General features: G+C 33.0%; 13 protein-coding genes across 16 annotated transcripts; 6 read left to right on the top strand and 7 right to left on the bottom strand.

Moving 5' to 3' along the window:
- Window positions 1-17,282: 17,282 nt before the first annotated feature.
- On the bottom strand, window positions 17,283-23,083 carry LOC133290125 (neutral/alkaline invertase 3, chloroplastic-like). Of its 2 annotated transcripts, none has more exons than XM_061488185.1 (7): window positions 22,930-23,083; window positions 21,528-22,284; window positions 20,797-20,962; window positions 20,483-20,694; window positions 18,396-18,889; window positions 18,256-18,304; window positions 17,283-17,954 (listed from the first exon to the last, which is right to left on the bottom strand). In XM_061488185.1, exons 2-7 carry the CDS (start codon window positions 22,239-22,241, stop codon window positions 17,637-17,639), a joined length of 1,953 nt encoding a protein of 650 aa, XP_061344169.1. In that variant the 5' UTR covers window positions 22,242-22,284; window positions 22,930-23,083; the 3' UTR covers window positions 17,283-17,636. The 2 variants fall into 2 exon arrangements, with proteins under 2 accessions (XP_061344169.1, XP_061344171.1); XM_061488187.1 differs by lacking the exon at window positions 22,930-23,083 and having other exon boundaries at window positions 21,528-21,977; window positions 22,054-22,168.
- A 3,176-nt stretch (window positions 23,084-26,259) lies between these two features.
- On the bottom strand, window positions 26,260-30,179 carry LOC133291168 (mediator of RNA polymerase II transcription subunit 28). Its single transcript, XM_061489378.1, has 4 exons — window positions 30,011-30,179; window positions 29,013-29,198; window positions 26,822-26,934; window positions 26,260-26,722 (listed from the first exon to the last, which is right to left on the bottom strand). Exons 2-4 carry the CDS (start codon window positions 29,188-29,190, stop codon window positions 26,588-26,590), a joined length of 426 nt encoding a protein of 141 aa, XP_061345362.1. The 5' UTR covers window positions 29,191-29,198; window positions 30,011-30,179; the 3' UTR covers window positions 26,260-26,587.
- A 3,412-nt stretch (window positions 30,180-33,591) lies between these two features.
- Window positions 33,592-36,672, bottom strand: LOC133290758 (UDP-rhamnose/UDP-galactose transporter 4). Its single transcript, XM_061488878.1, has 5 exons — window positions 36,543-36,672; window positions 35,583-35,767; window positions 35,286-35,486; window positions 34,737-34,898; window positions 33,592-34,019 (listed from the first exon to the last, which is right to left on the bottom strand). Exons 1-5 carry the CDS (start codon window positions 36,670-36,672, stop codon window positions 33,690-33,692), a joined length of 1,008 nt encoding a protein of 335 aa, XP_061344862.1. The 3' UTR covers window positions 33,592-33,689.
- Window positions 36,673-51,335: 14,663 nt separating this feature from the next.
- On the top strand, window positions 51,336-53,386 carry LOC133290695 (uncharacterized). Its single transcript, XM_061488825.1, has 3 exons — window positions 51,336-51,609; window positions 52,051-52,131; window positions 52,807-53,386. The coding sequence occupies exons 1-3, from the start codon at window positions 51,451-51,453 to the stop codon at window positions 53,209-53,211; spliced, it is 645 nt and encodes a 214-aa protein (XP_061344809.1). The 5' UTR covers window positions 51,336-51,450; the 3' UTR covers window positions 53,212-53,386.
- Window positions 53,387-57,088: 3,702 nt separating this feature from the next.
- Window positions 57,089-60,391, top strand: LOC133291234 (TSL-kinase interacting protein 1). The gene is made up of 7 exons (XM_061489456.1): window positions 57,089-57,215; window positions 57,500-57,714; window positions 57,843-58,081; window positions 58,181-58,421; window positions 58,861-59,259; window positions 59,864-59,983; window positions 60,072-60,391. The coding sequence occupies exons 1-7, from the start codon at window positions 57,089-57,091 to the stop codon at window positions 60,159-60,161; spliced, it is 1,431 nt and encodes a 476-aa protein (XP_061345440.1). The 3' UTR covers window positions 60,162-60,391.
- Window positions 60,392-68,967: 8,576 nt separating this feature from the next.
- On the top strand, window positions 68,968-74,030 carry LOC133289894 (probable serine/threonine-protein kinase At1g54610). Its single transcript, XM_061487917.1, has 8 exons — window positions 68,968-69,029; window positions 69,217-69,655; window positions 70,028-70,312; window positions 71,045-71,362; window positions 72,062-72,283; window positions 72,982-73,076; window positions 73,259-73,373; window positions 73,689-74,030. The coding sequence occupies exons 1-8, from the start codon at window positions 68,968-68,970 to the stop codon at window positions 74,028-74,030; spliced, it is 1,878 nt and encodes a 625-aa protein (XP_061343901.1).
- A 450-nt stretch (window positions 74,031-74,480) lies between these two features.
- LOC133290842 (crossover junction endonuclease EME1B-like) lies at window positions 74,481-81,504 on the bottom strand. Of its 3 annotated transcripts, none has more exons than XM_061488968.1 (12): window positions 81,159-81,504; window positions 80,570-80,722; window positions 80,408-80,487; window positions 80,083-80,220; window positions 79,839-79,992; window positions 79,538-79,647; window positions 78,759-78,934; window positions 77,692-77,755; window positions 77,464-77,582; window positions 76,953-77,042; window positions 75,113-75,227; window positions 74,481-74,907 (listed from the first exon to the last, which is right to left on the bottom strand). In XM_061488968.1, the coding sequence occupies exons 1-12, from the start codon at window positions 81,451-81,453 to the stop codon at window positions 74,734-74,736; spliced, it is 1,668 nt and encodes a 555-aa protein (XP_061344952.1). In that variant the 5' UTR covers window positions 81,454-81,504; the 3' UTR covers window positions 74,481-74,733. The 3 variants fall into 3 exon arrangements, with proteins under 3 accessions (XP_061344952.1, XP_061344970.1, XP_061344961.1); XM_061488986.1 differs by having other exon boundaries at window positions 79,851-79,992; XM_061488977.1 differs by having other exon boundaries at window positions 80,083-80,214.
- Window positions 81,505-99,020: 17,516 nt separating this feature from the next.
- LOC133291371 (protein GOLVEN 2) lies at window positions 99,021-99,961 on the top strand. The gene is made up of 2 exons (XM_061489630.1): window positions 99,021-99,141; window positions 99,260-99,961. The coding sequence occupies exons 1-2, from the start codon at window positions 99,066-99,068 to the stop codon at window positions 99,406-99,408; spliced, it is 225 nt and encodes a 74-aa protein (XP_061345614.1). The 5' UTR covers window positions 99,021-99,065; the 3' UTR covers window positions 99,409-99,961.
- A 6,455-nt stretch (window positions 99,962-106,416) lies between these two features.
- On the top strand, window positions 106,417-106,783 carry LOC133289753 (uncharacterized). Its single transcript, XM_061487754.1, has 2 exons — window positions 106,417-106,492; window positions 106,614-106,783. Exons 1-2 carry the CDS (start codon window positions 106,417-106,419, stop codon window positions 106,781-106,783), a joined length of 246 nt encoding a protein of 81 aa, XP_061343738.1.
- A 2,278-nt stretch (window positions 106,784-109,061) lies between these two features.
- LOC133290518 (ubiquitin carboxyl-terminal hydrolase 27) lies at window positions 109,062-114,653 on the bottom strand. The gene is made up of 10 exons (XM_061488611.1): window positions 114,320-114,653; window positions 114,092-114,209; window positions 113,104-113,204; window positions 112,787-113,017; window positions 111,815-111,883; window positions 111,572-111,700; window positions 111,301-111,438; window positions 110,922-110,984; window positions 110,315-110,623; window positions 109,062-109,818 (listed from the first exon to the last, which is right to left on the bottom strand). Exons 1-10 carry the CDS (start codon window positions 114,548-114,550, stop codon window positions 109,546-109,548), a joined length of 1,662 nt encoding a protein of 553 aa, XP_061344595.1. The 5' UTR covers window positions 114,551-114,653; the 3' UTR covers window positions 109,062-109,545.
- A 185-nt stretch (window positions 114,654-114,838) lies between these two features.
- Window positions 114,839-121,905, top strand: LOC133289761 (26S proteasome non-ATPase regulatory subunit 12 homolog A-like). Its single transcript, XM_061487762.1, has 12 exons — window positions 114,839-114,925; window positions 115,132-115,326; window positions 115,953-116,060; window positions 116,154-116,258; window positions 116,363-116,419; window positions 116,513-116,709; window positions 119,585-119,684; window positions 119,792-119,904; window positions 120,011-120,161; window positions 120,286-120,363; window positions 121,128-121,376; window positions 121,558-121,905. The coding sequence occupies exons 1-11, from the start codon at window positions 114,923-114,925 to the stop codon at window positions 121,344-121,346; spliced, it is 1,326 nt and encodes a 441-aa protein (XP_061343746.1). The 5' UTR covers window positions 114,839-114,922; the 3' UTR covers window positions 121,347-121,376; window positions 121,558-121,905.
- A 1,598-nt stretch (window positions 121,906-123,503) lies between these two features.
- On the bottom strand, window positions 123,504-124,891 carry LOC133291337 (ethylene-responsive transcription factor ERF110). Its single transcript, XM_061489594.1, has 2 exons — window positions 124,602-124,891; window positions 123,504-124,152 (listed from the first exon to the last, which is right to left on the bottom strand). The coding sequence occupies exons 1-2, from the start codon at window positions 124,889-124,891 to the stop codon at window positions 123,504-123,506; spliced, it is 939 nt and encodes a 312-aa protein (XP_061345578.1).
- A 9,309-nt stretch (window positions 124,892-134,200) lies between these two features.
- On the bottom strand, window positions 134,201-139,143 carry LOC133290811 (ribonucleoside-diphosphate reductase large subunit). The gene is made up of 17 exons (XM_061488930.1): window positions 138,783-139,143; window positions 138,634-138,695; window positions 138,460-138,547; window positions 138,030-138,293; window positions 137,622-137,862; window positions 137,457-137,533; window positions 137,155-137,325; window positions 136,962-137,054; window positions 136,697-136,846; window positions 136,510-136,596; window positions 136,204-136,368; window positions 135,996-136,115; window positions 135,619-135,821; window positions 135,398-135,547; window positions 135,174-135,321; window positions 134,733-134,816; window positions 134,201-134,651 (listed from the first exon to the last, which is right to left on the bottom strand). Exons 1-17 carry the CDS (start codon window positions 139,008-139,010, stop codon window positions 134,550-134,552), a joined length of 2,433 nt encoding a protein of 810 aa, XP_061344914.1. The 5' UTR covers window positions 139,011-139,143; the 3' UTR covers window positions 134,201-134,549.
- Between the last annotated feature and the right edge of the window lie 1,466 nt (window positions 139,144-140,609).

The following is a 140,609-nucleotide window of genomic DNA, read 5'->3' as shown; positions in this document are numbered from 1 at the left end:
AATTGTACAAGGGTGTATTAATTTACCATTAAATTTTAATTGGAAGGTTAAAATTATGAGATACTTTAAATTAAATAAATGGTAAATATACCTTATTCATATACTTCATAAACAAAGGTTACTTTAAGAGAATTTTTTCATGCACTGAGTGCCCAAAAATATGTTAACACATGATAGTCATATAGGATATATAATCCAACATCCGAAACAAACTTAATGTATGCTTTTATTAAAATGATGTGAGAAATTCTGAAAACTTGAGGGCATGTGAAGCAGAACAAACACAAGAGCAGTGGTGGACCCAGAAAATTATATGAAGAGGGGCGAAAATTTTAACAAATTCAACTTATAGAAGTTTAAATAAAATATAATTTAACAAGTATACTAAATTGACGAATTTAACATAGATTATTTCATTGCCATGTGCCATGTCAACAATGAAAAGTAGGAGAATCACAGTCTTAAACCAAAAAACATGTACATCGATCTCAAGAGATGCACCCATTAAATAATTTTAATAACAAATATAATCACATAACTACAATAAATCCAAAAAGAGGGAGAAGCTCGTAGAACCCAAATTAGGCAAGCACCTAAAACTAATATCATAAAGTTCCATAATGTCCACATCACTACAGACCCATCTACTTCAATTATCAAGCACCATAAAGCTAAACAAATAAATTCCAAAAGTTATTGCAAACTATAATTATTTTATGGGTTAATCTTTTCTCATTTTACATGAGAAAAGATTCTCATGTTACACACACAATTAAAAAGTGGGTCCCATTTTGACTTCTTTGTCTTATCACTTTTTTGTGGACCCCACTCATGTATTGAGTGGGTAGCATGAGAAAATTTTCTCATGTAAAATGAGAAAATTAATCCCCTTATTTTATACCCATTTTTTCTTTCACTTTCTATTGGTTTTTGAGCATTCGAATAGCATGAAACTACAAAAAGATCACAACTTTACAAAGAGAAAGTGAAAATACTCACAACAGGAAAATGGGTATCAAGCTTCTTTCTCATGCTAACATATTTTGGATATCAAATGAAGCAAAAGAAGGAGACTCAAAAAGTGAAATCGAAAGCTTTGAACAAAAACACTGTACCGATCATCAACAAGGTGAAATCAATTCAACTCATTTCAGATCCAAACGACACATAATGCTAATTTTGTTAAAGTAACCCACCAGTTATGAAAAATAAAATATATTATGCATTTTTTTGAGGATATAGACATTTTTTTCTCCAGATTTTAGAGGGGGACGGCCGCCCATGCACACCCCCACGTAGGTCCGCCCTTGCACAAGAGCCACCATACAAATCTGAAACTATGAAGGGAGCAAAATTTAGCAAAGTTTCCGTACTTGCATTGTTTTGTGTCTTTCTGCTGTGAGTCTTAACGAATTCCAAAATGTGATAGGTTCCGTCTATTTAAACTTTGAGTAACGAAGTTCTCATGCTGCATAAGAAGAGGGGTAAATTCTTGCTGATCCATCGATCCACATGCTTTTACTTTTTTGGTTTGCTTTTTCTTTCTCTCATAATGGGTCCCACTTTGGTTGAGTGTATATAAGAAATTTTTTTTATTCTTATCACATGAGAAATGTAAAGCCCTTAAACTTTTTTAAATAAAAATAACAGGGATAAAAATGAAAAAAAAAAATTAGAGTTGTGAGAGGGAGCACCAAATCATTGAATGGTCCCGGAGCATATTAAATATTTCCATATCCTGCGGCGCCATCGTCCTTGAAATTGCACAAACTTCAATTTAATAAAACTAATATGTTGACCCGTAACTAATTGTATCATAGAATGAGGGAAGTTCATGCTACATAATTTTTTTTTTAAATATATTGGGAATCGAATACAGCACCTACTATCCACTACCCACCCTCTCATCACTAGGTTAGCTCCAGTGCCTTTATATAAAAATTTTAAAAACAACATCGTTGTGTTTCATTTTGTAAATATGAAGATGTGTTTATCTTATGCTAAAATTAGACTCGAATAATGACCCGCTAGTGACTTAACATGATGTGGATGGAAGAACATATTACGATAATGAGAAAAAAATATCTAATATTTTTTTTTTTAAAATATCTAATATTTACCGAAACGATATCGTTTCGAGATTCAAAGATTTAAAAAATTAAAATAATAAGAATTATTATAATCTTAGAATAAATTAAAATTACAAATATACGATGACTTTTATCTCAAAATGACATCGTTTTGATTTACATTAGACAATTTTTTTAAAGTAATATTAGAAAAAATGAACCCTACAATAATAGTTATACTAAGTGGAAGTGATTTGTTAAAAAGTGAAAGTTTAGGTGTGATACTATATAAACTTTTCCCAAAAGAAAAAAGAGTGAGGTAAAAAAAAAAAAGGGTTAAATAATGTGATAAAAAACCTGTGAATCTGTGATTAAATCTTGGAAGTGTTGGGTTGGAGTCACTGCCTCACTGGACCATGATATCCCTCTATATAGACGGAAGACGAAATACCCTTTATTATTTATTAGAGTAAACATCATTTTTGGTCCCTAACAAAAAAATACGATCCCCACTTTAGTCCCTTACAAAAATAAATTAGTCAGTTAGTTCCTAACAAATTCAAAGTGAACCCGTTTTACTCCTTTTGAAGGATTAATATGGATCTTTTTTAAATTTGTGAGAGACCACAATTTCAACTAAATAGGTCCACTTTGAATTTGTTAGGGACTAAATGACTAATTTATTTTTGTAAAGGATTAAAGTGGGGACCGTGTTTTTTGTTAGGGACCAAAAATGATATTTACCCTATTTATTATTTTCTAAACCGAATACTTAGTGATAACCCAATGATTTTCTTTTGGGTAGATTGGGCTACATATGTGATGGGCCAATGCTTTTAATCGTGCATGGGTCGACGAATCTCTACTTTGGGCCCTGGCTGAGACTTCTAACTCGTAATAAATTGAATGGTAATTGGTATAATGCAAACTTCTGTCTTAATTACTAATCAGTTTAGGGACTAAGAGTCCATTTGACCATTTGAACACTAACAACATGTTTTAAAAAATAAAAAACTAATCTTCTCAATTTATTTATCTATTCAAAATTTCAAATGCCATTTTTTCTTTTTAAAAAGAGTTAATATATTATTCTTCATAAACCAATATTCTTGGCTTCTAAAAAAGCCACTTACTTCCTTTGAATTTCAATTTTGTTCCAATCTCCAACCCTCACCATCATCATTTCTTGTTTGTCGACCACATTACTACCATTGTAAATCACCACTACTATCATTGTAAATCACCACTGTAATTGCCACCACTTTCATCACTAACAACGGCCATTATCAGTGCCGTCATTGACCACCAGCACCACCAATTAAAAGATAATTGATAGAGAACTTGCTTTTGAAATACTTCAATGAATTTACTTTTTCATGTCATTTTTAATAACTTTATATATAAAATATGTTTTTTAGTTTAACATCCAAACAAAACAACTATTCTACAAAATAATAGTAGCTTAGATGGCGCCAAAAAATCGAATAGATGGAGGTGACATTATCTGTTCGATCATTCCCAATAGAGGCGGACATGCACTTGTGCAAGTGCATACACAAATTTTTTTTGGGGGGGGGGGGGGGGAAGAGAGTAAAGTATCTTTTGGGTTCTCAAGAAAAATCACGGGGATCAATTTAATCCCTTAGAGAAAAAAGCCAACTTGTGGTCCTTAAAAATTCTAAAATAGACTCATTTAGTTGAAATCATGGTCATTCTGAAATTCAAAGAAGATCCACGTTAGTCCCTTGAAAGAACTAACATATATCTATTTTAATTTTGAGAAGGATATTGAGTCTTTTTTTTTTCTAAGAGATTAAATTGGACCTCATAATATTTGAGCGAGTTTTATCTGCAATAACTTTTGTTAAGGATAAGTTGCACAATCGGATAAGTGATAATTGGTTTAACGCATGCATGCTAACTTATGTTGAACGTGATATATTTGATAAGATTGATGATAAAGATATAATACAATATTTTCAAGGAATGAAGAATCGGAGAATGCTTTTGTAATCGTTCCATTGTAATAGTTTAGTTGACTCTTGATTACTATTTTTTTATGTTAAGGTTTTCTATTATTTTCTTGTTTATATATCTTTTGTTTTTAATACAGACATAAAAAAAAAAATTGGGTCCACCATTGCTCCCCGATGTCACTTTTAGGAGATATTTAAAGCTTTAATCCCTGGAATCCATCCCAAAGCGGACTAGTCGCGAAGCGATTGGAATATTTTCCAAAAAATAAATAAATTTCGCGTGTAAACTGTTCTTAGCACCAGCTAATTACATATATTAAAATACAAAAATAAAAATATTTCCAAACAATTATCTTTATGAAATATATTAAGAAAATTAAAGTAAAAATTGTTTAACGAAATTTAAAATATTTATTACATTAAAAAGAAAAATATTTAAGTTCATTTTGAGATTAATTAATTAAGAACATTATTCTATTCCTGGCAGTATGTATAAAAAAGACTTTGTTGTGAGAGATTGTATCCACGATCGCGTAATCTCTCCGTCTCAAAGGATTAGTCCTTGACTTTCGGGTGGGGGTTACCCTTGAAATAATTTCCAAAAAAATAAGAACATTAAATATAGGATATTAAATGCTCGTTAATGAATCACACACTAGTTAACAAATTAAGAAAAAAATAATGACGTAAATACTTAAACCCTAAAAGGATTTGACACTAATAAAAAGAAAAAAAATTATTCTAAATTTAATGTATTTAAGAGAAAAAGGAGTTTTTTTTTGTTCTGAAAAAAGTTTTTAAATAAAGTAATTATGACACATATTTAACTTTGGCACAGAACTTTGGTATTACTCCCTTTTTCATTATTTTTTTTTTAAAAAAATTTCCCGTCACATTAAAAAAAAATTAAATATGAAAAAATGATTCGTAGTATCAAAGTTTTGTTCTTAACTTTGGGTAACAATAACATCTAATTTCATTGTCATATTTTTTTTTGTAATAAGGAGAGGCAAAGCCCCAAGCAAAATAATATTACAAGATAAGAGAACTTAAAAGATCTATAGAAGCATCCTCTAGAAGGAGCTCTAACAAAAGGGGAGGGGGATTATGATATACAATGAGATTTCTATCATCCTCAAAATGCCTAGATGCAAGCCAGTGAGCACATATGTTATTCTCTCTATTAGTGTGAACCCAACGAACGTTCCAATCCTCTGCAAGCCACTTGTGAAATGGGAAGCAACCTGAGAATTTCTGGGATTATTAATTCTGCCATGTATTACGTTGATTACATTTTCTCGAGTCACATTCCAACTCTATTCTCGTAGAACCAATACCCCAAGCCATCTCTAAACCTTTGAGTATGCCCCAAAGTTTTGCATCTAGAGGGTTATAGAAACCTAACCTGAAAGAGAATCCACCCAGAAAAGCACCTTTATGATCTCTAATAAGGCCCCCACAACTAGCGTGCTTCCTATAAAAGGATGAAGCACCATCTGTATTGATCTTCAACCAACCAAAATTTGGACGGCACCACTTGGTAAGCTGTTGGACACTAGAATTGCTACCAAGAATGCTTCTGTTTTTTTCCCCTAGCTGCACTTAAATGAGCAATAAAACCAGAAATTATGAACTTATCTCTGATTAGTCTCCGAAAGCTATCATCATGAATTTGAATGTTACGCCGAGTCCATAAATGCCAACAAGTTGTATAAAAACATCTCTCCAATCAGCTTGGTCTTGATGATTCCAATCCTTACTAACATTCTTGACGAGCCATTCCTGTAGATCTAAATTGAAGAAATCATTAGGAACCTTGTTACCAAACCAATCTATCCACAATCTTTTGGCTTGGGAACAATCTCGAAAGACATGGATGAGAGTTTCTTCACTATTGGGGCAATTAATGCAAATATTAGTATGTACGACTCCTAACAGGGAGCTTATTAAGGAACGCCAACCACATCATAGTCTTTATTTCCAGTTTCAAATCTTCTTCCAGGGAACATTCCTTTGAGAGTGTTGAAAATTCATCAAGTTCATATAGACAATCTTGACTAATGAAGAAGAAACATGATTCTGACACCATACTAATCTATCCTCAGTATTTCCCTCCAGAACAAATGGAACGCAAAAAATCTTTGAAATTAACTCATCATTTAGAAACTGTTTCATTTATTGAATATTCCAAGTACCCTATTGAGCAATCTCTGCTAAAGTTTTATGCACCTCCAAATCAGGAATGTGATTAGGAGCAAGAGTGTTTAGATTATCATCCAGGTTCAACCAATTATCGAACCAAAATTTAATAGTCTCACCATCAACCACCTCCCAACGAAGACAAGCTAAGAAACGATTCCAGCATTTGGAAAGATCTCACCATAGTTTTGAATCATAAGGCTTAGAGATTATCCCTCGCCTCAAATCTTGTCCTCTGCCATACTTGGCTCTCAATATCTTAACCCGGAGCTCATCTTTTTTCAGTTAGAATTTTCCAGGCCAACTTGTGCATATATTTCCAAAATAATTAATTAAGAATATTAAATATATGTACATCTTTCTGTGGGATACTCTTGGAATAATTTCCAAAAAAATTAAGAACATTAAATATAGGATATAAAATGCTCGTTAATGAATCACGCACTAGTTAACAAATTAAGAAAAAAATAATAACGTAAATACTTAAACCCTAAAAGGATTTAACACTAATAAAAAGAAATTTTTTTTTCTAAATTTACGGTATTTAAGAGAAAAAGGAGTTTTTTTTTTTGTTCAGAAAAAGTTTTTAAATAAAGTAATTATGACACCTATTTAACTTTGAGACAAAACTTTGGTATTACTCTCTTTTTCACTATTTTGTTTTTTTTAAAAAAATTCTTCACATTAAAAACAATATTAAATATGAAAAAATGGTTCGTAATACCAAAGTTTTGTTCTTAATTTTGGGTAGCAGGAACATCTATTTCCACTGTTATTTCGTTTATTGTTATTCTTCTCTAACTATTTTTGTTTTTCAGGTTCTTTGATTGAATAATTGAGTCAAGTGCTTTATTAACTAAATAAATAATATTCGACTCTATGCTTTGAATTTAAAAAATAAACCAATAGTTTACCCAAAAAAAAGCTAATAGGTTTTTTAATATAAAATAAAATGAAAAATGTAATTTTTTATTAAAGAAAACTTAACTGCATACTTTTCATTTAAAAAAGGGTTTAGAGCATGGAAATTTAAAATGGTATGAAATAACAATTTTTTTCATGAAAATATAAAATAACACAGAATTCCAAGAACAAAGTTGTATACATGCGTTTATAAAAACAAATTCAAAAGTAAATAAATTTTGGAATAAAAGATTTTTTTATGAACATTTTAAATGAAACATGATTAAACATTTTCATAATGAAATATATATTTTTTAGTTTGGTTTTGCTATTCACTTAAAAAAAATCCAAACGAATTTATTAACATTTTATCACAAAATTGTATTTATTTTTCTATGGTACGTTTCCACGGCTCACATCCATATTGACATTATGGTGTATAAGTTTTCCCTAGAAAATCATTTTTTTTATATAATATATTTTGTAATATTACGTGTAGATGTTAATAAATCAACTCAGAGCAGTACAGCCAATTATGAGGAATAACAAGTTGAGATTGCAATCTTTGTCCAGTGTTATTGTAAAAGAAAATGTCTAGATGTTTTTAGCTAATAAATTTAACTGAACAGTTATCATAATTGACTCTATTTTTTTACCCTAATCTGAAACAAAAGAATCTATTTACAAATTATTCACAAATCACAATGGAGAAGCACGAAGAGTAGAGATATTGTTCAGAGTTTAATAACAAACTGTGGGTTATTTTTCATACAAAAATCGAAGTCAAGGCATTATGTGACACTCATATATGAATAGTATATAATAATTTCTTCTCAATAAAACATGCTACATTCTACGTAGGAATTTTCCCGCATACCCCATTATATTGAAGATACGGCCATCAGAAGCCACGTTTATTTTTTATTAACATAATTTAAATGAAAATAACAATACAAATTCAGCTCCGAATTGTCTTAACAATTAGCATAAGTCATAGATATTTTAAATGAAAATCAATTTATTCAGAGAGGTTTAAACAAAAGTAAATTAACTATAGCCACAAAGCAATATAGTGCAGCAAGTTGACTCTCGCGGATTGATTCACAGCGAAGCAGCTGAGATAACTATCCTTCTTTCAAGCTGTATAAAGAACAAAGTTTTCGTTATAAGAAATAAATAAAGTTAATACAATATCAATGCAGTGAAATAAGAGTAAAAGATTAAAATACAAATATACAGACTAACCAAAACAACAAAGGGAGTGAAAAAAATATTCACGAAAGTAAATACTTCACACTATTGCGAAGAGTAAAGCCACTTTTCGGTTCGAAAAAGTATATATAATTAGAAAGAGGTGTATCCTCATATTTTATAAGAGAATTTAATTGTTCTTTCATTATATAAATAGAGAAGAGTTGAAATTTCTTCTGCTTAACAAAAATTCTTCTACTCTTATTTATAATTTTGTTTTTCTTATCTTTGAGGGTTTTCCATATTAAATAAAATACGTATCAATTCTAAAAAAATTCCAGCTGCATTTTAATCTAGTGATAGTGTTTCATAACTCCTATACCTACAACAACTATCGGTTGAAGTAAAAATGCCAGTCATTTGTGTTGATACTAATATTTTATATATGTAACAAGACTTCTAAATCGGTATGTTCAATCTCGTTATTTTAAACAACTAAATTAACGAATCATGCCTAAGAATCTTATTGAACAAAATAACATAGATTGACACCTCAAACAATCCTTGACCTAAAGGTAATAATGTCAAGATTGTTCGGTATATTTTAATGTTCTTCTGACAACAATTTTTCAAGCTGTCGTTGCCGTTGGCAATTAATTAGATCTCTTTAATTATTCTCAGGTCTCAGCCTCAAAAAACTCTGAATCGCGTGTGTGGAGAAAGATCCGTTTATAATTTTTTTTACAAATTACTCTAAGTATGATCAGTCATACACTCTTGATTAAATACAGAGAATCATAACCATACAAAGGATAAAAGCATTAACTGTAGGGAATAATAACCATACACTTATCGTTGTTATACGTAAAACGATTGCATAAATGATTTTACCTTGTGAAAATCTATTAAAATAAATTACCTGAAGGCAAATATGGAGCTTTTCTTCCAGAGCAGTGTATTCACGTTGAGCTCGATTCAGTGCCTTCAGACACCTACAAAGAAATTTCGCTACTGAGTTAGGGTTCAAGGAAATTTTTTTTTTCTATTGTGTTCTTATGCATCTAAGGTTAAAATTCATATAAAAGATATATTCCAAAAAAAAACTCATATAGAAGATTGGTTTAGGTTTTCTTACTCTTCCTTAGAGGCCATATCAATAGCGGCTTCAAAGTCAGTAAACGCTAGTGCCATTCGAGAAGCACCCATGCTTAGACACACAAATAAATAATGGTTAGAAACAACAAATGCACTATATTATTACACTATGAAAATATATAGGAAAAAAGCCTACAACATAAATATCACTAGATAAAACCTAAGCTACTTAATCAATGGATTCTAGGGAAAAGATTCTGAATCAAACTAAAACATCAATTAATTCGTTCATTTAAACAAAGAAATTACTAAGAATTAATGCGCAATCATCATTTCTAATGTTCCACCAAGGTCTTCTTGGTGGAAGTGTTGGCCTAAAAGCAAGCCGCACAAGCATAGTGAAGCAAAGAGAGGCATGGCCTAGCAAGGCATGCTTGCTAATGACATAAAAATAAAAGTTAATTCATGCATGCCCAATGAAAAATAATGGATTTTTTAAAAATCTTTTCTTAGACTCGTATGTCAAGAATTTTTTTTATTTTTTTTTTGGTAATCTTATGTCAAGAATTTGAAAACACATATTTGATGTAACAAAGTTAAATATTTATTTACATCAAATGTATGTAGTGTTATATGATGTGGTAATTTTATAAAGTATGGTGATTAAAAAAATTGGGGGAATATTTGATGTGTTAGTTATATATAATTCCTCCAATAGTGAACACAACATAAATTTATAATTCAATAGATTCTAAATCTATTGATTTAAAAGTAAAAAATATGAGAAAGACTATTATAATTTATTCAGCGATGTCCAAACAATTTAAATGATAAAATATTATACAAAAATGTATCATTTCTCAAACACATAAATCAACATTACTTTTTTAAATCAATATTAATTTCTGGCTTTTAAAAAAATAAAAAATATTACCTTTTACTTAAAAAGGCTTCTTAAATATTGTATCCAAATGTAAAATATATAGCTATTATTTTTAAAATTAAATCCATCTGAAATAAATATCAGGTTAAAAAAAATCATTTTTTTTAAAGTGACGTCCAAATTAATGGGCCTAAAAATGAATGGAGTCGCAACCTTGTTGCACTAGCTCTTAACCTCACAGGTTCAGCTTGCACAATACGGTAACAACGTAAAATAGGGCTTCTCAGTTCTCACCATTATTACATGGGGACTTCCCTGACACTTTTTATCTCTTGCATTATTCGAGTTTTTTTGAACTTCACTAACCTGAGTGTGTGAATAGACCAATTCCCCTTAACCATCTTTTTTTCTTATTAATTTCAAGATACTTGACTCGATAGCCAAAATTGTTGGAAATTAAGTGTATAGAAAATCTTAATCACATATCATCATAAAGAGTTCCAACCTATAGCTACCTACCAATGCACTACTCAAAACCTTGATGTAGAATAATTACCTTAAGGAACTGCCTTTAACTTTAAAAACGAACTCCTTCATAAGATTGTAGTTGATCACAACACTATCATTCCTACATAAAGAGAAAAAAGAGAAAATATCCAAGATAAACATAATATGCTTTTAAATAAAAATATTCTATTGTAAAATAGGGAGCAAAGACGTGAAAATTACAATTTTTGTGCCAAAAGTTTTAGGACATCTCGGACGTTAGTGCAAAATTCCGGGATCACTTCGAGGTAGAAAGGATCTGCAATATTCTCTTTCAACGAGTATACAAAAGCGAAATGTTCATCCACCAACCCCTAATATCGAAGGGGAAAATAAAATAAAATCAAGCAGTGAATTAAATGATGCCTTTTCCACCTTCATCAAAAATAAGTTTGAACATATTATAAAATGTCAAACTTTAAGAACAAAAAATAAGGGCCGCAATAATTCTAGAAACAAGTTCATAATTTTTTATATGTTATGCATATTGGGGGAGTTTAGAGAAAGACCTCTCGCTTCATGGATTGGAAGGTGTCCAGGAGATGCATGTTCAAAAGCTCAACATCAGCCATATTGATGATAGCGAAAAGAATGATAGAGATGGTAGATACTGGGTATATTAAAATTAATCTGATCTCGTGCATTGTTTTTGTGTATATATATAAGCTTAATTGAAATGTGGCAAGGGCTAATATTTCTCACAACCTTGTGTAGGCAACTTTCTCTAAGTTTGCTAAGTGGATTTGGGCTATTAATCAATATATCCAGCATTTAAGTCTTTTCTACCTAAATATTAATTTCATAATCATATATAAGAAGTTTTCCTTATAAAGATAAAAAAAAAAATCTGTATAGGGGCGAAAGAATAAATCATGCACTTAATAAGGTTTTCATATGTGACCAAAGTCGTTGTTGAATCGCAATACATATCTTGTAGATTTTTTTATTGTGTATCGTGAATCATATCGAATAGTAAGATATAGAAATATAATTAAAATAATTTAAAAATATATAAATTTTTTATGACTTTTATTGAATCGTATCATAAGTTACATCCTTCTGTTTTATGACATTTTCCTTTAAAGCCATTTGAATTATTTCTGCCTAAGAGAAAGAAAAAATAAATAAATTTAAAATAAAAATAAAAATGAACTAATGGGTACAAGAAAAGAAAACTAAACCTAAATCAAAAGCCTGAACTCTAAAGTTTGGAGACGTCTTTGATGCGAAACTATTGCTGGATCTCTATGGCAGGATTCGTTGGAAGTTTATAACATCTGAATGATTTTCAAAAATAAAATCTTTCTTCCTTAGGGATTGAAGAGATTTAGAATATTTATTTAATTATTTCTTTTATTAATGCGGATTTTTCAGATTGATTTTTGAGCTTAAATCACAAATCAAATCTTTATTTTCTTTTCCTTATTAATAATAATTTTTATATTTTTTTAATTTAAATCACAAACCAATTTTTTATTTCTTTTTTTGTATTAAAAATTAAAAAATTTGATTTAATTTTCGCATCGTATGATACATGTATCGTACTGTACGATACAGTATCATATCGTATCGTACAATACAATATCGTATTTTTCGATAAAAATCATTTTCTAATACATCCTATGATACGTATCATTGGACTTGTGAATTATATCGTATCGTATAAATTGTATGATATATCGAAAGATACTGATAACTGACTAAATGAAAAAAAACCATATATGTTTACATATAAATGCTTGAAACTAAACAACATGATACTTGGAATGGGTAAAATAAAAAAAGAAGAAGAAGATATTGTTTATATTGAAGAAAGAGAAGAATTTTATGAATAAGATTGAGAATTAAAACAGATGAAAAGTCAAAGACCCTAATATAGTTTTTTCTTCCTAATTAATAATTTCATAATCACACATAAGAAGTTTTCCTTATAAAGATAAATCTTTTTTCCATATAGGGGCGAAGGAATGAATCATGCACTTAATAAGGTTTCCATATCTGAATAAATGAACAAAAAAACCCTATATGTTTATAGATGGATGAATGAAACTAGACAGACAACATAGTACTTTGAATGGGTAAAATAAAAATAAAGAAAGAAGATAATATATATTGATAAAGAGAAAGAATATTATGAACTATATTTGGAAGACAACGAAATATAAAAAATTTCAAAGTTAGATCCAGTGTTTAAAAACCCGGCCCGGCCATCAACCTGGTCGAGGTCAGGGGTCACGGGTTCAACCGGGGGGGTCACGAGGTCATTACGCTGACCCGGTTTCATTATGAAAATATTAAAAAATAAACCACCAATCATCAAAGATTCAAAATATACTTAACACAATTCACTAATTACAACCACAAGTCAATATTACACAACCTAATTAAAGTATCAAGATACCAAAGTATCAAACTCATATTCTAATGGGGTCATTACGCTGACCCGGTTCTGCCTCTTTTGAGAAGGTCCCTGACAAAGGAAAATTTAAAGGAAGTAAGAATGAGTTTTTGTTTTCCATCGATGATTGTAAAGATTTCATTTGAATGAGTAAAATTCTTACCTTTTCTAGAAGATTCACGGCAGCGAGGTGAAGATTGAAGACGTCTAGATCGCTAGGAGAGAAGAGAACGATTAGATTTAGATTTGCAATTTTTTTTTTAATAAAACAATGTTGTTTCATGGGATTTTTTTTTAAAAAAAAAATGCAGTGACCCCATTTAACCCCTCTAACCTGGGAGTTACTGAAACTCAGTCGGGGTTTGGGGGTCGGAGGGGTCGATATGCATATAGGTTCCAATTTGTGACCCCAACCCTCAGAGGAGAGGGGTCGGGGTTAACCCGGATCAACCCGGGAGGCGGGGCGGAGTTTTAAAACACTGGTTAGATCTAGTGTATTTCCAAGTTCAGTTTGGATTACACTTCGAACTGTATCAACCTATTAGAATATGGCACAATATTTGTAGCAACCCATTATAATTATGTACTATAGATAGTAAATAGTTATAATGATAAAATTATTATTTTTTTGTCACGTCAGCCGACAATGTATGAGGAAAGAGAAAAAAATAATTTTAATATTATTACTATCTACTACCTTTAATACATAATTATAATGGATTGCTGCGAATAACTTTTCCTTGCTACAACATAAGACAATGATTTTCCTATTTTAAAACAATATTTTCACGGTTAACAATAAATAATAAACCTTGGTTTATATTAATATAAGTTGTAAAATAAATATAAATAATTAGTAGAAAAATATGAAGATAAGAGAGAGACAATGGGAATATATTCTTATTGTATTATTGTATTATTTGATGCTTTGTATACGTGTCTATTTATAGGCTCATATTAATCAATATACCCAACATTTAAATTTTTTCTACCTAAATATTAATTTCATAATCATATATAAGAAGTTTTCCATATAAAGATAAATCTTTTTTTTCTGTACAGGGGCAAAAGAATAAATCATGCACTTAATAAGGTTTTCACATGTGACCAAAATTGTTGAATCGCAACATATATAGTGTATTATTTAGCCGATTTACAATAGGTGGACGATTAACCCCACTATCTTCTTTGAACTACTCGAAAAAAGGTATGGAAGTTCAAAGGAAACCTGATAGGTTCCCGCAGTTTTAGTACTTAACTTATTGATGTTCTCAATGATCTCGAACATCACTTAGGATGTATTTGGTATAAGAGAAATTTTTTGGTATCCGAGAATCACGATTAATGGGAATACAATAGAAATTGAGTTTACTTGGAATCTTACGAAAAATATGTTTGGTTCGCCAAAATATTATCGGAAATATTGGATAAAGATTACTGATTCCATGTTTGGTTTAGAACGAAATATGACTTAAAATATGAGGTTATTTTACAAAATAACCCCAAACTATTTTTACTTTTGTAATTGATAGATTGGGCCTAGATTTTTATGTGTGTTGGGACTTGGGATATTTTTGTCTCAAAAATTTATTATTGTGTTTTCCCTTTACTTGGTATTCTGAATTATCATATTATTTTTGGTAATCTGAATAGTGATTTTTCTTTATAAATCAAATTACCGGTAATCCTTGGATATCCGGAATTGATTTTTGTTCCTTCTACCAAACATGGTAATTGGGTTTACCAAAGAAAATTTACCAATAATCCTTTTGAAATACTTGTACCAAACACACCCAGTAATCCTTGTTTTCCATTGATTCCGGTCCTTTTCTTTTAGTGCTTCGACCCGAAGCGATAGCTTCTAGCTAGTTCAGTGGATAAGATGGCTACACTCCAGCTCACTCAAGAATGGGACGGCAGTGGTCCGCTGGCAAGCTCGTTCTGATCTTAGATGCAGTACATTGGAATCCCGAAGCACCACCATAGACGTGTTCTTAGAGGTCGCTTGAGTACCTAAATTCTTATTAGTCCGAATATAATTAGATCAGATTCGAGTCAAATTAAACTCGCCCTATGAACACCCGTTAATCACAACCGTTACTTGAAAAGTTTAACTCTTTTGATAATGTGTCAATGTATCATTGTTAAAAAACTTTACAATGACTGTGAATCAAATTTAAACTCTAATAAATAGAAAATTATTCAAGCATCAACCAAGACATACATAATATGTACCTGACACATTTGACATATACAATTAGCAAAAAAACTAGCATGAACATAAATAATGGTAAACATAACAAAATTAAATTATGGCTTTAATGTTTCTAAAGTTAACGTAGATAAATTATCTACATTCACTCTCAAAACGACGTCATTTTGAGTTAAAAATTATAATGAAAAAGACTATTATAACCCTGGAATAAATTATAATTACAAAAATACCTTGATTTCTGCCTCAAAACGATGTCGTTTTAAGCTCAATGTAGATAAGTTATCTACATTAACTTTTAGAAAAAAATGAACCCTTAAATTATTTATTAAATTATTATGATATAGAAATTCAAGAAACAAAAAAGTTACAAAATGCAAAACTAAGAATATTCGAAATACCCATAAAATGTTCGACACGGATATGTGTTCTTCTATAGTAGTATAGTGACTATATCAAAGTGTCCGTGCTACTTTGCTTCTTCTTGAAAGAGAATAATACATATGTATTGATCCTGTCGTGTCGTACCTATCAAAATGTTCGACACGGATATGTGTTCTTCTATAGTAGTATATATGTCAAAAGCATCTAGCTATATATACATATAAAAAGGATTAAAATTGATATTAAATCGTTGAACTTCCATATTTATGATTTTAGAATGGCTGATTCTTTAAACTAAACAACTGAGGTATAGTGGAATTAATTGTTGAAAAGATATTATAATCATACATACTCATTACAAAATAAATGTGGTCATATATAGATCTGAATTAATAAGCAATGGGATTTCTTTTCTTTGAAATACGGTTAAGACAGGGGTGTTTATATATTGTTCAGGTTGATTTGTTTAACTCGAAAATCCAACCTAAACCAATTATGTTCTAGGTGACCTTATTAGGCGTACGAAGTCTCATTTTTCGGATGAAGTATATAATATAATAATGACAAGTTGAGTCAATAGTTTGAATTACAGTTCAATAGAAAGTAGAGATTTCATGTACCAAAAAAAACAAGTAGAGATTTCATGCAAGCTGAGAATAAGGGGAAGATGTAGGGTGCGATTATGCCAAGCAAGTAATGATACGTTTTTTTTTTATAAAAAATGTGTGTCGGACATGTGTTGGATATGTTCCGATATGTGTTTAATATTTTTTAATATGTGGTTAACATTTTCTGACACTTTTTTGTAAAGAACCAAATTTTATTTTATTTTATTTTTTTAACTAAATATAAAAATTAATTTATAAATCAAATATTTTCTGTTATGAAATTTGATATGAAAAATTAGCAAGATATGAAAAATTATTTATGTACCCATTTTAACATGAATGCAAATCATACATAGTTTTGAAATTAATAAGCAAAAGTATTTTTTTAAAAAAAAATATAATAAAATATATGTTTTTTTCTGAAACTACTCATCAAAGATGTTAGGGGTTGAGATTTAGAGGGATAAGCACAGAGACCACATTAAAGATTGTATTCATAAATATGTAAGAATAAAACTGTATATAATGATAATCCTTACCCTATTATCCTAAGTCAGAATTTAACGGAGAATAATTTAATATCCAATATTGATCATAATGGTCTCCTAAACTCTGTCCAATCCTTCCTCTCTCAGGATTTTCTTTTAAGTTTTTCTTTTACTGATAGCAGTCACATCCATTTTATCTAATCAATGTACTTCAAATCACATATCACTTACATTCACAAGAACAACTGTCCAAGATCCCAAGTTCTATCATTCAATTCTATTAGTACCACTGCACATTTTCTTCAAATTCAGATTCATTTACCATGGCAGTAACACAAATTTGTATTAGGTTATGGACTATGGCAATTACAGAAATGTGTATCAGCAGATATGCAAAAGGAGGAAGCTAGTTTTTCTCTAGAGACTTAGTATATAAGTCTTCACCATCTCTGATTAGTTGTATCTTTTGTATGCTAATTACAATCCTGAAGTATTGACATCATCATCACAATTACATATACATATTCTAGTGTATAAGACAGTTTTATCATAACCAACCCAAACTACTACAGAAATATCCCCGCTGTTTCTAGAATAATATGCTGCTAATCAGAAGATAAATGAACTGGATCATAACTAATAATCAGCTGTCCAAAAAGAACTGAATCAATTGCAATTGAAGACTCATACAATGTAGGTGTGCTTCAAATTTTTCCGCCCACGCTTTCCTCTTGGGTTGGCACTTATCAAGGCATTCACAAGTTCAGAATCCTCTTCAGTTATCAGTATGTTTGCTCTACTTGGGTCTGCCAGCAGCATCTTCGCCACAAGGTATCCGGCAATTGACCAAGTCTGATATAATTGAGATTGCTTTCCAATGAATCGAGATCTCTTCGTGTCATAATATTCTGGCCACTTGTCTCTTGATATGCGTCTCTCAGCAATTTCAACAGCTTTTGCAGCAATATGTGGTCTATTCATCTTTATGCATGCAACTGTGAGCTGAAATGGGCATGTTATATGTTAAAACCATGTAAGTTGTACCTTATGTTTCCAAGTTGCAATGCGTACATCAAGAAACCAGCCACGCTATATGAAAAGGGTTTTGCCTGTGCATGAAATAAATGGATGGAGGGAAAAGGGACATTTACTGCTAAACAAAAACAACTAAGCTCATCCAGTTACATGCCTAGATGAAAGATAGTTCACATAAGACAGATAATAATAAGAGCTATGGTGAACAAATATGTGTCATTCTTTTCTTTTTCTATATTTCCAAGGCGGGTTCCTAACTATAACTAACCTGCCAGAGCAGTGTTGGCCAAGAACCTGCATTATGGTAGGACCAAGGCCTGCAAAAAATAAATAAATAAATATAATCATTTGATGAAAATATAATAAGATATTAGAAAAACATAAGCAGAGCAAAATTAGATACAGTACGTGTTCTTGGGATCACTGCCTGTGATTATCTGCCACTCCTGACCTTCAAGAGCAGGATAACAAATCTTGAATGGCATCTCTGCCACCAAATCTGACCATTTGGCCTCAATAAGATCCAATATGGCATGTGATTGTTCCACTGTGGCCAAACTGTTTACAACAGACCACAAGTTTCCAAGTGAAAAAAATCGGAAATCCATGTGGGCTGGTTGTAAGTTACCAATTAAATAGCCTCCTCTGTTTGGCATCCATTCCACTAACCAAGGAGAAATCTGATCTGGGTATATGTTGAACTTATTAACTGCATCATATGAGTACTCCTCTGTTTTGTAACGGTAAATCTCATTTAACTTTTTCATATCAATCCAATAATATTCTCTAATATGAAATGAAAGAGCTATGAGACGATTGTTCAGTGCTCGTATAAGATCAGCTGATCCATCCTCTGGAGCAAGCATCTCACGTGCACAAAGTAAAGCAGAATAAAACAGTGCCTAGAAACAGAAAAATAAAACAAAAAGCAAACGAAAATACACATTAGGGAAGATTACTGGATCACTAATTTCATCTTTAATTGTCAGCATCTTAGGTACACACAGTTTTATCTTTAGAATAATAATAAATTTATTTGACAAAAAGAGACAAAAATAAAATTTTAAAACAGAATACATAAACTTCAATGTTTCTGGTAATTAGTGAATTTTTTGTAGGTAACATAGAACCATTCATACCACCTACATAATTTTATCACGTGATCCCTCATTTCCCAGAAAGAAAAATTAATTTATTTAAAGTTTTTCATAAATACAACATGCAGCAGAGCAACAAGTTCTCATATGGCTTAATAAAGGCAGTTGAGAAGGACACGTCAGATGTATAAGATGAAGGCGGAGAGGTCTGATGTCTTTACTTCTGTTTGTCTATTAATTGTTGAAAAGGAGAAATTACAGAGTTCTCATATGGCTTATCAAAGGCAGTTGAGAAGGACACAGTCGGATGTATAAGATGAAGGCCGAGAGGTCTGGTGTCTTTACATCTGTTTGTCTATTAATTGTTGTAAAGAACAAATTTCCAAGAGCTTTTCCTAGTTCAAGTTCTCTATCTCTGTGTGTGTGTGAGAGAGAGAGAGAGAGAGAGAGAGTTTTTCAAATTTTCAGTCAATCCACACGCAAAATCATTAGGAAATATCAAACGGATGCATCTATTCTTAGACACAAAATTCGTTACAAGTATCTACTTCCCTTAACTACCATAAGGATAGTTTAAAAAGAAAAAGAAAAGAAACAGGCCTCTAAGCATTACAAAGTTAGGCATCATGTACTATCAAGTATCAATCAGTGTCATGTACCAAAAAAAAAAAAAGTATCAATCAGTGTTATTGAAGAGCATATCAAAACAGTAAGAGTAATGGAAACCTTCTGCTCATGTACCAGCAAAGCCCTAATCTATGTAAAGAGAAGTGTCCTTTTTGTAGTTTCAATAATATAATGGTTTAATTTTTTAAGCCCAATTGCATTCTAATATTTATCATTCTGATGAATCAGTCTTTGAATATGCCATAGTACTTTATATTTAGTTTATTTAATCACAATTCTTTTCCAAAAATAATGATTTTACGAACTCTAATCTATTTCAGATAATTGACTATTGCTGCTGTCTACAAGTATTTGAGTTCTGCTTGCACTCCAACCTAATCAATTTAAACTCTTAGGGCGTAGTCCCTTTATTTATGAGCATAAAACTTAATATACATTAATTTTCACATCCCTTATGTCTTTCATGCATAAAAAGATATAATAGCAGCCACTTTCAAATACATAAAAGATGCCTCATACCACCAACCCCTTACCAAAAATAAAAGAAGAGAAAGCTCATTTCACTAATAAGAATAAGGGATAGGAATGCTGGTCCTCAATCTTGCACAAGAAGATTTGTTCCTCCTTACCAAATTGGTAAAGTGCATCATTTTCCCCCTATCTATGCAAATGCACAATCATGAATAAGCAGTAGATTATCTTTTCTGGCCTTAAATAAGTAATAATTTAATAATATCATACAATTAAATAAAGACCGAAAATCTTATATACCTGAATCTCCAAAGGATGCCCATGAATTCCCATTCTTCGATCTATCATGCAAGAACCATCAGTTACTAATAATGTTGGGAACATGTCAAAGCCATCAGCAAGACACAACCTCAAAATCATCTTAATTCCTGTTTGCACATCAACTCTTTCCTGAACTGATAGATCACCAGAGCATTTTCCATATGCTCGTACTAAAATAATCCACCACAATCCTGAGATCAAATGTAGAATAAGTTCAGCAATCCAAGGAGTATTATGGGAAGTTTCTTCAGCTATGTGAAAAAGATTTCTACTGATCTGATTAGTTATTTTACCTGAATCAACTGGAGCAACACGGCCAATGGCTGCCTCTCCAAAGTCAGGATCCAAAACCTCTTCTGTTGCAGAATCATCACCATCCAGAGGAACTGTCCGAACCTTAAAACTAGCAGGCATCAAACCTTGTCCTGGACTATGACAATCCATTGTTTTCTCCCAGCTCTGAAATATGGATGTGTGGGTTCACGACTTTAAGTGTACAAAAACAACAAAGTTACCTCATCGCAAGAATTTCAGGACCTCACACCCTTCCCCACAATAGCTGTTTCCTCCCCTCCATTAATTATATACAGTAAAGGGTCCTAGCAAAACAAGTGCTAATAAAGAAAGATTGCTTATGAAAAGTACTATTTAATGCCCCTTCCATTAATCATGTACAGCACAGGGTCCTAAGGCATTCTATCCACAGACAATTCATCCATTAAATCAATATTAATTGTCAGACACAAGCATTTTCAGCATGTTTCTTAAAGGAAAATTAGTATTTTACTTTATTCTCCAAAAAAATTTACGAGCACTTGGAGAAACAGCAAGAGTTCGATTTGTAGGACATAAAACTAAAATGACTTTGTAAAAACACAAACACAATGCACAATCACAATACTTCAGCACAATCAAATAAAAAATGGAAAAAAAAGATATCTCGGCAAAGTAAGCGCACCAAGTTGTATCAAATTTAGCACTATTGCCAGGACAAGTTATCAGTATTATAATAGCAAGACATTACCTGCAACTGAAGTGTATAAAGGATAAAATTCCGAACAATGTCGTACTCCCCCTTCAATAGGAAAGCAATTCCAGAAGGAATGAAATCACGAATAAAGACCTGGTCATAATTCAAAACATTGGAAATTGTTGGGTCCTTTGCAGCAATAGTTCCAATAGGACTGCCACAATAATAAACTACAGACTCCCTTAGTAGGTCCCAAGCTTCTTCCTCAAACGAGTTGAGGCTAATTGTGTCAAAGATGTCTGTGATAGTTCCATTTGTACCATTAGATGTCAAAACCTCCTTTTCTTGTTTCAACTGTTGAACATCTTGAAACTCTTGAATAGGCTGTGCACTCATCGCATTGCTTACCGAATTTGATGTTTCAACATTATTCACAAACCATGATCCATTTTCATCTCCTGCAGTTATGCCACTTGCACTTTCAGCCTGTTGGCATTTGCATGTCTGCAACCATGGACGACTATAAGTCTGATAGTCACAGAAACAGACATCCATCCAGTGAAATTGATGAGTTCTTAACTGATTTTGAAGCATGCTAGGACACTTGATTAAATTCCTATGCCTTGAGGATCTTTTCTTCATACATTTTACTTGAAACTTGGAATGTAATGTTAAATCTGAAAAGTTCACAAAAGGTACATTGTACCCAGTTTGAGGCACAGCCCTTGACAGAACCTGAAAAGCAGCTTTGAAGGTACCCGAGGACATGCTGCTTTACAAGAAGGAACTATACCAGCTTAAATTTTGCTTCCTGTAGGGTACATTCAGATTACAACCAAGTAAGAACTCCTTATAAGGAGTATTCAGCAAAATTGGATGACACTAACATGAGAATTTCAATTATTAAAAGGTTAGAAGATAATATCAGGAGCTTGCAATTTGGAAGAGGAGAAGAAATAGTATATTGTAAAGCCATATCTGAAATTTAACTCATTTGCTTCAACAAAACCAGAAAATGAAGGAAAAAATAAAGAAAAACAAAAAACAAAGTTTTCTCAAAAACCAAATAAAGATCACAGTCACACCACTAACCGGGAAATGCCTGCTCAAATGACATCAGAACAACAGTTTGGAAAGTGAAATTCGAGAATTAACATTAACTTAGCCGAAACTGAACCAAAATCAAATCCAATTTAATCATAAACACGTAATTCAAAAACTGAAACAAAAACAATAAAATTAGATGCTAACTAACTAAACCGGAATTCAGAGGTAAAGGAATTTAACAGAAAAATAAAAATCAAGAACATATTAACACACGTCATTACAAGAATATTTACAAGACACACCTAAATTTGCAAGAATGATCCAAAAAAAACTTTGTGGGTGCCCACAAAATCTGGAATTGAGGAAAGTATAACACTAAGTTAAAGCAAATGGAGAGAGTTTAACGAACCTTTGACCGCACAAGAGCACTGATACTGTCGTGGATCTTCAGATATTATAATTACAGAGAAAGAAAACGTATCATGATAAAAGACCTCATGTTATTGCTCGCACCATTTTTATTATTATTATTATTATTTATATTTTTAATTCTTACCAACCTCTGGTTTACTTTGTTTTCTTTTTGCAGTTTCCCTTTCATTTTCATACATATTTTGTAGTGACGATTTTTTTCTTTTCCTTCGCTTTTGTCTTTATGGCACATGACTTTCTGACAGAAACTGTGAGCCTCAAAAATTAATAAAAGAAAACAGGGATTTTGTGTGCCTCAAAAAAACCAAATTTTGGGATGTCTTGTTGGGGTAGCTTATATTTATGATTCTTATAATTAATTTAATTAGTATTAATTTTTATTAATCTAACGGTTATAATTTATTAAAAATTAAAAATTAATCAATAAAAGCGATCCAATAATTTTCAATAAATTTTAACTATTATATTGAAGAAAATCAACGATAATTAAATTAATTGTAAGGTTAGTAAACTTTTATAGCGATAATTATATCCTTCTCCCTTCTTATTCTTTGGAGCGAAAGAAAATTTGATCTTAGTCATTTATAATCATGAGGTAAGATATTTTTACTACTAAATGTTTCTACTACTACTATACTATCAATCTAATATAACTATGTATTACGGTAGTAATCAAAAGTTATTTTTTTTTTCTATCTTCGGAGACTTTTCAAAGATTGTCTAATGAAAAGTGAGTTCCAACGGATAGGAATATTTGGTAATAAGAATATTCTATCTTTATAATCATTTATTTATAGGGAAAAGGAGTATCATGTAACATGATATAAGATTTTTTACCTACTGACTCATTGGTTTTCGCACCATCATTTTTTACTTTTTATTTTTATTACATGTATGGGACCCACATACATTTTTGTTTAAGTAGGAAAGTTTGTTTAAATTATGTTACATGATGGTAGCTTTACCCTTTATTTATTATTGTAATAACTGTTTAAAAAATTTTAATTTTAATTATTTTAAATTAATATTTAAGTTTTGATAGTCGGAAAACTTATACACCGAGGGATTTGCCGTTAATTTTAATTTTCGAAAACTAATTTAATTTTTTACAACAAATTATATGAACAGGGAAAAAAATAGAATTCCACCTAATGCCAAGAGAAAGAGATTACTTGCATACTTAAAATGAGTTCAGTAAAGCCACTAAATATAAATTAATGCTAAGAGGAAAATTTGAATTCTATTTTCAAAAATATTTTTTTTAATTTTTAGAGTAAAAGATAAAAAAATAATAATTTGATAATGCTAGTTTTGTAAAAATAATTCTAAAAATTATATTTAATTTTTAAAATAAAATTTCAAAAATATATTTCAGTTATTTCTGTTTTGTATTTTTAATTTTAACTTTTAAAATAAAAAAATACAGAAAAATTTTATTTTATTAACTACTTTACCAAAAAAAAAAAAAAAACAGAACACAATCAAATAATAATTTCCATTTTTCTTTGAACATATAGTACCAACCCCTTCTTTGAGCTCTTTCTACCTCTCGTGAATAATTTATTCTAGCATTGTTTTGGGTGTCTTTCTCTGTTCCTCCCATTTCCTTAATTTCTTCTATTATACTTTCCACGTTTGCCAGCTCGTTTTAGTTCTCTGAGTTTATTTGACTTTTATACTTGTACACGTTTATAAATTGAGAAATATATTTTTTGTGTTGTATGAAAAAATTCAATGCACAAAAAATGAAATAAGATAATACCCGTTAAAAAGAAAAGAGAAAAAAAAATAAAAAATTCTTGCACTGTCTCATGCAACATATAAATTTTGGTTTTCCACCCAAAACAAGTTTAAGCAAATTGATTTGCTGTAAGAGAGAGGAAAGAAACGTCAATCTATCTTCTTGTTACGACATTTCAACCCAAACAAACTTGCCACCATAGGACTGCGGCAGCTATGGGAACACCCTTTCAAAGAAAGTGACAGAGAAGTAAAACGAGAAAAAATACAAATAAAAAAGAGGACTACGTGAAACGGTGAGTTTTGTGAGAGATGATGTTGTAAGGAACCACTTCAACACAAAATCTTAAGATATTGAGTAAAAATCTTTTTTACTGATTTATATTATTCTCTAACACATCCCCTCACGCAAGAGCCATTTGGGCTTGAAGTGTGAATATTGCACAGGTCCAATTTTTATTTACCTTTTGTGTTTTTTATTTAATTCCACTTGAAAGTGAGGAGCAGTGAGGATCAAACTCGTGACCTTGTGGTTATTGAAGCTCTGATACCATGTAAGAAACCACTTCAACCCAAAACCTTAAAGTGTTGGATAAAGACCTTTTTAATGATTTATATTATTCTCTAAGGTAATGTTGATTGATTCGGGAGAAATTTTTTTTTACTAGAGAAATGTAATTGATAGGGAAATGGTTGGAAAGTGAATTTAGTAAGAAAATGTAAAAAAAATTGTTTGGTTGGCCAAAATATTACCAGGAAAATTTATTTAAATATGCAAAATCTATGTTCGGAAGAAACTTTGCACCTGTTTTTTCACTTGTTATCTCAAAATACCACATCTCAAGTGGTATTCTATAACAGTGAATTTCATCCAAAAATCAACACAAAAGTCATTTTTCCATCTATCCTATTTGCCTAGTATTTTTTGAAAAAACCTGAACCAAACGTGATATTTTCCAATATCCACTTACACTTTCCCATCAATCCCAAAATAAACCATAAACCAAACACTACCTATTACCATGTCCACCATAAATGACTTCTCAATGAAAATAGAAAGGCCAAGATTTTACAAGCATTACACGGTTCACCAGTGCCTTCGTATGCAGAAATTCAGGATGATGCACATGGATGCATGGATGAGATGCAATTCAATCTCGCGATGAAGCATTAGAAAGTTTTTATGTTTGCGAGAGAGAAATGATGCAATGCTGTACTGTAACAGAGGACAATCTACATTTGATGAGATCCTATTTGCAATCCCTGTTTTCCTTGTAGCTTTTTGCCTTGCTATTTTTACAGGGGTCCCAATATTCATCAGCGTTTCTCTTAATCCAATTTGGATGATTTGACTATTGTCATTATATATCACATTTTGGAGAACTTCCTCCCCCAAAAAAGAAAAAAATGGAATATGAGTGAAAATAAATATAAAAATATTATTTTTTACTATATTTGATAACAGGAGCACAAGCATGAGTACTTCGTGGTGCTGAAGCACTAGAAATCACACATTTTGTGGCTATTTATCAATGGTTTTATCAATATCATGTTAAAGAAGATAAATTATTTCATATCATAGAGACAAACTTGTAAGTTCCACCACCTAAAAAAAGAAAAAAAAAAAAGATGACATAATTATCGAAAGGTGTGTAGAAGAAAAAATTTATCTCATGTAGCATAAAAATGATTTTTTCCATTTATCGGTTATCACTTCCCCCGAGAAGATATATTTTATAAACTGCTTAGTACAAGTGTGGTTGGTATCCATGCTATGGAGTGGTAAGTCACGCAATGAAGCAATACTAGAGGACAAGGAGAGAGAAAGAAATATATACCACAAATGTGCCACCGAAATTTTAAATATTCAAAGAGAAAATGAGCACAAACTTCCGCTAAACCCTGTCCAACTCAATACTGTGTTTGTCCAGCTGATCTTTCAACTCTTTTTTCCACTCCTGAATTAAATTATCTTGTTTTTTAATCAGCTCAGTTTTAATGTTAAGTTCTTCTTCCATCAGAGCAATATCCTGCTTAGAAAAGACACGCAGCAAAAGTTTAGATGACAATATTACACGGTCTACATGAGGTGCTGAAGGAAAAGTATAATTTCAGTGTAGTCACCATACCTTTCTAAGCATTTCAGCTTTTGTTGGCTTATCCTCACGTTGCAGGCTGATAAAATAAAGCTGAAGCTTTTTGGCAGCCTCCATAAAATCTCTAGCATACCTATCCACATCGACTGAAAACAAAAATAATAATAATAATAAATAAAAAATATTCACCCAAACGAGGAAAGCCTGTTTGGTAACATAGTAAGTTATGTTCACCATGCAGTGCAAGATAAGAAAACCATTTTCCAAATATATTAGTTACCACCAGATGACTAGAGCAAAGACAAGATTTCTCTTCTCACTGTAAATTAAAGCTCTGGGACATAGTGAACTTTAATTTGTCTTGCAATTGCTGTTAAACTTTATATGGTATCGTCACAGTGACCTGATCACTTTCTATTTAACTTCAATAGCTCGTTTTAGCGCTGCTATGGTTGTAGTGAAAGAGTTCCATATGAACTTAAGTTAAAGCTAACAAGGTCTAACTAAGTGCAACCCTTTGCCCTTGCCCCCACATTATATGGAATAAAAAAATGGGAAAAAGATCGAAAACTTAATTTTATCCAAAGATCACACATCAGTATATGTCATTTACAGTCATTTCCGTGGTTAGATTGTATCAAGCCAATGAATGGTTATTGATGTAAATACGGCTCTTTACAAATTTACTTATCAACTGCAAAATCTGTTGGAACCTTTTACCACCCTTCTTTTCTTCCCCATGCCATGATGATCGATATATGCAAACTTGCACATTGAACAATCTAAAATAATACCTCGAAATTATCACATGGTATATGATGTCATATTCATCCACTCATGACACAAAAGGTCTCCCGTTAATAACATGCAGAGACTAGACAGAAACAGCAATTATAATTCCTCTCAAATTGCGGTACCATTGTGCATATCAAATACATTTTGCTTCAGGTTCCATATAACTGAAATTCAGTAACTAAATAATAATAAAATAACTTGAAATCATACTTATTAATCTCGGATAGCAACGCGTAGCGGCTGACCCTCCAAACTGCTATAGCGCTACAGCGGGTAGCGCTACAACGCTACTGTGCAAAGTGTATTTAAGTGATACCCTAAAGTGTACTCCACAAATATAAAACTTAAAATATGAAAATGTGACATAAAAAACAAATTTGAAGAATCTCAAACTCAAACATAAATGATTTCAAATATTAAAATTCAAATCATAAGCAAATTGAAGGAATTAAAGTCTCAAATAATGTAACACAACAAAATAAAGTGGCAGAATTAGTCAAAATTCAAATTGCCACTTAAGTGAAATGTCAAAATCAAAGAACTTAAGGAACTAATCATAATTAAAATCATGAACATCCAAATCTTCATCTTCACTATCACTTGTATCTAAGTTGTAAATCTCTTCCTTCTACAACGAGAACACTTTTGCAGAAACTAGCGGCGCAATAGCGGCCGCTATATCCGTTACACTTCGCCTGACCGTCGCGGCACGGTCTGTGGCAACCGGCCGCCGCAACGCAACTCTGCTATAGCGCAATATAGCAATTATAATTAGATGAATACTATTTCTGTGAATGCAAACTGCTTTATTGATTTGGTCAATAATACAAGAGATAATTTCCCCTTCAAGGAGTAATCTCCTTCTTTGAGAACAAGTTCTCAGTCTTCTACTTCTTAATCAACCAATTTCCTACCTCTTAATTAAGGATTTGTCCTCTTATTATTACAATTCAATAACTGCCCCTAACTACCAAAGCAGAACTGTTTTCATAAGAAACTGCCTACACCATACATTAACGAACTCCTAAAAACTGCCTACATCAGACAGTAACCACTTCAGTGATTATTATCACATAATGCACTAACCAACTGCTGCTACTGATATCTATTTAGGGTTTTATTAGTGTTATGTTACATGATTTAAGTGTTGTTTCCAACACACACACAAAAATGGAGAGAGAAAGTGGAATGATGAAAGAGAAAGAAAAACATGTGGACCCCACCTCTTTAATGTGTGTGTAGGAAAGTGATGTTATATCATGTTACATGATAAACATAAAACCCATCTATTTATGCCTTCTAGTATAGACTTTGAAGGGCCCAGGACCATTAATTTCTGTTTACATATCAGAATCATTAACCTAACCTATAATTTCACTTCAAATATAGGGTATCAAAATCAGAAATTTGAAGACTTGCAGTTACTCACTTTGATGCGAAGGGTGGGGAGACCGGTCTATTGCTTGAAGTTCTCTGGCTGGCAAACAGGGAAGCAAAGCAGCCTCCAAAGCCATAACACACGAAACCATATCATCCTTTGAGGGAGGAGAAGATGGCAGCTGCGGATCAACTGTGTGCTGTTGGTCAACTACTTGCCTATCACCCATATGCCTTTCTGCTTGCCAAGGAAAATACAGGATTAACAAAAATTCTACCGTCCCCAGAATTTTATATATATATGTATATATAAATTTGATAAAAAGAAATGAATGCTCGATAATATAAGGCTCCATTTCTCATGCCATAAAATTTTAAATATATACATATATAGTAGAAAAAAATTCAAAAAGAAAAAAAGTTCTATAAAGAAAATTTGTGTTTTTCATTCTGAAATTTATTCCTTATGTTAGGTTTATGTGGAATTTTTTCCTTGGTCATTAACATGTAATAAATAAATAAATGGATATTTTTTGGGGGGAAAATACAGTTAGCCCTTTCTGCCATGGCTCAAAAGAACTACACCCCAATGTGGTATAAAATTTGACACTTCACCTCCCTGTGATTTGCTCTGAGTGTTAACACATAACCACCTTGGCTATTTTCCATCCATATTTTAAAGGAATATACATATTAAATAAATAGTGAAAACACAAAAAAAATACTGAATCAAGCATATTTTTTCTGCCAAGCCCCTAAGTCCGCACTCAATCAAGCATATTCCTAAGAAAGCCAAATACTGAATGAACAAATGAAGCTAAAAGATGCTCTTCTCACTCGCTACGTTCGTGAAGGATCCAATTAACTAAATCCATGACCCAATAACCAGAAAAAAGAAAAGAGAAATGCTAACAACACTCTTATTTCAACACTCTATACTCTATTGTTAGGGACATTTTGAAAATACAATTTCATCTATTATGGCACTGCTCATATACATTATCAGTGTCAGTAACGGTAGCAATATGGACAGGAGTGTAGGAGACTCACGTGGGCGTTGTTGGTTGCGTCTTTCCGGCGAGACGGCGGCGTGGGGTGATGAAAACCGGCGAGACGGCGGCTGGAGTGATGGCGACCGGCGAGATTGCTCGCGTCAGTGACCGAAAGGAACACAGATTGGGGATTTCTGATTTTGCTTGGAAAACCTAATTTGGCTTGTTCCTCTGAAATTACTTCGTAGAATGTTACTTAAGTTTTAAATTGTCTGTTAACATTTTTATTAAATTGATTTTTTTTATAATCCTTTCAATTAAATGTGAATTGACGAATAAAAATGTTATTAATTAAAGTATGAGTTGAATATATATTTATATTTAATATTATATTTTTATTATGATACAGTATTTACTTAAAAATTATTGAGTTGTATTTGAAAAAAGTTTCTAATGCATATGAATGAAAATCTAATTAATTTAATAAATAAAAAATATATTTAAAAGTAATTTATAGAAATGACTCTACCATTAACAATGAGTGTATAATATATCCTTTTTTTTAATGGGAGTATTATTATCGAAATAGATTTTGCAATAATAAACACATTCTTTTCCGAATAATTGTGGGGATTCATTTCCTAAATTAATATTACGCATTTAGAGGAATTTAATTTCCTTGAATGCTAGCTCAAGATTTGGACCCAAACCTATAACATATCTCTTTAAATTTTACAACTAAGTAACCACCACAAAAAAAAAGTAACTATGAAGTCGCCCTTCTATTGTGTAGTATAATATACTCTTTATTTGACATACCTTCATGCACGGCCAGTACATTAAGGAAAACTCAACTGTGTTCAAGGCACACGTTGAAGTTTTTTAGTGTAATTTGCGACACTAATAAACAAATTGGCTAAACCCGGATTCATATAACGCATACCCAACTTGTGAGAGGTTAAAGGCAAAAACATCTACACTTTTTTTCTTTAAATTTCTTTCATGTGTTTGGTTTTTTTAGGCTGCGATATGGGCATGACTCATTGGTATTTTTACAGCTCATTTGATGGATAAGATAGGATAAGACGACTAGATAAAGGTATGATATGATATGAGCACGATAAACTTATATCATTTCATGTGTTTAATGTGATTTTTTAAATGTAAATTCTAAGCTAACTTGGTTCTTTTTCTCAATTTGGCTTACCGGATCTATGTCATTTTGCACTTCTGTGTTGTGTAATGGTTAAAGATGGATGCTTTTCTTTGTTGGAGACATTGAAATTCATAGAACTTTGGTTCTATGAAATGCAAGCGCTTCCTCTCATCCTCTGAATAAAACCAAAACTGAAACGAAATCGGTAACCCACGTGAATTTCAGGTTTGGTGAATGGCTTCAAAAGCAAACATGTTACATTAATCGCCCATGTTCTATGTACTTGCAAAAAAAAAAAAATGGTTCTGAAGGGGATGACAAGGAAGATGACGTGATGACCAGCCAATGCAACTATGGAGGAGGAGAGATTTAGGAAGTGGCATAGCCACTCCTATGCCAGCACCTGCTTGGTTTTAAAAAAATTTACTTGTTATATATAAATATATAATTAATTAAGATTAAATTTGTAATTTGGCACCACCTAAATAAATATAATTATATTTATGTTTTTCAATCAGAAAAATAAAACTCAATACCCAAACCCTTTTACCTAACCCATCAATTAAAATTACTTTCAAAGCCGTAATTTGTGACTTACAATTGCAATCATAATAAAGGCTCAAATTATTCTCAAAGAGGAGATGCTACTTACTTAAAATAATTCGTAGTGAAGGCTCAAATTACTTTCAAAGAGGAGATGGTACTGCAGCTTATAAGATAATCACTTCCTTTAAATTTATCTTTAATTTATTTTTGTTGAAAGAGATAATGAGCATCACTGAAATTCTTTTTCAAGCATTACAACAAAAATTTCAAGATATTTTGAATGATATACAATTAGTTTCAAGTACAAAGTAACTTATTCAAGAATTACGAGATTCTATCATTGAAGATTTTGTCAGTTTAAAAGAGCGTCGTTTGCAATTTTAGGTATGCATTTTTCTATTATATTTTAAATTATTTATTAAATGTTATTAAGCATATATTTATTATATTTGTGTGTTTTCATATCCTTAGGACAATGCTTGGTCCATTACTTATTGGGATAGGTTATTCTACGTACCTACTATTTTTTCTGCCTACCTTTGCTTACCACTCTTCAATACCACTGGATCAGAATCTCAATTGCATTTATTATTTTTTTCTCTTATTAAGATTCTGATCTAACGATGTTAGAGAGTGATAGGCAAAGGTAGACGAAAAAAATGATAGATAAAATAACCTATCCCCTACTTATTATGTTGTGAGAGGAAAGTAAAATTCTTATGTTTGAAATGTTTATCGAAAATGTTAGTGCATTTTTATATGTTTGCTTTGATATATAATCATTGATAATTGTTCATTTGAATTTTCAATGTTACGTGATATTATTTAATACATAATTTAGATAACTATGTTAGAATTTATAGTAAATTTTTTTCCTAATTAGTTTGTGTAATTATAATAAATATTTTAATAATTTAATATGTCAAAAAAATTTGGCACCACCTAAAATTTTGGTGTGGTTCCGCCACTGGATTTAGGCAGATATTGTCGTTTCATGTATAAAGAGGGTTATAGTGGGAAAAATAAAAATATTATTTTTCTATCTACCCTATCCCCCTAACCCAAGGCCCTCTTTGGGATTAGATATTAGACTATGAGTAGGATAAGATAAGCCAATAAGATAAGTTTATCATATCCTATTGATTTCACCAAACAATGGATAAGGACATGATAGGATAATCTATCCTATCTTATTCCTCTTATCAGATGTACCAAACGGACCCTTGGGATCTTAAATATACCACTAACGTCTTATCCGTACTATAGGATAAGAATTTTTTTCACCAAAAATAATATGTTTTATATCTTCTTTCTTTTTAATCAGAATATTATCGAACTAGTTTTTACATAAATAAACACATTCCTTTTCAAATAATTTGAAAGATGCATTTCCTACATCAATATTATGCATTAAGATTTGGACCCCACACCTAGAATCGGTAGCAAAAAATTTTAAATTTAACTTCCAAGTTACCTATGGATTATTCAATGTAATACATCCAAATTAAACTCATTATGTGACATACCTTCATATACTCTTATCAAGGAAACCTTGGGTTGAAGTTTTACAACGTGACTTGTGCCACTAATGAACCGCGGGCTGCAACTTGATCCAAATAATGCATACCCACTAGTGAAGTTAGTTCACACATCCACTTTTTTCCCTTTAAATTTCTTTCATGCCTATGGTTTTTTATGTGGGCAGGACTCAACGGAGGAGAGGTTGCTAATGTCACAAATTTGTTTAAAAAAGTGAAAATGGGATGAAAATTTAGTGAATTTACTAATTTAGTATTAAAAGTAGCAGTTTAACATTTTCCGTTATAATTATCTAAAAAAAAAACAAAAACATTTGCCATTATGGAAAAATGGAACCCATTTAAGGTGTCCTCCCCCAAGTCAGTAACACAAAAGCGAAGATATATGACTATGTATCCATAAATAACTAGGAAATTCCTTCTAGGTATGAAGAAAATGAATCAGCTGACATAAGGGCACCTAATTTTCCCATGCACTTCACCAAAAGTTTCACCCTTTATACTTCCTGATCCGTTTCAGAGGATACTGGGAGTTCATTATAATCTTGTGTTTTGGTGGTAGGAATGGAAAAGCTAAGACGCTCCTTCCCTCCTGGCTTAGAAGATGCATTGCCATACCAGATCATTCCCGCTATTGCAATGATCATGCCTAGAACTACTTGTAGATTGAGACCCTCTTTTCCAAAGAAAATGAATCCTAAGGTCAGGACCAGAATAGTCTTCATATGGCCAATGACTTGAAATGATACAGCCGTAAACCTTCCAATGCAGATGAACTGGCTGAGGTTTGTCCCTACTGCGATAGTGCAAGACAGAGTGATGAACAACTGCAGACAAAAGGAGATCAGCTTAATGATAGTAATATGAATTAACATTAAATGCATGCATATTTGTATCCTCTTATTTTCCCTAGGAAAATGTCACTATCATTTTTGGAAAGAGAATGACACAAATGTGCCCATCAACTGAATAATTTGGCTTTCTCTCTCGATGAGAATAATTTGAGATCATACAAATCCTTTTGAAAAAATAAATTAGAACCAGATTTAGATATAAGGGAGGCCACCCTTACAAATTCATTGTGTATGGCAAGCAACTCGTTATTCATGAGTAAAAAGTCAAGCTTGCACATCTTCCGGGAAAAAAAAAAGGCAAGCTTGCACAAATTTGATTAATATAAAGAAGAGCTGTATGCAACTAGCATGCCGCTAGTATGCAGGTAAAAGTAGAATTACATGGATGAATATGCAGATTAAAGGTAATTTTTATATCTTTAGAGACAATTGTCCATTTTTCTTGGGTACCACAGATGGGGCAAATTGTCTTAAAGAAACAAGAATAATGCTTGGGCTTGGATTTTTTTCCTAGTCTCTCATGCTTTATTTCATATCATTGCATGTTATTAGTTTCTGGAATCATCTCTACTTTAATTGTTCATTATTGCATATATAATTCTGAAGCAATTTCTTAAACACAGCTCGTGATTCCACAATCTTTTTTTTCTACAGCATGTAATTAAGCAACACGTAGAAATAGATACTTACAATGGATGTCAAACTATAGCCGTAGGCATCAACTCGTTTGTTTGTCAACCAATAGTCCAAAAAGGGACCTACTAGCAGTAAACTTGCTGCCTGTGCTGGTGCAGTGTGGCCCAACAAGTTAAACGATCCAAGAGAATACTTCCTCTGAAGAAAATGCACGTACTGCACAAAATAGAAGTAAAACATCAGCTTAATAAAATCTAGATCATGACACCCAAATAAAACTGGAAGAGTTAGGATAGGAATGAACTAAGGTAAGGTACATAAATCTGATGCAGAATATGTATCTGAAAACACTATCCGTGATCCAAAACCAAATCTATAAAGAAAATTTGCTGCAGGCTTCCCAATATCCCATTATGTCAATTTTAGATCTATAACAAGGTGAATAAATTCTTGTATACATGAATGTCAACAACAAGCATCATGCATATGAAAGCGCGCATTCACCAATTTTAAAACCACCTTTATGATAAGGAATTCAATTTTCATCTAGTACAATCTCACAACTAAAATTCAGGGTTGATATAGTGTTAGCAAGTTACTTACATACTGCTGCACTGCTGTGCTCCAAACTGCCACTACAGCGGCTATGAAACCCTTGGCGTTGATGTTCACATCAGTGACTGTACACACAGCAACGCCAAGGAGAACCAGAGAAATGCTAAGCTTTGTATCCCTCGAATATCGAACATTGTCCAAGACAACTTCCAGGAAACAAGATACTGGAATCATACTCAGCTTAGCAATCTGAAATTTTCATGTCAAAGGAAAGAAACTATAAATACTTATCTTTGTCAGAGGCAGAGTTAAATTTTGATACTTTTACAATAGCCCAAAGTTTACCTGATAGAAACCGACAGAATTCCACATTAAACTCACATTCATTCCGACAATAGAGAAATTTGCAAATAAGACAAATTTTATAAGATCTGGTAAAGGAAGATGAGAGGTCTGGATATATCCCAGCCACTTAAGAATGGTTGTCAACAAGGTTGTTGTAGCAAAATGCAGACCAGTTAACGTTGTAGCTGCATGATAGTATATGATATACAATGTCAGGGCTTAGGAGTAGTGCAAAAGTTCAGAAATAATCGGTTACCTCGCATCAGAAGAAACCATAAGTCACACTCTTCTTTGATCAACTAGTTATATAAGAGAATTTTTAATCAATCATCCGATGCTATTCTGAACACTTGGTTGTTGCAGTTTTGGGATATAAATAAACAATAATACACAAGTCCTTATCAATCTCAACACTAAAATCATGGATATAAGTTGTTTATAAATAGTTTTACAGATGAAAGCTTTTAATGCCTATCTTGAACACCACAACAAAAAATTTTGGCTGCTAGTGTCTTCTTCCCCCACCCGCTGAAGTTGAGAACTGGTGGCTCTTTGAATGCCACATAAATTTAAGTGGAATATTGTAATTGGTTTAGTTATGCATACTCTGTGAGTCACATTGTACAACATCAACATATCATCTAAAAGCATAACATAGAACATTACCCACTCGCTCAGCTTTTCTTTCTATCTATCTTTTTATAACACAGTCTTGGGGTCTACAAGCAACACCACTGATGCCATGCTTGTCCCCAATTAACCTACCGGTAATGGTATATCAGATATTTCTTTCAAAGCCTAGGAATAAGTTTATACTGCACATAACAAATTAAAGCCAGACACAATGATGAATGCATTGTAACTTAAAGCAATAAACATTTGTACAGAGAGCAAAAAAAAAAAAAAAATTGTCAGGGGGGAAGAAAATGAAAAAAAAGGTAGTGAATTATGACTCTATACCAAAGCTGAAACCATACGTAGCCATGAGGGCTTTATTCACAAGGATTATTCCAACAGATGTGACTACATTGAACATCCATGATGCTGCATCAATTGCAGTCTTCCTATCACCCTTGATTGCAGAAGACATATTCAACTAGACGTTCTTATCTTCAGGCAGTGAAATGTATCACTAACTTCGAAATCCAATTTCTTTATCTGCATGGAAGAATGTGTCATCAGAAAAAGCACAGATGCCAATAAAAGAAGTTAAATTCTCGAACTGATCATATAAAAAACCACTACCCAATTTTAACCCAATTAGCGAATGTGAGTTGAGGACAACTCTTATACACAGTCTTATTTTTGCAAATAATTACAAAAAAATTATTGTTCGTATTCGAACTTGTGACCTTTCAATGGCAAAGAAACAATTTTACTGCCGCAAAGTGATCATATATATATAAGAAAAAATAAAATAAAAATAGAAGACTTGTATAAATTCCACTACTTGTCAAACCAAGTCTCCGAACAAAAACAACTGATTCACGAAAAGGAAAACCAAATTGTTTGTTATTTTTTAACTTTTTCAAATTAGTGGGGAATTTCTTCAATTGAATGAGAAAAGGTGGTAGTGGCGGTGGAGGGATTAAAACGACGACGTACCTGGTGAGAGGAGAAGAGGAATGGTGATAATGTAGTGAAGAAGCTAATCGAGATTGAAGGACTTGAAAAGTAGCGTCGAAGAGTTGGAACTTGAACTGTTTTAGTTTTAGTTTTAGTTTTAGTTTAGAGAAAGACAGAGCACACAATTCATGGTTTCCTCTCTAATTTAACCGGTTGCGCCTGAATTTGGGGCTTCCTTGTTTGCTTTTTAACCTGGGATTCTGAGTGCGGTTGTAACGTCCTGTGGTTCAGTGATCAAAGAAAGGTGAGTTTGAGTTTGAGGAGAAAGCAGGAACAAAGTAACAGAGTAAACGAAATGTCATGAACAAATATAGTCTATTTTTACATCAGTAACGTTACATGGCAGCAACTGAAAATCGAAAAGATGGCGGAAGATTTGATAGAATCTTAATCAAATGTGAATTAATAACGATGATTTTGAAGTATTTATTTATGGGAAAAAGTTTGTAATTTTAATAAAGACGAAGGTTATAATTACAAATTTTTTTTTTACAATCTCTTACAACCATATCTTAACACTGTTGATTTTCATCAATCAACGGTAAAGATTTATTGCGAATTAATAATTAATTAATAAATTTAATTTCTAAAAATCTTAACCGTTGATTGACGGAAATCAACGGTTAAGATATGGGTTGTAAGAGGTTGTAAAGAAAAATAGGTTGTAAGTATAACCTTCCCCGTTAAAAGATATAAACTTTGTGTCATGTTAGCTTTTAAATATTAATTTTAGTCAATCAATAATTTTAATTTATTGTAATTTATTAATTAATTAATAAATTTAACTTAATAAATTATAATTATTGATTTGATGAAAAATCTAAAAATCTAAAATGATATAAAATGATAAATTAAAAGGATAAATATTTTTCCCTTTATTTTAATATTTTTCTTAGGAGATGTTATACTATTTTAACAAGATCAAAATCAAAACAATAATTCTAATTTAATAATATTTTATAATTATTGATTTGATTTTGATCCAATAATCATAAAGTAATTTAAAAATATTGTAAGAGAAAAAAATTGAAATATAACCTTCTTCATTTTTTTCTTTATCTTTTTTATCACCATTGATTTATTTTTATTTTATTAGAATTTTCTTACGGGTAAAGGATTTCTCTAATCAACGGGGATAAGTTATCTCCGGTGAGCCCAAAACGACGTTGTTTTGGAAAGAAAATCAAAGTATTTTTGTAATTGTAATATATTTTGGGGTTATATTAGTCTTTATCGTTAATTTTTTAATCTTATAACCCAAAATAATATCGTTTTAAGCTCACTGAAGATAACTTTATCTCGAGTGACTGGGGAATATTTTTTCATTTTCTTATATAATATGATCATGTTAAAGATGATTCATCCCAAAAATAATAGAGACATGACCTGTTAGGATTTCGAACATAATTTGTAATTACCAAAAAAAATAAAAAAATTGATTTTTTTCAATATCATTTAAAAATTAAAACTTTATCGTTGATGTAATCCTAGACCATTCAAATAATCGGGATAATTTCCAAAAATTGAATATCTTAATCATTTCTGGCATGAAAAAAAATATTATTACGCCTATCATTAACAATTAATTAATGGAGAATTATTTTATGTAATAGAGACAAGATAATGGAGCTCACTACTTAACAAAATAATAATGAACCCACTACCTTATTATTATTGCATAAGATAATTATCTTGCAACATAAGATAAATAGATCCCTTAATTGTTACCACAAAAATGAAGTGTTAAGTTGTGAAGCTGAAATCCTATTTCTCACCTTTTCTTTGTGGGGAATATGTTTCTCCTTTAACAAAAATCACAATAAAATTCTTGCGGACACATAATTTAATGGGCCCCACTGTGGAAAAAAAATCAAAAAGAAAATCTAACACAACTATTCATGGATATGCAGGAATACTTTTATGTTTCCTTCCTAGAGAAACACATTCCCCTTTCTTTTTATACCATAAAAATGAAGTTTACAATAATAATCTTAGTGTAATAAATAAAAATCAGGGTATATGTCTAATTTCATTTTTGAGTAAGTACCCAAATTGGTCCCTGACAACAAATTTGGTACTCAAATTAGTCCCTAACAAAAATAAACTAGCTGGCAAGTCCCCAACAAAGACGAACAGGACCCACGTTAGTCCTTCTGTTAGTCCAAAATTGACGGTGTCACTGACGGTGCTGAGGTGTAACGTTAATGGACATGCTGAATGCCACGTGTGAGGCGGAACGACGTCGTCTGGAGTGTCAAGATCCACGTTGCTCAGAGGCATTTGAATAAACTCAAAACTGCCCCTCTCTTAACTGTTGTTCACTTTACCATTTCTCTCTCTTGAAAGTTCGACGCTCCATTGCTGAGAAGGAAGAAGAGCGTTCTGCAAACATTTGTCTGCATTTCGATTTCAAAGTGGTTCAACAATCGGAGGGAAGCGGAAGAATAAGGGGTTTGGTATGGTTACTGGCTCAACGTTTCGTACAAAAAAGGTAAGAGAGTGGAAGTATTTTGGAACACTTTTTTATTGATCTTTGGTATTTGTAGTTTGCGGTCCCCATGGAGTTTTTGTTGTTTAATGTGTGTTTTTTTGTGCATGCTCAGTGGACAATGTGGTCCATGTTTCCCTTTAGGGTTTAGATTAAAGAAATGCCTACCAGGTGGTGTGGTCCCTGTATGACAAAGTGGTCCATGGTTGACCCATTAACAATTAAAAACCCCATGGAATTCGTTGAAAAAAAACTCAGAAATACCTTTGTTTGTTTGTTTATTGATTTGTACTGTTTAAGTGGTTCATATGTCTTGCCTTTGGTTTATGAGTAAGTACCATGGTTTTGAAGTTTTCGGTTGATTAATGAAACATACGTTTTTTTCTGGTTTGTACAGATGTATGAATATATAGTGATTGTTTATCATCATGGTGGTATTTTAATAAGAGATGAAGATGGAGTGCTGATCTATATAAATGGGAGAGTGGACTCATTGCCTGAGATGGATATTGATTACTACAATATACGTGACCTTGACACTCTGTTTAAGTAATTTGGGTATGTAAAATGCAAAAAGATGATGTGACTAAAGCCAGGTGAACTCGATTTGCAACAAGGCCTCATACCACTTAGTACTGATTCTGATGTGTGTGCCATGTGTGAGGCTGCTTTATATAATGGCAATGAGATACATGTCTACTTTGAAGACTGCATTTCAATTCCTGAGTTTGGTTCACCTCAACCAGACAGTGCAGAGGATAATGTGGTTAATTCCACATATAATGATGACCATGCACAGGGTGATGATGAGGTGAATTCACATGAGGATCATGCACAGGGTGATGATGGCTTGAATACATATGATGATGGGGTCAATTTGGATCATGAGATTTCACATGATGATGGGGTCAATTCGGACCATGAAGAAGAGAGTGCAGTTGGATGGTGTATTGTGCTTGGAACACCAACCTAAGCACATTCCAAATAAAAACATTTAACGAAACCCATACATGCTGTAGAGTATTCCAGAATAAAAGGGCTACTCAAGATTGGGTGGCCAGGAAATTAGAGAAGAGGATATTGACACAGTCCAAGATGTCAAGGTCAGAGGCATTTGAGCACATGAAGGAGGAATATAATGTTCACTTGAATCTGAAAAAAGTAAGCAAGGCTCTGAAAATAGCCAAAGGAACCATTGAAGGTTGTGAGAAGGAACAATATGAAAAACTAAGGGAATATCTTGATGAGCTGTTGAGAAGTAACCCTGGATCCAGTTGCAAATATCAAGCCACCCCCCAACCTATTCCACAAGCACTGCCAATATTTGACCGAATGTACATCTGCCTTGATGCTTGTAAGAAGGGGTTCAAAGCTAGTTACAGGCCTTTAATTCGTTAGACGGTTGCTTTTTGAAGGGCTACTATGGGGGTCAATTATTGAGTGTTGTGGGTGAGGATGCAAACAAGCAATTTTATGTGATTGTGTGTGCCGTGGTTAATAGTGAGATAAAGGATAATTGGAAGTGGTTTATGACTTTATTGCAGGAAGACTTAGGGGATCAAGGAGTTTATGGTTGGAACTTCACATCAGATCAACAAAAGGTAACACTTTATGGCTTATGCATTTATTTATTCATTTGAAATTGTTGTGTCCAGATTGTATTATAACAATCTGTTTAATTTTCATATATAGGGACTGGTTCCAGCTTTGAAGGAGATTATGTCAGGTTCGCATCACAGGTTCTGTGTCCAACATGTGTGGAAGAATTTCATCAAGCAATGGAAGGATAAAGAGACAAGAAGAATTGTGTGGGAATGTGCTAGATGCACCGTTGTTCCCCAATTTGAGAAGGTTATGCAAAGGATGAAGACCCTAAATGAACTATCTTGGAAGTATCTTGACAATATACATCATTCTTGTTGGGTTAAGGCATACTACAGTCACTGGCCTAAATGTGACAACATTACAAAAAACATGGCTGAGGTATGGAATTCAAAGATTGTGAATTATAGATCCAAAACTATAATGACTTTGTGTGAGGAATTGAGGTGTTACATAATGCGAAGGATGGAAGCACATAAGAGGATTCTGCAAACATTTATGGGCAAGATTGCACCTGCATAGCAGAAAAGACTGGACCAGTTGAAGGTTGCTAGCAATTCTTGGACACCAACATGGACAGGAAAATTGGTCCAAGATGTGTATGAAGTCTCTGGAAAGGGTCAACGTGTTGGGGTGAATTTAACTCAACAATCTTGTAGTTGTAATTAGGGGTGTAAATGGGCCAGGATGGCCTAGCCCAGCCTACGGCCCGACCTACATTGAGCCTGGTCCAGGCCCGGCCTTTCAAAAAAGTAGAGTAGGCTTAGGCTTATAAAAAAGCTTTTTTAACAAATAGGCCATAGGCCAATTTTGTCAAGCCCGGCCTACAGTCTTGTAGGCTGGCCTATTTAATTTATTAAAATAAAATATTTATTTTATGTGGCAAAAACGCAAAGTACCAAATACCAATATCTCTTACTTTTTGTGCTATTTTTATTTTATGAAAGAAAAATCTGTCTAATGTCTCCAAATTTTACATGTTGTTGCAGCTTAATACTATGGAGTAATGGGTACCTTGCTGGATTGTAATGTTACTGATGAAGATATTTCAATAATATTGTTTTTCCCTTGTCTTGATGGTGGTTTAAAGATTTTTAGATAAATGACATTCTCTTGTAGACTTTATTTCAGCATCCGGTAATTGTATTTTTCTTATTTTATCCATTTCTTTGACTCTATTCCTCTATGATATATATTCTAGAGCTGGGGTATTATGTTGACTCTTTCTTGTTTGTCATTTTTTTCTTATGAGAAGTACTAGTGCATGCATGAATGGAACTTTCTTTGCTCTATACAATTATTTTTTTTGCTTAGTATCTACAGTGAGAGGCCTGCAGGCCATGTCAAGCTTTCTTATTTTTAAAAATGGGCCGGGCTTAGCCTACAAATAAAGCCTTTAATAGGCCAGTAGGCTAGATAGGCCGAATTTTTTTTGACGTAGGCTTGGGCCAAAAAGGCCAAAGCCCAGCCCAGCCCATTTACACCCCTAGTTGTAATGTTTAATAGTTGACTGGATTGCCATGTGAACATGTTATTGCTGCCATTGCACACAAGAATGAACATGTAGAAAATCATGTTCACCAATGGCTGACAGTGGATGCTTTACAGGCCACTTATGAACACACACTCAACCCAGTCAATTTCCAACAGTATTGGCCTGCATGTGATGCCCCAAAACCACTTTCTCCACGCTTGAAAAGGCCTATTGGACGTCCAAAAAAGCATCGTAAGAAAGATCCCACTGAAGAGCTTATGAAGACCAACAAGAAGCTTAGAAAGACTTACATAGTTCAATGCTCCAAGTGTGGTGAGACTGGTCATTACCCCAAGACATGTAAGGGACTTGCTGGTCGTTCAAAGTCAAAGACTAAACCGGTTAATGTTGAAGTTCAGTCAAGGAAAGTTGAAGAAATAGTCATGAGTCAAGGATGCCCTGTACCAGAGACAAGCAGCCAGCATGCAACAATTGAAGCTGAACCAAGTTCAAGAGCATCAAGAGGCAGCAGCCCACCTCCATGCAATCATACTAAGGTTGTGACAAATGAGACAGCAACTGCAGCAAGTAGTGGCACCAGGGCTAGATTCATGAGCTTCATGTCTACACCGAGGTTCATGCCACCAAGACCAGCCCCACAAAATTGATTGGAATATTGTCTAATCACTAACATTAGGCCATTTTTTGGATGCCTCTGACATAGGAATTGATTGGAATTGTGATTGGGCCATTTTTTTGGAAATTGTTTGGTTTTGGCCCTGTTCAACTGTTTCAGTAGGCTTTTTTGTATGCCTCTTGTTATGGCCATAGTTATTAGGAACACTTTGTTTTTTTGGAACACTATTGTGTTGGTCTTAATGGAATTATGTCAGTTGGATTTTTTGGCATGACTGTGGCATGTTGGCCATGGTATGTACTTGTAACTAGGATCTGATGAAATGAATGGAAAATATCTTGTTACTAGCTGTTTGCTGTCATTGCTCTCTACCACGTGCATTTTTTAAATTTTGAAACAAACCATATGTCATTACAACTTCTACTGATACACTTTCTTGTTTCTGTTAATACTGGTATTTATATTTTGGATGTTGTGTCATTTTGGGGTCATGTGTAGCATAACTGAACTTAGCATCCATCAGTACTTTATATCCATTATAGGTCCTAAACATTTTTTATCGAGGACCTTTTTAGTCCTTGTGTACTTCCACGTAGAGGCATATTGGTCCTTAACAATTTTATCGAGGTCTTTTTTAGTCACTGTTAAACAGGTGGTTACACCAATGCCACAAAAAGCTGTTAGCAGACCAACTGGTCATTTCCCCTTCTGCATAATTCCCTCCATCACAGACTCAGATTAGTGTTTTGCATTTTCTTTGCATCTCATTCAACTTTATACTACACATTGTGCCAATAAACTAAAGTTCAAGTACATAAGCAATATTATATACATTGCATGAACAACATTTCATTACATTCCAACACTGGTCCTTCCATTACAAATCTTTACATTTTAAAATTGATACAACATGTAATGGTTTACGGTTTAAGAAGAACCCAAAATCATTTATCCCCAAATTCAAACGTTCAATATTCGATTTAATCCCCTTCTTTCCGGTTTAAGAAGAACCCTAAAGCATACGACGACGTTCCTTGAATGAAAGTGAAATGATTCTGAGCAACGTGGATCTCCTCTCTCCAGACGACGTCGTTCCACCTCCAACGTGGTAGTCATCATGTCCATTAACGTTACACCTCAGCACCGGCAATTATGGACTAACAGAAGAACTAACGTGGGTCCTGTTCATCTTTGTTGGGGACTTGCCAGCTAGTTTATTTTTGTTAAGGACTAATTTGGGTACCGATTTTTTGATCAGGGATCAATTTGAGTATTTACTCTTCATTTTTTTTGGATCAGATACAAGTTAACGAGTTGACATGTGTTACGATATGAATTTTTTCATCATTTTTTGTCAACCCTACGCTAAGAGTGTATATTCTTGACCCGATATGCTGACATAACATGAACATGATATGCAAATTTGTGTTTGGGTTAACCCATATTTAGATTCTTATTGTATTCGTCTTGGCGAAATATAACACGCAAAATTCGTGTCGTGTCGCTTGTTAATACGCAAACCCATATTTGATTTGTATTTTTTCAACTATTTACTATTTTGACTTATTCATGTCGCGTCATGTCACCCCGTACAAAAAGTGATTCGTGCCGATGTTAAGAACTCATAAATTTCAATTTGCATCTTATATGTATTGTGTCATATCATCTCGTAGAATTTGTGTGTTATGTTCATGTTGAAGGTTTTGACACAAATAAAAATAGAAAAAACTATTTTTCATTTTAAATGATATCAAGTTATGTCATTTTAATAAAGAGATAGACACACAAAAATATTTTTTTATTTAAAATTTAAATTAAAAAAACCACCCACTTTCTGTCCCATGATTTTTATTTCTTGTGTCTATCTCTCTCTTAAAATGACATAACTTATGTCATTTAAAATGACAAATACCAAACTCATAAAAATATGTATTGTGTTTATGTTGATATATTTGTATTGTATCAAATTCGTGTGATGTCAACACGAATTAACACCCTTAACCTTAACACGACAAGAAAATGTAAACAAAAAAAAGGGTTTGGTGTTTGTCATTTTAAATGACATAAGTTATGTTATTTTAAGAGAGAGATTAATCTTCTCCTGTTTTTATCAAATTTTTGTGACTATATCTTTTTATACGAATATTCACAAATTTCAATAATATATCATTTATTCAATTGAAAGAGAATAGACACCAAATTTAAATATAATAAATTCATTTTAACAAATGATACATGGTTGATTTATATGCTATCCGCAACTTCTTTATAATGCAAATATCCCACGCATGTCGAAACTATTATGACAAATCTTGTTTGAATGAATTTGAGCATTGATCGAAGCTAAAAAAAAAATTGTACAAATCCCGTTCGATTGATTAAGAGCGTTAAATGGGAGAAACATTGTTGATTTTAGGGGGCGCTCAGTGGAGGTGAAAAAAATATTTACCGAGAATTTTTTTTTTAGAAATATGATGGAATTTTTATTTTTGGATAAGTTATTAAATGGTGTTTGGTAGGCCAATTTTTTTTCGGGAATGTTGAATTAAGTTTACTGATGTTATGTGTTAATTTTCTCACCACGTGAGAAAAAGATAATTCCATCCCTTCAATGGTAATCTTCCCCAATTATTTTACATAGAAAAGCAAATTATGAGAAAAAAAATTTCCAACTATATTTTTACTTCACCTCTTACCAAACATAGAGAAATAATTTTCCCATCTCATTTTTTCTAATTTTTTTTTATTTCACCTCTTACCAAACACCACCTTATAACTAAATAAGGGAAAATTTCAATATGGTCCCATACCATATTAATTTTTTATGCTCCCTCTCACATAACTTTTTCATTTTACCCCTGTTTTTATTTATCTATTTTTCTATTTTATCCCCCTATTTAATTAAAGGAGCATGTGGTCCAAGACCACTCATAGTTTGTAGAGGATTGGCAAGGAGGTGAGACTAGTCCGCTGGGAATTTCCACCTAATGGTTGGTGTAAAATTAATGTCTATGGTTCGAGGAGTGCTACAGGAGCGACGTCTGGTTGCGGGGGAGTTATCTATGATGCAACGGGGAGGTGAATCTTTGGCTTCTTCAAGAATTTGGGTACCGGTTCTTCACTTAGAGCAGAGATATGGGGTTTGCTCATTGGGATTCAGGTTGCCTGGGATCTTGGTCTCAAACAGATTTACATTGAAAGGAATTCACAAGTGGCAATTAATATGGTCTCAAACCATTGTGATAGGCAACATCCACTTGCCCCTCTTGTGCACCATATCCAGAGACTGATCAGAGAGCCTTGGAGGCCTACAGTTTGCCATACCCTTCGTGAAGGCAACATGGTGGCTGATGCTTTAGCTAAGCTTGGAAGTGAGCCAATTAATTGGGAGTTGCATGTTTGCAATATACCTCCTATTAAGTGCAGGGACCTCCTTCAAAGGGATTTGATGGGCACTTGTAGTTGTAGCCCAAGGGTTTGTAATCTGTCTTAGTTTTTTCTGTTTCCTTTTATTACAAAAAGAGAGAGAATAATATCACTTTTGATATAGATGCTTAGATTTGCTAGGTAGTGTTAGAGATGAGAAGAAAACTTAAATAATGATACGAGACACAAATGAAGGAATACATGTGGTTACAAGATAAGGACAGTAACTAGAGATATTATTTAACTCTAAGTGTTTGGCAGAGAAGATGTTTTTTTTTACCAATCAAAAAAATTTGTCATAACATGATGGAGAAAATTTATAGCCAGAAAAGATAAGAAAATGTGTTTGGTAGGGCAAAATTTATTGCTGGGTAAGATAAGAGAAGGTGGACAAATTGTTTTACCATACCTTGGATGGTAAAGTTTCCTATTGATATCATGTGTAAAATTGTTACCCATAAAAAAAAATTTGCCAATCACTTTTTTATTTTACTCCTATCAAATATAGCTAAATTATTTTCCTCACCTCACTTTTCTGGACAATTTTTTTTTTACCTCCTACCAAACACCTCCTTAATCAATGTCGAAGCCAGGATTTATCGTAAGGGGTGAAATTATATTTATTTTAAAATTTAAAATTTAAAATAAAAAAATTATATAATTGAATAGAAAAACTGACAATATATAAATTGTTTTGTATGAATTATAATACAATTTAACATAATATAAATAAAATTACTCAAATCAATTGGATTAACTACAAAATAAAATCAATTCTATTTATTATATATTGATATTGATATTTAGATAGATATTAAATATGTTTGAGATTCATTAGAAAATAAAATAAACTTACCCCAGTACCACTTTTGGAAGGGGTTTAAAGCCTTAATCCTGGACTCGTCCCGAATCGGATTAATTACGAAGCAATGAACCGATTGGAATATTTCCAAAAAAATAAATAAATAAATTTGCCATGTTAAAATTTATTTTGTATCAAATTTCAATTTTTATTTTTATTTTTATTATTTAATTAATTAATTTATTATATATTGATATTTTGAAGGGCATCAAACCTATTTGAGATTAACTAGAAAACAAAAATATTTTTATCATATTTAAATCCAATTTATAAAAGTTTACTTCTATATCTTAAAATAAATAAATGATGAAAAAAGAATCACCATTCATTTGTTATCATCTTTTATCCTCCTCCTTCTTCAAAATTTGTGGTTATTTATATCAGTTACGGTTAGCTACAATTTTGAACACGGCTAAAAATCATTTTTTTTTATAATGTTTTGGTCAAACTTAACTCAAACAGGGACATATTGATACATAATTTAAGAAAATAAATAAAATAATAAATTAATTTTAAAAAAGGACAAAATAATCAATCAATCTTAATAGACGCAATATTTTCAAATAATCAAGTATCACGTAAGAACATTCATTCCGGCCATACTTATTTTTGTGGTAATAATTCATTGGCTATTATTAACCAATCATACGAATAATAATAACTGATAACAAATGTGACACCGTTCAATGATTATTGTTGATTATGATAATCACTAAATAGTTATTAACCCATCTATGGGTAATAACTATTGGCAATAAATTGGCCAATAAATATTACACTGCTTACCACTTAAAAATAAGATAGTCATTCACTATAATTAAATTTAAGTTCAATAACTGAAAAGTTTTTACAATGTTCACTACTAAAAAACGTATTTTTTTGACAAAAAAAATTGCGTTGAAAATAAGGTTTTTGACGGAAATAAAGTCGTTGAATATTTCTTCGTGGATAACAATTTTTTCGATGAAATTAGATATTATGTCTAAAAATTTTCACGGAAATGATTTCTGTCAAAAATTTCAATTTAACAGATACCATGATCTTAATTTAACATATATTTATATATATAAGTCAGTGTCATATACTAGTCAAAAGAGTCTTATATGTATAAATGTCAAAACACATATGCTAATCAAAAGAGACATATATATACAAAAGTCTATATCATATACTAATAAAAAAAGTCGTACATCTATAAATATTCAAGACATATACTAATCAAAATGGACATACATATATAAAAGTCCCTGTCATATACTAATCAAAAGAGTCCTATATCTATAAATGTCTAAGACATATTAGTCAAAAGGGACATACATATACAAAAGTCCATGTCATATACTAATCAGAAGAATCTATGAACAATAGTCCATGTCATATACATCCAAACAAAATACAAAAATTATGTTGGTGAATGACTTGCATAATCGTAGCCATCATCTAGGTTCCATCTATGGGGGCTTATGATAAAAAACAAAAATTACTAAAAAGAATAGTAGCAGAGAGAAAACTAGTTTCGTACATAATTAGCAATGAGCATGTGGAGACAAGACAACCATCCAGGTAATCAGGATTTGTTTTCATGCTAACCAAATTTGGATTAGATTGGAGCTGTTACATTGAGAGATTTACTCACTAGGTTAGAGATATTAAAATGAACTGGCCCAACTCAAGCATAGTATATTTTGGGCCAGTATTTTATAATTTGGCTCCACTCAATGCAAGCTATAGGTTGCATGGGTTAATTTGTCGATACACAATTTTTATTTTTATTTTAAAAAAACGAAATAAATTAATTGATTGCTAGTTTATACCCATGAAAAAAGAAACTTAAGCGTATTATAATTTTCCCAAAAACCTAAAACAATGTTTTCATGTGTAATTATATTAATTTTGTAATTCATTAACGTGAAATAATGATTGATAATTTATAAATAGAGCAACTTTCAAGTTCTTATATCAGTATATTCGAGAGTAAGTTGCTTATATGATTTTGTCATATAAAATTTATATATATATATATATATATGTGTGCGTGTATTTTTTGTTATATTCAGAAATTCTAATAGTATCTCATCTATTATTTAATGTTTATAAAAAAAAAATACAAGATTTTTACGTGATCATGTCACATAACAATATTACAAGAAAATATCAATTTTCATATTTATGCATATAATTTCAATTTCTCATGTAATCATCACAACGGTTTGTCGAAACTTAGACTTAACTGAAAAACTTTTTCAAGACTCGTTTAAAAAGATGATCAACTTCGTAGTTTTTCGAGTATATTACAAAAAAACCTAATTTACACGCATTATTAGTGTAAAATAATTATATTATTATCTAATATATAATTATTTAACTAATAAATTTATAATGTATAAAAAAACTCAATAAAAGATCCAATAATACATTATTAATTAATAATGTAAAATACATCAAAGTTAAATTTATATTCAAATTAATTTATTGGTTTCAATATTTTTATATTTTATCCTTATATACAAAAACATAGGTTTGATTTTTTAATTTTTTTTTTCCGGATACTAGGCTTAATTTTGAATATAATTCAAAGTATCCCTAACCGACAGTCAAAAACTAAATTCTCTTACCTATTCCAACTAGGCTTAATTTTCAATAATCATGATTATGATTTTATTTTTTCTTTCCGTTAATTATTTTTTTCGCTCAAGGTCAATATTAAATCCATCAAAACTCATCTTATTACATATATTGTTTCTATTACATTCTACACAGTATGTTGTTTTGCATCTTACGTTATTTTGTTTATCAAAATGAATATAAATCGAATTAAGTAACCAAATATCATATTTTGAAAAAGTTAAATGGTTATATATCCGAATGTATAACAATTTTGAAAAATTGGAAATAGAGTATATATATATATTGAAAAAATATTTCTCATGTTGCATGAGAAGTGTTTTCTCGCGTCGTGACTATTCAATTTGCATATAAAGTTTTATTTTTCTTTTTTAATAAGTGTGGGACCCGTAACAAGTTGAGTCACAACATAAGAATTCAATTCTCACGTAACATGAGAAAATCAAAGCCCATTTTTATTATGTGTTAGTGAAAATGATCTTGTTATTTAAAAAAATGGTTTTATGTTTATCATTTAACATAATATAACTTCACTTTCCTACACACACATTAAAGAGGTGAGGTCCACATATTTTTATTTCTCTTTCATCATTCCACTTTCTCTCTCCCTTTTGATGTGAGAGTTGGAAACAACACTTACATCATGTTACATAACACTAATAAAACCTTTAAAAAAATTATAATTATATAAAGATAAATTAATTATGATAAGGAAAGAGAGAGAAATAATATTGAGATAAATAATTATACTTTTTGATTGATTAAGAATCTCTTATGTAAGGATAAATGAGCTATCTAAATACATTTTTTTTATACGAGTAAAAATTAAATATGTAACTTAATACAATCTAATATCTATCCAAATTATTCATTATTAACCAAATCTAGTGGTATGGTATCTGAATGCATTGTATTCACGTGTAAGAAGAGAAAAGTGGCAAGATGGCCATGTGTACGCCACTTGGACAATTCATGGTCTCCGTCATTTCATTCGTATATCATAATATCCCATTGTTTCTCTCTCTCTTTTTGCTCTCTCTTTCTCTCTCCACCGAGCACCAACTTTCTAGTTTTTCTAGTTCTCAATCTCACTAATCTCAATCTCCCTCCGCATAAGGCTGTGTTTGGATGGCGAAGAAGAGAAAGTCGGTGGCGACGCGCCTCGACGAAGTGGATCGCACCATGTACTCCACCTTCTGCAGCACCGCCAACTCCCTCTCTCATCTCTACACTCACGCCATGAATCAACAAAAACTCTCCTTCCAAGCCGGTGAACGTCACGCTCTGGTTTCTACCTTCCTTCATCCCCTCTGCTAATTCGTTCTTCAGCTTTTCCTGATTCTAATTAATTAATTAAATACGCACCATTATATATTTATTTATTTAATTTTGAATAAAAACTGGATTCTGATGTTGCGTCTTTTTGTTTCGAATTGCCCTTTACAGTTTTAGGGTTACCGCGTAGGCTGCTGAATAGTTCAATTTCAGATTTGCATTTCAATGAATCTATGACTTGACAAATTCCAAATTCATTATTGAACTAACTTGGGGACTGTTTAGGTTGCACATTCAAGTTCCTAATTTGTTGATATGATTCCGATGGATTGTACATAAAATCTGGATATTGCTTATTCTTTTGGTTTTGGTTTGTTGCTTGGTGTGTTTGGATTTGTTGCTTGCTGTTAAAATTTTGGTTATTTGAATAACACTGCTTCTATTTCCTTACAGGAGAAAATGTATCAATGGATTCTTAGACAACAACAAGAAGGATCAAGGGTGTCGACGATTGATATAGTTGCTCACTTGCAGGTTTTTTAGTCTCTGCAATTTTTACTGATATTTCTTTTTGGGATTTTTTTAGCATTACTTTTTTAATGGAAATACTCTCTCTCTCTCTCTCTCTCTCTCTCTCTCTCTCTCTCTCTCGCTCGCTCTCTTCCCTCTCCTTCTTCCATCCAAATTGCTACTGCGCTATTTTGCTCTTTATATTATGAACCATAATGGAGTAGGTACTCAACATTTATCTTGCATCAAGTCTATCTTTGCATATAGCTTATAGGTCCCTTAGTCAATTGCTTTGAATGTGAAACTGCCATTTAATGGACATCATCCTTAAACCTTTGGTTTTAGTAGTAGTTATGGGTTTACCAGAAAACCTTTCAGCCTGTCTTTGGTGGCTTTTCTGGACACTGAAAACTATGGCTGTCTGCTTTTTTTCGTGTCCGTGATTTTTATTTGTAGAAGAGTTTGGTCTTATGTTATGTGTCAACCAGATCTTGATTGTTGAACTATAGTCACGGAATGAAACAGAAGCTCCTTTTTTCTCACTTCACTTGGACTGGAATTCCCTATATATGATATGTATATACACATATCTTACAATTATATTATTTCAGGTTATCTATCACACTGAATTAATCTATTTTCAAATGTATCGAAATAGCTGAATAAAGATATAACCATGAGCTATGCATGTGCGTGTAGAATGAGCTTGAATATGGAGCAGAGGAATCACCAATGTCCCCAAGGCAGCCAATTCATCAACAGAACTCCCAGACTGCAATTCACACTAACTTTGGTGCATCCATACCCCCTAATGCATTTGGAACAACTTTTGTAGGGCAGGGGATACGTACTGGGCAACATGATCAACAAGCAAAAAACTCTGTATTCTCAAATGCACTCTCTAGCCCTATTCGTCGCAGCCTTCAGCCATATCATTTGGCACAGGGAAGCTTTCCTTCAAGCAATATCATGTCATCAGGGAATGGAACCCGGAACAATGAGGTGACTTATCCTAGTGGCCAGAACAGGGATACAAATTCTTCCAACTCAAGTGATTGCATGGACATGCATGCAGACAGTCCTGGTCATGATTTTTCATACTGATGCTGTAATAGTTAGAATAGAGAACAGAAAAGATGTCATTTCTGAAATATGTCGTCATAAATGTGTGGAAAAATGTTAAAATTTATTGTGGATAGACTTCAATTTATTTGTGTACCATTGTCATCCAGTTTGAAGCTTGAACATCAGTCTACTATGTTAGCAGATAGTTTTCAAAAAAAAATGTTGGTCATTTCATTTCCTAAGTATATATAGACATATACAGTCATACTAGTTTCTGTTATTTGCATGGAATTTGGCGAAGTTAAGGTCTTAAACTACTAAAAAGTTATTCTGATTAATAAATCAAAATTTGTATGTGTAATATGTTTGTAATGTTTTAAAATTATACACTTAGCCGGGTCGAATCTACAAGAGAAGCTGTCTTAAGTATAGGCCAAATCAGTTTTTTTTCCCCTAAGACACGATTTAAAAATTCATTTCAATAATCATTATAAGCAAGTATATGATATTTCTATCAAAAACTATATTTTATGTTAATTTTAAGGTCTATAGATTGAGTAAGAAATAATGTTAATGATAAAATTTTAAATGTGATACATATGAGTATGAAGTTTTAATCTAATCAAATAAAATATTATATATATATATACATTATCCTCTACTTAATATTTTTGGAGTCAGTGGTCAAATCTTTGACAAAACAAAATTTTCAAGAAAGCTCTTACATACTTTCATAGTATATATAAAATTGTAACAGAGACATATAATATAAAATATTTGAGATGATTATCTTAACTCTTAAGCATGAGTGCATTTTTAGTGCAGCGGTAATACCTGACATTTTTACTTAGAAATGACATATGGATTAATTTTTTTTTTCTCTTTTTCGCACAACTAACACATTTTTTTCTCCAACTTTGATTGGCCCGTTGCACCATTTGGTGCGACGTGAGTAACTTAAAAATTTCGCTTAAGCATAGCCTGGTCCGAAAGATTTGGTTTCTCTACCTAATATCGAAAAATAAACAAACTGACCAAAAAATTAAGAAATAAAAAGGCAACGTAATTATAGATGGTTGAGTTATAGTTTTAAAAAGTTGGAAAAAGTATTTGACATTTTAAATAACATAATTTTATATTATTTTTAATGAAATTGCGTTATTTTAGTGTATTTTTACATTCTATCTCTTTCATTTTCTATTTCTTCCGAATTTTATAAAAAAATAAAATATAAAATGACACAAATTTATTTCATTTAGGGTGTGCATGACAACTAGGGGTGTAAATGGGCTGGGCTGGGCTTTGGCCATCCTGGCCCAAGCCTACGTAAATAAAAATTCAGCCTATTTGGCCTACTAGCCTATTAAATGCTTTATTTGTAGGCCAAGCCCGACCCATTTTCGAAAATAAGAAAGCCTGACATGGCCTACAGGCCTTGTAGGCCTCCCACTATATATACTAAGCAAAAAAAATAATTGTATAGAGCAAAGAAAGTTCCATTTATGCATGCACTTGTAGTTCTCATAAGAAAAAAATGACAAACAAGAAAGAGTCAACATAATACCTCAGCTCTAGAATGTATATCATAGAGGAATAGAGTCAAAGAAATGAGAAAAATAAGAAAAATACAATTACTGGATGCTGAAATAAAGTCTACAAGAGAATGTCATTTATCTAAAAATCTTTAAACCACCATCAAGACAAGGGAAAGAAGAGTATTATTGAAAGATCTTCATCAGTAACATCATAATCCAGCAAGGTACCCATTGCTCCATGGTATTAAGCTGCAACAACATGTAAAATTTGGAGACATTAGACAAGTTTTCCTTTCATAAAATAAAATAGCACAAAAGGTAAGAGATATTGGTATTTGGTATTTTGAGTCTTTGCAACATAAAATAAATATTGTTTTTATTATTTTATTTTAATAAATTAAATAGGTCAGCCTACAAGGCTGTAGGCCGGGCTTGACAAAATTGGCCTATGGCCTATTTATTAAAAAAGGTTTTTTTATAAGCCTAAGCCTACTCTACTTTTCTGAAAGGCCGGGCCTGAGCTGGGCTCAATGTAGGCCGGGTCGTAGGCTGGGCTGGGCCAGCCTGACCCATTTACACCCCTAATGACAATCTTCGCGGAATCAATTTTTCTTATTTCTGTTCCCGGGGACAGAAATGGATAAAAAACTCATTTGATAAAATCAGTTTATTTTTTTTTTTGTTCCTGCAATAAACCGGTTTAATTTTTGTGCTGGGAAGAGAAAAAAGAATAAATTTTTTTTTTTTTTGTTCCCGGACACAAAATAAGAAACTCTTATTTCTCTCATCACGCTTCACCACTATCATCATCATCTCTACCACCATCCTCATCCTGACATGACCGCCGCCACCATCATTATACCACCAATGTCGTCGTCACCACCACCACCACAACGACGACGATGCCATTGCCACCACCACCACAACACTACCACCACCATCACCACGCCACCACAATTACCACCACCACTATTGATGATCCAAAAAAACTTATACTTAATTGAAATTATTATTTATTATAGTAGTTGTTGTGTTATCAAAGCAATTCTTATTCTTAAAATCAAAATAGAATATGTTATCAAATATTTTTTTTTCTGACAATGTGCAGAAATAGATTATTATTATTTTTTCAAAATGCACCCCGTTGGTTTTCCAAAACCTGCGATTTTGCGCCAGCGTGGGCTTTAACGTGTATATTAGGCCCATAAGTCAAGGAAACGCAGATGAAAAGTGATTGTGATTGGCGCCTTGGCCTTGAAAATGATGTGGGTCCTTATTTCGCTCCCTCTATTTACAAAGTTTCAACATTCATTCCCGCGCACACTGCTTCTGTTCCTTCCTTCCTTCCTTGCTGCTTTCTCTGCGATTCGGTTCAGTTACTCCTCCGTCGGTGGCTTCTCGAAGGTTCTAAATTTCAACCCAAAAATTAACCTATTGAATTCTACTTCCTTCTTCTTTGCTAAACTTAATCATCGTTTTCCGCCGATAAAACCTGTTTTCGATGTTCATGGCCTGCATCTGAGTATCACTCGCCTTCACCTTGTTTTTCCACTCATCTACTTTCAATGTTCATTCTTTCTTTTTTAGCATCACTCGCTTACATAATACTCGAATATGGTTTTGTTGCTTGCTGTGTCGTGGTATTTATGTTCTTCTTAATCTGAATCACAGAATAATCAAATTAGGGTTTTGCCACGCACGAATATACGATGCTAATGGTACGATTGCTTGTATCATTATTGTGATCCAAATCACAATTCGGAATGTGGAATTGACTATTAGTTCTGTCTTTCTTGAAATTTAGTCTTCTCTTCTCACAAGTTTGGCATATTCGATGATTGTGTATGAATAGGGACGAAAAGGAAAAAGACATCTTTGATAATTATAATGGATTACAGAAAAAAGGGGGTTACTTATGGTGAATTTCCCCCACAATTCCAAGTTTAGTGTTTGTGAAAATTTTGAATCTTCTTTACTGATTTGTAGCTGATAAAATGTCTGCATAATTATTCTTATTGCTTTTATAGACATCGGTGGGTCTGTTATGGTTCCGATGTGAGAAATTTCTTGAGAGGTGACAATTTATTTTAACTTAAGTTGCTGGTATATAATCTGAGAAACTATCAGGACCTTTTTGTTGTAATCTAATGTTATCTGTTTGGTTTTATGATGTCATGACAGTAGGTACTGAACCTATGCCTGGGTGATTTTTATTTTATGATTTTTCTGGTTCTTAGTTTTGATTATTACTTGAACCTCTTCATCTAAATTGTTGCTGTGGTGCTTTCTCTTTAATTTTGGTCATCTGTTGGTACTTTTTTTACGAAGGATAAGAACATATATTATTTTATTCTTATCACTTTCAGGAAGGTTGAACGATCATGAAAACAGGTAGGTCACTTGACCGCAAAGCTGTGAAGGCTTCTGGAAAGTGCAGTCTAAAGACAGGGTCCATTGGAGTGAAAAATTCTTCCAAGAGAACAAATAAATGGGATCACCAAGCAAGAGGTGATATACTTTAGCCTATCTACCATTTATATTGTTTTTAATAATAGTTTGGTTTCATATTATCTCCCCTCTTGATGTACTGAATTGCTGTGTCTGTATCTTAGAAAAAATGTTTTGGATTCAACTTGGTAGGTTCAATTAGCCAATTACGAATATTTCTGCCAATGAACTGAATCTTTTTAATTTCTTGGATGAGGCAACACTAGCTTTGAAATTTACTCAAATATTCATTTTCCATTATCTTGTACATTTTGCTAAATATAGCTAAACCTTTTTCCCTTTAGGATGTGGTGAAGAGTTGTTGACTGATAAAGGGAGTCAGCATTTTCCATTTAATGAACCTGTGAGAATGTGCCCAGAACTTGTCAATAAAGATACTTTTCCACCGGAAAAGAGGGAGGTGTTTGAACTTTATCCAAGACAAACACTTGGTTCTTCTGCAAAGATCAAGTTACAACTTTTTCCTATAAACGAAGGAACTCGAATAGGACTTGAAAAGGTCAAATGGTGATACATGAAGCATTTGGACAAATTAGATATACTTTACACCTGTCCTGGCCTGTATGTAATAATCGCAATCCGGCTGCGACTGTAATAAGTCATAATGCTTAAACTCTTCTTTTTCAGGATGGGCATAATCCATATTTAGAACTTACACTTAGTGGTCGAAAGAAAATCTCTTCAGTGATACAACACCTTGAAAAGAAGTGGGGAAGTTCAAGTATAGCGAAAGGGGAGCCTATGCTTTTTCCATACTATATAATGGAAAATCTATCTGACTGCAGAAGGTGGACAATTGATGATACTGAAACAACAGCTACTGCTGTCTATGCTGCCGTTGGAAGCCCTGAAATTTTCCGGTTGAAGTATAATATCTGATCGTTTTCTATCATATGTTTTCTTTTCTTTGTGGAAATTAGGTTGTTTATAATTATATTGTTTTGTAACTTGTTCTCTCTTTTAAGGTACGGTTGGTTCTACATACATGAACCTAGGTCTTTTGGTATACCTTCCACACCAATTCCCTATGAGTCTGGTGTACGGTCTGGAGGAACAGAGGGTGGTAGCAATGATAATTTAGAGACTTTATCTGATGAACAGGACAGGGTTCGGGTTAAAAGTAAGGAACACATTGCAATTGATGTGGGCAATGTAGCAATTGAAAATGTGGCTCAGACAATGTACAATGCATCTGCTGATCCTCTGGTAAATTGTTATTTAGATATTTTGTTGTGCTTGACAATAACTTTCAGATAGTTGCATTAAATTACACAAATTTTATTGCAGGAGATTTGGGTGTTGCTGGGGGATCTGGTTTATACAAATATTTGTTTTTTATGTGTGTCTTAAGGAACATTAAAATGATGTTTATGATGATTTGCTTCATTGACTAATAGAATTATGTGGAAAGTTTTGGAATATATGATATGGAAATTTGCAAGAATCGTTCAAAGTGCTGTTAATTAGTCATATTTATGGCAGCATAAGCATAAAAAAAATTGGACTTTTAGTGTAAATAAAATTCTTATTTATGGTTCTCTGCATGTTTAAGAAATCTTTTGTTGGTTGGCCCTGAATTCTAAAATGAATTTCGAATGCATCTATTGTTTGTTTTCTCAAAATATGCTTGTTTTGTTCTAACTAGGATAACGAGCCAAGAGTAAGCAGTTGCCTTCAACAGCCATCGTTACCATGGGTTGATAGTCTAACCAATATAAGCATTGGGGGTCTCCTTTCTGAAGCATCCTTACAGGGAGGGTTTGATCCAAAATCATTTGGCATCAATGGCATGCAAACAAGTCAAATAATTTCTGATTCATTGGATGCTTTTATCGCCACCCAAATTTGTCATCCTCCTGTTTCAAGACTATCTACTGAAGACATGCGAACATCTATATTAGATGCTGAAGAAACATGTCATGCATTTCCTATTCGAAAGTTATCTTGTCCAGCAGATGTACAAACTGCTAGTGGAAAGGATTCTTCTGTGGCCTGCAGTCAGGATGTTTCTTCAAACTCATCAAAGTTGTCAAATACAGACAAGGTTAGATGGTCATAGTCTTCAATGATAAGCTATTATTGAATTATGAGATAGTTTCGTGTGACTTGTATCTGGATTTGTAAAAACTACCAATTTCTTTTTGTAATATAGCTCATAACTCACAAGTTATTTTCTGGCTGTTTTTTAAATCACTATTTTCTTCCAACTTGAATAATTTATTTTGAAATAATTAGATTTAGCATATTAAATTCGTTTTTGGCCCATTTTTTGGGTTTAATGTGAGGAACATCAACTTTTTGATCCGGTACGTCTTGTTGGTCTAAGGTCTTTAACTTTTGTTTGAATAAGATAGATCTTTTTAAGGAGCAATTTATAATTGGATATCATTTTCATCAGCTTTATGAATACTTAGTGTCAACAGGGCCTCTATGAACAGAATATTTAATGTTTCAAATGAAGCTAAGGCTGCAAAAAAGTGCCTTGCTAATCAAATAGCATTTTAATGTTGCATTGGGACGGAAATCAGGCTTCCGAGTTGATGTGGTATTGAGATTATGTTTCATTTGTAGGCAATAAGTTGGATGGAAGCTTTGCTTTGTTATCCATCATTATTTTGCACTTCACTGTCTCTTCTGGTTTTTTCAAGGTTAATGATCAAGATGGACTTTCACAAAATCCTCCATCCGGGAAGACTCAGACAGACTGGTTGCTTTCTTCCCGTTTGTATGATGATGAAAGAAGTCTTGGGTTAACAGGCATCAAATGGGTACTTAGATTTTCTTGTTGAAGCATTTCAGTGTTTCTTATGTTTACTCCCTGATTACTGATTTAAGTAATATACTATCTGTATTCAGAATGACTCTTTGGGACCTTTTGATCTTGGCATCCCTGCTAAGAAGCTTATTGGCGGAGACAGTGTTAGTATCGGTGGGTTTGTTAAATAGCTGCTTGGATGCATAAGTTGGAGACCAAATGACAGTCATTTTGAAGATACGTGCTTAGGAAAGAGAAGGAAAAATAAATTGTACATAACAGAGAAACACTTGTTGAAGAGCCACCAAGGGCGAAAAAAGGAAAGAAAGAAACGAGCCTGACAGAATACTGAGTTATCAGGTGTAAAAATCAGAGTTATAGGGGGGACTGATATTTCTGTTTTGCATTATCTTGCTTCGTTTTAGAGCCCAACTTTTTATAGCTTGTTATTTTTATTTTATTTTATTTTATATAATGATGACACTAAATTTGAATCTATAACTCTATCCAAACTATCTAATTTGCTCATCCCTAAACCACTTATAATAACTTTGTTTTATGGATTTTTTATTTTGCTGTAAACGGAAAAAATTTCTATTTTTTATCAAGGCAAAAATTATCTCTTATCATTGACTTTTCGATTTTCATGCATTATTTTATTTTTTTAATAGATGTGAGTCTTAGATAAGATGTGTTTATAACATTAGAAATTTTTTTTGAATTGCACGAGAAAATTGAAATCTACAAATATATATATATATATATATATATATATATATACAGTTTTAAATTTTTTATTTGTCTTATTCTCGTCAATTTTTGTCCCATTCCCGCTGCCACACATGCCATTTCAACGCACACTCACAACTCTCAAGGACCTTCAATTGTCAATAGACAATTAGACATAGACTCAATACCGCAGAAGGCTATCTCATTCCCAATCCCAATTTCAGCTCCTCTTTAGCCGAACAAACCACAAGCCCAATCGGGGCCAAATGTTCCTTTCATATGGGCTTTTGGTATCTACTTTGGACCGATTAATCTTTTATTCCACTTGTTGTTTGGATATGGTCTTTGAGCTGTACAATGGTCTCAGTTAGTAGGTTAAGGTTTTATTCTTGTTAATAGGTTGGACCAGGTTAAGTGTTATGTTAAATAAACATTTTTTATTATTATTAAAGGAAATATAAAAAAGTTAAATATTGTGAGGGATAAGCATACAAAAATGGATTGGATAGAGAAAAAATATCAAAATTAAAAAAGTTACAAAAACCTGAGAAATTAATGTTTAAAAAATTACAAAATGCCAAAAAGTTGAAATTGAAAATGTGGATTGGTTTAAGGGTAAAGTGTGTGTCATTTTAAAGGATGTAAAGTTGTGTCATTTTAAGAGAGAGAAAGAGATAGATAAAGGAGGAGAGAGAGTTGACAAAAAAAATAAAGGTGTGGGTCCCACCTCTTTGTGAGAGTGAAATGATATAAGTTGTGTCATTTAAAAGGATAAACACTTGTCCCTTGGTTTAAATAGACTTTGATTTTCCTTTGATTTTATGCCAAACGCAAGTTGCTTGTTTCAATTATACTGTTGTTGAATAAATTTTTATTTCTTTAACATTTTATTGTTCTTTATTAATTAATAAAAACTAATCAACTGATAATAATTTCTTAACGTGTTGAAATTTAATTGATGATTCATTTGTTTTTTATTTAAATTGTAAACATTTATTTCATTTTTTTTTAATTTTATATTCATATGCATGTCATGGTTTTATTATTGAATATTTATTTATTTTATTATTTATTTTATGGTTTTAATATATTTATATTATCATAATGAGAAAAGTATTTCTCCAGTCATCGGAGATAAAATTATCTCTAGTGAAGTCAAAACGACGTCGTTTTGGGTTATAAGATTAAAAAATTATAATGATAAAGATTAATATAACCTGCAATATATTAGAATTATAAAAATACTTTGATTTTTGTCCCAAAATGATATTATTTTGAGCTACCGGAGATAACTTATCTGATATCTCCATTGACTGAAAAAATCATTTACCCTGTCATAATAAGCACAGCTAGCTTATAAATCATCTTGGGACAAATTGTTGTGAATTCAATTAAAATCTTATTTTCATAAATATTTTTAAATTTCCCCCCTCTATCCAAATAAATAAATTGGTGACAACTCTTAAATAATATTTTATTTTTTACTTCTGCATCATTCTTTTAATTTTTGACATATCCTTGGGTTTATCGATTATTCAACTAATTTCATTTGAGTATTGTTGGCTCTCCTAAAACCATTTTTTCCATTCCCAAGAATTTTTGCATCATTGTAATCATGACAACAATGCATAATTTATTTGTTTTTTGAGATTTCTATATCGATTCATCGTACTAATTCGGTTGAATTGAGCAAAACCACGAGGATAATAAAGCTTTTTCTACTAAATTTTTAACACAGCTGGATATTTAGAATTCAAATTTGAGATCACTAATTAAGCCTGATTCACGTGCTTTGAGGTACAATACATAATCTTTATACTATGTGGTGGTAGGCAAATATTTTAATTTTTAAGTACCACATAAAATAAAATAGAAAAATAGAATATCACGCAACACACTCACCTATTGTAGGGTAAGAGTACTAAAAATATTCTTGTGCCGTAGTTCGTTGAATGTAAGTTTGAAAATACAAAACATGTGAATTAGCTGGTGTAGCGAGAACTTATCTATTGATTTTGAGTTTGAGTAATTAAAAACTCGATAGTAAGAACTTTATATCAGTCTTATAATTTTGTGGACTAGACCAAATTAATTGAATAATTGAGGAGAAATTAAAAAATAAATAAAAAATACATGGAACTCGATCAATCATAGGAATTACTCTGTGCTCAAACAGGAGAAAATGAATTTATATTTTTACGTGGCGTGCGTATCGAGTAATGTATGTGCCTGAGCATGTTGTGAGTTGTGACTACGACCCGGTTCGTTAAGAACGTAGTTCTTACATCGTAATTGTTGGTGACATTGATTTTGTAGTCTCATACGCAATCGCCATTGACGGAGAAAGCCAATGTCCTTTCCCATAATTTCAAAGATATCTATTAACATTAATGGTGTCGTCTCCATGCACCTTCTTTTCACGTTCTCCTTCAAACGCTTGCTTCCATATTATTTTCCTTTTTATTGGTTACTATAGTTATATAGTATATTAGAAAAAGTGTGTATCATTTTAAAGGATGTAAAGTTGTGTCATTTTAAGTGAGAGAAAGAGATAGATAAAGGAGGAGAGAGAGTGGACAAAAAAATATAAATGTGTGCGTCTCACCTCTTTGTGAGAGTAAAATGATATAAGTTGTGTCATCTAAAAGGACAAACACTTTTTCCTAATATATTATATGCTCTATCTTATAATCAGCGGTGGAGCCAGCCACGAATTTGGATGGTGCAGGGTAAAAATAAAAAATATTATATTATAAATAAAAGTATTTAAAATATAATATAGACTTAATATAAAAATATTATTATAATAACCACTTAAAAATCATAATAAACAATCAGTATCCGATTCTTCCCTACTTTTTTTGTCTCTAATATATTGACCACTTGATTCGATAAACTTGATACAAATTGTAAAAGTTATTGGCCAATGGTTGAGAAAGAAACTCCTCAGTGAAGAGTTTTTTAATCCAGACGAGACAATAGATCTGCTAGCTAAACTTATTGGATTGATTAAGCCATCCTAATTGTAAATGTGTATCCACAATTTATGTTTCTAATCAATTTTTGAATCCTATGCTAATTTGAGCGTTAGAGTTTCCCCTAAATTAACTTATTTTACATATACATGAGTTATGCTCATTAGGACAATGTTAATTAATTACTCTCCCTTTGCCCTATTAACTGATCAGTATGTGTTTATTTCATAAGATTACATCGGAAGCATGATAATATACCTGAAACTGAAGCTATTTGACCACCTAGTCATTCTTAATCATTATATTGTAGCCAAAAGTATAAGCAGTCACCATTAAGATTCACTTGTTCTTACTTTCGACAGAAATACTTTCCTCCAGAGTTCAGTAAAATCACTTCCATATTTGGTTGGATCTTGTAAGGATAGAGTTGCAAGATAACATAGCCTTCTAAACTAACATAGAAGACCCCTTCTATTGTCTCTTCTAAACTAACATGGAAGACCCTTCTATTTTTATTGCCTTTTTATCTTGCAAAACTTTTGATATGAATTATTCAACTTAATATAAAATTTATCTTGTAAATTTTACTTAATTTGATTTTTTATAATGAGAGTTATCATAACAATTATTTTTTTTTTTTATAAATTATACTATATCTTATCAATAAAACTTCGTGTCTACCTGTAAGACTTCATATAATTTATAAATAAAAAATTTGTAAATATAAACTTCCTTATATTATATCACTAAACTATAGATCTCATCTTGTCCTCAGCTAAACAACACCACGCGAAACGTCAACGTTAGACTGGTGTTGCATCTTCTAGGTGCTTGCTTGCGGGAACCATTCATGATTCGACACGACACATAACTTTTCAACGCATCAGCATCCAAATATTTTGTTGACGAATACTCCAAAGTTCTCACTATTTAGGGGGGCGGAGCCACCCCTAGTAGCTCCGCCCCTGGTTATAATACATGGTTATTACCGAAACACAGATATTTGAAGTTTCGAGTAGTCTCCATGGGAGGCGTTAACGGCAAGTATGATAACTCCCGAAACCGAAACCGCGAAGTTGAGAGGTTGAAACGGTAAAATGAGTATTCAAACAGGGGTTCTGCACCTAAACCAATAAGACACAAGGATTGTGATAAGGGAGAGAAGGAGATAGTGATAGTTAGTACGTAGTTGATGAGACTAAGAAAAAAGTAGTAGTTAGTACGTAGTGTTGGAGGAAGAGAAGGAGATAGTGATAAGGATAGAGTAAAGGGTGTCGTTAGAAACGCTGACAAGATCAGTGAGCTTGGGAATGTTTTAATGAGGTCGGAGGAAAAGAAGAAGATTGCAAGCTATGAATTTGTTGATGGCTGGCCAACATGGCTTGTTGATAATATCCCCCAAAAACTTTTTGGCTAGTTTGGTACCAAAGTGCTGAGTCCCATGAAAAAATTGATAAGGTCAAGAAATAGGGTTTTATAAGAATTACGTGGTAGGAAAAGTGGTTGTGTAATGTTATAGAGATTCGTTTTGTGTGTCGTAGTTTTTTTTCTTCAAAAAGTGTGGGACTCACAAAATATTGTGTGTGTAGGAAAGTTTGTTGTGTCATGTTAAATGACAAATGCAAACTCCAAAGAATAATGAGAAATGTATTTCTTCTGTATAAAATTTTTTATGCAGCAATTTAACTATATATATATATTACGGATAGTGCATAGTTAATTTTTTTTTTGCAGCAATTTAACTAAGGGATTGGAAAGGCTCTTGGATGAGTGGTTTCTCTGTCTTTCTTGGCTCCTGCTCCCCATTACATGCTGAGCTCTGGGCTGTTTTTCATGGTCTATCTTATGCCTGGAAGTAAGGTTGGAGGAGAATTGTTTTGGAATCTGACTCCCTACAAGCATTAAGCCTTCTTACCAATGTTGGTAATGATACTCGAGAGCTTCACTTGGTAGCTAAGATTCGAGTTCTTCTGAATGATTGGAATGTTTTGCTGAATCGAATCCCGAGGAATTGTAACTCTTGTGCGGATTGGATAGCTAAACGAGCAGTGTGGATGACCCTCGTGGACTTACTGTCTTCTCATCCCCTCACAATGATATTGTTAACCTTCTAGCTGCTGATCTTCTGAACCCTGGAGCTGTGGCTGGCAGTTATTAGGAGGCTTTTTTTAGCTCTTTCTTTGATGTTTCTGTCTTGCTTTGTTTTTCTGTTCTTTTAGTCTCTCGTTTGTTTGTTCTGTTTTGGAGCTATACCCCTTCCTGATATCAAAAAAAAAATGATAAAATTATTTTTTCTCTTTTCGACAATATTTAAGGACAAAGAATTTTTTTTTATTATTATAATTACATACTACCTGTAATATATAATTGTAATAAGTTGCTATGAACACAAATTTTTGCAGGAAAAAAATACCCATAAGTAATATTATCTGTAAATTTTTAAGTAGACAAAACATACTCTTTGTTGAGTATGGACCTACAATAGTCTTTTGGGCTTTTACTGATTTGGACCAACAATACCACATTGGATGGTCCAGATCAATTTTGTTTTATATAACGATGATATTGAATTTTTTTTTGTTTACACATGATACTGAATTTGAATCTATTACTTTATCTAAACTATCTAATTTGCTAATTACTAAACCACTTCTAATAACTTTGTTTTAAGGTTTTTTTTTTTTGGCTGTAAACGGCAAAAATTTCTATTTTTCATCAAACGGCCCATTGAAACTCTTAAAACATTAAAATGTAAAGGCCATTATTATGCCATTGTACGTAGCTAACTTCAATCTTGTATTTTTCTAGATGTAGAATATGTATTCTGTACATATAGTAGCCGAATATGACTAATGAGAAATATGACCAACAGGGTGTATGCATGGAGGCTGGAGCAAAGTTCTTTTGAACATGTGAATAGTGCACAGGTATGGTGTGAGAGTCAATTCCTGAAAAAAGAAAGAAAGCGCTGAATAGAAAAAAGAAAGAAAAAGTATTCACTCGAAAAGAATAGGTTGTGGTGTTAAGTAAGCTAGACTTTATAAATGGGAATATGAATTCAAATTTTAAGGATTCAATTCTTATAAAGAGAATTCTCGACATCAAATTTCGATTAGATTAAAAAATAATAATTATGTTATCAAAAAAAAAAAAAAATAATAATAATTAAATCTTTTTAAAATCTAAGTGACCTTTTTAATTAGTTTCAATTATCCCGTTAAACTTGTTCTTTTTAGTCTTGGGCCACCTTTCCCTTCTCAAATTATCTAAAAAAGTTATATCTCTTAAAATTAATATATATATATATATATATATATATATATATATATATGGATTTGGTGTTTGTCATTTTAGAAGAGAGATAGACACAGAAGAATAGAAATCATGGGAGAGAGAAAGTGAGTGGTTTTTTTAATTTAAAATTCAAATTTTCTGTGTCTGTATCTCTCTTAAAATGACATAATTTTCTGTCGTTTAAAATGACAAACACTTTTCCCTATATATATATATATATATATATATATATATATATATATATATATATATATATATATATGGGAAAAACATTTCTCAAGTAGCTTGAGATAAGTTTATTTTCGGCCACCGTAAAATTACGTCGTTTTATTTATTTATTTTCTTATATTAATTGATTTATCTTTGAGTTAATGGTTATGATTCCATTTTTCTCTCTCTCCTTTTATCATCATTGATCCATCTTTGTACGGTTATGATTTAGTAGCCGGAGATAAAATTATCTCAAGCAGCTTGAGAAACGATAAGTCCTATATATATATATGAGGTAGGATCCTTTGACACCAGTGTCAAATTTAAAATTTGACACCTCATCTAAGAGTCGTTAGATCCAAAAAAATCAATAGTGTCATATGTTTATAAATCAGAGTCGTTGATCTTTTTGGATCTAACGGCTCTCAGATGAGGTGTCAAAATTTAAATTTGACACTAGTGTCACAGTGTCTACCTCTCTCTCTCTATATATATATATATATATTCTTCATCAGTTTTTAATTTTTATTTGTCTTATTCTTCTTATCAATTTTTGTCACATTCCCACTGCCACGCATGTCATTTCGACGCACTCTCACAACTCACAAGGACCTTCAATACTGAAGAAGGCTATCCCCTTCCCAATCCCAATTTCAGCTCCACTTTAGCCGAACAAACAACAAGCCCAGCCCAGCCCAAATGTTTCTTTCATATGGGTTTTTGGTTGTCACTTTGGGCCGATTAAACTTTTGTTCCTCTTGTTGTTTGCATATGGCCTCGGAGCTGTGGTATGGTTTCAGTTACTAGGTTAAGGTTTTATTCTTGTTAATAGGTTGGACCAGGTTAAGTGTTACGTTAAATAAACATTTTTTTATTATTAAAAGAAATATAAAAAGGTAAAAAAAAAAAACAGATTGGGTAGAGAAAAATCTATCTAAATTTTTTTTTACAAAAATCTGAGAAATTAATGTTTAAAAAATTACAAAATGCCAAAAAGTTGAAATTGAAAATGTGGATTGGTTTAAATAGAGTTTGATATTTGTGTAATGCTTCTGATTTTATGCCAATGGCATGTTGCTTGTATCAATTATACTTTTTTAAATAATTTTTTTATTTCTTTTAACATTTTATTGTTCTTTATTAATGAATAAAAACTAATTAACTGATAATTATTTCTTAACGTGTTAAAATTTAAAATGCATTTTTTTTTTTTTTTTTGAGATTTCTCTACTATTTCATGGATTAATCTATTAATCCGATCAAGCTGGATAGAATTATAAGGTGATAAATCTCTTCTTACCAAATTTTAACACAGCTATATACTTGTAACTTAAACTCGAGAACACCATTAAAACACTTATCAATTGATTCAAGTGTTTAATGGTTTCATACATAAATCTTTGGACTATGCGGTGGGAGGAGAATGTTTTAATTTTTAAGTACTACATAAAATAAAATAGAATATCACGCAACATACTCACCTATTGTAGGGTAAGAGTACTAAAAATATTCTTGTGCCGTAGTTCGTTGAATGTATGTTTGAAAATACACAACATGTGAATTAACTGGGGTAGTGAGAACTTATCTATTGATTTTGAGTTTGAGTAATTAAAAACTCTATAGTAAGAACTTTGTCAGTCTTGTAATTCTGTGAAATCGGTCAAATTAATTAAATAATTGTGGAGAAATCAATAATAATAATAAAACAGTGGACTGAATCATAGGAATTACTGTGTGCTCACACAGAAGAAAATGAGTTTATTTATTTAAGTGGCGTGCGTATCGAGTAATGTATGTGCCAGAGCATGTTGTGACTAAGAGCAGTTTCGTTAAGAACATAGTTGTTACATTGTAATCTCGTACTCAACCACCATTGACGGAGAAAGCCAATGTCATTTACCATAATTCCAAATATTTCAATTAACCTCATTAATGGTGCCGTCTCCATGCACCTTCTTTTCACGTTCTCCTTCAAACGCTTGCTTCTTCCATATTATTTTCTCTGTTATAATAATACATGGTTATTACCGAAACACAGATACTTGCAGTTTCGAGTAGTCTGCATGGGAGGCGTTAACGGCAAGTATGATAACACACGAAACCGAAACCGAAACCGAAACCGCGAAGTTGAGAGGTTGAAACGTGAAAATGAGAATTCAAACAGAGGTTCTGCAGCTAAACCAACAAGACACAAGGATTATTCAAGGACACATTCATCTAAGCATGTTGTGGAAGTTGAGGATGAGGAGACTAAGAAAAAAGTAGAAGTTAGTACTATTGGAGGAAGAGAAGGAGATGTTAGAAACGATAAGACCAGTGAGGTTGGAAATGTTTCAATGAGATCAGAGGAGAAGAAGAAGATTGCAAGCTATGAATTTGTTGATGGCTGGCCAAAATGGCTTGTTGATAATATCCCCAAAAACTTTTTGGCTAGTTTGGTTGCCAAAAGTGCTGATTCCTATGAAAAACTTGATAAGGTAAATTTTTAAGTAGACAACACACTCTTTGTTGTGTATGGAAGTATCATTTTTCTTTTTCTTTAATCTGGTTTATTAAAGTTGCTCATTAGTCCCAAATAATGGTAACTCAGTCGGCGTATTTGAGCTGAGCAAATGGGGATGAGTGATCCTTCCCGTACCATCTTTGAGAGAAATTTAAAACTTTAATTTTAGACCCGTCGCGAGACCTCCCGTGAAGGATACCTGTGGTTTATCCAAAAAAAAAGTTGATCGTTAGTTTCAGGATGTTCTTTAATTTTCCTTCATTGCATGCATGTATGTTGAGGAAAGAGTTTAATTTTGGCTCTTTTGAGTTACATATAGTAACTTGTTTTTTCTTTTGGGTTACAGGTAGGACGTGGAACATATAGCAATGTGTACAAAGCAAGAGATAAGGAAACTGGGAAGATTGTTGCTTTGAAGAAGGTACGGTTTGATACATCAGATTCTGAAAGCATAAAGTTTATGGCAAGAGAGATCATGTTACTGCAGGCACTGGATCATCCCAATGTTATCAAACTTGAAGGATTAGCAACATCAAGGATGCAATATAGTCTTTATCTAGTTTTTGAGTACATGCAAACCGACCTTACCAGAATTATTTCCCGCCCTGGGGAAAGACTCACTGAACCACAGGTTGGATTTCTTTCCTAGGATTTTTAACGGTTACAATTTTGAGATATTTGTTGAGACTGAACCCAAATACACACAAACGATAGTAAAGTAAAAGAGAGAAAGCAAAGAAAACAGAGACACAGAACCCTGATTCGCCCAATGTGTACTATATCCAACAATATTCTTCTCGTAAGTCAGAGAAATATAAATAGGCTTAGAAAACCAAAGCAACAATAGCTATTCATGAGCCCAAGCTCAAATTATTAAAAGAGAGAAATAAAATAAAATAAGTCTTAGGTCGATAATAGTACCAGATCTCTGTCGGTTGGCTTTCTCCACGTCCTGCCAACAAGAGTCATACCATGTGATTTGTCTGTTGCTAGGAAAGTTTATATATATATTGTCACGGGGGAGGGTTATATTTACAAACTTTTTTTATAAATTTTTACAAATTACACTATGTACTCCCGGGAGAACACTAGGTTACACTATATTCTCCCGGAAGTACATAGTGTAATTTGCAAAAATTTATAAAAAAAATTTATAAACGGATCTTTTCCCTATTGTTACATGTAGATCACCAAAATGATTTGTTTCTTTTAGTTACTCTTGTTTTTTTGTTTCTCAATAACTACTGGGTTTACAGCTCGAACTTTCAAATTCTATAGTCACTTTCTAAGTTGTACATATTTGATATTTGGTTAAGCACTTTGTGATAATGGTAATGCAGTGCTTTGGTTGTATTGTATACAGATAAAGTGCTATATGCAGCAGCTGCTTTTGGGGCTCCAGCATTGTCATGAGAGGGGAGTTATGCACCGAGATATTAAAGCTTCTAACTTGTTAATAGATAAAAGAGGGGTGCTAAAAATTGCAGATTTTGGGCTTGGATATTCCTTTGCTATTAGACCTGAAGGGCCTCTTACAAATCGAGTTGTGACACTTTGGTATAGAGCTCCTGAACTTCTTTTAGGCTCAACTGATTATGGATATGGCATTGATCTATGGAGTGCAGGATGCTTGTTGGCTGAGATGTTTGTTGGAAGACCAATTATGCCCGGGAGGACAGAGGTAAAACTTTATTTGGACTATATGAAAATATTGAAAGATTTTAGCTTGGACACCATACACAATGATGTCATGTTAAAGTAATTCTTGCTTTTCTTTTTCCCAGTCCTTTTGTCCTCCATCTCTTGCTGAGTGAGGCTATACATGATTGTTTGTGTCTTCAATGAATCTAATTCTTGTTCTCTTGTCATTGCTAACATGCCCCTCTTTTAAAAGAATCTATTCAGTAAAGCTTCTTATTAGAAATACAATATAATGTGTTTTCACCTAACAATTTTTGGAAAAGTTGATTTATGACATAGTATTAGAATCCATATGATGAGAGCATTTTTAATACTTTCGTCGCATCTAGTAATGGATACTATTACCATTCAAAACGAGACATCTGTATTTAATAAGTAAGTCGTTAGCGACTGTCTTCATTTTTCTCTCTCCTCAGTACTGACATGACAACATGTTAGCGCTAGTGTCTTGTTTTTATTGGATGGATGTACCGAGTAATAGGTGCGATGGAAGTATTTCAAATATTTTTCTCCATGACCAAGTCGCCTAGGGTTAGTTTAATTTTTAATAAATATTGTGAAATTTTCTAGCGTAAGATAGGTTAAAATATAATATAAAAACTATTGAGTTATGTTTTGGAAAAGATGGTTCATCACACTTTTGGAGTGTGATAAGCTAATAAGAATTTTATGTATATAGGTAGAACAGCTTCACATGATCTTCAAACTTTGTGGTTCACCTTCAGAGGATTTCTGGAAAAAAATGAAGCTAACAACAAGCTACCGTCCACCTCAACATTACAAAGCTAATTACGAAGAAAACTTCCAGGTTTTTCCTTCGTCTGCCCGTGGTCTCTTGATCACACTTCTTGATCTAGACGCTGACCGTCGTGGCAGTGCTGCCTCTGCTCTTGAAAGTGAAGTGAGCTCTTCTCTTGTTGCTAATGATATTTCAAGTCACTTTTCTGTTCTGTTACTTTTAGATAATGAATTGATGACTTAGTAAGAGTGCTGAGATTCAAATCTCTTTCGTTGCATTTGTGATTATGAATAGTCACTTGCATTCAACTTTTAAATGCAAGTGGCACCGGTTACTAATAATAGGTGTAAGAGGAGTTAGATTTACAGGAGTGTAAGTTAGATACTACCATTTTAATAAATCCTACAATTTTTTGGGGAGACTTTAATATATAAATGTGAAGGGGATAATTATTGTTGGGTTTTTCATATTTCATCAGTTTTCACTTTTCAGCAAGAACATTGATATAACATTAAAATAATGTCCTGAAGTAGCCACATGATATTTGGAGTTAGTAAGGATTGATTTGTTAATAAATTTTCAAGTCTCATCTGGATGAATAAACTTTCAAAAGTTTGAAGAAAAAACAGAGAATTTCATATAATTTCCTAACCTACATCAATTTTATGTATCCTAGAAACATATTATATTATTTTAAAAGGATTACTGATTCTTATATTGTAGGACATAATTTTATCTCTTACACACATAAAAGCATATAGAGCCCATAATTTTTTTTTTCTCTTTTACGTACTTTTATGTGTGTTTAGGAAATAAAATAATTCAAATTTGCAATATGCTAAATTGTTTACTGCATACAGTTCTTCAAATCTAGTCCATTAGCATGTGACCCTTCAGCGTTACCAGTAATCCACAAAGACGAGGATGAACGCTCACAAACTAAGAGACGCAGAAGGTATGCTATCAGTTTAGAAGTGGGTCAGTGGAGAAAACAAAATCCAGCATTGTGGCTTCCACATACTTAATAAGATATTTCTAGATAACCAATGTGGACTGAATTATGTGTTATTGATAGTATTGGATTTCATAGGACTTAAATTGACCCTTGGTTTGTTGCTTTTGATGATGATGATATAGGCGCAAGAGTTTGAAAAAGGGCAAAGTATCTCAAACAAGTACAAGCAATGTAAGCCTGTCAGGAAAGAACCAAATTGCTGAACAAAGCAGCAGAGATTTTGAAACATCAAAGGAGGTGAGTCGTAAATTATTAGAATAATTTCTTTTTATACCGTGTGTTACACGTTACTACCAATTAAACTTTAACAATTTTTAAGTTTGATAAAAAAATAAAAATGAATCGTATGTGTAGTACCCTGATAAAATGATAACTGAGTCATTATTAATGGAATTTTTTTTACTAAATCAGTTTTTCAACAATAACAACTCATCAAGATATTGGTAGCCAAAGAAACGAGTGTGCTTTAGCAAGTCCCATATATGATTTCTAGTTCTTTTTCACAATCATACAGAGATTCAATGGCTTGTGCACCTTTTTTGGTTTTGACAGGAGAAGAGTATGGAACAAAGCTTGCAAGGTCAAGAAACGGGGAATAGTGGAAGCAGCAGGTCGTCACAATTTATGAGCGAAAGGAGCATGAATGCATCTATATCCCCAGTTTTCCTCTCTAGTGGGAGAAAATCCCCCAAAACTGAGGGCCATCCTAATGCTCTTAAGAACATAAAGAACTACACCCTCTTACAGGCATCTATCATTGATATCATCAATCGCAACGAAGGCGATGAATCGGGCCAGTTGCGTAGGTCCTTTTCTGCGTTGGATTTTAGGCTTGATCCAGCGAAGCTATCAAGTATCTACGGATCAAGCAAGAAGTTGGACCATGAAATGTGATTATCTTTACCTTATTTTGTTCCATAATTGATCATGTGCTCTGAAGTCCGAATATTTTAGTTCTAGTACTAGTATTTATATTTATTTGAGCCACTCTTCCATCTTGGAAACCCGTGTGATAAAATAAATGAGTCCTTATTTTGGACATATTATATAACTTGGAAAATTTGTGTGATTGTTACTTTCTCAAAAGAGAAAGAAATAGTTAGAACATATCTATTGCGAGAAATGCTCAAGTTACAACGAATTGTGCCGTGTGCTGTATTTCACTTAAATTCGATCAGGAACTATTCTTTTTTTTGTTAAAAGCACCGGCATACATAAAAATAATAATATTGAGACAGAGATCAAAAGCCCATTAAAAATATTGTTAAAAGTGGCAGAGCTACCATTGAACAAAAATTTGTCAGAATTTAAGCACAATGTAATGTAAGATATATTATTATGCCATCTAATCGCTTAAAGTTGGCCAAAGCCAAAAGTGCTACCAGCAAACCTGGAATAATAGAACCCTCTGCCATATCCATGATGACCAGCATAGTTAACTTCGTAGTTTGTACATCATCATCACGATTCTTTTATATGCGTTCTTATCATCATATTTTGGTTAAATTTGATGCCATTTAGAAATGATAGCCAGTACGTATTCATATGTTGACACCCTTGCTTAAACGCGGTTTACATACAATGAAAAAGCTATTTATCACTGACGCCCAAAGAAATCAGCACCATCCTCGACATCATCAGTTTTAATGCATCCCCTTTGCGCCATCAGAATTCTATACACACGCTTTGAACAAACCTCACCTAGCCTTCTGTCACCACCAAGCAAACCTTCTGTCATCAAGTCTTTGAGTAGGAATTCCTTCTCATGCTCCTGTGGCGATAAAAGTAGTGTTATCCTTATATTGCATCTTCTATCATTAAGAGGGATAATAAAAACTTCGGGTCATCTATTATTTTATCAGCAATTATTTGTTACTAAAGCAACTAAAAGATGTCAAACAAACTGCATTTTACTGTGTCCAATTTACTGTGGCAAATCAGGAAGGTCAAAGCAAAAAAGGCAATCTAACACGTACCGATTTATTTGGATCCATATAAACACTTAACAGGGACTTCATGGTTGGGTATTTCTTCCAAATAGCAATAGCAAATCGTGGCTGTACCTTGGGGATAGCAACCAAAGCTTTTAACCTAGTGATAGAAGCCAAAGTGAGGAACACAATGCAATGATGCAAAGCGAACTGAATATGATATTGCCTAAATAAAAGGCCCATTTACTCCAAAATCAAGTAGTTTGACTTAATAAGTATAAATATATAAATTTTTTAGAATATTGTTGGCTGAGTACACTGAAGACGGGAAATCCAAATATTTCTGGTCAGCTGGATATCAAGCATTTCTACTACAGATGATAAAGTATAAAAGTATCAGAAAAGTTCATTGCAGAAACGATGAATTTCATATAAACAAAAATAACACAGGCCACCAAGCAGTATATTCCTTTTATTTGTGGAGATGAGGAAACTTTATTGATAGAAAGAGAAAAGAATCGAAAAAATGAAGGAGAACATTTATTCTTGATCTTGAATGAATAGAAAAGAAGCTACAGAATCATATAGCAGGGTCTTCTGAGTAAATTTGATATAGACTAATAAAACCCATCCTAAAATGCCAAAGGCAGACCACTGTAAAGTAAAAAAAGAACTAGGATACACCAAATTAAAAAGAAACAGCAAACTGGTTCTTATATATTTAGAATTCTGCTCAAATCAAACATATCAAACCACTACAAATATTAATACCTTTAAAGAATCTTTCCTTCTAACTACTTCAATAATCCTTAACTAAGTTGTCTCGATATTGTTAGGACAGACCCAATTTCACCAAACACTCAACCCCATCTACATCTACCTTGTTAAACAGTAATTTCTATTATCATATCATAAAATTCATCAGATAATACATTTTAAGTAACAAAAGATGCCAGGTGTTCCTAATAATAACTGTGAACACAAAATATAATGAAAAACTTCACCACGTGTCTGCAGGGTTAAGCTAAATAATCACTTGTCTTTTATGTGACAGCAGGGAGTCTAATGCAAAAGTTTGTTATGAAGTCATTACAAACAATAGCTTCCTAATTATATGTCATTGGACAAACTAGATTGGTTAAATTATTATCATGAATCAACTATCCCAAAAGTTTTAAGCATAGGTGAAGATACATGAATGGTTTTATTTGTATCCTTAAGAGACCCCCTAACACAAGAGTTCTTTGGGCTTGAAGCATAGACGATGCATAATCCCACTTATCTCGTTCTGAAATTCAACTTTTTATTAGAAGAATTGGAGCGTGAAGATCAAACTCTAGACCACTTTGATCATATAATCTCTGGTCATGTCATGAACCAACTATCCTAAAAGCTTAAGTTGTTTGGTGAAATCGCTACATCTTTGACAATTAGCATCTTGGAAGATATAGCATTTCATATCATTTTCAATCCTTGTCAACATTTAAAAAAAAATAAAAATTGTAACTCTGGGAGTTAATTCAAGTGTCTATGATAAATTCTCGAACAAACTCTTAAACATACAATTGAAAAAGTCAAACACATATTAAGAACACAACTGGACAAAAACAAGTTACAAAAAATGAAGCAAGGTAAACAACAATTGTAATGAGTAATAGAAATAGAGCCAGTTACTGGTTTCAAAGAGCTTATGCAATAGAAAAATTACAAATCCTCCAAACAAATCAGCCTAATAATTCTCTTAATTACCTAAGAAAAAAGAATTAAAAGCGTTTGCATTGGCAAGATCTTAAATGCTTATGCATTTTCATTTAATACTTCTTGTTTTAAGTAATTAAGAGGATGTTATCATTTCTGTGCAACACAACAATGTAAAAATACTCACCACAAAGATTTCTTTATTAAATTCCGGTCAACACTGTCCTTTGGAATAAGGGATCCATTTGCATTTACAGATAATCGAGTTAACTTCTTTCTGCAGTTCAAATGAACAAATATGGTCCAACATTGAAAAAAAAGAAGATAAATTAAACAACAAATATGGAACATCTTTAGTGGTATTATGTCTTCAAAATGATACCAAAATTTAGTACATGTAAGTTGTTCTTGAAAACTGAAAATAAATGCTTCAATACAAATTTAAATATGCATGAAAAATGGGGAAAAAAGAGAAAAAATAAAAAGAAAACAATGGATTTATTTTTTATAGCATATCGGACCCTTTCATAGATATAGCAAAGAATCAGTAGACATATCAAATTGCATCTTTCATTAACCTATATTTTCATGGATTTAGCATTAGTGGTTTCACATGTAGAAGTTTTGCATATAAAACTGTTTCCGGTAAAAGATTGGCAGGATTCTAATTAAATGCCAAATATAGAGGAATCAGGTACCTAAACTGACAAGATGCCAGGCTGCATGTCAAACCAACAACATGTTCAGCCAGTTCAGCCTCATCTACACACTGCCTGGAATGAACTTTGGTGAAATGAGTTGTTAGTTTTGCCAGCACCTACAAGATAATTTAAAACAAAAAAGATAGACGTAGTTAGACAAGAAGATAAAGATTAAAAACATGACTTATTCCTTGTAATTTGAATATGGAAGACCAGTTATTCAACCTCCTCAACCGGTGGACGTTTCCAACAACTATTCTTTTCAGGGTTCTTGTATTTTTCCTGTTCCCTAACATATCATAAAAATCAATGTTTCAAAAAAAATATTGTGAAATGAAGAAAAAAATTATAGGTTATCAATAGATTGGCAAAAATATCAGAAATCAATGCCAGATATTTAAATAACATAATATATGGAAGGAAAATACTAGTATGTGTGGATTTGCATGTGTCAAGAAGGTTGTTTGCACTGAGCAGCATCCTTTTGGCCATTTTTCATCACATTTGGCAACCAGGTGCAGAATGCATCCTGTGCCTTACACAGCATGAAACTTTATATTCAGCACTACGGTTTTCTTTCTTTTGGCTGAAAGAAATACATTTTGGCATATATTGCACATGATTTTCCAAATTTCATCATTTACACTTAAAAAAAAACAAAAATCTACATCTATAAAACAATAAAAAAAAAACTTTTACAGCATGCAACTCAATCTTGCATTTATAAAAGTATGATATTGAAAACAAATGTTTAGAATAGAAAATAAGATGCATGTTTAAGGTTCTCACACAAGAAAGGCCAGTAAAACATGTTTCCAAATTCCAATTGCATAATATTTTACTTTTACATTCATATAATTTTCAACAGTGGGTATGAAAATATAAAAGTTTATAGGGACATAAATGAATATGGATGGGTACCTGACCATTTACCTAATTACTCAAACGGGTGATGATTGATGAGTCGGGTTTGTGTTTATATTTAGAGCTTTACAGGTTATAAATATGGGTATGATTTTTGTAAATTTAACCTGTTTGCTCAAATATAATATAATGTAAAAAAGTTATTAAGGACTTCTAACTTTTTTCCTAATATATATTCCTTTAATTCGTTTTGGGAGTTCGATTGAAACCCGATATTAAGTCATGCAGAGGTGGAGATGGATTAGCAAATCTACACAGAGATATGTGCATGCACACAGATTAACAACTTAGCTCAATGTACAAAAACATAAATGTGAGCAATTGCTAGTAAATATTAAGTACTAAGAAGATTGTAATATATCACTCACCTTTTATTAATGTAAGCCAATAACCTATTGGTGAGGTAACAAACTGTATAGCTTGGATAACGACTTCGAATGCTAGAGAGTTGATCCAAAAGAGAATCATTCATGGCAATGTTACAAAATTTGTCAGCCTCATAAACTAGTAAGACATATGGAATCTCAATTCTTTCAGTAGAAATCTGCAAATAATAAATGAAAATGATATCTGTGAAAAACAGAATCCTCACAGACATTTCATCTAACTTGGCGATTAAAGAAATAAATGTTTTAATAAGATATTTAAATATAATTTCTCAATAGCCATGACTTTGAAAGTTCATCACATCTACAAGACTACACCTGAGGCAAAAGAGTTATGCACAGACAAACAGTTATGATAATGTAACCAACAAAGCAAACACAGGTAGTACAGCTAGAACTCTTGTAACTAATTGCTCTTTTCCTCCTCCCTGAATTTAGCCTCTCTTTTTCAAAACACATTCACTACTCCATAAGAATTCCAGTCACAGCACTAATCAGCTTACAATCTATTAGTGTCACAAAAAAAAATTAAAAGGTTAACCATGTCAGTTAACCCAAATTTAAAACAGTACAAAAGAATAACCTACTTAGAACTTTCAAAAATAAAATAAAATAAAATAAAAATATGACACTGTATACAGCAACCAAATGACATGGATATAAATAGACCAAAAAATAAAAGAAAATAAATAATACAGCTTAAAATCAGAGAAATGCTTCATGAAATTGGTGCTTAAAGATGAACTACATGCATTTCTTACCTGTGAAATATGTTCTGGAACTTTCATAGACCATAAAATTGACCCTGTGATTGGATTAGATGTAATATGGTATGTAAGACCTTTTTCAGCAAACCTTGTAAGCAGATGTCCTGAAGAAAAGTAATAGAAATTTCATGAGAAAACAACCACAATTAAGAAATTACATTAAAATTTATATTTTAGTTATGAATATGATTTCAGATAAGAAAGAGAATATAAGTTTTATTAGAAAATAATCATAATGTAGGGACCTAAATAGAAATTTATCATGTAGTTATGGATTCAGATATTAAAAAGCTACCTCCAATTGAACCTGATTCAACTACCTTCGCATCAATTTCTGCCACAATAGATTTTATTGCAAACTTCCCCTTTTCCCACTTCTGCTTTTCTTTTTCAATCTTCTTCAAATCTGCAGCTTCAGCCTTTAGAGCTGCTTTTTTTAACTTCTCTTGCTGAAGAATTTTTTTTCATAAGCTATTACATTCTGAATCATGAATGATTTATAGTATAAACATTGATCAGAGCTATAAAGTGAAACATACTTCCTTCTGTAGTTTCTTTTCCTCCATAAGGCGACTTCTTTCTTCTTTCGTCATCTTTGTTTTTCCCATTGCCTTGGTTGTGCTCTTTTGATAAACTTTGGATCTTTTCATATTTTCAACATTCTCCTCCAGCTGATTCTCTCAAATGCATGGAGCAAAATGCAATAAGCACCAGAAAATTAACACAACCCACTTTTTCATTTAAAGAAAAAAAGATTTGAAGAAACTCATTTTATATTACCAACGAAAATCAAATAGCAAATAAATGATCAAATACATACATGTGCATAAACACAACATAGAAAATAATTATCAAATGACTAACCACTTGTGAAGAGGTTGGATTTGAAGGATTGTCCCCAGACATTTCAGTTTGAGAAGCATTTCCACATGAAATATGCCTCTCTGTAGTTTACAATTAAAAAAACAGATAAACAAAGCATTTCAGGTGGTGAAGAACAAGTGTAACTTGTTAACAAGCATATACCAGGAGAACTTGCAGAACCAATTGAATTTGAAGTCCATCTTGAATATCCAGCAACGTCCAAAGACATGCCCCTTGTTTCATTCTCATTCCAATTGCCCATTCCATAATTCTCCGACTCATTATCTGATTCCAAACATATCATTTGACTAATTCCTGAACAACAATGCACATGGAGTCCAGCTAAATGTTCACCTCTCATAGAATAAAGAATATTTCAAAGGAAAAAAAAAATCAATTTTAATTGATGAAACAATCAACAAAAAACAAACAAACAAACTGCGCAGAGAATAAACAGCAACCATAAAGCATGGCAAACTCCACTACAAAACCAAGAGCTGCGGACTAGCACGGAAACAAGCAAATACCCTGCCAAATACAAGTCCAATTTTATTTATTTATTTAAAAAAAAAAAAACAAATTGATTTGTCATATTTGAAGCCAGCAATGTGGATCAAAACAGCACAGAAGCGTAATTCCAGTGTACCAATAAAATATGCAGTGAATAGCCATTGATTAACTAGGATTAAGTAATGCTAGGGTTCCAGTGGGGAAAAAATTTGAATTATTGGTTGTGAGAAAATTAACTGACCCGAGAACTTTTTAGGGTCGGAAGGCGAAACCCTAAGGAGGGGATCAGAATGAGAAGAAGGTCTTGTGCATTTCACGATTGCAACGTCGGAATCCAAGAGTGCAGAAATTGGAGTCTCGGCAACGACAGAAGGCGTTGGCGATTGAGAATGACATTGCTGCTTCTGTGGGGTTGGGTCATCGTCGACGATGAGGACCGTCCGGTTCGGGTCCGGTTCGGTTCGGCGTTTCTTGGAATGGACCGTGAATGGGGTTGAGGGGTCTTCTTCGTCGGAGAGGATGATCGGTTCCATCATTATGAGCGCCTCCGACAGTTTCCGTCTTCGAATAAGCGCGGGATCGTTTACGAGAGGATGTGTTTGGTCACCGAGATATCATATCCAGATTCCAGATTGTCTGACACCAAACTGGGCTCAGCTTATCACTGTTTACTACTACCAAGTACAAAAATTTATCCATATTTAATTATTTTGTTTACAAAAATGCAGTTTATCTTTTATTTAACAAGAATAATATTTCTCCCATAAACATGATAAATTTATCTTTTATATATGGGTTAAGATCATTTTACACCAGTGTAAGTTACACTCTTAATCTTGTCCACTGATTCCATTTATATCTAAGGGCTCAAATTTTTTAGCAATGTGAGCCATTGGATACAAGTGGATCAATGGTCAAGATTGAGTGTAAGACTTCTAACTCTTACACCAGTATAAGAATATCCTGCCCCTTTATTTATATATATATATATTAACTGAAATTCATTTTTTTCTCTTTATTTTTCAAAGGGTGGTCATTTCTATGTGTGTGTGAAGGAGAACAAATAATCTCATATTCACGGCAAAAATATTAAACTTTTAATTAATTGAAAAAAATATTTCTTCAACCCTTGTTACAGTTTCGCGTGCTTTCAGTAGTTCTTTTGCTTCTAATAAAAATTCTCCCGTTTCTGTCTTCAAAATATGCTTCATTAATTTTCAAATTCCCAAAACAATATAATTTTAGAGTCGGTAGATATAACTTTATCTTGACAAGAGAACCAACAGACCCACATCTTTTTTTTTTTAATTACATGACATGGAGGTAGGGGTGGCAATTTTGGTTGACCAGTCCCAACCCGCCAAAAATGGGACGGGGTGAGTTGACCCGTAAAAAAATATGGGTTGAAAAAATGAACTCCACCCCGTTTTATGGTGGGTTGACTGGTCAACCCACCAACCCGCCAATTAAAAAAATTAATTAAAATTCAAAAATAAATTATATTTTATGAATTTTTCTAATATTATTTTATTTTATTTCACACTTCTCCATATTTTTTTAGTCTCAATCTTAAATGCATACTAATATTTGTCAAACATTCTTTAGGAACTTATATATAGATAACATTTGTCATAAATAAAAGTGTTATTCTTTATTTTTTCTAGGAAGTACTAAGATAAAAAAAAATTTGGATATCATAAAATTTTTAAGGACTAATGAAATACTACTTAATTGTAAAAAAAATAAAAAAAATTATAACCCGGCGGGTCAACCCGTCCCGCGACAGGTTAAACCCGTTTTGATCCACTTCTAAGTGGGGTGGGTTGAGGTGGGTTGAAAACCTCAACCCAACCCGCCCTGTTTTGGCGGTCTGACGGGTTGACCCGTCGGGCTCAACCCATATTGCCACCCCTGCATGGAGGAATTAGATTGACGAGATTTTGTGTTTGAAAAAAAAGTTTATGACCTAAAATTAAATATAAATGTTGTTAAGTTTCACACAAAAGAAATAAATATAAAAATCAATAATACATATATTACATAAGATTTACAATTTAAGTGGCATCGAGATTCTGTAATAACTTTTTAACTTAGCTTTTACCACATTTTTTTTATATACTTCTATAGATTTTATATGTGTACGTGTATTGTATAGTCAGATAACCTGAAATTTATGATGAGTAAGAATTAGGACTATTGTTTATATGTTACGAGGATATGATTATCTTTATACTAGTGACACCTTTAACAAAATATATTCTTCGTATATCAAGATGTCAATATTTTAGAGAGAGAATTATAGTGAAATATATATCATGTTTTTGGAGCACACGTATATGTGCGATATTTTTGCAATATTTTACTAGATTTTAACATGTATTTAATAAATATGTAGTGAGTTTGATTCCTACCAAAAATATTTTCGAAATAGGTCAGGAATTTTAATTATGACTAAACTCTAACTCATGATTAGTTTTATAATCAGATCAAAGAATTGAAATTTGTGAAATGCCCCCAAGCTGATATTTTGTAAGAATAGGAATACTTACATGGGTTCTAAAAAAAATTCAATCTTGTTTATTCATGTACTGCAAGTTGATATTTTGAAAGAATAGGAAACTATCTGCTGTTGCTGTTGATTCCTTAATCAATTATATGACTAGTTGGTTGCTGATCAATTACGTAATTTCAATGGCAGCTTCTGGAGAAAGCTCTTGAAGAATGTGGCAATGATCTTGATTCTGCTATCAGAAGCTTAAATGAGCTTACGTTAGGAGGATCTGTTCAGAAGTCACTTGGTTCTGCTGACATTGGATCTGATGCAGCTGTTGATCTTAATGCTCAACTTCAACAGAAAGGTATGCATGAGAGGCAATATTGTCTTAAAGTTAGTTGAAGTCAGACTCGAGATTATTCAATGCTTGCAGTGCAACAGATGCTTGATGAGCATTAGTTTCCTTGTGTTTTAGAATTTACATTGCCCCAATTGTATTTTTAAAAATTAATACATGGGTTCTGAATCTTTGTGGGTGTTGTTATATGCTAAATTAAGGTTTAATCCACACCAGTTTGCATTTTTTGAAGAATTAAAAAAAATCCAAATTTCAATGGACAAGACAATATGTGGGTTCTAAGTTTTTGTTGTTTTTATAGCTACTTCAAATCATAACCTTTATTTAATTTTACATATTATTCTTGTTACATTCAAAGCCTGCTAAATTAGTGGTGTCACTGGCCATTTCTGGCTGGATGGGGATTTGTTGAATGGATGAAATGGCCAAGTTTTCTAGGACATGTGTTTTCTTTAAAGCAGGTTTCTTTTGCCGATTGAGAGTAATATTAATCATTGGTATGGTTCTAGAGATGTGAAGTTAATATTAATCATATCACTGGTTATTTTGTTGTAGGTGAAGGCTATTGAGATATATAGTCCCACATTGGTTGTATGTACAATTAATGTGGAGTTTATAAGGCCTTGGGCACTCCCACCCTTTGAGCTAGCTTTTGGGGTGGTGTATCCCAAGGTTCTTTACATGGTATCAAGCCTAATGGGCTGTGTGAAGGGGCGTGTTGAGATATATAGTCTCACATTGGTTGTATGTGTAACTAATGTGGAGTTTATAAGGCCTTGGACAGTCTCATCCTTTGAGCTAACTTTTGGGTGGTGATCTCAAGGTTCTTAACATGATATCAGAGCTTGAGTGACTATAAGGTCACAAGTTCGCCTCACTGTCCCCCACTTTAAATGGAAGCACAGATTGGGCCGCCTGTTGCATAATCCACGCTTCAAGCCAACTAATGTATAGTCCCACATTGGGCACTCCCAACCTTTGAGCTAGCTTTTGGGGCGGTGTATCCCAAGATTCTTTACAAAGGCAAATGTGATGCGGAAGTTGCAGCTTCTGATGATCCAGTAGTAGCCGGACAAAATTATCCTATCAATGGTGCTGAATGGGTAGAGCTTTTTGTTAAAGAAATGGTGAATGCTTCAAACATGGATGATGCCAAAGAGCGAGCTTCAAGAGTTGTAGAGGTTCTGGAGAAATCCATTTGTGCACGAGCAAGCGCAGAAACAGAAACGAATTTCCACCAGGTGTCATTGACTCATTGTCATTGCACCAGATACCATGCACTGTTATTCTTCTTTCCATCTTCACTCGTTCACACGCAACTTCGTGTTCATTATGGATTGCATGCCGGTTGTTATGTTGGAGGATTATAATTCTTTTTTCCATCTTTTGCTTCTTTATGGGTCATTTAGATTTTGGTGATCGGAGGTGATGATATAAATCCGCCTTTTCCTCAGAATTAAAATTTAGTATCCTGCTGTTAAGAGTGTTAGTGTTAATAGTGTAGAAATCCCATATTGAGTGTGTCTATTTGTATTCTTCAATTGGTTTGCTATATAATAGCACCAATGTTGTGTAGTTTAATAAAATAAGGATTACTATCATTTCCTCTTGTATCTATGATATTCAACATGGTATCTAGAGCCTAACAAGAGGAATCTTAATCGTTTAACTTAGTTCTATTTTCCATAATTTCAATATGGTTATAGAGAGATATCACCCTCCTTGAGGGATTCCCGTTGCTATTTCGTTTTCGGGTTTTTCTTAGTATGCACTGTGACTGCAGCTTAGACTGATTTGTCACATCAGAAAAGAATGATCCTTGGGAAGTTGTTGGGTTGACCACCGTTGTCGTTGACCGACCACCGTTGACCGTGTCGTCCACCGTTGACAGCCGTCTCCGGCGACTTTTCCGATGACTTTCCGGCGACTTTTTCGGCGATCCACCACCGTCTCCGACGACTTTTTCGATTCCGCGAAGCTTTGTTTTTCTTTAATCTTCTTTCTTCCCAAGATGGAGTATTTATATTATTCATCATCCATCTTGAGGGGGAACACTGACCAAGTTGCTGATGTTGTCTCCGCTGATGATAATTCTGACACTGTTTAGAAGTTCCTCTTAACGGGGAGCACTGTCCATGTTGCTGATGGTCATTCTAGCACAATTGTCTTTGCTGATGATAATTCCGGCATTGCCGATGATAATTCCGGCACTGTTTAGAAGTTCCTCTTGAGGGGGAGCACTGTCCATGTTGCTGATGGTCATTCCAGCACAATTGTATTTGCAGATGATAATTTCGGCACTGTTTAGAAGTTCCTTTTGAGGGGGAGCACTGTCCATGTTGCTGATGGAGTCTCCGCTGATGATAATTCTGGCACTGTTTAGAAGTTCCTCTTAACGGGGAGCACTGTCCATGTTACTGATGGTCATTCCAGCACAATTGTCTTTGCCGATGATAATTCCGGCATTGCCGATGATAATTCTGGCACTGTTTAGAAGTTCCTCTTGAGGGGGAGCACTCTCCATGTTGCTGATAGTCATTCCAGCACAATTGTATTTGCCGATGATAATTCCGGTACTGTTTAGAAGTTCCTCTTGAGGGGGAGCACTGTCCATGTTGTTGATGGTCATTCCAGCACAATTGTCTTTGCCGATGATAATTCCGGCACTGTTTAGAAGTTCCTCTTGAGGAGGAGCACCGTCCAGGTTGCTGATGGTCATTCCAGCAAAATTGTCTTTGCCGATGATCATTACGGCATCTTCCATGTTGATGTTCATTTCGACGCCATTTTTAGCACATTGTTGATTTTTGGTTTCTCATTTAGGAGATTTATTTTGATGTTATGTTACTTGGTCTTTCTTGTAATAAGCTTGTAGCATAGTCAAAGGGAAACCACGGCTGCTCACCAACTGTTAAATGAAATGTTTGAGATGGATCTTGATGCTGATGTCCTGGTTAGCTCAGTTGTTTTTGCCGATGATAATTCCGACACCATCCATGCTCTGATGTCCATTCCAGCACTGTCTCTTTATCAGCTCTTCACACTGATGGTCATTCCAGTTGATTTGTTGTACTTAGTCATTTCATTTCGTTGATGTAGCATTGTTGTTTTTGGTTCCTAATGGGAGTATTATTTATGTATCAAGCTTGTAGCATATGATCTATATGCTACAGCTTGAGGGAGAGTGTTAAGAGTGTTAGTGTTAATAGTGTAGAAGTCTCACATTGAGTGTGTCTCTTTGTATTCTTCTATTGGTTTGCTATATAATAGCACCAATGTTGTGTAGTTTAATACAATAAGGATTACTATCATTTCCTCTTGTATCTATGATATTTAACACCTGTTTTTCCATTTTATTTTTATTTTTTGGTAGAACCTACTTTTCCTCTTACATCTACAAGTTTCATGTTCATGCTCTGGATCACTTTGTTCCCTTTCAACTATCATCAGACCTCTACTAAATGCTGGAACAGTGTCAAGGGAAGACACAGTTAATATATTAAGCCCTAGCATTTACTTGATTTTAGATGTTCACACACACACACCCATGATTTTCTCTATCTCTTGTCAATCATCTCTATCTCTCATTGCTCCATAGACAGATACACTAGCATCCTTTCTTAGACACTTACTGTTCAACAACTTAAACAACACATGTCCATATAAACTTGGAGCACTCAAGTTAAAGATAATAAATAATTGGTACATAATTGATTATGATAGGTAATTGTCAATTAATAACATTTTCTCCTGTTCAAAATATATTTATTTTTTTGGAAATATTTCAATCGGTTCATTGCTTCGCAACTAATCCGATTCGGAGCGGGTCCAAGATTAAGGCTTTAAATCCCTCCCAAAGATGGTGCTGGAGAGATTCGAACACATGCTCTTACCTCCATCTGCTTAGCTCCCATGCGCCAACTGAGCTACCACCATTTGATCAAAATATTTGTTGTTTCAGAAAAAAAAGATTTTATTTCAATTTATTTACCTCTTAAAAACTTTAAAAGTAATAATTATGTTTTTTTTAATTTATCAATTCAATTACATGACTAATATTGAATTTAGTTGGATTCACATAAAGGTACGGCTCTTCCAATTTATTTATTTATTTTTTATATATTCACATAAAGGTACTTATTAATATCTCTTTAAAACAGACTAGGAAAATGTTAATAGAGTGATAATAATTTAATTTTTTATTAAAATAATATAATTAAAAATAGTTACATATATTCTTAAAATTAAAGTATTTAATATTTTTCTTAAATTTATACATCACTTCTTGAATTAGAACTAACAATACTCTGTTATAAATTTTTATAATAATTGTGGACTTCAATCAATTGTAGTTTTTCTTGTTTTGATAAAAACGAGCTAAGTCATGATCCATATGGGGGTGCAGTATAAAGCCCATTTAATTAAGTGATCATTTTGTTTGAGCTTGGATATCTGTAAACTGATTAGTGTGGGTAATAGTGTAGGCCTAATCCATAGGCCCATGATGGGAAGGGGACTAGGGTTAATAAGTTTGGCTAGGTCCCCTCTGCATTCACAACGTGTTAGAAAACCATTACTCCACAACTCGCCCCATCAACGGTTGTGATCAGGGAGTGGTGTGAATTGCAGAGGAAGATCCTGGTCTTTCCATTGCAGGAGCTAGAGGAAACAAGAAGCCTTCAAGAAATCAAGAATCATGTCTTCAACAAGTAAATATAAATCTTTTGGTGTTCTAATTTCATATAATCTCATCTTGAAATTTCTTACATTTGGTATCAGAGCCTAAATTATATGAGTTAGGGCCCAATTTTTATTATTAAACATGATCAGGTTTTTGGGATTAGTTTTATTGTCTTCCTTTATTCTTGATTATATGATTTTTAAATCAAGTTTTTTTAATAAATCAAAATTAGATTTCCAAGACACTTCGTAAAACGTGATTTTCTAAATCCATCAATTTTTTATAAAGTTGAATAACTTTTTGTTTAACCCAATTTGATATAGTTTAATACTGTCATGTATTGAATTACAAAACAACAATATCATTTGGTGTATTCTTTAGGTGGTATTTTCTTTTTTTATTTGTTTTGGGTTTTTTGTTGTTTTGTTGGTATGTTTCATGATCATGTGCGGTTTTTCTATATATGTTTTTCAAATAAATTTTATTATAATATTAGTTGAGTGATTTATCTTGATAAAAACATCGTGATATTATTTCTATTGCATTTGGAATGATTGTTGATTATATGGCAGAGAATATAACATCAATGATACAATCATCAAATCAATTAATTATACATTTGTATTGAGATAAATTTATTATTATTATTTGATTTGACACCTTTGATGGAATTGATTGAAAGGCTTCAAGATATATTTTGTATTTATGGTTAATAAAAATATTTGGATAGAAATAAATACATTACAATTGGTGTTTTTATATTTAGTTTGAAACTATTTGGAATCAATAATTTAAAATAAAAGTTATTTGGTAGCCATGTGGGATACGTACAATGTATTCTACATGAATAAAAATGCATGAATCCATAATAACTTTGACGAAACTGCTTCGTTTAGAGTTAGATATTATTTATGGATGCAAATTATTTCTGTGGTGATTGATTTGATTGTGGAGAAGAAAATTTATTTGGATTTTTTAAGTAAAACCCATCCACAGGCTATGGTGCATAAGGCACTTGTGAGCTCAATAGTGACATAGTTTTATCAACTATTATTTTGTGTGGTGTTATAATTAAATATGATTTTATGATATATTTAAAGTAAATAAATAAATCGTTGTAATAAATATCCTTTTTTGGCAAAGTGATAAGCCTTGTATGCTTGCTCTAATTTTTTTTTGTTTATTAAGATGCATGCTTCCTTTTGAATTGATTAAATACAAAATTTATTTGGAAATGATTTTGGTTATTTCATGCAATTTTCTGTCCAAAAGGGTAATTGTGTGTTATAACTGTAAATTTGTTTGGAATGATGTTAATGGAGGTGCATTGATCTAGGTGATCTGTCTGCTCAAAAGAGACACATTTGTAAAGCCAATGTATGCTCATTGAGCAAAAAATTTTCTTTGAGGTTGTAGATGAAGTTATTGGAGGCTCATTGGACTAGGGATCTATATGCCCAAAGAGGATGGATTTTTGAACTCAATGTTGTGCTCATTGATTAACTCATCTGAGGTTCTGACCTTGGTTTGTGCATTCTGCCTAAAGGAAAATGTACTATTATATTGGTCTTGTTATAACAACCTGTTGTGCTCAATGATTAACTCATCCTGAGCAACTTTTTCTTAAGATAGTAGATGAAGTTATTGGAGGCTCATTGGTCTAAGAATCTATCTGCCCAAAGGGGAGAGATTTTCAAACCCAGTGTTGTGCTCATTGATTAACTCATCTGAGGTTCTGGTCTTGGTTTAACATTGGTTAGTGCATTCTGCCCAAAGGAGAATGTACTATTATGTTGACCTCATTATAATATCCGGACTAAATTGAATGTGTATATTGTCCTTTAGTTTATTATAATGCATACTTGTTTTGCCTTGATAATGAATTTCTATATTAGTTCCTTGAAATAGATTTGAAAACATGTTTGATTCATTTTAAATTAATATTTTGAAATATTTATTTTAATTTTTTATATACATAAATATTTATTTAGAATTATTTGCTCTCATTCATATTGAATTTTGTGAGATCTTATTCATGTTTAATTCTGTAATAAATATTTATGTTCCTTTTTCAAAATTTTAATTAATGAAAAATTGTTACATATTATCGTGATTATAATTTTAATATTTACTCTACCAATTTTAGCATAAATTTTATGTGTTTTGTCAATTAATTTTGATTTGTGAGCTAAGATATATAATTGCTGATATTGGGTATTGAAATTTGTGACACAAATTGTAGTTTAGTAAATGCAATATGAATTTGGAAAACATATGCTATAAGGTTTTTCATATTATTTAGGTATGATTATTCATAATGTTATTTGTGAATCGTTAGTGTTTTTGTTTATAAAAATTATTGTTTGCAATTATCTGCCCAAAGGAAGTTATTGTATGTATCAATTTTCAAATTTGCATTAAGTTAAAATTTAAAATAATGTAAAATAATTATGTATTATGTATTCTGCCCAAATGAGAGTTTATAATATGCTAATTATTTCATTAAAATTATTTCATTGCCCATACTTAATATAATTGCATTTTTGTAATAAATATACTTATGATATGAATGATAACAATGTCATAATAGAATTATTGATTGGATTAAATTATAATAAATAGATATGAGATCTAGATTTTTTATTATGAATTTTGATCTTGATAAAGTATTACGTTAAAGTTAGCCTATATTTAATGTGGAGATTATACTTGATATGTTTTTTAGTGGGAGAGATATGGTTAATTTTGCGTGATCTTGAAGTTATTATCGAGTCAGTGGGAGATAATTGCTTAGTTTTTAATGTTAGGATATGAGTTTATTTTTAAATGAATTTTCTATAAGGTCTCTTTGAGAAGGATTTTGAATTCTATATCATTTTTAAATCAACATGGATTTTATTTTACATTAATGGTGATTTGATGAGGTAGTGACTTTCTTGAGGTATGATGAAAATAATTTTTGTTAGTATATTTACCATAAGATCAGTGGGAGAAAAGTCTTTTTTCTTGTATTGTATATGGATGACTTAGTTATTGAGAATGTTAATTGACTCTCTAACCAAAGGACTTAGTCCCATGGTATTTTGAAGAACATGTGCATTGTGAGTTGATTTGATGTGCTTGGTTAGTGGGAGTTTGATTTCTTTGTTATTTACTTATCATGTTGAATTGTTTATTACAGACGTAATTGATATTTGGTTGATATATAAATCTCTTATGGAGCAATTGATTATGCATTGAATTTTGTTATTGCATATTTGTGTTTGTGTTTATTAATTGTGAAATATTGGAATTCAGTGTCGTTGGGACTACCGTGCCTGTGGTTGACACTATATTGGAGTTTGAGGCATGATAATAAGATTTTGGAACTTAGTGTTGTTAGGACCACCATGCCTGTGGTTGACACTATATTGGAGTTTGAGGCATGATTTTGGAACTCAGTGTCGTTGGAACCATCATGTCTGTGGTTGACACTATATAGAAGTTTGAGACATAATGGTGTTGTTATGACTACAGGGCCCGTAGTCGACACCATATTTGATTATATGATGGTTTTTTGATAAATCATGGAATTTCTCTGGCTTTAAGGCATTTGAGAGAAATTTGAGAACTGACAGAGAAAATAGCAGTTTGGCTGTTGTTGGATCACATTGGTATGCTATTTTCTTGCTACACTCCACACTAATGACTAGTCGACGGAGTCAAGTAACATTTGTGACCATGGAAGGTCTTATATCGGTAAGGGTATAATGACCGCCTGATTCAATGTTATTTGATTTTAGTTGGATGCAGTCATATTCAGATATCGCACCTTGGATCATGTGTTTTCTTAAAATGTGGCCACATTATAAGAATTAGTCCTTAGCCCGAGATTCGTTTTCAAATAACTTGTTTCCCTTTTCTCTTTTAAATTAAAATTTTACAATTGATTTTGCCCAAGTGGGAGAATGTTAGAATTTTTATAATAATTGTGGGCTTCAATCAATTGTAATTTTTCTTGTTTTGATAAAAACGAGCTAAGTCATGATCCATATGGGGGTGTAATATAAAGCTCATTTAATTAAGTGATCCTTTTGTTTAGGCTTGGATATCTGTAAACTGATTAGTGTGAGTAACAGTGTAGGCCTAATCCATAGGCTCATGATGGGAAGGGGACTAGGGTTAATAAGTTTGGCTAGGTCATCTCTGTATTCACAACGTATTAGAAAATCGTTACTCCACAACTTGCCCCATCAACAGTTATGATCAGAGAGTGGTGTGAATTACAAAGGAAGATCCTGGTCTTTCCATTGCAAGAGCTAGAGGAAACAAGAAGCCTTCAAAAAATCAAGAATCATGTCTTCAACAAGTAAGCCTAAATCTTTTGGTGTTCTAATTTCATATAATCTCATCTTGAAATTTCTTACATACTGAACACCAAACACATGAATGAATTGGTATAAAATTATTTCAACTTAATTAATAATTTTGAAATCGAGTTTGGTATAATCAATAAACTGATACAGGAATCTTTGAAAATAAATAAGAGTACTTAATCATTAATTCATCAAGTGTCAATAATTTATTTGTCTAGTGCACTCAAGTTGGATGTTCCAAATTTAAGCAAGCATGACTTATGAATTATCATATTAATAGTACTTTTTAATATGTGCATTTTAGGAGATAAAAAAAATGTGCATTTTAAATTTGTCCAATTGTTAAGTTAATTGGTCCATAGTACCATACTACCATATTGACGTGGCTTACCTGACGAGATGAGGGCCAACAAAAGCACGTGATTTTGTGCCCTCGATCGCTACTCCAAGTTTCCAACTACACAAAGACAAGGAAAAGCAATTACTCAGTCTCATTCATCATTGACAAAAACAATTACCGAGTCTCATTCATCATTGACGAGGCAAATAAATCCGAAACCAAACGTGATTACTTTTTCCTAATCCTTTTAACCACATGCTAATCCACTGAGCAAACCAATATCATAAAAGCCGCTGAGGAAGCACGTGACGGCCCAGAGGCTCCAAAACTCAGGTTCATCCCGGGCCACGACAAGGTTCAAGGTCCAAAGATTTGGGACCACTCCCTTTTCCAACAAATCCAATGTCTTGACATGGCTCGAGTCCACATAGTACCGGAGTACCAGTTGGGGCATTGACAGTGGTTGGTTTTAAGAAGTAGTATAAGTTTGTTTAAAGGGAAGATTATATTTATAAATTTTTGTTTAGAAAATTTTACAAATTATATTATATCTAATCGAGCTGAAATTTTTGACAGTCAGATACTCCGTCGCTGTTGGCCCCTACCCCAAAACCCGGATGTAGAACTAGAAATGTTTCCAGACATTGTCACATTCTAGTGATTTTACCTCCCAACAATTTCTTAATTTAGTTAAGGGTTGTGGGGGCTCTTTTCCCTTGTTTGAGTTTTCTTCGCATGCAACCACAGCAGTCACTCGGATATTGTCATTTGTGTCTGACATGCCAACCAACCATGTTGAACCACATAACCCGAACTATACTATATTATTATTATTATTATTATATTAAAGCTTATCATTTGTATTGTCATTATAGTATAGTAATAATCACACAAATTATATTTTTAACTCCTCTCTTTCAACTTCAAGCAATAAAGGGACAAAATTTACAAATTTACTTCAAACAGTGTTTTGTTTTCTTAGGTCTGTCATTGCATTCATGCAACGATATCCTTAGCTTTGTGTGACACTGAGCACTAGCAAAGGAGAGATATTAATAATAAAGGTTTTATAAGAGTTATGTTATAAGAAAAGTGATTGTGTAATGTTATAGAAATTTGTTTTGCATATTGTAGTTTTTTTTTTTTTTTTCAAAAAACGTGTGCCTCACGAAATATTATGTGTGTAGGAAACTTTTTTGTGTCATGTTAAATAATAAGTGCAAACACTAATAATAAAGAAATAATAGTAGATTGCTGGCAATGAGTTTTTCAGATTTTGTTTTTGCTCGTCTGACATAGTGTTTTATTTCTTTTGACATTTTAGGGTCTGAAACTTTTAGGTGAATAATGGAAATTCTCTTTTTCAACTCTCCACATGTAGAGTGGAGGGTTTGTCAGATTCACGCACGAAAGTTGATTCCAATTTGCTGGGCCTTTCTTTTTTGCATGTGGAGGAAATGAAGGTCAATGGAATTGTTCGGTACGGGTCATATTCAGCGGAATTATTTTTTAATCAATAATTATTTATTGCTTAGGGTTTTTAAACTTTTATTCTAAATATAGTACTTTGTAACGAGCAGAGATAACAAAATAGGTCAGTCCGTCCTTATCTGCCCCACCCCGCCAACCCGTAAAAAACGAGTTGGCCTGCCCCGACCCGCCTTATGAATGTGAATTGTAAGATTCAATCCGTCCCATTTTATGGTGGATTGGTGGGTCAACTATCTAAAAAATTAAAAATGAATTATATTTTATAAATTTCATAATATTACTTATTTTTATTTCACACTCTCCTTAATTTTTTTCCAATCTTAAGCCTAAATATATGTTAATATTCAGTCGAATATTTTTTAAAAACTTAATTTTGTCTCTATATATATATAACTTTTGTCATAAATAAAGTTTTTCTTCTTTATTTTTTTCCAAGAGAGTATTAAGATAAAAAAAAATTAGATATCACAAAAACTTAGTGACAAATAAAATATTACCTAATAGTAAAAAAAAAAGACCCAGCGGGCCAACCAGTCTTGACCTGCCGCTAACCTATTTTGATTTGTAACCCGGCGGAACGGGTTGATGGGTTGAGATGTGTAACTCAACTCGACCCGTTTTGACTGGTTGCCCCGATGAGTTCAACCCATATTTCCATATCTAAAAATATATAGTTAAATATTGCTAAATATAACTTATATTAAATGAATCAGGTAAAGGTAAATTTGTATCTCTGTTTTTTCTTCTCCTCTCTCTTTTACTTGTGTGTGTGATTATTCTCTGCTAACGAGCATAACCTTTGAGTTTATTTATTTTTTGGTAGGTTGTTTTTTTTCGTTTGTTTGTTTGAGGTGGTTTTACTCTTGTGGGTCTGTGTGGGTGGGCTATTGCAATTTAATGAACCGGACCCTCCCACATGTGGGCTCACTGAAAGGGCTGAAATTGCAATATCAGAGGGGTCCACTATTCTCCAATTGATCCACCGTTCAAAGAAACTGGCTCATAAAGCATACTGTGTCTCTATGCGGGGGCATGGTGTGTCCTTTACTATCTGTGCAATGTATAATTAGGATTTGGATTCATCAATGGTACATCAATAATCTAATGCGAGAGTTTCCAAATTTCGATCATGGAAAAGAATTATCAATGATATTATTTGGTCTCATTATTGTATACATTGGTAAAATAATGATATTGTATGATACGTTTATTGGAAATTGCTTTGGTATATCATTATCTTTCTAATTTATTTTTTCATTCCTAATATTTCTTTTTAGAAATATTCCAATCGGTTCATTGCTTCGCAACTAATCCGATTTGGAGTAAGTACAAGATTAAGACGCAAACGTTGGTGAGAATCCAATACTTCGAAAACCTAAGGGTTCCTCCGCAAGGTTCGTCCACGGCTTTAAATCCTTCCTAAAGACGGTACTGAAAAAATTCGAACACGCATTCCTAATGTTTCTTTTTCCATTTGTATTGTCTGTAATATTGAGAATTAATAGGGAAATCAAATCAGTATTTTGTATATGGGATATTAAGGGACAAAGCAGCCCCACAATTAGATGGATCACGTGATTCCCCCTACACAACATTGTTCAACGCCTTATCCGAAAATGATCGAAGTCCCACCAATGTCGGTTATATATTTTCGTTCATTAATGCATGGTTTTCTTTCTTTGTTAACCAAATTAAAAGTAGGCATGATTAAGGGGGATGATTAGGGAGGAAGATAGAATAATTAAATAAGAGGTGCTCGCTCGCCCTGGATGCTACATATCCTATGGTATTGCTTGTACGCATAGACGCATATCGACCACTCTGTGCATGTAGTAGGGGAAAAAGTCATGTGCATGGAAGAGAGTTTTCCTGCCAAGTAGTCAAGTACTATGGGCAAGACGCCTAATATCAGGTTTTATACTTGAGTGAATGAGAATTTTTCAAATTCTATATAGTTGCCTACACAGTGATGATAATATATCTTCATATATATACTCAATATATAAAGAAGAGATTAATATCTTTTGCATTACATAGGATTTTCACTAGTATCACTATTTGCGTGCATGTACACATATACACACACATATGTTGAAAATTCAAGTTTCCTAATTTCTACTGGCAAGTGTTTAAATTTAATTCATGTTTAAATTTAATTCATATATATATATATATATATATATATATATATATATATATATATATATATATATATATATATTATTTATACAATGTTAGCATTGAAGTTTGAACATATTGCATCATTTAAAATATTACCCAAGTTCACTCACCACAAGTACACTTATATGGCTTTTAAATTTTATACTTGAGTGCAAAACAATGTTATTAAACTTAGAACTGTTAATCGACTAGGTCGGGATGCTGGGTCAATGATCAATAGTTCAATCAATAGGTCACTGGTTGAATTGCATGACTCGATTAGATATATATAAATTTATATTTTATACTCAAAATTATATAATAAATATTTTAAATGGTGCAATTTAACTAACAACCGAATGTAGCCTAGCGGTAAATAGTAGGTTGTATCAACCCATGACAATTGAGGAAGAAAATCAGTATCAATTAATACCGATTGAATCGTCGTTCATCACCGGTTCATCGGGTTGATACCAGGTTAATGCCATATTTGGTTCGTTGTTTGAACCAGACTGAATATTAATGGGCTAATTTCTGGTCCAACCGGTCAGACCGACCAGTTCGGTATATATATATATATATATATATATATATATATATATATATATATATATATATATATATATATATATATATAGGCTTTAATAGCTCTTCTGTTGCTGCAGATCAGAAAATTTGCAGCAACGCTTACTTCCACTAGGATCCGGTTCCGTATCTTGGAATTTTTTTTTTTTTTTTTTAATTTCAGGATCCAGCTCCGTATCTTATGTAAATATATTTTCATCAGCAGTGACAGCAGAAATGAGAAACCCATATATATATATATATATATATATATATATATATATATATATAATCAATTTATACAAATGTTAGTTATATTCTCAGTTTTAACTGTTTACTTCACTTGCATGTAATGTTTTTTATTTATTAACTACACTGTTGAGCAATAGGATACAAGAATGATCGTAAAATTTCTTATTCATATATATAATCAATTTATACAAATGTTAGTTATATTCTCAATTTTAACTAGTGACCTCACCTACATGTAATGATTTTTATTTATTAATTACACTGTTGAGATATATGATACAAAATGATTGTAAATTTTTTTATTCTTATACCGGTATAAATACACACACACATATATATATATATGAGTTTTATAAGAGTTATGTTGTAAGAAAAGTGATTGTGTAACGTTATAGAGATTCGTTTTGCGTGCTGTAGTTTTTTTTTTTTTTGTTTCAAAAAATGTGGGCCCCACAAAATGTTATGTGTGTAAGAAATTTTGTTGTGTCATGTTAAATGATAAATGCAAACCCCTATATATATATAAACATTTCTCAAAATATTTCTCAAAATATTTCTCAAGTAACTAGACGTCCAGCTAGTAATTCTAATCATTGATTCTCATTTATTTTCCGTATTTAATGTTTTTATGCATTTTTTTATGATTATGATTCCTAGCTGGACTTTTAGTAACTTGATAAAAGTATTTTATCATATTAGAAATTTAAGATTTATTTTTGAATTCAGATGTAGATAATTGGTTAATATTTTATCGAATCTATGAATAAAATATTTCGTGAGATACTTTGTAGGTAATGTTGTACACTAGTGCACAAAATAATAGAGATGTATAATGTGTCATTATATGTACTAAATGAAAGAAAGAGATGTTTCATAAATTGCATGTGTAAGCTTCCATGTCTGTCAGTATATATATGTAGGGAATATTGAAATTCATCCTATCTAGTGAGAATGGAAAGGGGTCAGGTGCTTGCTTGAATCCTATTTTTGTATTCATACATACCCTTATAAGTCTCATGTACGTAGGGCACTCCACAAAAAAAGGATGGAGCCCCCCCTCTCCCTTCGGCCCCCTCCCCAAAAGGTGTTTCTTCACCTTCTCTTATTTTATTTTGGACTTTTTTTTGGGGGGGGAGGGGGTTATTTTTTGTTGAATTGCGAAGTGTTCAGGGACATAAAGTGCCAAGTAATTAAGTTACATTGAGGGAATGGAACCATTTATGCTCTTGGATCCTTATTCCAAGCAAAGTGTTGTCATTTTCTAAGAGGACAGAGCAGGAGACATTGATTTGGACCTAAATCACAACAATATTTTTTCTTGTCCTCCTGGGGTAGTGCACCCTCTTGGCAAGTACTTAACTCCTTGCCTATAAAAAGAGAGCAACTAGGCCATATCTTGTGCAAGTGCAAGGTTTCACAGTTATACCACAAACTCATATAGAGTTAAATTAAGATGGCTATGTTACCAAGCAAGCGCCTAGTTCTGGTTGCTTTTCTGTTACTTTGCTTCATCTCCATGACAGCTAGAGGTGAGCTTAGTTTCATTTAATTATACATGATCAAGGTCTTGCAAAAATTAGAATTAAAATTTTATACATAATATTCAAAGTCTTTCATTTATGGGATGTTTCTTTTGCTTTCTTGCAGCCAGAAGTTTGCGTGAGACTGGGGTTGGAGCTGAGAAGGGTCAACGTAATCTGTTTAAGTTGAACCATGAAGGGGCACAAGACAGCAGTGATGAGTTGGATACAATGGATTATACGCCTGCAAAGAAGAAGCCACCAATTCATAATTGAAGTCCTTTTTCTTAGAAAAACTTTTGGTAGAAAAGCACCAATCCTCAGTGCTTAATTAAACTGTGCAATTCTATCTATGACCTTCAATGTGTAGATATTGTTTGAACTTTGAAGCTAGGAAAATCCACACTTAAATCACCAACTTGTGCTGAGAAAGCACCAGTCTAGCTGTTGCGTAACGATATATTAGAACTCACGTGTAAATAGTTGTGAGGTTATGAGAATGTGAGGGGAGCATACTGGGTGGAGTTTTCAAAGTTTTGAGCAGCATCAGACACTGAAAATTGCTTCTTAATTATCGAAAAATCTAATATAATACGGGAGTAGATATATCTGAAGAATAGGAGTGCACCACGTCAGCTGCAATTGTCCTGGAGAGAACAAAAAAAAATTATACTTTATATTATGTATTACAGGTAATACATAATGTAAAGTCAATGTCACATCCAGTTTTTGATGCTGCCGTAGTACCCAAGATGTGCTCTTTGATTAGACATTTCAGTCACCAAAAACATATGCTTAATATTAATATATTCACCAGACTTATCCCTATGTAAACCTTATATGTTTTGTTTGAATAATGTATTCGTTTCCTCTGGTGGGGTACATTTTAAGAGACTGTTGTACTTAATGTGAAGATAACAGAGTTTGTAATATCTTAGTTGCTGTATGTGCAACTATGTACATAAGTAAACACTCTGAAAGAGCTTGCCATGTTGGAGAACAAAATCAGGATGGGACTTTAAAGTTTGATCATTAATATATATATATATATATTATATATATATATATATATATATGTTCTTGTAGTATTTTCAGCATCTGGGAATATTTGAAGCCAATTCGTACATTAGAAGCTGTGGAAATGCATGAGCGTAAATGAAATAGTGATATATGCAGATACAACTGAATGGTTCTTCAGTTGTCAGCCATGATAAACAACAAATTGTGCTATCCAGTATTAAACTTGAAGACAAGAGGAAATGACAAAAATTGTTCAATAATATATATGTAACAATCAGGAATAATTTTTTCCTTTTTTTTGGATAGCAATAATTTTTTCCTTTATTAATAGGCTACCCATGATTTCTTATTGTACTAGTGTTCTCTAGTATGAAAGATCTTCAACAGTTGCTTAATCAAACGCTCAGTTAATAATCACTTTAATTAAACACTAATTAAAGTGATGACTGGTATTAAAAGAGGATCAGAAGAACAACCATTTGATAATAATGGTATACTTGTTAAAGTAAAAATGACCCAAGGTGTACGAGTAACTGAGGAGAAAACCTGAATTCGATTCCTATCAAAATATATTGGAGGGACACCGGAAAGACTCGTCTTAACAATATAATTAGGACCGATATAAAAATTAAAAATAAATGGGCCAAAACCCACATGCATCTAGATGCATATTAGCTACGTGGCAATTGGCAAAGAAGCTTTTGTAGCCCACAATTGCATATTATGAGTAAAATAATAAGAGAAACAGTAAACTTTTCAGTATTTCTTTTAAATATAAATAAATATCTTTTATATATTTTGAAAATATTCTAATCGAGGCAGGTCTCAAGATTAAGATTTTAAACTCTTCTAAAAAATAATACTGGAAAAAATCGAACACAGGTTCTCACCTTTATCTGCTCAGACGTCAATTAAGTTACCATCATTTGGTAAATGTGTTTTATATATGAAGCCTCTTTCGTGATTCCAAACAAGTTGCTTTCAGTATTGAATCATTTATTAATTAAACTAACTCAATCCGACGATTTTAGAATAATTACAGTCCTTGATTGTGTGCTCCATAACAATTGATTATTATTATTACATTCCTTTGATAAATTATATTATTTGATTTTGCTTCTTTCATTCTTTTGACTGCGAAATTTACTCAAATATCGTTTTCTGATACTGATCATGAAAGCCTATAGATTATAGAGTGCAAGGATAATGATTATTAGGCTTTCCAAAACTTTGGAATGGATATAATTCAGAATCTCCTTTAAAGTAGGCGCAACAATAATTCCATAAACACATATTTATAGTAATTCATAGGGGTGTCAATATAAGTTTTGACACGCGGGTCGACCCGCGACACGACACGAAAATTCATGTTCGGGTTGACCCGCAAAAAAATTCGTATCGTGTTCGTGTTGGAAAAAATAACACGTAAAAATTTGTGTTGATGTATTCGTGTTCGTGTCAACCCGTATTTTTTTAAATTATTTTATTTTTAATTTTTTATTATTAATTTTTTAAATTTTTAAATTTTTTTAATTTCGATCCATTTTTTTAATTTTTTTTGTCAATTACCGTTTTGACCCCTATTTTGCGTGTTATTCGTGTCGTGTCGTGTCGTGTCAACCCGCAAAAAATTCATGTTGTGTCAGTGTTGAAGATTTTGACACAAATAAAAATTTGTGTCGTGTTAGTGTTGATGTATTCGTGTCGTGTCGAATTCGTGTCGTGTCAACCCGTTTTGACACCCCTAGTAATTCATGTAAAGAACCTTGGGATACATCACCCCAAAAGCTAGCTCAAAGGGTGGGAGTGCCCAAGGCCTTATAAACTCCACATTAGTTGCTCATACAACCAATGTGGGACTATATCATATCTCAACACGTCCCCTCACACGAAAGACCATTGGGCTTGAAGAGTGGACAATGCACAGGTCCACCTACCTGTGCGAACAAAGAAATTCCACCCGAAAGAAAGTGAGGGGCGGCGAGGATCGAACCCGAGACACGAGGCTCTGATACCATGTAAAGAACCTTGGGATACACCACCCCAAAAGCTAGCTCAAAGGGTGGGAGTGCCCAAGACCTTATAAACTCCACATTAGTTGCTCATACAACCAATGTGGGACTATATCATATCTCAACAATTCATATGAACCCTTCCATCATCATCGTTAAAAAAGATCACCCTTGCGTTCAGTGGCGAACCCAGAAAAACTAATTCATGTCCGCACATTAAGTGAGGGGCTGCCCCGAAAAAAATTTTTGATATAACTTTCACATGGAGGAGTTGACTTATCAATGCAGGAAAAACATATAGGTGAATAGCAATTCTAAGCAGATAGAAACATAAACTAATAAAAAATGATGTATAAATTAAGAGAAAAGTGTGTGTCATTTTAAAGGATGTAAAGTTGTCATTTTAAGTGAGAGAAAGAGATAGATCATGGGGGAGAGAGTGGTCAAAAAAAAGTGTGGGTCCCACTTTTTTGTGAGAGTGAAATGACACAAGTTGTGTTATTTAAAAGAACAAATATTTTTCCCATAAATTAAATGTTACTAGTGAAGCAAGTATGACATTGAAGCTATGTTCAATGATTGTTGAGTTGAGCGATTGAAATGTGCAAACCTAGAAAATCAAGTCATCCTATCTCTTTCATTTACTATATGAAAAACAGTATTATGCCATAAGAATGACTGACATTTAATCTATCACAAAAAAAGTATTTAACATTTGCATTGCAAAATTAACAGGTGACTAATATAAATATTGAACCAAAAGATAAATAAGAACATACAATAAAGAAGAAGAAAAAAAAAACTAAACTCAAAATTTTATGTATGCCCCAACGTCGGTCCGCCGGTGCTTGCGTTCAACCAGTTAAAGGAAAAGGAGTTGTTTAATTTAAAGAAAAAGTTTCTACTCAATTTTGGAAGGGGTAAATTAAATAATATATATAGATCTTTGAAGTTAACTCTTAGCATATAGTTATATCAATTCTAATTTACATACAAAGGGAAGTCCCTCAATGTAAAACCTCCAATGCATTGCCCGCATCGATCCAAAACCAAAACTATGAAATTGTGAAGAGATAATATACGTTTAGTAGTATGAAAGTAAGACGAATAAAATGTAGGAGTAAAGATGAGGGCATATAGTTCAAAATAATGTTATAAAACTCGAATAGATCCGTTATTAAATTTTATATCCTCTTTTATTTTTGTAGATAAAAAATAAAAGATGCTATAAAGACATTATATTGTGGGGATATGATTCCACATTACAATTGGGTCAAAAGTGACATATAGTTGAATTAATCAAATTTATTATATGCCACTTTTAACTTTATCTTTATTTAACTTGAATTAATCAAATTTAATTTACATTAACTGCGTTATATTTTTACCACTTTGTTAATTTATTAAGCATTTTTCAGCAAAATTAACTACTTACTATTTATTTTCATTATTATCATAATGATTAAGAGAGCCACCTAATAATTTCACGTACAAATGTGGATAAAATAAACAATGTTCATGTTATCAATACCATATTTATTTTTTCTTAAAAAAACAACTTTAATGTGAGTGTTATCAATTTTTGCTCATTTATTTTCACTTCTCCTGAGTAGATTAACGGTAATCACTTAGTTTGAAATTGAAGAATGATACTAATTATTAGGAATTGAAATTCTAAGAGTAGAAACTCTCTTTAAAGTTTGTTTAATTTTTTGATAAATATCAACTGGTGTTGGAAATCTTAATGGACCCGACTAATTTAATTTTGAGTTTGAACTTCTTTACCCTCCCTATGAATTATAATTATGATATAATCGAATTCACTCTCTTTTGAACCGATCAAATTCAAGGGTTTAACTAAAACGCGACTAGACGAATAACTTGAGTAAATTATTTAAATTCTAACTTTATGATAATATTTATATTTCATTCACTTTATCATAGCCTTCAATAGCCCTCCAAATCAGGTTTGTTCCATGCCAATATGTAAGGGACAAAGTAGGCCTACCTATACGAACTAGTAGATGATTAACGCACTCTTCCCATGTGATCCATACGAACAATGTCTTTTGTCTTAATCATCCAAACAAGAAAAACATTGTCCATTGTCTTATTATCTGAAAATGATCGTAGTCTCATCAGTGTCGGGTATTCTCCCTCCTGTCATTAATGCCTGCCATCCTCCATGATTATAATTAATCAAATCTCCTACGTATGCAATCTAACTAGAGGGGAAGAAAACAATCAGACCAAACAAAACAACCATTATGTATGACAAAGCAATATACAGTGCTACATATTTTAAGCTTTATTTGTTAATTAACAGGCCCTAAAGTGAAAATTACTAATCAAAATATGTAGCCTTTTTTTCTCACTCCCAAAGTCCTAATCAAGGGTCACAATGACAATATGATCATCTATTGCTCTAAACTCTAAAGTATTATTTAAATTCGAGTAAACACCCTTTTTAGTCCCTGTCAATATCTACGAAGTCGTTTTTAGTCCTGGCAATAAAAAAGATCAAATTGGTCCCTAAAATTACAAAAAAGGGCCATGTTAGTCCTTATGTCAACTCCCAAATATGTAGAGTGGCCCTTTTCTTGTACTTTCAGGGACCAATTTGGTCCTTTTTTATTGCTAGGGACTGAAAAGGACTTCGTAGATATTGCCAGGGACTAAAAAGGGTGTTTACTCTTTAAATTCTGCATACATTGAAGAAAATTTATGTAATATCTTGACAAATGTTAAAGAATAATATAAATTATTAAAAAGACATTCACTCAACACCTTAAAATTTTGGATTTGAAATTATTCTTTATAAGTGACCACATGGTCACGAAGTTCGATCCTCACCCCACCACTTTCTAGTAGAATTAAAATAAATATATGGTAAATTAAAAATTGGGTCAGTATAATATTCATGTTTCAAGTCCAAAGGACTCTTGCGTGAGAGAGTGTATTAGAGAATAATATAAACTATTAAAAATGTCTTCACCTAACATTTTAAGATTTTGGATTGAAATGATTCTTAGTCAAAGGATTATAAGTAAATAATCAAAGTATTGATTTTTCAATGGCTTAAATTGTGCATATAAAAGAACAATCTTTTAGGAGATACATATATAGGCTATTTGACCATTTTGCCTATCATTAATTAATTAATAACCATTTTACCTCTGATTCGAAACTATCTACCAATCTGCCCCTCTTTAATCGACTACTTTGCATTTTTAATCGACTAAATGGTTGTTGGAAGATTTAATCGACTAAATCTCCCTACTTAATCAATTAAAATCATACTGACTTATTTTCCTTTGTTGTCAAATATGGAGATTTAGTCGACTAAATAGACAGACTTAGTCGACTAAATCTCCCAATAACCATTTTTTGTCTGTTTTGGTCATTTAGTCGATTAAAAATGCAAGGTAGTCGATTAAAGAGGGACAGATTGATAGATAGTTTCGAATCAGGGACAAAATGGTTATTAATTAATTAATAAGGGACAAAAAGGTGAAAAAGCCTGCGTATATACATTGTTTCCACAATTAATTTGACCGAATGTGGTGAACGTTAAAGATTTCTTAAGAATATTTATAATCAAACTTTCGATCTTTGGGATTCAAACAGTCACTTTTAATCATTGTGACCCGCGGTAACCATTGGGTAAAAAAGAACAATATTTCTTTTAGATAAAATTGCTTATTGAATCAAAAGACGAGAGAGAGAGAGTCCTATGGGAGTTTATAGTCTGTAACAGAATGATGTTGTTGAAAATATGAGTTCCTTGTTCTAGATTTTCAGGTTGAAATGTCATAAGTTTTATGACTAACTAGTAACTAATATGCATATGGAGCAGTTGGGGAACAATATTAATATAATGTAATGGAAGCAGTGGACAATAAAAGGGTAATTGATATGACCCAAATACACGTATATAGAAATTTTACATTCATGGATGTTGTGGATTTCTAGTTTTCTTGTTTAAGCCTTTCCCCAAAAGCACATACCCATCTTTTCAAGCCAGACAACAGCAGACAATGATGCCGACCCTCGTAGACTGTTGCCCTAATATACAAACTACCATTATGATATGGTCTTTTTTTTTTTTTTTTTTGAATAACATTATGATATGGTCTATGATTACCCAATAATCTTCGTCGCAACTGGCTCTATATATATAAGGGTCCAAAATGAACATGTACATATATTCAGATGAAGATCATGTTATAGAGCATAAGTTTAATTATTTAAGATGGTTGTTGGACAAAACAAGCGCATTGTACTTGTGGTTATCTTCCTCCTCTGCTTCATTTCTAACCAAGCTAGAGGTATTTTATTATATAGATCATAGTCATAAATTGGGTTCAGAAGACTCTCATGATATTCACTTTTTTTTTTTCTAATTAAATAATTTTATTAATTTATTTTGTACATGTTTTCCATATGCAGCACGGACACTGAAAGAAAAAAGCAAAATTGTAGGTAGCACTAGTACAGCTCATTATAAGGAAGTGCATGATCCCATATTTAAACCAAAAGAAGATGAAGATAATGCAGGCGGTGAAATGTTTTCAGTGGATTACACTGCAGTTAGAAGGAAGCCACCGATTCACAATTGAATTGTTTGTAATTTTGTGCTACAATTTATTTTATACTAGGAATATTTTTTTAATATTCAATGGACAGTCTTTCATACACGGTAATAAAATAACCCTATGTTTTATGTACACGAAAGAATAGGTTAAGGATATTATACATTGAAATGGCAATGTGCATGTTTACGTACGCGATATATTTATTGAAGTTTTTAAATAGGGTTTTATGTTGGGGCAGGATATTCTTACACCGGTGTAAGAGTTAGAAGTCTTACACTCAATCTTGACCATTGATCCACTTATATCTAATGGCTCACATTACTAAAAAATTAGAGCCCTTAAATATAAATGAGATCAACAGACAAGATTAAGAGTGTAACTTACACTGGTGTAAAATGATCCTTACCCTTTTATAATGTTTATCATTTAACATAATATAACTTCACTTTCCTACACACACATTAAAGAGGTGGGGTCCACATGTTTTTCTTTCTCTTTCGTCATTCCACTTTCTCTCTCCCTTTTGATGTGAGAGTTGGAAACAACACTTACATTATGTTACATAACACTAATAAAACCCTTTTAAATAACGATACTTATATAAACTTACATTCACACTCATAGAAACTTATTTACATCCTAGTTATAAAGTAACGTTTTAAATCATTCAAATTGTTTACATATATGTCTCACAAAATTTGCCCAAGTATCTTTTCTCATAATTTTATTATCTTCTGTCTATATCTCGTAATTCTGAAATAATTGCGTGTAAATTAAGAAAAACAAAACAAATTGAAGCTTGTCTCTATTCTAGTCTAAAGGAGATGCCCTTCATAATATCTCACATTATATTAATAAATAAATAAATATGGTATCATTTAAAATCTATCCAAATCCACTTGTCCTACATGGCTACCTCTAGAGTAAAATTCAAATTATTTTCCATATATGTACTGTTTCCTCCTCTTTCTAGAGTAATTAAAAAAATCTTCAAAAAAAATACTTTTTCATTGAATTAGAAAAAATGTATCATTCAAAAGATTATGAAAATTTCTCTTTTAATTGTATAATTAAATTACGTAGTGGTACAGAAATGAATGTCTGTCAAGAGGCTAATATGTATAGTGTGAAGAAAAAATATTTAATTTATGTAAAATATATCTTTTAAATATATGGCACACTCGTTGGTTTGTAAAGAGTTAATATGTGTAATCTTTTATGATGAAAAATAGTAATAGAGTTGTTTTTAAGGTTTTTTGTTTAACTAAAAAAAAGGATACTTAATTATCGCATATATAGAGTTCTTTATAAAAAATCATGATAACCACTTAGTAAAATTATTAGTTGAATGGGATTCTAACTCATGCACATAAAAAATACAAAATCTTATAATTCTTTTAATTATGGTGTTCAGAGCTCCTATTACAAAAAAGTGGTGAGGTATTCCGATCTTCAAATTAAGGTTTGCACTTCGAACTTGAAGAGAATGTGGCGAGTATGTACATACTCTGCACCCTGTATTTATAGTAGGAGATGATTGCTTAATTTCCCTAATTTGAGGGATTATCTAATTTTAAGAAAGGAGGAATTTATTTCTGGAAATTTTTGTTGAGATGGCAGGCTTTCAGCAATAACCTTTGATTCGTTGTACTTATTGTATGGAATGACAATGTAGCCAGTACTAGCCACTATTTGAGATCCCATCCCATAATAAGTATATGCATTCATCTAGAATAGTCAAAATTAATTGAAATGCTAACACTGCTTCTAAAAAAGAGAAAAACCGACTTTAATGAGTTTGTAGTTTTTATTATTCAGTCTATAACTTTTATTAGTAGTAACATTTGATACAAAATATGCAATTTTAATAAATAAAAAAAGTACAATAACAGAAAGAGCACAAAAATGGACCCTACAATTAAATGATCATATATTAATTGAGCAAGAAATATCACTGCAGGCGTTGATAATAAATTAAACTCTTGTCTCTAAAACGACTTTTTTGACATAATAAAACTGCCAAACCCTATTTTATCCAAGTACCAAATGCAATTCATTTCGAATTTGAAGATGAACATAAAACGGTACGTTCAACTTTTCAGCTATATCACAGACAAAGGAAGTACTATGAAACTACAAAATCAACAAAGGAAGTACCAGTTAGATACTTAGGTATTATTTACTTCAGCAAATTCAATGCCATGAGCATTCATAACCCCAAAATTTTCAGTGAAAGTTGAATGGCCTCGCAGTTATGTAGTTATTGGTCATAGAGGTAATTTATAATTTAAATTTCCTGTTAACAGTAGTAAGAACAACTAATACTCAGCAATAATTCCAATACTAAAAACAACATTCCCAACACATGCTCTCAGTTTGAACACGTATTAACATAAGCTTTTGCTTTCCGATGCAACTGTAGCTGTTAGGATATTCAGTTTCTTTTTTTAACACTTATAGCCTTTGATGGGTCTAACTAGAACAAGGGAACAAGTGAATAGCCACTCTGAGTAATCATTCACTTCAAACTGAATAACCAAAAGTGGTAATTTATTCCCTCTTTATAAATTACCCTCTGCAAAAGCTCAAACGTAACTTTCCATCTTTTGTAAGGAATTGAATCATGTCTAGCGTTTTGGAACAACTTCCCAGCGTCCTTATACCACTCCTGGTCAAGTTGAACGCCACAACACAGACTCCTGTGACTGAGAACATATAAACCAATGCACTTCCTGGACCCAGAACTTCCCAAAACAACAGAAAGGAATTTCTTTTCTTTTCTTTTTTCAGTTATTTGGAATTCTGACATAGAAAAGCAAGCTGGCCTCAGTAGAAAGAACATCTTCCTCTGAAACAGCATGCACTTGAGAATCTGAAACACAAAACCAGCGCATTGGAGATTGATTGACGTACTCATCAGAGGAATCCCCTGAGGGCTCCACTCTCACACATCTGTAAACTGTGTAATGCCCACTTCCAGCTCTTCCAAAGTGTTCCACAACAGAAACAAGTTCATACAAACATGTTTCTTGAGAAACTAAATTACAAGAAACATCCACCTGGACAAAGCACAACATAGTGAGAAGTTAAAAAGCACCTCCACTACTAAGTAAATATTGTATTAACTATTCTTCCATTTTTAAGATTCCAGAAGAAAATACATTTTTATTTATTCGATTTCGGGACCACAAGCATCACAACAAGTACTGGGCACAGCAGCGCAGGAGAGTAGACGGGATATATGGGTCGAATGGACCCATTTTTAGACAGTTGCATTATCCTCCAAATTAGTTAGTAGCTATGAAATTGATTTTAGCACATTCTAAAAAGAACTGGCTTGTGATGAGAAACTTTGTTTTGGATCATGGCATGAGATAAATTACCAAGAGGAAAGAAAATTTTAGTTTATACTTGACAAATAAATCGGAGACTGACAGACAGACACATGAAGCTTCTTCCAAGGGGAATATTATAGATAGACACAAGATGCAAGGATAAAGGATTTTTTGGTTCAATGTAAACTAAATGCATCAGTATCACAAAAATCGGACCAACCTTGTCAGTGGATTGCATATGTGTCTCTGAGTGAATGCTTTCTGAAGAGCGAGAGCAGGGAAATACGGATCCATCATCAATAAGACCATCTGAATTGATCTGTTCTCTCTCTGCTCCATAAATGCCACTGAATTTCAATGCTTTTATCTCAGATTGCAATCTGTTATTATAATGGTCTGCCAAACAGTTTCTTCTGCTATACTGCAGATTTAATGGAAGACTTTGTACATCTACCTCCCGTATCTTTACTCCCAGCCTAGTTGTCATGAATGGCAATACATCCAAAATCAATGGAAAAGAAATATGGCCCTGCATTACCATCATCATGACAAAAAAATCTTCTGTGAAATTCAATGAATGTTCATATGCTACTCTGTTATTACATTCTTTTGTAAAAGTTTTGGGGATCTAAAATAATAGTCAAGTTGACATCCAAGCCATTTAAAAGCAGAATCAATTAGCCTTTGGTCTGGGGAACTTTCCTCTTTATTTTTCTTCTTTTCTTTTCTTTTCTTTTCTTTTCTTTTTTAAACGGGGGGAGGGGCGTGAGGGTATCAAAAATTGAGGCATCAAGGAATTGAGGACCCAATCTGTCAGATTCAAGTACCTGCAGTTTGACTGGTTCTCCAAACCCATTCATATAAACTCTTTTCAATTGGATGCATAAAATCTGCAACCAGACAATCAAACGTTTCAGTAGCTCAGAAAGTGTACTACCCCCCTCACCCCAAAAAGATAAAAAAATAAAACACAAAAAAGGGAGTCCTTTTTTCTGGTTCTGCCTGCCCTTTCCCAGCAGTTATATTATTGTTTTAGTTGAATCTATGAGATCCAAAAAATCATGCTATAAAGACAAAAGGTTTAGCTAGTTTATTTAACAATAGACTTCCTGTTTGTCACTACCACCAAAGAATACCAAATCTGGATCCAATCTTACAGGAGCACATAACATGTCTAAGTGCAGGAAGAAGATTGAGCATGCATACCTTTGGACATCGAGAAATGCTTAGCTGCTTCAGAGTACGTGAAAACCTATTTGACCAAGGTAGCTTCTCAAGATTATAAATTGTTCGGCAATCGCAGAACTCTTGGTCAGAACATCTCCTAAGCTTTTCAAGTTCTACCTGAGTATCACCAGCATAAAAATCACAAATTGACAACATAGAGAACAGTCAATTGCTAGATTCAGCAAGCAACGTCTATGCATTCCTCAGCTGCCTTTATCTATAAATAAGTAAAAGATCACACAAGGATGACCTCATTTCCTTCCATTAAGGAAAGATACTTGATTGCAGCGTTATGCCAACAGTGGCTGCAGGAATAGTTCTCCACATGTTCAGCAGCAATGAACTGCTTCAGGCAATCCACCAGTGTACAACCAACTCTCTGTAACATGTCACATTCAATAGTCAGGGAGCTACAGTTGGCATGCAGCTCTTCAATTATCAAAGAAATAACATTGAAGCTACAATATAAGTGACATTAATTTTTAAAACTTACTATGGTAGAAATATCACTAAGCACAGGTGAAAGAGGCAAACAATCAAAATGTTCGAAATTAATTGAGATCTGCAAAATGAAAAAAATATAAAGTTAAAAAAATAATAACAATCTGGTACAGAGAAACATTATCAGAATTACATAAAAAATATAGAGGAATGTTATCTTTAAAAACCAAAATAAATATTAATGTAAATCTAAATTGTAATCAACATCTAATTATGCAATAACCAGCCTATCATGATCAAAGAAAAGCTATTAACACGGATGCCTCCTGCCTTACACAGACCACAGACCTGGCCCAACCAAAAAGTACAGTCAGGTTATTAGTAACTTGGATTACAAGCTTGGAGTAATTCAGTTACTTGACTTTAGTCATTTCATTAACCTGCAGGCAACAATAAGTCCAGTCAAATTATCTTAAGAACGTGAGCAATGAGCTAGTGAGCTAACATTGTGGCCTCAATAATTACCCTTTATACCATTACCACCATTAAATCTCTCAACATGTCAAACACTAAAATTCTAGAAAATCAAAATTAACACATAAAACAGCCAAAATAGAGTTTTTTATTAGCTTATAAAACCCCAGTGATTCCTTCCAATAACCCCAATTCATATATTTCTCTCAACTTTTGGCCATTTTGAAATCACTAACTTTATTTCTTCCTAGTGGTTCTACCAAGTGGCTTTAACATTATCCAACAACATCTCCCCCCCAAATGCAATGGTGTCAAATCAAAACTGCAAGTCAATAAAAACATCTCTCTGAACCATAGCCCTCCTACTAGCCAGTTATAGAATGATTTAAAAAAAAATGCACCTAAGCCAGATGTAAAATTGTAAAGTCATGGTGAAACGTTCATTACATTGCATTGATGAAAGTCTAATATTACAAACAAGGAACATGGTGCGTACATGCAATTAATGGGGAAACGTTTATTACATTGCATTGAGGAAAGTCTCATGTACCTGGGATGAACAACTTTGACAGGTTAAGCTGCTACTAAGAATCCCATCCAAAGGTCCAAGGAAGAGTTGCTGCCATCTTTCCTGCTCACTCTGCCAGTCACTCTGTATTGGAGTTAGAATTCTATTATTAGAAGCAAAAATGTCTGCTAAAGAACTCATCTTTGGAGCATAACAACCTCCAAATTCTACTCTCAAAGAGCATAACAGATGAAGAAACGCTTCCGCAGCATCCTACAAGAACAAAAACTAAGCATGAGTAAGACATAGAACTAAACCATCATTTTGGTTGTTAAATCATTAAAGAAACACAATTCTACCTGCTGGCTTGTCAGATTAAAGTTTGGAATATAATTGGACATGGAAAGCATCATCTTTCGTGGACTCAATATGACCTTTTCTGTACTAACCGAACTCAGCTCTGCACATATAGAACATTATTGCAAACATATAACAACAGTGATTCATCAGTACTTGATACAAAACTGAATCAGAAAATATGTCTTTCTCCATAAAATCAATTTCAATGAAAATAGATAGAACATTTAAGAATCATAAACTTTTTAAGCACAAATCCTGAAGGGAACTGCATTCCATCATAGAATTCAAACAGAAAATGTCAAGGGAAAAATGGGAATTGGGAGTGAGGAAGGAAGGAAGAAGACCTTGCATATTAAGAGTAGCAATTTTTTTTAGTAATTACAGAATAGCTTTTACTGAAAGTGCATGGTGGTAATATAGGGGTGCTAAACGAACCAGGAGCCTATGGCTCGGCTCGTGAAGGCTTGAGCTTACATGTCTAAAATTATTTGTTGACACCAGGCTTAAACTTTATAAAAGCTCGTTTAATAAAGAGGCCTCCGACTCCAATTTAAAAGCTCGGCGTTAGAGTCTCTCAGGCTGCCCTAGTATATTATTTTTATTTTTATTTTTATATTTTTTATACTACTTGTAACAGCCTTCTCTTTCTCCTCAATCCATTTCACCCCATTTTATTGGTTAAACAGAATTTTTGAATGATTTTGTTCTATATTATACTCTTTGGATATACATTGAATTTATGAATATTTATGGAATTACTAGTATTGTTGATTGTATATTCTGTTTGGATAAATTTTTGTTGTCTTGATTTTTTTTAACAGACTAACAAGCTAAACCAGACCACATGCCGATAATTATATTCCGCTCTACGGTTAACACCCCTGGCTACATAGAACTATGCCCCATTCCAAGCAGAGAATAGCACCCATAGTATTAAGGTTATATAAGCAAAATTCAATCGCAGAAATAGACTTAATAAGGAGTTACCTTCTAATAAAGTAGCCAAAGAAACAGCAAGAGGAATGCTTTCATCCAGGTCGTTAGTCCCACATTCTCTAATCACGCTATGAAGAAAACTCTGAAAGCAAAAACAGCTTGCTAGAGCCTGCAACAATTCCAACTCAAAGCAAGTAACAAAGAAATATACAATTTGCAAAACACATATCAAAATTCATTTGCCAATTGAAGAAACAAAGAAAACAAAAAAAACCTTACCTGCAAAACAACGTTAAGGAAACAATTGTTCTCGAGGTTTTGCAACCCGGGAACCAAGAGCGATTTCTCCAACCTATTATCTCTACCAAAGGACCATGGCAAGCTAGTTGGTATCACCATTTTGCCATCTTTAAGTGACAATAATATCATACCAACTATACCCACAAGGCCACCAACTGCTACGTGAATCCTAGAGGCTAGTTTCCAATTCTTATGACTTCGACCCAACATAGCTTTCTTTTCTAACCTTGCTTCTCTTTATTTCAATAAGAAAAAGAAATTTTTTTTTTGAAAAAAGCTTTGTTCTTTATGGAACCCTTGAAGTTTCAGTTCCTCCTCCTACTACAGTACTGCTACTATGTGACGGCGAACTTCAGTTAAGCCTTTTGATGTTATTGGGCCGGATCGGCCCATGAAACTGAGGCCGGGCTATTGAAATAGTTGGGTCGAGATGGGCCCGTAGCAGCATAAAAAGAGCTTCTATTAATATTTTCATTCTTTTCTTCACTTACACTTTTCCTTTATTTTTCAATTTTCAATACTTAGCGACTACTTCGTAGATCTCTCTCTCTCTCTCTCTCTAGACTCGCCCAAAACCCAACCATGGTATACATCTCTTCTCCTTACTCAATTCATTCATTGATCGAAGCCTTTTCAGATCTCTCTTTTTTAAAAAAAAAAATTGTGTCTGCATGCGTGTTCTACTTCTTTTGTCACTTCCACTATAACTTTTTTTATTTTTTTATCTTCTGAACTGAAATTTAACGATTCAGGTAATCGGAACTGACGGTTCTTCTGAAATTTTTTTGTAGGCGAATACAGGGAATTTAGACGCGGCGATAGAGCAATTACTGAACGTAGAGAAGCAGATGAGGCTCGCCGGTGACGTGGCCGGCACCAGAAAGGCCGTTACCGACATCTTGCAGCTCTGCTTTGACGCGCGAGCATGGAAAACCCTCAATGATCAGATTATCGTATTGTCCAAACGACGCGGCCAGCTTAAGCAGGTACTCGCTGCGCACCGGTGATAAATAATAAATTATTATTATTATTGTTATTTTATTTTTTATGCTGAAGAACCTCTTAGTTTACTTGAATCGCTGCGCACCTTTTAGTTCCCTATAAAGCATTGGTGGTTGTTTGTTCATTTTAGAATGTAAATTGTTTTTTTTGTTTATTGTTTATTTACAAATGCTTAGTAGTCCCGAGTGAATGATTGATGGAAATTTTGTTTAGACAACCAATGGAACATGGTACTTAGTGCGCAGTTAGAAGGAGTATAGGTTTTTTTTATTTTCGTTGTTTCTGATTTCATTATTTTCCATCAGCATGTTAGGACCATCAGAATGTTAATTCCGTACCGTGTGGAGTTACGTCTTAAAAATATTTGCATTTGATAACTTATGATTCCATTGCTTACGGTTTGTTTAAGAAACAAAATGCTGGAACATGGCAATATTAGTTCCCTACCTTGTAGATTTATTTGCGATTAGGACATCTGCATAGCTTCTGCATTTGACAACTTATAATTTCATTGCTAGTAATTCTGCTCAGATATTAGCTGGATGTCTTGTAAATGATATAAGAAACAAGGTGTTGTTTGTTATCTAATGAGCTCATCCTATGTTCGCAGGCTGTAACAGCTATGGTCCAGCAGGCTATGCAATATATTGATGAGACACCAGACGTTGAAACTCGTATTGAACTAATCAAAACATTGAACAGTGTATCTGCAGGGAAGGTGAGCATGTGATGTTTGAACTCTCCGTTCCATTTTATAATCTTCCTGTATATCATCATCCATCATATAAGATGTGTGTTGTATTGTTGTTAGATATATGTTGAGATTGAGAGAGCTAGGTTGATCAAGAAACTTGCAAAGATTAAAGAAGAACAAGGGCTTATAGCTGAAGCAGCTGATTTGATGCAAGAAATTGCGGTCAGTGTGAATGTGTCCTATTTTGATGGCATTTACATATCTTCGTTTTTTGGATTATTGCAATTAGCTTTTGAATTTACTTATGTAATGGGTAATCTTAACAGGTGGAAACTTTTGGTGCCATGGCAAAAACTGAGAAAATTGCATTCATCCTCGAACAAGTATGAGGCATTTTTCTCTTTGTTTCAGTGATGACAGCAGTAATAGGCCTATTCAGTTGCTGATTTGAGAATCTTCTGCATTTAATTATGTAGGTCCGTTTGTGCCTAGACCGCCAGGATTATGTTCGTGCACAAATACTCTCAAGAAAGATTAGTCCAAGAGTATTTGATGCTGATGCATCTAAGGAAAAGAAAAAGCCTAAAGAAGGTGATAATGTTGTTGGAGAGGCTCCTGCAGATATACCATCTCTGCTGGAGTTGAAGCGGATCTATTATGAACTAATGATTAGGTAATTGAATCCATACAACCTAACGTGCCGCATTGTATTTCTTGTTCTATCTTGATTTAGTCAAAAATATTGTGGCTTAACCTTGTATACCTGATGTCTCTTTCCATTTAATTTGATATGAACTACTTATCTTCAGGTAGATGCTCAAAATGATTCTGGCTTTTGAGATTTTCTGTTTTGGTATGGTAATAAATAATTGAGAATATGCTTCTTTTGTCAGCCTGAATTTTGAAAATTAACCAATATTGCAAGTGGGTTCAATATGTGCATTTGAGATACCTCCATAAATAAACATCTGTAGCTAATGACTGTCTATCTGCAATATGTATCTGCACTGCATGTGTTCATTCTCTCTCTATCAGTGTAGCTTGCATTTGTCCAGGTTTGATTAAATATACTTGGGAATATAAGTGCATCTGAATCTTTCTGTCTCATCCTCTTAATAGAACTGGATCAGAATATAGAAGGAAAACATAATGTTTAACGACCGAGACCTCTATCTCTGGTTCTGTATCAATGGGATGCAAGATCAGAGATGAGGAGTGGAAGATACAAAGATAGTGCAGAATAACAGTTCTGCTAACCCTCATATTCCAGTAATTCGAGAGTCCTGGACTCTCCCCTAACTTCCTCTCTCAATCAATAAATAACTGCTTTAACTGACCCCCCATTCCCCCTTTTATTCCTAATTAGTAATTACCCGTGTGACTTTTAACTGTCAGCTAAACAGAGTTGGGTCCCAGTCTCCATCTCCCTTTCTAACTACACATGACCTCTAACGATACTGGATCAGAATATAGAAAGGAAACAGAATGTTTGTTGACAGAAATCTCTATCTCTGTGTCTGCATTAATGAGATGCAAGATCAGAGATGAGGAATTAAAGATACAAGGATAGTGCAAATAACAGATTCACTAACCCTCCTATTCCAGGTTGAGAGACATGGACTCTTCCCTAACATCCTTTCTCAATCAATCCATTACTACCCTTACCAACTGCCGATGTACCCCTTTTATTCCTAATTAACTGTGTGACTCTTAACTGTCTGCTCAACAGACATGGGTCCCCGTCCCCATCTCCGGATTCTAATTACACAAGGTCTCTTAACATCTTTTTAACTAGATCTGTGGAACTTTAATTTGTTGACCCATCTGGCTATTTGTTTTTGCGGTACTAAAGATAAAATGCAGATTGGAGTACGTGGCTTTCTCCACTATTTTGAAGTTTTTTTTTTTTCCTACTTGGCTTGATGGTCGTCTAGAAGGAAAAGTAATTTGTTGAATGGTTGAACCAGCCATGTTACTAAATATTAAAGTGTAAATGGAAGAGAGTGGATTAAATCACTTCACTTTCCATGGGTACTATTTTGCAATGCATTTGTGGATAGGTAGACTTGGAAATTATTAAAAATTTAATTGCTAATTTGTTTACATTTCTATATTGTATTTTATGATGATATGCATCTTCATAGCACTTTTGCATATATAGTTTAACCTCTAATTCTAGAGGGGAAGCATGTGATTTGTAATTAGGTGCACTGTCAAAACTGTCAAAGATTCAAATCTTACCATTTTCAAGTTGAAAATCTTGGGCCCATATTGCAAGTAGTTTCCTCATGAATACTTTAGTCTCAGCATTGGTGGTTTATCTTTGACCAAACTAGGGAGGTTGATTTGTCAAGTTTCCTGCAAACTGGTCTGGACCCCATTTGGCAATAATATCAAATAGTGTAAGGATAAGGAGTTGTTTTAGAGTGTATAGTTTGTTTAAAATGTAGTGATAGAATTGTGATTAATCTAAACTGTTATTTATTGTTGTAATAACCACAACTTCTTTAAGTAGTACATCTTGTACTGAAGTAAACCATTTTAAACTGTAGTAATAGGCCATTTTTGGTTCTTATCAAATACATCCAATTCTCTGACAGTCATTCCACATTTTAATTACTTATTTTCTTTCCAACAAAGCCAAAGTACCATTTTTATATGTTCCTGTACTTTCTATTCTTACCTAATACTTCCTATTTCTTCACCATCTTGAAATCAACAATAACGTTGTGCATAGTTGACTGTTCAAACATCCTGACATATTGCAAAGTTTGTCTGCTACTTAGAATTGTATGAAAGAGGATTATTAAAACAATTCAAACTAGCTTGCATTAGAAATATAAAAATGAGTTTGAAGTCAACAAATTTGCAGCCATGCAGATTATAGTTATCCTTCCTAACATGAATATTCCTTGTTTTTACAATTGATATTTGTTTCGAAAATGGCATTTTTGTCCCTCTCTGTAAATTTTTTCTACTGCGAAGTCACGATTTTTTCTTTCTTTCATTTTTGGTGATTTTTGTAATTCCTGTAAGGTTCATGCGCATTGTCCTTTTACCATATGCAGTGCTTTATTTTTCAATTGTCATTGATGCTGTTTTGTTGTTGAGGACTTGAGGCCTAGTTCATTTGAATTATGGGAGATATTAATCTTATGTTACATAAGATATGTATCTTATGTTGGTGAAACAAAGCTGTGGGGCCCACAATTTTTAAAAAAAGAAAAAATGAAAAGAAAAAATGGGCACAAGATTTTATGAGTGTGCAACATAAGACAAGTATTTCCCTTGAATTATATATAATTGAAAATGATTTTATATGAGTTTGTGTGTCTGGGTTAGGGCATTTGACATGTGACTATAATAAAGTGTAGGGAAGTTGTCATAGTTGAGTATAATGTACCATTAAATTCCCCACTGCTTTTGAAATTATGTGCTATGCTTCTATACCATTTTCAGTTTATGCTCCATATTTTTAAAATACCTATTGCATGCTGCTGATCTTAAAATCTTCGTTGTCTTATGCTGGTTTCTGTTTATGTTTTAAGGTATTATTCCCATAACAATGATTATCTTGAAATTTGCCGTTGCTACAAGTCAATATATGAGATTCCGTCTGTCAAAGAAAACCCTGCCGACTGGATTCCAGTAGGCTTTCTCTTTTTCTTTTCTTTCTTTTTTTTGCTTTTTGTTTTATTGTAAGATTTTATTGTTATACGATATTATGTTTTTCTGAATATTATCTTTAACTATAGATCCTGAGGAAAATATGCTGGTATTTGGTTCTATCTCCCCATGATCCAATGCAGTCAAGCCTTCTCAATTCTACCTTGGAGGATAAGAATCTGTCTGAGATTCCAAATTTTAAGTATGTTTTCCTGTTTTTTTATCTCACATGTCTTCCTGTTCATGTTCAATTATTTTGTTTAGGATTTCCTTTCTCATTAGGTTACCGGTTATATGTTGTGCCATAGGCTACTTTTGAAACAGCTGGTCACCATGGAGGTCATCCAATGGACGAATCTTTGGGATACATATAAGAATGAGTTTGAGAATGAGAAGATCTCTGGGAAGTCTCTGGGTGAAAAAGCAGCAGATGATTTGAGGCAAAGAATAATTGAGCATGTAATTAATTGATGCCATTATATTTCTTTCTTATCCTCCCATCAATTTGGTTGGTTGGTATATGCCTTATATTTCACACTTCTTTATGCGAGCATTAATATGGACTACTTTTGTTACCTTTCAGAATATTCTTGTTGTATCAAAATACTACGCAAGGATTACTTTGAAGAGACTTGCAGAGCTTTTGTGTCTCAGTGTACAGGTTCGTAAATCTAGTTGTGGTTAGGAATGTGCAAAATGACTAAAAAACTGAACTGAATTGTGAACTGAACTGCACTTAAAATAAGTAGTTTTTAAAAACTAGTTCATGAACCGAACTGGTTTTTAAAGAACCAGTTCATGAACCAAACTGGTTTTTAAAACCAATTCAAGAACCGAACCGAACGGAACTGGGTTTTATTACTTTATTTCTTTAATTTCTTTTCCTTTCAGAAAAGGGTTGACCCGAACTGGTTCCGAACCGAACCAAACCAAACTGTTTCCAACTGAACCATTTTCGAACTGAATCGAATCGGTTTTAAAGCGAACCGAACCGAATCGAATCGGTTTTGAAGTGAACCGAACCGTTTATACCAATTTGGTTCTTTTTTCAAAAAATTCAGTTTAATTCAAGCCATGCATACCCCTAGTTGTGGTTGTGTGCTGTTTATTGTTACTGTGGTAACTTTTTTGAATGGCATGAGGGCATACCTCCTAGTGTCTGTCACCAGATACTAGTGTTTCAAAGGAGAAGCTTTTTTCTTGCAGAGTGAAGCTAATGGGGGAATTGGGATTGGTAGGGTCTGTCTGTTGGTATGCTGCTGTAGTTACTTGTCACCTCAAGTTGTTTATTTTGTTACTTATTGTTGAGCCGAATGTCAATATGGATGTTGCAACTGAATTTATTTCACTTGCATCTTTTAAAGTGTCTAGAATGTTTTTTCCTTAAGTGTGATGATCCTAATTAATTCTCCTTACAAAATTCAGGAAGCCGAGAAGCACCTCTCAGATATGGTCGTGTCTAAGGCACTGGTGGCAAAGATTGATAGGCCAATGGGAGTAGTTTGTTTCCAAACAGCAAAGGATAGCAACGATATTCTTAACTCATGGGCAGCAAACTTGGAGAAACTGCTTGATCTTGTGGAGAAGAGCTGTCATCAAATACACAAGGAAACCATGGTTCATAAAGCTGTTTTGAAGGTTTAAGACGGTCCTTATCAACAATTACAGTAATGGGTAAGGCTTTTGTCCTTTTCCTCCTCTCCCTTGCTCTTCTCTCAAATTTTTCTTATCGTCATTGGGAGTTGGAAACACTGGATTGGATGTCTGTGACTTATGGAAAATGGTAGAATTATGACTGTTTTCATGTCTGAAGTATTTCTTATTTTATCATAATGCTTGTTTCTGGTAATTGCAGGGGCACCTCAATATGGATGTGATTTTGGACTAAAATCGTCTTTTCAGGGATGTTCATTTGAATCGTCACCAATTGGGTTGATGAAGAATTGCATTAAACGATCCCTTTTTCGTTTTATATTTTTGTCATTCATGCGTTCAGGGTAGAGCTGGATATATGCTTCTTAGTACTGACAGTAACATTGTTGTATACTGCTGCCACATACCACTGGCTTATGACAGGACCATAAACGGTCTTGTTTGCAGCAGTGGCAAGAAATTGAGTGCTTATTTTTATTCTTTTTGTCTGGCTAAATCTTCTTTTGGACCTTTCGGTCGCTAATTTCATTTTCTTGTGCAATAGGATGTGTCATGTTATTATTTTCCTTCATGATAATTTGCGAGCTGCATGCAAACTTCTATTATTCGAGTGCATAAATTTGGAATTTCCGAATGTTATGTTTGGATGGAGTAGTTTGAAGGGGAAACGATATTTTTCATTTTAAGGGAAAATTCTCCTTGGTTGAGAAATTTTTGGAATGAGGGATTATTATATAACTTTCTAATATCGGTTAATCATTTTTATACACATTTTATGATTTTCTCAATTTAGAAATAAATAATTACCAAGGGTAAAATTGCTCCTTTTCCCTACCAATCTCATCAATCCATGCATACCCAAAGCAATTGCATTTGTCTTGGGTGAAGAATCGCACGAGTCTGAATACTAATTGTTCAAAACCCTGGAGATATAAAATCTTGTTGGTCCATAGGCTTTACAGTTCAGATTGTCCTGGGCTATGATGCTCCTGGCTAGACGAATGTTTATCTGACCTTTGAAACTCTGCTTGATCGCTACTAACATTAATGAGAATGTTGTTTGAATAATATTAATGTGCAAAAGTAATAAATTTTTGTTTATACCTTAAGTTTAGAGGCAAAATCACGGCGAAAGTAATGAATATGAAATTCACATAAAATAATTTCTGATTGTAAAATCACGTTTGACTTAATGTAAAACTATGTTTGGCTTCTCTAACATAACCATACACTGCCTTACTATTTTCCATGACCATAGTGGGGAATTGTGATTCCAGTACGGACGGGGTTAAAAATTATTGAAATAGATCTAAATTGCATGTTTTATGGAAAAGGATTTTGAGCAAAGGTCAAAATATGATTACACGATCACTCATGATAAATGAAATTATCATAAAATTATGTTTAAGCCTTTTAATTTGAGTTAATGGTCTTAAATAGCTAATGCCATTGCTTATCAGTTACTTGCACATCATTATCTTTTTTTGTGGTGTTTTGCACGTCACCGAGCTATAAAGTGTTAACGTGTGGCGTTAGTTTGCTTTCAATACCTCATTTGCAGGATGCTTCAAAGCAAAAAATTGAAATTACTTTGCTCAAACGCAAGCCACAATTAAATTATAAATGTTGTGTTGCATGAGTGGAAGGGATTTAAATGACTTATGTGCTTTTAAATTTGATTTTGGAATTCGTTTATATAGAAAAAATATGTTAAGAGAAATTCTCGCCTTCAGCACTTTATCATATTTGTTTAAAGAGCACGGTTATTCTTATAACTTAAAAGTTTTTTAACCTTTTACAACTTATTTTTTTTATCGTTGATTTTCATAATTCAACGATTATGATTTATTGAATCATATTTATTAATTAATTATTAATTTCTAATAAATTATAATAGTTAAATTTGACGAAAATCAACAGTAAAAACATAAATTGTAAAAAATTATAAAATTTTTAGGTTGTAAGAACGACGCCCTTCTTGTTTCTAAGAAAGAATATTTTAAGAAATTCTAAAAAGTCATAAATAAATCGAAAGGCTTCAAGAACCTAAATTCAAAGTACATCTCTCTAGTTATTAAATAATTAACTCAAAAAAAGTAAATATAAAAAAAAAATATTACTAACTTATAATAAGGAAATGGGATCAAATCATCCAGAGGGAGAGGAGCTATAACCAGAAGACGATGGTGGCAGCTGGGTAGAATAAATGGAAGGAATTGAAGCTGCCTGCGGAGAAGTCACAGAAGAAGAAGCTGATGGAGATGAGGAAGATTGAAGATGAGAAGCCATGGTAGATGACATAATAATCTGGTCATATAGGGTGAAGGGGTAGTCTTGAACCTGTGAATAGTCATAAAAATTGTTGGAACCCTGCGAAGTTTGAATTGCTTCAGTGTGAACTAATGGCTCAGTGGTAGAAGGAATGGACTGAGAATCGGAAATGCTCAAATGGGTGGATGTTGGATTAAGAGAAAGTTGCCTGAGCCTAACATTTTCAGGGAAGTTGAGTTTAGCTTTGTTGCCTCTGAAACGCAATGAAGCTTGATCATAGGCTCTTGCTGCTGCTTCAGCTGTGTCAAATGTTCCTAACCACACTCTTGCTGCTTTGAATGGGTCTCTTATCTCTGCAGCCCACTTGCCCCATGGCCTTTGTCTCACTCCTCTGTATTTTCTCTTTTGTTGGTTTTGTTCTCTATTCATATTCTCTGTTCTGTATTCATATACTGAATTTTCTAGTTGGCTTGTTTCTCTTCTTCTTGTTGTGCTGCTTCGGTTGCTTGAAAACTTTACCACTGTATTGCATAGAATGGAATCCAACATCAACAAAAAAAAATAAAAGGGGGTCTTTCTTTCCACTCATCAAATTAAAAATTCACTAAGATAGGACCAGAAATAGATTTGTTGCCTATATTTTCTTGTATTACGTAACATGTTGTGTGTGTATCCTAATAAATAAAGAAACGAACATAATATTTGATCTAGATTACTTTTTTTTTTGGTCATCAATTAATATTATATTCAGATGTGTGTCCTGTGTACGATCCTAATCATGAATTGTTGTGTTTTTTTTTTAAGTTTATACTTCTAGATATGTCAAAAATGAGTAGAAAAAGATAGTTATAAAAACTTTTTTTTATTATTCCATAATGTTTTTCAAACATGCATGGACCAATCAATATATCCAAGACCAAATAATACTCTTAAAAAAAATGATTTTTAGATTATAAATATTCAATTTGGTGCTTACTTGAGGGAATAGCAGGGGATGAAACTCCACGTGAGAAATCACCAGAGGATCTATCATCTTCTCTCCTTCTCTTGAAGGCAGAAGTACTACCACCATAAGATGAAGATGGTGTTACAAAACCAGAAGGCATGTTTTGTGTAACAGTAAAAGCATCAGCACCATCTACTCCAATTGCACTATGGTTCATATTCTGATGATGAACAGCATAATCACCACCACCGACAACATGGGACAAAGCCGAAACCATTGCTGACATCTCACTCTCCCTATTCATACCTGGAAACATCATTGGCATTGAAAACATGTGATCAAAGTCACTTTGGTAAGCCTCGTTTCCCTTATCTTTAGGATTCGCCACCTTTGACATACACATGTAAATCAAGCGAGTTCAGCTCTTCGTTTTTTTGCATGCAATGCAAACCCTTCAAAGATAAATGAACTTTCCACACATGTACGATGGAAAGTGTTTAAATGAAGAATTTGTTGTACCCCAATATGAAATAAATAGATAGAATAGAAATTAAAGTAGAATATAATTAACAAGCGGTTTGAAAGATTCGATGTTTTTTTTTTAACATATATTCATTATAGTATATTATATACTATATCTGTCACCCTTAATTAGATTCCCTTTTGCTCTGCAGAAACTCTGATACAAACAAGTTGAGGAAGTAAAGCATGGATAATAAGGATTAATAGTAGAGATGGGTCAAATTGTGCAGGTGTGAAAGCTGAAAATTTGTGGCGTTTGTGTGGAGAGAACCAACTTGACGGTTTGCAACTATTTCAAGTCGGTGGTGTGAGAAGTTTAAGAGCCGACATGAAAATATCCAAATATAATATTTGTTATACTCATGGAGAGTCTCATTTAATTATAAACTAAATTAATTAACCCACTTGAAATGCAAATTCCACCTGGATAATTCTGTTTCGACACGTCATTTGTTAGATTATGTATAATAGGGACTTTTATCCAATTTGTATCAACTTGTCATTGAATTGGCAAGTTGCACCCAAAATGTTTTTAAAGTCCATTTTGGTAGTCAGTGTCATTGATACTTGGCAAGTTGAATCCACAAAGACTGTTTTATACAAATTTTGCTCTTATCCTCAATTGATGTCAAATTGGCAACTTGCAGCAGCACCAGTTCATAAGTACAATTTTTTTTTATTCATCTCTCAATATACACGTTTTTTTATAGCACACGTCTATTCATTATATATATAATATATATATTAATAAGTTTTATTATTCTCCTTTTACATAAGATAGGATAGTTATCTTATGTTGCAGAGAAAAAATGGATAAGTCCCACCATTATAAGAAAAAAAGAAAAAAGTGTGGTGCAAAAGAAGTGAGAGAGTACGAGAGAAATTATCTTATATAAAAGGGGAGTAATATTTCTATATATTAATTGACTTAACCTCAAAAGAAAAAGGGGCGATTGGATTTATAGATAGTGTTCAAGTCAAACTCATCTACCACAATAAATTTGGACTTCTGGATAAGCTATTGTGCTGCAAATTGCTTTCTTTTACAAACCTGGGTAACACCAAATCACGATATTATACTTTTCTCAAATATTATAAAAAAAAAACAGTGCATGCCATTTTGGGATTTAAAAAAAAAATATTGGATATTTTAATAAAATTACATGATAAAAAGAAAAAGAAAAAGAAAAATTATTAAAATAACATATTTTTTTTCCTAAACATAAAATGATATCACTTCAAGATTGTTCGAGGTGATTTTATCTCATTCCAGAAATATTTTTCCCTTTTGCTATAAAGTTTTAAGCATAAATAATTTCAGTCAACACTAACTTCGGTCAAACGATGAACTTGGACACGCGGTATGAATAATCATTAGGTAATGGATATAAGTAAGGCTGTGTCCCCTTCATGCGTCAAAAAGCCAAATAGTATTCATTACTAGTCTTGTCTCTATTTACCGTCAATTTAGAACAGTGTTATTAATATGAAAATATTGATTTATACAAAAAGATTTTGTTGAAATTGTAATAATTTGCTAGATATGTTTTATGACTGTCAGTAATTATTTTTAATCTCTTTATATTATTTTCTCCTATTAAATGATAATGTCCTGTTTAATAATTAATATTTTATGCAAATTACAACGTAAATACACATTATTACCATATCCTATTATCCCTTGTCTTTTAGAACTTCTCCAACAATAATATACTAATCATATCATTAGATAATAACAGACGTTGTTTTTTAGTATGAAAAATATATATTTTTCTGCTATTATTGTCATGATATTTTTATTACCAATCATTATTTAGTTCAACCTTTTCTTTTAATAAAAATCTTTTATATATACACATATATATATATATATGAACTTTTAAAATAATTTTTAATTTATTTAATATAATATATTAAAAATTAAAAATTATTTAAATTTTATAAGACATTGGAGATAAAAAAAAATTAGGCATTTTTTATTGGTGTGTTCCTTCCTGTAATGCTGATGGCAAAGCATGCACCTCATTTATGGGTGCATGTCTTAATGTCTGCACAACCACTTCATGACTTATTTAATCATTGATGAAGATTCTAGAAAAAAGTGTAGGACTCTCTTCACCCTTTATATACAATAGTAACTATTTGTATTAGGTTAACTAAAAAACTTTAAGAAAATCTTCTAAATGAAAGTTTGAGTGTGACCTCTTTAAAGAAGAACATTGTAACCACCATTTTTGGGTGAAGTTTGATCTCTTGTATTCCTAGTTTTACATAGAGAAGGTTTTCTGGACTAGTGTCTTGTGATTTTTACTCCTCTGTTTTAGGAAAAGATTTTTCATGTTAAAATTTGGTGTGTTTCCTCTAAGTAACTTTCATTTCTGCATTTTTCTCGTTTGCACGAATTGGCCGACCCGGTGACTTCAGGCCAACCTCATAGTGCCGAGCTCAGAGTTTGACGTGCCAACTTGATATTTTGCTTCCGCGCTGATTGAGGGACCTTGTCCCAACAATGGTATCAAAGCTCAAGTTCATAGGATTCTAAAGAGACAAGATGGAGACCAGTGGTATTGCTCAAGAAGGAGACATGTTCAAGTTGACAATTGACAACTTTACATATTGGAGATCGATGATGGAAGATCACTTGTTTTGCAAAGACCTATATAAGTCCATCCTTAATGAATCAATACCTAAATGAAAGAATGAGAAGGAACGAAAAATCCTGAATTGAAAGACTGTGGCCATGATAAGGAAGTATATCGACAAAAGCCTCTTTGAGCACGTTTCCGAGTTTAACAACGTGTATGAGTTATGGACAAAGCTAAAGTCCATGATACAAAAAAAGAGTCCCAAGAACAAAGCACATCTGGTTCGCCGACTTGTGAAGCTTGAATACAAGGACGACATGAACATGATTAAGCATCTCAACACGTACAAAGATGTTGTGAATCAGCTTTCCAAAGCCGAGATGAAAATTGATGACCAATTGTAAGTTGTGCTACTTCTGAGTTCGTTGCCAGAAAGCTAGATACCCCGGTAGTTAGGGGTGATAAACGAACCAGGGGCCTTTGGCTCGGCTCATGAAGACTTGAGCTTACATGTCTAAAATTGGTTGTTGGAACCAAACTTGGACCTATATAAAAGCTCGTTTAAGAAAAAGGCATTAGGCTCTAATTCAAAAGCTCGACCTTAAATCCTCTCAGACTAGCCTAATATATTAACTTTTATTTTTATTTTATTTTATATTTTTTATACTACTTGTAACCATCTCTCTTTTCTTAATCTATTTCACCCCATTTTATTGGTTAAACAGACTTTTTGAATGTTTTTGTTCTATATTATGTTGTTTGGATATACATTGAAATTATGAATATTTATGAAATTACTAGCATTGTTGATTGTATATCCTGTTTGGATAAATTTTTGTTGTCTTATTTTTTTTAAACAGGCTAAACCAGGCCTTTATTTCTTGTAAATAAGTCAGGCCACAGGCCGATAATTATATTCATAACAGGTAACAGGTTAGGCTTGATCAAGTTGACACAATTAAACACAGGCTTAGCCTTTTAAAATCAAAGTTCGGCTCGGTCCGTTAACACCCCTGCCGATAGTGTGACATTGAACAATTTGGCTCCTGATGAAAAACTGATAGTGGACGCCTGAAGCTTGCAAGAAAATAATATAGATGAAGAAGTTTCTTCACGAACTCGGCCATTGGAGATGATAAAAATAAATTAGGCATTTTTGCAACATTTTCCATTGGTTTAATGATAACATTATTTTAAATGTTGTTTATGTATCTTATTTACGTGGTAATTTGTATAAAATATTAATTATTAAACAAAAAATATAATTTAATAGGAGAAATTTTATTATAAAGGTAATTAAAAAAAGGATTTTACTTCTCTTATGTAGTATGAGAGAAATTATCTTATGTTGTGAGATAAATAAAGTGGGGCCTATCAATTTTATTTTTTTTAAAAAAAGAAGAAAAAGAAAGGCATATTTTTTTTATGTGAGTATAACATGAAAGATGAATCTCATGTAAGATAAGAGTATAATTTCTCTAAAAAAATAACAACATTTGAGTTATTCCATGTATCAAGAATTTAGGGATACTGAAGAAATGCTTTATGTCACATTACTCTTTTGAAAATCGCAATCACAAGTACGCTTTGATTTCAAACATGAACTAGGCCGGCTATGCCTTGACATTTGATTAGATTTTATTTACGCGTTTTTCTTTCACGCATAAAAAAAATAAAATTGTTTAGTCATAATTTTTTAATTTTGACAAATTTTAAATCCTATACAAGGATGCAAAACCCGCATACTTTTTCTTATTATCAATTTGATTTGTGATCAAATATATATAGACAATCTAAAAACAAATTTTGCCATACAATGCAATTACAATTTCTCTTTTTCTTATTACAAAGTTTAATATAAAATGTCACTTCAGCAATATATAGTATAATTTGAAATTCCATTAAATCCATGAACTAATTAAGAGGTAAAATGGGAGATGTATATTGATTATAGGGAAAAATATTTCTGCAGTTAATGCAGATAAGTTATCTGCATTTATTCTCAAAATGACATCATTTTGGTATTGAAATCTTAAAAAATTATAAATATAAAGACTATTATAACCCTGAAATAAATTAAAATTACAAAAATACCATGATTTCCGTCTAAAAACAACGTCGTATTGGGCTTACTGCAGATAATTATCTGCATTAACTGCAGAAAAAGCAAACCCTCGATTATATTCATGAAAGCATTGCTACATTATAAAATTTGTGAGCATTCTGAAAAAAGTGTTTCAATAATGTATACCTTAGTACATATATTAAAGAATAAAAATAAAATTATTATTTGCAATAATTATTTATAAAATAACATTGAATATTTTAATTTTTAAAATACAAAATATGTACACTTTTTATTAAGTTTTATTTATAATTTCTTAACTCCAAAGAATACATGTTATTCAAACATTTGAAAAGAAATCTAGAAAAATTTAATGTGTATTTTTGTTCGGGGACATTGCACTTAATGATTTCATGTGTTTCTCAACTCAAACTTTGACATATTTTGAATTTCGTTGGTTGAATCATACTTATATAATATAATATATATAAAATAAGGACTTAAGAAATGAGATAAATTCATTTTAATGATATATAATCAAATTAGTTTAACTAAAATCAAATATTAATTATTTATATAGGGGCGCATGAAAACTTTTTCGGAATCATTTTTTTTAATTTCTGCTTCCAGGAACAGAAATGGATAGAAAACTCGTTTAGTAAAATCGGTTTATTTTTTGGTTTCCGGGATGAACTGGTTTAATTTTTGTGCTGGGGAACAGAAAAAAGAATCAAAAAAATTCTGTTATTTTTGTTCATGGTCACAAAATGAGAAACACTTATCTCACTCAATTAGGGTGTGCATGAATATCTTCCCGGAATCAATTCTTTTTTAATTTATGTTCCCGAGAATAGAAATGGATAGGAAACTCATTTGGTAAAATCGGTTTATTTTTTTGTTCCCGGGATGAACCGGTTTAATTTTTGTGCTGGAGAATAAAAAAAATAATCAGAAAATTTCTGCTTATTTATTCCCGGGCACAAAATGTGAAACACTTATCTCTCTCAATCACTCTCAACCACTCTCAACCACCATCATCCCGACACGACTGCCGCCACCATCGTCGCCGCTGTCATCATACCACTAGTGTCATCGTCACCACCCCTCACCACCATGATGTCACCACCACCATTAACACCTCATCCACTACCACCACCTCCACCTACAACCACCACCACCACCACTATCACTGTCACGTCACCACCGCCATCACCACTACCGCCATCAACCACCACAACCACACCATCATTGCAAACACTGCCGTCACCGCCACCATCGCCATCACACGCCACTACCACCACCACGACGCCACCACTACCATCACCACCACTGTCACCAACCACCACTACCATTGCCACAGCCACTACCGTCACCACCACCGTCGTCGCCGCCACCAACCACCACCACCATCGTCACAGCCATTACTGTCACCACCGCCACCATTACACCACCCCCGCCACTACCATCACCACCACTACCACCACTGTCACCTACCGCCACCGCCGCAGCCACTGCCACCACCACCACCATGCCACTGCTACCATTGTTGCCGCCACCAACCACCATACCCACCACCATTGTCGCAGCCACTGCCGTCACCTCCACCACCTCTATCTTCACCACGTCACTGCCACTACCACTACCGTACCACCGCCGCCACCACCACCACAACCACACCATATGGAAAGAAAAGTGATGATTCGAATTTTTTTTATATTTAATAGGAATTATTTTTTATTATATTATTTGTTGTGTTATCAAACACAATTCTCATTCTCGAAATAAAAATAGAACATGTTATCAAACACATTTTTTTTCTCAGAAACTGTTCCAAGGCACAAAAATAGAAAAGAATTGTTTCTTTTCAAAAACAGTGCTAGGGAATAGAATGGTTGTCATGCACACCACTACCATTATCACCACTGCCACCACCATTCTGACACGACCACTACTACAATCATCGTACCACCACAACCACCTCCACGTCACCACCATCGTCATTACCACCACCACCACCACTACCATCACCGTCACCACCATTATCACTACCACCATCATCGTAGCCACTGCCATCACCATCACCACCACCACCACCACCACCACCACCCTATCACTACTACCGTCACCACCATCGCCACCACTGCATCGCCGCCACCATGTCATTTTCGTCACCATCGTCGCAAACACCGTTGTCATCACCACCACCACTACCATCGCCACAACCGCCATTACCGTCGCCGCCACCACTACCATTATCATGCCATTTCCATCGCCACCGCTACACCACCGCCACCATCATGTCATCATCTTCACCATCGTCGCAACCATTGCCGTCACCACCACCATCACTATCGTCGCTGCCGCCATTATGCCACCATTACCACCACTGTCGCTGCCACCACTACCATTATCACGCCATCGCCACTGCCACTACACCATCGCCACTGCCACTACACCATCGTCATCGCCACCACCTTTATGACATCACCATTGTCATCATTATCACCACCATCGTTGCGGCCACTGTTGTCACCACCACCACCACTACCATCACCGTCACCACCATTATCATTACCATCTCCGTCACCACCATCGTCGTAACTACTACCGTCACCACCACCATTACCACCATTGCCGCTGTCACCATTACTGTCGTCGCCGCTGCTACCATGTCATCACCACTATCACCATTATTGCCACCGCCACCACCACCACCATACCATCACCTCCACCACCATGACGCCACCGCTACCGCCACCACCACCACAACGCCACTACTACAACCACCGTCGTCGCCGCCGCCGCCACCACATCATATGAAAAGGAAAATTATGATCTAAAAAATTAATACTTAATAGGAGTATTTTTTTTTATTCTATTATTTGTTGTGTTATCAAACACAATTCTCATTCTTAAAATAAAATAAAACATGTTATCAAACATATTTTTTTCTTCAGAGATTATTCCAAGGCACAGAAATAGAAAAGAATTGTTTCTTTTCAGAAACAATGCCAGAAAACAGAATAGTTGCCATGTACACCCTTAAGTCTTCCAAAATCTAAAAGTCACAATAAAACACAAACACATGATAACAAATCATGAAAATAGTACTTTTTAAAAATTAAAAAAATCTGTCCATAATTATAATTTTAAAACCATACTTTTCAAAATGTACCTCTAATATTAAACAAATTCAAATCCTAAAACAAAACAAATACCACTAGATCAAACTTGAAGTAGGCATGATTGAGATGAATAACAAAGAAAACGAAGTATCGCTTTCTAAGACAAGAAATGAAGGCAAAAATTAGAGGAATTCAAATTAAGAATGTAGAGCTCAAGAATTATATTTTAAATCTGTTTAATCCCATTATCAAATTTTAACCATAAACTTTAAACTTTAACCTACAAACCTCTTCAATAACCAAAAAATAAAAAATATATTTAAAATTACATTACGTTAATTTACCACACACACACAAAAATTACATTACGTTCTATTCCATTTTTTTCTAAACACATATCTACTTTGGGATGAGATTGTACCCCCAGTTTATGTTTTACATCTTCAATATGTCAACCCACCCAAAAATAAATTTCATATGCAACAAAGCACCTACTGTCTGTTTTAATTTTTGATAAAAAAAAAAAATTAAACATTTCTGTTCAACATTCCTTTCGCCGTTGTTATCCATGATTCCATGTTATGTATGGTGTTCTATTTTTCCAGGTCCCCATCATTTACCACAGATTACATTTTCAAAACGTAATTTAGAACCAAATGTTAGAGGCCTCCAATACTTTTTCTCACACCACTAACCCCATATTTCTTTCACATTCTTCAATGCCGAAAATTTCCATTTTCTCTTTTTTTTTTTACAAATTCTCCTCAGATAATTGGACTTTAAACACGAGTGATATGGTGGTTCCACACTTCTTCCTGTCAAGTTTTTAACATATTTACATTTACGTTCACATGAACTTGAACTCAAAAACATTAAATAAACAAAACAATTGCTTACCAATTAATTCACGGTAAAGCGTGATTTTGATTCCCTTACCTAAAATCTAGCTTGTGCCTTCGTGTTCTGGTAGTGTCGTAGTTCTGATTCTCAGTTTTTTTTTGCCGATTCTTGTTCCTTTGCATCTAACCACTACAGTGCAAGTTCTCAACCGACCGACCCTAAACTGATCATAAACCATTTCTGAACCAGTTTAAAACATTATCACTCCAATAAAATCGACTTGATAAAAAAGAAACTCATTCAGTTAAAAATAAAATAAAAAAATCAAACCATATTATCATTTTAAGATTCAGTTTGGCAGTCAAATATCGGGAAGCAGTTCACATGACAGTTGAAATGGCTCCTCAGGAATTTTTATCTACTAACATGTAAGCAAGCTAATACAAATGAAATTAACATAACATAAATACTATACAAAGCTCTAAAGGTAATTTAGAAAGCTTCAAATTATCACATATAAATTGCCCTTTGAATCTTAAATCATTGAAACCTTCAATAGTGTCATTCTATAATAAGAGGAAGGATATTCTTACTAACAAAATTTTTTACTACTAACTTACTACCTATCTAATCACCATTGAATCAAAAAGAGAGAATACTAAAAAAAATTTGAAAAAAGAGAAAATATTGATCCAATGATGATTAGATAGATAGTGAGTTGGTAGTAGAAGATTTTGGTAGTAAGAATATCTCTCCTCCTATAATAAATTGCCGAGGTTAGCCCTTGAGGGTTTTAGGCCCAAAATTAATCTGGGCAAACGTAATTCTAATTTGGGACTTTCAACTTCCACAAGCCAAGCACTCTTCTCGATTTGTTAAAGAGCACACCATCTGCGCCATCTTGGTATCATCATCCTCTTCCTCCTCCACCTTAGACTTTTCCTGCATTTATAACAGTTATTTAATATCGACATGCACAAATCACATGCATGGGAAGATTGATCACAGTAAATTCATTATTACTTTGAGGAGCGATGTATCAACAGTAAACTTGATTGCATCAGCTGCTGCTCGTGATCGGAGATAATACATTCCCGTCTTCAGACCCTTTCAAGCCAAGACAGAAAGCAATAAAAATTTAATTAGCAAACAGTTGGTCTAGAATTCCCCAACAAAAGAGATTTAGTTTCTAAGAGGAGATAAAATTCTAGTAATATATCTAGAGATAAAGCTCAATGCAGAAGAAATGAACCCAGATGTAGGCAGTGTAAAAATCAATCTCGTTTAATTGTTTACCCCCTTCCGGATTTCACTATTTCTAAAAAGACCCTAACTGTGGATGCAAAACATACAGATTGAGAATCAAAATATATCCAGCCAAAAATAAAACCCTTTTTTAGAAGCAAAACTTATATAATCTAGGACATTACATTATTAACTTGCTCCAAGGAAAAAAATTGATACCTTAGACCATGCATAGAAATGCAAGGAAGTCAGCTTTCCAAAGTTGGGTTGATCCATGTGAATATTTAAGCTTTGACTCTGATCTATGTAGCATCCTCGATCAACAGCCATATCAACCAATGTCTTCTGCTTGATCTCCCAAACAGTTCTGACAAATTCAAACTGAGTTAGCATAAAATATATCACAGCAAGTTTGATCAGTTAAAAAATCATAAATCTCATACTTGTATATGTCTTTCAGTTCATCAGATATATCTTGGATTTTTTGAACAGAACCATCCTCATAGATAATCTTATTCTTGATTGTAGGAGACCAGAGTCCCATTTCAGTCAAGTCATGAAGAAGATGCTTGTTCACTACAACAAATTCACCACTGAAAGACAAACAATTAACAAGATAGAGCAATAATATACAAGACATAATAACATGGGATGGCAAGCAAACCTTAGAACTCTGCGACTGTAGATATTAGAAGTATATGGCTCAAAACACTCATTATTGCCAAGAATCTGGCTAGTAGACGCAGTTGGCATAGGGGCAACAAGAAGTGAATTTCTCACACCCAATCTAGATATCATCTCCCTAACTGCATCCCAATCCCAACGACTTGAGGGCGTCACACCCCACATGTCTGGCTGAAGAATTCCCTGCACAATACAAAAATCACCTAAGCCACTAAAGTAGAAACATCTTGGATGCTTAAATTTAAAATTTTACACCAAAAAAATTCTGTTGAATGTACATGTGCATCAGTTATAACTACAAAACCAGAGCCCAGGACACAAAAAATGAATGGTAATTGACCTTTCACATGAATATACCTTGCTTATAGGGCTACCACTATATGTTTCATAGGGACCTTCTATTGCAGCCAATTCAGAAGAAGTTTTTAGAGCATGGTAGTATATAGTCTCAAATATGTCTTTGTTTAACTGTTGAGCCTGCACTTCATATCCATGAAAAATCTCAAATTGAAGAATATCGGACTTAAACTGTAGATGAACTAGCAGCCCTACAAACAATATGTACCTCTGGGGAATCAAATGCCATGCCAAGTAGTATGAAGGTATCAGCAAGACCCTGAACCCCAATACCAATGGGTCGGTGTCGTAAGTTAGACCTTCTTGCATTATCAACTGGGTAGTAATTAACATCAATTATTTTATTAAGGTTGGTTGTCACCGTTGCAGTAACCTATAGTTAATCACAATCAGTAAACCACAGAACCATCACAAGACTAGTCATATATTGATAATGTCAATACAGGAGCAGACATTGAAACACATAAAGAACATCCAGGGTTGTATGTAGTTGAAAAGTAATTACAAACTGTACCTCTCCTAGTTTATCAAAGTCAAAATACCGGTTTTTGGAGCCTCTGCTCCCAACAAGCTTAGATGGATGAGACTCCAAGGACACACCCTATAGTAAGAAGATAAACATTCCCCATCATAAAGAACAAGTTGGCCTATGAATCAAACAAATATGACACTAACATAGAAGTATCCCAGGAATGTCCCACCTTGTCTCTTACGTATCGTGGTAATGCAATGGATGCCAGGTTGCACACAGCCGTTTCAGTAGGACTTGTATACTCAATTATCTCAGTGCACAAGTTTGATGATTTAATTGTGCCCAGATTCTGCTGGTTGCTTTTCCTATTGCAAGTGTCCTAGGATATAACAAGTGAAAGAATTTCAATGAAATAAAAAAAATAAAAAATGGATAAATACAATGTGCATTGAAAAAGAAACATAGAGATAGTCGAACTCGTCTTCGTAAACCACCTTAAACAGCATGTAAGGGGTTCCAGTTTCTATCTGGGACTTCAAAATTTCAAACCAGAGATTCTGGGCTTGAACAACCTTCTTTGCTTTTCCCTATGTACACATGAATTCAGTTAAAAGAACAAGGCAATAATAAGCAGAAGGTGCATTCTGTAACATGCAAATCAAGCATACATATCAAGATCAAACTTACTTCTCTTTCATACTGATTATACAGCATCTCAAATTCTTCACCCCAACAATCTGCCAAACCCCGTGCTTCACTAGGGCAAAACAACGACCATTGTCCGTTGTTCTGAACTCTTTCCATAAAGAGGTCAGGCACCCAAAGAGCATAAAACAAATCTCGAGCACGATGTTCTTCCTGCATAAATAACACTAGCACATGGTCATAGCAATAAAATAAAATAATTATTCAACTAGCATAGACTGAGAACTAAATGATTGGAATCAAATAAAATCAGTACCACTTCCGCTAAGGCCATCCAATCATACCTTTCCATGATTTTTTCGTAAATCCAAAAATTCCAATATATCAGCATGCCATGGCTCAAGGTAGACAGCAAATGCACCTACAAGAAGCACATAAGAAGAGTAAACAAAGGCAGTTTACAAATATTCATTAAAATTGGAATTATACATTGAAGAGAAATTATTTACCTTTCCTTTTGCCTCCCCCTTGATCAACATAGCGAGCAGTATCATTGAACACACGCAGCATTGGAACAATACCATTGGATGTCCCATTTGTTCCACGAATGTAACTGCCAGTGGCACGAATGTTGTGAACAGAAACACCAATTCCGCCTGCTGATTTGCTAATGACAGCACACTCCTTCAAAGTATCATATATTCCCTCTATACTATCATCTTTCATGCACACGAGGAAGCAACTACTCAACTGCCAAAGCACATAAACAGATCCAACTAAATGAGGCTTGAGACTACCAATTCACCACATCATATTAATCTTACAGTCAACAAAGACAAAATAGTAAACCACGGGCTCGAAAAAAATAAAGGGGGAGAAGGAGGAAGGGAGCGCAGGAGCATAAACCGTAACCATACTTGAGGCCTAGGTGTTCCTGCATTGAAAAGAGTAGGAGAAGCATGAGTGAACCATCGCTGAGACATCATGTGGTAAGTTTTGACAGCAGAATCTATGTCGTCCTTGTGAATTCCAACCGCAACCCTCATCAACATATGCTGAGGTCTTTCCACAACCTTTCCTTGAACCTTCAAGAGATATGACCTCTCGAGGGTTTTAAAACCAAAGTAATCATAGTCAAAGTCCCGATCATATATTATCTCACTGTCCAAACGAGCAGCATTCTAAAAACGAAACAGAAAATGATAAAGAAGTCAAATTCATAACATCACACCAAAGATATCAACAAACTATAACAAGAAATCCATTACGCATAATAAGAGAGATTAACAAATAAAGACACACCAAAAAAAAAAACAGAAAAAAAAAAAAAAAAACAAGGAGATTTACCTTCTTGATTATTTCATAGACATCATCAGCAATAAGAGGAGCCTCCATCCCAGATCTCTCATTAAAATGGACGTACATGATCTTGACCCTGAAACCATCACAATTTGATCAAGGTAAACACCAAATCATCTTAATAAATCGAGCATCCAAATGATTCTCCATCATCAGACTTACGTATCGGAAAACGACTTTTTTGTGTTCTTGTGGAGATTGGAAACAGCAATCCTAGCAGCCAACTGCAACAAACACACACAAAAATCAGATAAACAATTCAAGCCATGTGAAACCTAAAAAGAAGGAGAGAAGATAAAAAAGAAAGAGACAGAAGCATAGTCAGGGTGGTTAGCAGTCATGGCGGCGGCAGTTTCAGCGGCGAGTTCATCAAGTTGACTAGTGGTAACGCCCTTGTAGACGCCAGCACACACTTTCTGAGCCACAAGAACGGGGTCACAGTGCTCGGTGCTCAACCCGTAACTAAGCTTCTTAAGGCGTGCGGTTATCTTATCAAAATGCACCGCCTCTTGCCTCCCATCTCTCTTCACCACATACATCTTTCTTTCTTTCTTTCTTTCTGAGTGAGGAATTTCTTCGAACAGTTTGGGCGCAGGCCTAAATGTATATATATAGTGGGAACTTATACACAACTAAGTGTTGGTAATTTGTTTAAGTTTTTTATGTGACCAATAAGGAGCTTCCCTCTCAAATACGTGTCATTTGAAAATTTCCCGCGAAATCGTGCCTGGATTTGGAATTTGGAACTTGAAATGGTTGTTGCGAATTGCGATGGATTGTGCTATATTGGTTTCGGAGTTGAGTTGAGGTGCGGGACCACTCTTTTAAAATAAAGGAAGACACGCTCGTCTTGTGTCTGTTTGGGTTTTGTTTATGCATCATGCCGTCTCTTTTGGCGCGGTTTCGATCTGATGAAACATTGATTTTAATTAAAAAATTATATTTTATTATTTTAATTGTTTCTTAGAATCAACTTGTCTCAATTCTCATGTAACAACAACTACTCAACAGTAGAGAGAGAGAGAAAAATCAACCACTTTTTTTGTGTTTTATTTGTATCATATAAGGGGTTTGTTTTTCTCACGTTACATCAGAAAACAAACTCTTTAACCCAATGGGTGCAGCTCGGTAACTTGGCGCTGAGTTAGTGGGGTTGGATATGTGTTCGATTCCCGCTGAATGCATTCTTGGGGAGGGGGCTGAAACTTTAACCATCACTGCTTCCCGCACTCCAGATTAGTCTCATAGCAGGCTCAAAGAGTCTAAACTCGTGGGAATACCGAAAGGAACCAACTCGTCTCAAAGAAATAATTAGGGTTGGGAAACTCCAAAAAAAAAAAAAAAACCCTTCCTACACAATCATAAAAAGGTGTGCCACTCATTTTTTTTGTTTTTAGTTTTTTGGGAAAAGTTCACTAATGTCCCTGTGGTTTGCTTCAGAATCATTTATGTCCTTGTGATTTTTTTCTATCACATATGCCCATGTGCTTTGTAAAAAATAAGAAACCACAAAGGTATATGTGATAAAAAACATACCATTTTACAAATCACAGGGGCATATGAGATAAGAAAAAAACCACAGGGACATAAGTGATTCTGAAGTAAACCACAGGAGCATTGATGAACTTTTCCCTTGTTTTTTTAAATAGGTAGATCCTACACTTAATGTATCTATGACATGAGATTAGAATTCTCTAAAAATAAGATTTAGTTTTCCCATCATATAAAGTGAGAAACAATATTCTCTTTTAACTTATAATCAACTTGGTAACTTTTTTTATAAAGAAGTACGGAATAATGAGTGATATAGCATAAAATTGAGAAAATTATCAATTTATCACCTTAGTTCTCGAAAGATTCTTGTCACTAAATAAATTTATCACCCTACGTCACCCCGTTTGTCCTTGGTTTGGCTACTGTTCCTGAGTTTACTGGCTGATATGGCTGGTTAAATACTGATTTGTGCTACTAAATGCCTGGTAAATATATTCACGCGACTGAAGTCAATGTCTAAAAATTAAAGTAGGAGTTGTTCTTCTCCATCCAGTACAAAATATTAATCATGAATCAACCATAAATTTGAAGTTGAGATTTTTAACCAAAAAAAATTGTGAAGTTACATAAAACCCCAAAAATCA

The sequence above is a fragment of the Gastrolobium bilobum genome, unplaced genomic scaffold (assembly GCF_033153095.1).
Source record: "Gastrolobium bilobum isolate Gb01-03AN ecotype WA unplaced genomic scaffold, APGP_CSIRO_Gbil_v1 utg4377, whole genome shotgun sequence".
Classification (NCBI taxonomy): domain Eukaryota; kingdom Viridiplantae; phylum Streptophyta; class Magnoliopsida; order Fabales; family Fabaceae; genus Gastrolobium; species Gastrolobium bilobum.
This window is presented reverse-complemented; position numbering and strand designations above follow the sequence as displayed.

Bases quoted from the DNA above. Each gene is read 5' to 3' on its own strand.
- LOC133290125 (XM_061488185.1), bottom strand. From the start codon at position 22,241: ATGTCCTCGGGTACCTTCAAAGCTGCTTTTCAGGTTCTGTCAAGGGCT. The intron at 18,890-20,482 runs GTATATAAGATT...TTCTGTTTCTAG, and splicing joins GGCATCCTTTGGAGATTCAG to GCACTGTTTTATTCTGCTTT. The intron at 18,305-18,395 runs GTACTGTATCTA...TATTTTTTGCAG, and splicing joins GGCAGTGATCCCAAGAACAC to GCCTTGGTCCTACCATAATG.
- LOC133291168 (XM_061489378.1), bottom strand. From the start codon at position 29,190: ATGGGTGATAGGCAAGTAGTTGACCAACAGCACACAGTTGATCCGCAG. The intron at 26,935-29,012 runs GTGAGTAACTGC...TTTTGTTTTCAG, and splicing joins TCCCCACCCTTCGCATCAAA to TCGATGTGGATAGGTATGCT. The intron at 26,723-26,821 runs GTATGGTGACTA...TTTTCTAAGCAG, and splicing joins AAGCTGAAATGCTTAGAAAG to GATATTGCTCTGATGGAAGA.
- LOC133290758 (XM_061488878.1), bottom strand. From the start codon at position 36,672: ATGTCTTCTGCAATCAAGGGTGATAGGAAGACTGCAATTGATGCAGCA. The intron at 35,768-36,542 runs GTATAGAGTCAT...ACTATCATGCAG, and splicing joins TACGTATGGTTTCAGCTTTG to CTACAACGTTAACTGGTCTG. The intron at 34,899-35,285 runs GTAAGTAACTTG...TATTTTGTGCAG, and splicing joins GCACAGCAGTGCAGCAGTAT to TACGTGCATTTTCTTCAGAG.
- LOC133290695 (XM_061488825.1), top strand. From the start codon at position 51,451: ATGGCGAAGAAGAGAAAGTCGGTGGCGACGCGCCTCGACGAAGTGGAT. The intron at 51,610-52,050 runs GTTTCTACCTTC...ATTTCCTTACAG, and splicing joins CCGGTGAACGTCACGCTCTG to GAGAAAATGTATCAATGGAT. The intron at 52,132-52,806 runs GTTTTTTAGTCT...ATGTGCGTGTAG, and splicing joins ATATAGTTGCTCACTTGCAG to AATGAGCTTGAATATGGAGC.
- LOC133291234 (XM_061489456.1), top strand. From the start codon at position 57,089: ATGAAAACAGGTAGGTCACTTGACCGCAAAGCTGTGAAGGCTTCTGGA. The intron at 57,216-57,499 runs GTGATATACTTT...TTTTCCCTTTAG, and splicing joins ATGGGATCACCAAGCAAGAG to GATGTGGTGAAGAGTTGTTG. The intron at 58,082-58,180 runs GTATAATATCTG...CTCTCTTTTAAG, and splicing joins CCTGAAATTTTCCGGTTGAA to GTACGGTTGGTTCTACATAC.
- LOC133289894 (XM_061487917.1), top strand. From the start codon at position 68,968: ATGTATGTGCCAGAGCATGTTGTGACTAAGAGCAGTTTCGTTAAGAAC. The intron at 69,030-69,216 runs GTAATCTCGTAC...ACCGAAACACAG, and splicing joins AAGAACATAGTTGTTACATT to ATACTTGCAGTTTCGAGTAG. The intron at 73,077-73,258 runs GTATGCTATCAG...ATGATGATATAG, and splicing joins CAAACTAAGAGACGCAGAAG to GCGCAAGAGTTTGAAAAAGG.
- LOC133290842 (XM_061488968.1), bottom strand. From the start codon at position 81,453: ATGATGGAACCGATCATCCTCTCCGACGAAGAAGACCCCTCAACCCCA. The intron at 79,648-79,838 runs GTAGCTTTTTAA...ACTTTTCTTCAG, and splicing joins TGAATCAGGTTCAATTGGAG to GACATCTGCTTACAAGGTTT. The intron at 75,228-76,952 runs GTGAGTATTTTT...TTCTATCACTAG, and splicing joins TTAATAAAGAAATCTTTGTG to GTTAAAAGCTTTGGTTGCTA.
- LOC133291371 (XM_061489630.1), top strand. From the start codon at position 99,066: ATGGCTATGTTACCAAGCAAGCGCCTAGTTCTGGTTGCTTTTCTGTTA. The intron at 99,142-99,259 runs GTGAGCTTAGTT...GCTTTCTTGCAG, and splicing joins CATCTCCATGACAGCTAGAG to CCAGAAGTTTGCGTGAGACT.
- LOC133289753 (XM_061487754.1), top strand. From the start codon at position 106,417: ATGGTTGTTGGACAAAACAAGCGCATTGTACTTGTGGTTATCTTCCTC. The intron at 106,493-106,613 runs GTATTTTATTAT...TTCCATATGCAG, and splicing joins CATTTCTAACCAAGCTAGAG to CACGGACACTGAAAGAAAAA.
- LOC133290518 (XM_061488611.1), bottom strand. From the start codon at position 114,550: ATGTTGGGTCGAAGTCATAAGAATTGGAAACTAGCCTCTAGGATTCAC. The intron at 113,018-113,103 runs GTAGAATTGTGT...TTGTTCTTGTAG, and splicing joins TTAATCTGACAAGCCAGCAG to GATGCTGCGGAAGCGTTTCT. The intron at 110,985-111,300 runs GTATGCATGCTC...GTCTGGTTGCAG, and splicing joins GCATTTCTCGATGTCCAAAG to ATTTTATGCATCCAATTGAA.
- LOC133289761 (XM_061487762.1), top strand. The intron at 116,259-116,362 runs GTCAGTGTGAAT...TAATCTTAACAG, and splicing joins ATTTGATGCAAGAAATTGCG to GTGGAAACTTTTGGTGCCAT. The intron at 120,364-121,127 runs GTTCGTAAATCT...TACAAAATTCAG, and splicing joins TTTTGTGTCTCAGTGTACAG to GAAGCCGAGAAGCACCTCTC.
- LOC133291337 (XM_061489594.1), bottom strand. From the start codon at position 124,891: ATGATGTTTCCAGGTATGAATAGGGAGAGTGAGATGTCAGCAATGGTT. The intron at 124,153-124,601 runs TAAGCACCAAAT...CATTCTATGCAA, and splicing joins TCCCCTGCTATTCCCTCAAG to TACAGTGGTAAAGTTTTCAA.
- LOC133290811 (XM_061488930.1), bottom strand. From the start codon at position 139,010: ATGTATGTGGTGAAGAGAGATGGGAGGCAAGAGGCGGTGCATTTTGAT. The intron at 138,294-138,459 runs GTAAATCTCCTT...TTTCGTTTTTAG, and splicing joins TCTATGAAATAATCAAGAAG to AATGCTGCTCGTTTGGACAG. The intron at 137,534-137,621 runs GTAAATAATTTC...TGCTTCTTGTAG, and splicing joins AGGGGGAGGCAAAAGGAAAG to GTGCATTTGCTGTCTACCTT.